Source organism: Lucilia sericata, unplaced genomic scaffold (genome assembly GCF_015586225.1).
Source record: "Lucilia sericata isolate MDLA Ls3-8-SP2 unplaced genomic scaffold, ASM1558622v1 Contig000112F_arrow, whole genome shotgun sequence".
NCBI classification, from domain to species: domain Eukaryota; kingdom Metazoa; phylum Arthropoda; class Insecta; order Diptera; family Calliphoridae; genus Lucilia; species Lucilia sericata.
The window spans coordinates 594,178-709,163 of record NW_023994144.1 but is presented as its reverse complement, the minus strand read 5'-3'; the positions used below and the strand labels follow the sequence as shown (position 1 = coordinate 709,163).

Below are 114,986 nucleotides of genomic sequence, written 5' to 3'. Positions count from 1 at the left end.
TTATTTTTTGTTGTTGATATTTACTTCATTTACATAAACCCCAGAAAAATTAGGAAAAATTGTCATTTTTTGGGGATTTGAGATAGCTAAATGAAAATTTGTTTATTTACTACAAATAAATCGCGTTGATAGAAACAAACTTTTCAATTTAAATAGTTTTTTGCTTCTCTTGCAAAATTTTAAAAATAATAGATAGGCCGTTTGCGTTTTAGGTGACGACATATTCTTAAATATGAAAATGATTTTATCATTCCTTTTTTTTATATAAATCAAATTAATAAAATATTAGGAATTATCCATTAACCCTCCAAACAAAAGCTTTTTAATTAATATTTATTTTTTGTCAAAATTTCTAATGCGGTTATAACTAAATAACTTTCACTTGTCAACTAAATTTATAAAAAAACTCTCTTAGACTTAAAACATTTTCCAACTAGTAGTTATCCAAAGATATTTGAGTAAATTAATAAGAACGTGTATCGAAGTAAATTGATTTGAAACTTAAGATGAATTAAGTACCAACAGAGATTTTTCTAAGAAACTAAGGAAGAAGTAAGAAGACGAAAGTACCTTTAGTTTTTCTTCATTATCATTAGTTATTGGTGATTAACGTGACCAGATATCCCGCCAAAAGCGGGATTATCCCGCTTTTTAAAGATTGATCCCGACTTTTTAATAAAAATTTCGCTTTTTTACATAACAGGTCAATCATCCTTATTTTATTGTAATTAATTTGGGATTTTTTAATACGTCAAAATTTTGAGATAAAGAGGTTTTAATTCAGCACGATCCTTCAGTAGTACTTGTAAAATATTTGAAAATGAGTACCGATTTTAAGATGCACCTTTTTTTATCCTAACAATGAACGCAGAAGACAAAATAATAATATAAAATTTAGGACTTGGTGAAATTTTTACCAGTTTTTTTACCAGATTTTTAGGAATGTTATACCAAGTTTTTTTATAAAATAAATAAATTTCAATATAATTATGACATTTTATTCCAGAATTACAAACTTATGGATCTGTTCTCTTTAATATTTTTCCCACATCTATTCATCAAGATTTATTAAAAGTTTTTCAACGAAATGTTCAATATTTTTGTGACATGAAAAACCATTGTTTGTGTTTGTAACACTAACAAAATATTTTATATAAAAATAACTACAACTTCAAATCTAAATTTTTTCTTCCATAAAAGATTATATTCGGAAAATCACCCAGATGTTCATATTAATATCGATATACATACATATGTATGTAAGACAAGGTTTTGATTGTCGGTATATAAGATTCGTCTTAGTCGAATATAAGACTTTTACTTGTTTTGATATTAAGTTTTACAAAATACAGATTTAATGTATGTCAATTTTCAAAATCCTGCTTTTTTAAAATATTTTCTTCCAAATCCCGCTCGGATCCCGCTTTCTTCAAAAAGCATCTGGTCACGTTAGTGATGATAGATTATATTAAGTTCACACGAGCAGTTGAATTACTTAATTCGGCCTCTGAATGACAATAGCTAATTAACCCGTTCTACGACACATTCGTAATTCGTTTTGACAGTTCATCGCATGTTGTTTTTTTCATTCTTTATTTTGTTAATTTTTTGGAATATTGTGTGTGTGTGAGTAATACACACTGTGTATGATACAAAAATACGTTTGTTACATTATTTTAACAAATTAAGTAATATATTTTCTGTCTTATTCATAAAGATTTATCAAAGGTTTGTAGAAAAATTTCGTATGAAAATTTGAATTATAAAACTTTGATAAAAGTTTATGAATAAGAACCTTTCTATTTATTTGCTTTTTTGTATGTAATTGGGCGTTGAATGTTGAATGAAAGCGTGAATGTCGAATAATTGCATCATGTGAACGGGGTATTAGACTATTAAACATCACATACCTGAGTTGGAAAGTATTAAATTGATTATCGTCATTATGTTTTATTATTTGTAAGTAATCTCAGGAAAAACTTACATTGAAAATAAATTAGTTAAAAACTAATAAAACCTCTTTCCATTACTTATTCTTTGGCATTTTAACTCATGATTATAACACAGTGATGTTATTGGATACAAGCACTTACCACACTCGCTTATAAATAGGGAGATAAAGAATTACTTTACACTATCGTTTACAAAGAAGTTATTGAGTAAGTTGTTTTGATTTTTACTAATAAAAGGTGCCAGCGGAAATACGAACCAGGGTCTTCGGTTTGTTAGCCAAATGTTCTATGTTGAGCGTCAAATAATGGTTTTTACATTCAAGGTTTTTGCTGGGATGTTCTTGCTTCTGTTCTAGTCTATCAAGTGTTTTTACAATTCAAACTTATAAAAAATGTAATGATTTATTATAAATTTGTATAATATTAATAACATCTTAAAATTAATATAATAATAACACTTTTTCCCAATTTCATATAATTACAGATAGAAGATGCTATGCTTATGTTTGATAAGCAAACAAATCGACACAGAGGTGAGTCAAGTTACTAATATTGTAAAATAAAATAGTTATACATTTGTATATTCGGCGAAACCTGAATTTTGGCATACTATTGATATATCCTCCCCATTTTAACATGAGCTTGTCTTACGAGAAAGTCAATTGGCACTCTATAGCCTAAAAAGAGACAGTCAAAAGTAGTCAAGGAATGGCATTGTCCAAATGCATTCTAAGGAGTTAGTCATATTACTAGCTACTTTACTAGTTATTGACGTGTCCTAGGAGAGAGTCAAGTGTCCACAAGTAGCTAGTCTAATGGACACTTATTGCAGTAGGGTTAAATAGCCGGTCAGTCGAAGTTTAACTCTAAAAAATTTAGAAAAGTAAGAAAAGATCTTTTAAACAAAATTACTTTTATTGCTAGTTTAAATAAATATGTTTAATATTTCTGATCATTTGTATATTCAGTAAAATCCGACTTTTGAACTTTGGAATTTATTATTACAGATATGTATGTATACGACTCTGAAAGAATAGAATTTGTTACATTAAGGAAAGATTAATTTTTAGCCGTAATCTCAGCTAAACTTTTTTGACTTAACTCATCTTTAGTAAATTCACTCTTCCGAATTGTGATATTTTATATTTCAAATTGTAAAGTGCTGAATTGTGAATGAGATAATTTTATTTAATTTTATTTTACTTAAAATTAATTTTTCGCGATAACTCTTTTGAACAATACAGTAGTTTCCGTTTAATTGTTCAGAATAAATGCAATAAACAAATCCCATATAAGATATTCAATAAAATTTTCGTTTAAATGAGTTGGTTTAATTGCGCTACCCTCTTAATTGGATTATAAATTACCCAGGAAAAACTTTACTTACCCGGTAAGCAAGTAATATTGGAACAATGTGGAAGTAGTTACTTTTGGGTGAATATCTAATTAGTTTTGTTCGAAGAGTTTCAAAAAAATAACTGGTAACAAATGTGCTTACCCGACTTTACCGGGCTTAAACCTGGCTTTACAGTTATTTTTTGTGTTTATTAGTCTTTCCGCTTACCCATTGCTCCATTTGCAAGTTATTTTATAGCACTTTTTGGAATCGTTTTTATATAAAAGTATAAATCGACGTTTTTAAAAAAATACTGATATGAACTATGATTCGAACCACAAACTTTGGATAGATGCTTAAGATAATTTGACTGATGCTCTAGATAATTGGCTACAAATCCCATTCAAAAAAATTAAACAATGTTATTGATAACGACTACTCATTACCAGGTAATGTATTAAAAAACTACATTATATAGATTACTCATTACAAATTAAGAAAACACAACGTTGCCTCTTAAATATTATACGCAAAACTAGATTTGGATGATTCAAGAGATATAAATATCATTTTCCCTGGATGTCAAAATAGGAAAAAAGGAATATTACACAGTGCAACATTCATTTTCACACATAAAAAATCTATATGTAAAAGAAACTGCGGACCATTGTATTAACTATCTGTACTAAGTTTTTCATAATTAGCTTAGAGAAAATTTGTCAAAAAAAGTAGTTAAAAATTTTTGTTTGTTTTAAGTTAAATTTCTTTTAAGATTTATAATCTAAGTAAGTTAAATAAATAATATAGATAGAATTCACAGTTTCCCACCTTTCATTTGATACCAATATTTACATCATACAATACATAAAATATTTAAAATATTCGTTTGAAATTGTAAGTCCTTTAAACTTCTCAGTCCTTTTATAGGAAATAAGAGCTGATTATAAAAAACGGATTACGCAGAATTTCTATAAATGGACGCTACAACATAAAAATAAGAGAACAATGAGAGGATCGCCAGAGAGCGAAATAAAAATAGAATAGAATCTATCTCAATCACAACACGATATTTCTAAAACCTTTATATTTAAAGAATTTAAAATTTTGCAAATAATTTCAAATTTTGCATTAATATGCAAAGTTAAAATAAAGTTTTTCATAGTAATATAAAATATCAATCAATATTATATTTTATGTAATTTAATGGAGTAAAAGAAACCAAATTGTTAAAAAGCAGCAGATTATGTTTTGGTCCAAAATCAACTTTATTTGGTTAAACATGACAGTAAAATTAAACTAATTAGTGTCATAATGAGCAATATCTCGAAAACTATTAGGGCGATTTTTAAAATTTTTACTTATTTGTGTCCAAACTAGTAAGAAAACAAATTAGTAAGAAAACTTGTTTTGCAACAGAAAATTATACAAAGGGATAGAGTTTAAAGCAAAAAAGTAAAATTAAAATAATTAGTGTCATAATGTGCAATATCTCGAAAACTATTAGGTCGATTTTTACAATTTTTACTTATTTGTGTCCAAACTAGTAAGAAAACTTGTTTTGCAACAGAAAATTATACAAAGGGCAATTTTTGGAATGGAAGTTTTGCATTCAGATTTTTTTTTCATTTTTTAAGATAGAAAAAAATTCAAAATGCTATAAAATTGCCAAAAACATTTTTGTCTTTGAAATTTATATCACTGATGCGGGATTGTTTTCTGGATATTTTGCCATCAAAATTTCGTGTTTTGTATTCGCTTCGTAAGCGATATTTACATGTTTTTCTTTTTTCAACTCGCTTGCGAGCGTGTGGAAAACGAGTTGAATTCGAAACAAAAATCAGCATTTGTGTGTTTACAAGAAAAAGGTTTTATGATGGCAATAAAAAACAATTACTACGAAATAATTTGTGTGGTTATGTGGCCGTATATTTTATGACGGTCACAAAAAACGAATTCTGGGAAAGTGTTAAAAAGGAATTTTTTACCTTTTTATGTAAATGTATTTGTTCTTTCATATGTAATACATACAGTGTCTCTCATAAGTGTTCGAATTTAATGTATTATGAAAACAGACATCATTTTATAATAGATTTTGTGGGAAAAATAAATAAATTTATTATGTTGTCCAGACAGTCCTTAAATTTTATACCACATTTTAAAAATTAAAAAAAAAATAATTTACTTAAACTAATTTAACTTTTTTTAAAAAAAGTGCAAAAAATAGCTTCACAAAAGTATTCGAATTTTTTTGTATAAATCATATTTAGATTAGCATTATGAAGTAAAAATAAATAATTAAAATGAAATTAATGTTTTGTATAGTAGCCTTTATTTTTAAAAACAACTTCCAAGAGTCGTGGGACCGTTTCTACCAATTTATGGAATAGTTCTGGCGTTATTATGTCCCATTCTTCATTAAAGCAACCGTATGGTGGTTTTAGAGGATAATGAGTGATTTAAAAATTGTTCTTGTAAATATAACTACAAATTTTCAATGGAGTTTAAGTCCAGACATTAACTCCATTGAAAATTTGATGAAAGAAGATACAACATTTTCACGTACCAGGTCGTGTATTTTGGATCGTTTTTCTGTTGAAAAATAAATTGAATGGGTTGTAGTCCCATTTTGGTGGTACTAGCATGCAAATTCTGCTCTAAAATTGACAAGTGGACCTTCTAGTCTATAATTACAATAATAAATTTTAGCAGTCCAACACCGTGGACGGACACAGAACCTCAAAATATGGCAGAGCAACTTGGGTCCTTTACAGTTCGTTTTAAGTTAGATAATTCCAAGGCATCTCCAAGCTTTCGCTATATCATTTGACGACCATCTGAGCCAAAAATATTATATTTGTTCTAATCGTCGAAGATAACCTCCTTCCAGAATCCAATATTCTTACTTATGAGTCTATTTGCGGAGTCAAGACACTTAACATCGATTAACTTCGATATGAGCGGTTTCCACCTTGGTACTTGACCATGCAAATTATTGTTCCCTAGTACTTTGCGCACAATTTCGACACTAATTTTTATTCACAGGACTGTCCTGAGTTCGTTGTTAATTTTTGGAGCTAATAATGAAGGTTCCTTCGGTATTTCCTCAGTATTTCTCTGTCGCCCTGTATTGACAGCAGTTTTGGACGACTTGATAATGGTAAATACTCGATGGAATTCTTTGTTCCATGCGTCTAATGACAAAATATATTTTCGATGGGAATCTATCAAACATTCCCTATATGTAATATTGATCGGCCTTGATTATACAGATATAAATTAATTTTTTAATTTGAATTGATCAACTCTTTTTCTTTGAACATTTTAAGCGCTTACACAGGAAGGATTTACAACATAATTATGCAAATTTCCAAAAAATATAATGTTAAATATTCCATATAACCACTACCTGCATAATGGGTTAATTAATGGGCAATAAAACACGTGTTCAAGGATTCTAAAAAAGTTCTTAGAAAAAATTCGAATATTTTTGCGTAGTACCTGAAATGACTCTTTTTGGGTTTTTCCCATTTTCTTGGAAACCATTAATGAGTTTTTATTACTTTTTTCTTGTATTTCGTAAAAATATTATAAATTAATAAAAGTTCATTAAAAATTTTTAAATACCATTATTATTTTTAAAGTAGCATCATAAAATAACACAGTAATTCATAAAAAATTCGAATATTTATGTGAGACACTGTATGTACATACATGTATGTACATTGATGGGCATGCAAGTGATCTTTAAAAATGTAGCACTTTCATTCAATTGTTTATTTATTATATTATTGACTAGCTATACCCAGTGTGCTTTGCTACACTAAAAGCAAAAAAACCCACTTACGCATGGGAGATGCCACTCATATTATTGAAAGTTCGCCAATTATTTACTAGCTATACCCAGTGTGCTTTGCTACACTAAAAGCAAAAAAACCCACTTACGCATGGGAGATGCCACTGAAATTATTGAAAGTTCGCCAATTTTTCCGAATTTAATTCATATGGGAGAGGCCAATCCCCCCATTGAAAGTCCGCCAATTTTTCTCTAAATGTTCACATGAATGTCAAAGTTCTTCATGTAAAATTTGAAGATTCTAGCTTCTACAGTATCTCAGATATACAAATTTGTCTATATAATTCATATGGGTGTTCCAAGCCACCCCCTGATGAAAGTCCGCTTTTTTCCCCCAAAATGTCCAGATGAATATGAAAGTCCTTTTTGCAAAATTTTAGGAATCTTAGATAAAATATTTTGTTGTATTTAATTCATATGGGAGGTGCCGCTCCCCCCATTGGTAGTCCGCTAATTTATCACCCGAAATATTTACATAGATGCTAAAGTTCTTCTTGCATAATTGGAAGCTTTTAACTCTAATAGTTTTAAAGATAAATGAATTTGTGTATTTAATTAAGGAAGTGCCACGCCCCTGCTGCTAGTGCGCCCACTTTTTATTCTAACTAATCACATTGAGACTTATGTGGCTCCGACCAAATTTGAGGGCTCTAACTGTTACATTTTCCGAGATATACTGATTTAATATTTTCTTAATATGGAAGGTGCCACGCCCACTATAGTCATTCCGCCCATTTTGTCAAAAAAATATTCTTATGGATGTCAAAGTTGTCCGTGCAAAATTTGTGAACTCTAATTGTACCAGTTTCCAAGATATATGACTTTTAATAGCTATTAAATAAGTAGGCGTGGCAACTCGCCTACTTGAAATTTTAAAATAAAAAGTAGCATATAGTTCTTTCTAGATATGCAGGAAGGTACTGTTAAAATTTCAAGAAAATCGGTCCATGCGTTTAGCCGTCTATAGACTTCAAACAAACCCACAAACAAATAAACACACATTCATTTTTATATATATAGATTGTAAGTCAAATGGTTTGGAAAAAAATTTTATTATAAATATAACAAAACACGTGCTTTCTCAAATTATTAGAAACTATACATGGTTTTTAAAATCTCTTTCATAGAATTGTAATGTATCGTCACCTGAAATGCAAAAAGGGCTAACAACACTTCAAAATTTTATAGGAGAGACAAAAAACTAAATAAAATGAATGCTATTTTTGTTATTAAAACGACATTTTCTTACAAGTATTGTATCCCGACATCGATAAATACTTTTGAATATAACTGTACCGCCAGACATTATCTATTATGTCGCTTTTTAGGACTTTCTTATTCGTGTAACTGACTAATTTGTTGTTACGCCCTTTTGAATTTCATTCCAATAAAGTCGGTATTTTTGACAATAGGGTTCTAAAAATTTGCAATAACATGTATTTTGATGCAGTAAACCATTTTCAATCAAAAAGTCAAATTTAAATTTTTTGGTTATTACGCCTTTTTGCATTTCAGGTGACGGTATGTAGTATGTATGTTTGTGAAAGCTTTCAGAAAATCGATTTGCCGCGGAAATTTTTGCACCAAAATTACCTAAAAAAATGTTTTCGTTGCTAGATCAGTACTGGCTACCACATAGTGATAGGGCCTTATTTTGGTTATAACCCTAATGTACATATGTACATACATAAACATATAGGAAGGATATAGGCGAAACTGAAGGGGTTGTCAAACAAAACTTGTTATTCTCTTCACACAGACGAGTTCTGAGAGAATAAAACACATTTGAGAGAATTAAACGCACTCACAAAACTTCAAATTTTCTTCGCAAAATTGGTAGGGTATTAGCACTTAATAGTTTTTCTTATCACTTAAACTTAATATTTATTATTTTTTGCCACACTTTTAATATATTTAAAACCCCGAAAATAATTTATATTTTACAAACGAAAAAAAATATGTTTTATTTTTTAACATTTCATTTTAATGAAAACTGAAAACGAAAATTTACAACTTTTTCGTATTAGTGCAGACAAAAATAACAAAAAGACGTGTTTATAATATGTTTTAAGATGAAATATATTCTGAAAAAAATTAACTAATATTTTCATTCACTAATATATCGTCACCTAAAACGCAAACGGCCCTATCTAACATTTTTAAAATTTTGCAGGAGAAGCAAAAAACTATTTAAATTGAAAAGTTTGTTTCTATCAGCGCGATTTATTTTTATAAAATAAACAAATTGTTTAATAGTGAACCCTATTATTTGTTATGATAGTTGACAATGGTGTACTTAAAAATGGATAAATTGGACTTTTCACCTTTAATATTTAAATGTTTTTGTAGATAGGGCCTTTTGTTTTTTGTCAATAAAATCGCTAATTTTGGTCGGAGGAGTCTAATTTCTTTTGTGGACATTTGTTTTAATGAAATACGTTAGAATCAGCAATAAAATCGATTTTGAATAACGTATCAAAAATACATTTATTATTTAGTACCTTTTGAACAACTGTGTTTATTTTGTGCTTCTACTAATACATTCTCACCAGTTAGGTTTTTGACAGGGGATTTAGGTCTTTGACTATCTCTTTTTCCCAGGTAGAATCAGTAGGGAGAGTTATCAATTTTCTGCCTTGTTATGTCAAATATAGAAGAACTAAAAAGAGAAAAACTTCAAAATATTCAAATGAAAAATCTCGAAAAATACCATGAAATGTTTCTTGAACGGCACACGCAAGCAGTATTCCACACTTTTATGTCCGTATTTTGATTTCCAATGGTTTTGCGTTCTTTTTTATTCAAATTATTAAATTTTATTATTTTTTTTCACAAAAATTTTCAAATAATTTTCATTTAATTTTTTGTTTTATATTTTTTAATTTTCTCTTTTGTGACAATTCAAGGCAAAGTATAACAAGTAGTCCGACTCTTTGACAGCAGTACCTAACTCTAAGCATGTGTTAGTGAAAAAGTACCTAACTCCCCTTCAAACATTTAAAAGAGAAAACTATTGCGCATCACCCCAGACGCCACGTCAGAAACACTTCTGGACGATTGTCAAACGAGAACGCACATTTTACAAAAACAAAATACATTGATTTCGAATTTTCGTCTTCTAGAAATATACTTTTAAGTTACTTCCGGATGATAGTTAGAAGAGTGCATCCATTTTGCTTAAACAAAAAACCATGCCTGTTGAATTTTTTTCATCTGGAAGTATACGTTTTAGTGACTTCTGTATGAGAGTTGGGTGAGAACACACATTTTACAATAACAAAATACATTGTTTCCTAATTTGATTTGTATGTTTATGTCACTTCTGGAAGACAGTTTGAAGAGTGTTCACATTAATGTTGTATTTTATTCATCTGGAAGTGTGGATTGTAGTCACTTCTGTACAATTGTCAGACGAGAGCACACATTTTACAAAAACAAAATACATTGATTTCTAGTTTTCGCCGTTTGGAAGTATACTTTTAGGTTACTTCCTGATGATAGTAAGAAGAGTACAAAAACAAAAAAATATAAATACTCCATTTTTTAGCGTGAAAAAAAAAATAAAAATAAATAATGCAGAAATTTTGCTAAGTTCAGTGATGTTTTGTGTTTTGTTCAGTCATGTTCAGTTTTAATTATTCATCGTAAAACTTAAATGAGTTATTGAATTTAATGTTCATAGAAAAATAGTGTAATTAAAATATTGTGAATCTTAAGTAATAAAAAACAATATGACAGTGTTGTGTTAAAAATCAACTGTTAATAAACATTTAAGAAGGTTTTCTTAATTGGCGAAGTGTATTAAATATATACCAAAAAGTATAAGGAAGGATTATATAAATAAAATTAAAAAGTAAGTTGTCATTTTAAAATACCATTTTAGGAATATGTTAACAACTCTAAACGGCTTCCATTTCCATTATTTTTAAAAAAGTCTAATATGTTTAATTAAAAATGTTTAGGAGGTATAAGCATTTAAAGACTTTTTCAAGTTGCACATTTCGGCTTTCATTTGATGAACATTGCATTTTTAACATATTTAGATTTATTTGAGTTAAATCTTAACTTTCAATATTTTTAAAACTATTTGCGCGTTTAGGCCTGGAATCATTATATTGAAATTAATACTACTGTTTTATACATAAATTATTTTTTGACTTGGGTCACTCGACACGAAATTGCCCATATAAGATATTTAATATTGAAATCAGATAGTTTTAAACCCACCTTTTTTAAATAAATACAATTTTATTAATTTTCATATAGCTTTGGATTTAAAATAGTATTGCAATATTAGTGTCAAAAGCAATATCCCGTTTAGGGTCGTTAAGGTGTTTCTATCGTTGGTGACTGTAAATAATTTAAAAAATAATCCATGACTTAGTAATTTCAGATCTTTATAGACGGTTTAATTCCAAGTTATTGAAAAAATGTTCATGAAAGGTAATGTTTTTATTGATTCAAAACAATAAATAAATAAATTAATTAATTTTTAATTATTTTATTTTTTAGAAAGCAGTAGCTAATATTGTACCCCCTATTAAAATACTTCTAACCGAATTAAAATATAAAAAAGGGATCTGGTTAGTTATATATGTCTTATTTCATCACGTGGTTCCATTAAAAATGTCGATTATTTGCAGAAAATGTAAAAAATGGATCTGACCGTTTAAACTTTGGTGGTAAATATATTGGATATGAGAGAATCCTATTTTTATTGCTTCCTAAAGTATAACTGGTAATTTCAATAAATACAAAAGTATGTATATTCAATATTAATTATAAGATTATTTTGGTTTATTTCGTTGAAGGATTAATGCGTTTCATAATATAACTCTTACAATTTGATGGATTAATCATAAAATTGATGAAGAACTACAAAAATATTTAAGAGTCCAACGTTTTACAATTTTTGGAAGTATACCAGTCAGCAGTTGGAATATTAATACAGATTCCCTGAAAATTATCTTATTATAAGGTAATAATTCTAAATTTTTGATACATATGTACATTAGACCGACTCACTCTGTATGGAAAGCAAAAACGTGTTTTTGTTACCCCTCCCAAAATTTACCTTGCTATGTTTTATGATGATTCCCAAAATATTTTAAGTGACCGCTGGACCAAATTAAAAAAAGGTATTTTGGAATTATTTTTTTAAAATTTTTGTTTGTTTTGAAACAAAATATCCAATACGGGGTATCGTTTTAAAGGTATTTTAAAGTCGCGTCCAACGATGTATTAATCATAAATAACCGTTTGCTTATAATTGTCATATTCCAAAATATTTAAAATTGTTAAGTTTTTACTAAGAAAAATTAAATATATACACAATTTTGCAAATTTTGCGCACCACTAGATGTGGCTTCAAAAAACCTTTCAAATGATACCACATACTGTATATATTGTTTAAGAAATGCTGTATAATTTAAAACAAAATAACTAAAAAGGGACTTTTTTGTAACCGGTTCAGCTCACGAACGGCCATCGATAGACTAGAAATATTTTGGGAACCATTATAAAACATAACAAAGATTTTTTGAAGCTGGATAAAATATTGAATTTAACATGAAGAATCGTGTTCCCATACGATATTTTCTTTAAAACTGTCCAGCTCACGAATGGACAACACTTAACCGAAAATATTTTGGGTAACATCATATACAGCGAATATTATGAGGGGGTAACTCAAGCACCATTTTTTGTGAGTCGGTCTAATGTACATATATTACTTTTTTTAGATTAGTTGTTAAATCAATTATATTTTCTACTATTTTAATTTCAATTAATTCAATAAAAACTATAAAATTTCATTTTATTTAGATTTATTTTTATAGATTTTATTTTGGTGAGTATACAAATAGAAGAAGAGAAAACTCATCTTCTAGAAGACGAGAATACTCATCTTCTAGAAGAAGAGAATACTCATCTTCAAGAAGAAGAGAATACTCTTCTTCTAGAAGAAGAGAAAACTCATCTTCTAGAAGAAGAGAAAACTCATCTTCTAGAAGATAAGATAGGAACACTTCTAGAGGATACTAGGTAGTCACTTCAAGAAGTGACTTCCTAGTCACATCTAGAAGAGTCTTTGGCAATACCTTACTTCCAAGAGTCATCTAGAAGTTTCTTCTGCGGGTCTTCCAGAAGTATTTTCCAAGTTACTATTAGACGTTCCCCAGCTCGGCATCAGTTCTTCCCGACTGGTGACAAGAATTCTTATACTTCCGCAACATCGCTGGCGAGCTTTTAGCACGTTTGGAAGTTTCACACGGGTAACTTCCGCAATAGAAAATGTTTGTAGGGTAAATATGTGTTGGTAACAAAAATGTATATGTGTTGGTGCGTTCTGAACACACAGAGTTTTATAAAAAATTACAATTTTAAATTTGTTTGAATTTTCAATACCAAAAATTGAAACTCTGTTTGTAAATTAAAATTCAACAACAACAAAAATGAAATGTCAATAAATAGAAAAAAATTTTTTTCCAGTTTAAGAAAATTAAACAATATTTTATGTGAAAAGTGCAATGAATCTATTGTAAAAAATTACAGATTTTTTGTGGATAACTGAAGTTTCGCGTACGATCCTTAAAAGTGGTCAAAAAAGAAAGGTAAACTTTTGAGGGTTTTGACAAGTTTAAACTTCTCACAAGAGAGTTGAATTCACACGGAACTCGTATATGTGAGAGAGTAATTTCCTATATGTGAGAGTCGGACTACTTGTTATACTTTGATTCAAGGCATGTAAAATTGAGAACGTACTCTTCTACTGATTCTACCTTTTAATTGTTATATTATGCCTTTCGCCTATATGCGACTATATGTACATAAATTTAATAGAAAATTTATTTGGTTATGTCATATGTACATTAGGAATATAACTATTGACATATTTTGCAAATATGCAAGTTGACATAGCTAAGTCGAATAGAGTAGTGCTGTTCAAGTATTGAGTAGTGGGTATCGAGTATTTGCCCTATTTTTTGGGTACTCAATACTAAAAAGTAGTTACTCAATACTTTCAGACTTGTATTATGGATTTAACTTATTTAAATTTAACGGCTATGATGTTAAAAAATACAGCTCTACAACTAATACAGATCATATCATTATTAGAAATGCAACTCTTAAATTATTTTCACGTGGTGGTATGCCAAAAATTTCGCCAAATTAGTTATATCCCTAATGAACATACATACAATATAATTTGATTATGTCTTATAAATTTTAATTTATTTAATTTTTAAGTTTAATTTTTAAACTCGCGATTTATTCGTGGGAAAATGAAATATTTAAATCGCTCGAATTAAATTAGCTCGCGATCGAATTGAATTCGATCGCTATCCGTACCCTGATTGCGACTATTGAATATAGTCCCTCGATATATTAAAAAAATATTAAAAATATCTCCAAATTTTTCATAAATACTAAAATAAACAATTTTTGTTCAATAATCCCAGATTTGTTGGTGACTTTTTGAATTTAATTTTTTCCGTTTACATACATACATATATATATATATATATATATATATTGTTGTCCTCAACGGAGTTCAACAATTATTTTCATTATTGTATATTGTATCAAATTTACTTATTATCCTTAAATGGATAGATTGTAAATAAAGAATTACTTAAAAAAAAAAAAAAATTTTCCGCTGTTTATCGGGACGAAACTAGGCCCCACAAATTTATTGTATCTCTTTTATAAAGTAAAGTATTACGTGATTTACAATATTTATTTCCTGGAATACATATTTAATTTCATTTCAACGTGATACACAGATTTTAACTTGATTGTAAATAGTTAAAACCACGCAGTAACACAATTCGTAGGTATTTTAAAATTAATTTCAAAATTCATAGTACTTTCGCAAAGAGTTCTAGTCACATGTATATTATGCGGATTACGCATTCCGCAACAACATCAAAAAAAGTACAACTTTCTTATATTATTTTCCCGAAAACTTAGCTTAAATACTCAGCTCACCCTTTTGCAATCGCATCAAATTTTAAAAACGTGACTCTATATGCACATGTCGACAATTCTTGATAAAAAAACCTTTTCGCTACCTTGACGAGAAATGAACGTGAAAGTTCACGCGATCATAAAATTAAACATCATATTAACATTTCAACAAAGTTATTCTATCTTCAAAAACATGCAATTTAAAACCTTACTTATAGATACTAGTATAACGATGAAATTGGGCACAAATCAATCTTGCATTTAATTTTTGACTTGAATGCCCACAATTCACTTACAAACACTAGTATCACGATCAAATTTGCACAAATAAGTTTTATATAAACATAATTCTCGACAATAAATTTTATAAGGATCAGCTCAATTTCTGCCCCCATACAACCCGGCCTTCCAAATTGGGCCTTTGATTTTTTAACTATGTACGTCTAATATATTACTATCTATCCAAAAATAAGCATATTTAAGTTTTATATAAAAATAACACTATCGATTTTCGTAATTATTGGGCCTCATTTAACCCTAGCCCCTATACAAAGTCCCCTTTAGAAAATGACTTGACTTTGGCACAAATAAGTTTTATATAAACATAATTCCCAACAATAAATTTTATAAGGATCGGCTTAATTTCTGCCCTGTCCTCCACACAACCAGACCTTCCGATTTGAGCCTTTTATCTCTTAAAATAAATATAAATTAATGAGAAAACATATTAGATCTGTTCCCGTATTTTATTCTGAATAATTTTAATCATTCCTATTTATTTCTTAAAAAATAATTATAATTTTAAACAAAACATCATTTTGCATTGATTTTTTTGTGGTCTGTCGACAGTCGCTTAATTTTAATTCGTCGCTCGCTCTTTTTGTGTGGTTTGCCGACAGCGGTTCCAATTGTAATCAAGCTGAAAGTCTGACATCAGTGCGTACGAGTCATGTGAAGAACAAAATAATCATCTGATTGAATAACACCTCCTTATGTGAATTCACCTTGCCAATAAATATTTATGTATTTGCATTATGTGTATGAACATCATATCAATGTCATAGACAGTGGCTTCACCCTACAAACATTTTCTATTGCGGAAGTTACCCGTATGAAACTTCCAAACGTGTTAAAAGCTCGCCAGCGATGTTGCGGAAGTATAAGAATTCTTGTCACCAGTCGGGAAGAACTGATGCCGAGCTGGGGAACGTCTAAGAGTAACGTGGAAGATACTTCTGGAAGACCCGCAGAAGAAACTTCTAGATGACTCTTGGAAGTAAGGTATTGCCAAAGACTCTTCTAGATGTGACTAGGAAGTCACTTCTTGAAGTGACTACCTAGTATCCTCTAGAAGTGTTCCTATCTTATCTTCCAGAAGTTGAGTTTTCTCTTCTTCTAGAAGATGAGTTTTCTCTTCTTCCAGAAGAAGAGTATTCTCTTCTTCTTGAAGATGAATATTCTCTTCTTCTAGAAGATGAGTATTCTCGTCTTCTAGAAGATGAGTTTTCTCTTTTTCTATTTGTATACTCACCAAAATAAAATCTATAAAAATAAATCTAAATAAAATGAAATTTTATAGTTTTTATTGAATTAATTGAAATTAAAATAGTAGAAAATATAATTGATTTAACAACTAATCTAAAAAAAGTAATATATGTACATTAGACCGAAAATATTTTCGCTTAAGTGTTGTCCATTCGTGAGCTGGACAGTTTTAAAGAAAATATCGTATGGGAACACGATTCTTCATGTTAAATTCAATATTTTATCCAGCTTCAAAAAATTTTGTTATGTTTTATAATGATTCCCAAAATATTTCTAGTCTGTCGATGGCCGTTCGTGAGCTGAACCGGTTACAAAAAAGTCCCTTTTTAGTTATTTTGTTTTAAATTATACAGCATTTCTTAAACAATATACAGTATGTGGTATCATTTGAAAGGTTTTTTGAAGCCAAGTCTAGTGGTGCGCAAAATTTGCAAAATTGTGCATATATTTCATTTTTCTTAGTAAAAACCTAACAATTTTAAATATTTTGGAATATGACAATTATAAGCAAACGGTTATTTATGATTAATACATCATTGGACGCGATTTTAAAATACCTTTTAAACGATACCCGTATTGGATATTTTGTTTCAAAACAAACAAAAATTTTAAAAAAATAATTCCAAAATAACTTTTTTAAATTTGGTCCAGCGGTCACTTAAAATATTTTGGGAATCATCATAAAACAAAGCAAGGTAAATTTTGGGAGGGGTAACAAAAACACGTTTTTGCTTTCCATACAGAGTGAGTCGGTCTAATGTACATATGTATCAAAAATTTAGAATTATTACCTTATAATAAGATAATTTTCAGGGAATCTGTATTAATATTCCAACTGCTGACTGGTATACTTCCAAAAATTGTAAAACGTTGGACTCTAAAATATTTTTGTAGTTCTTCATCAATTTTATGATTAATCCATCAAATTGTAAGAGTTATATTATGGAACGCATTAATCCTTCAACGAAATAAACCAAAATAATCTTATAATTAATATTGAATATTTATTGAAATTACCAGTTATACTTTAGGAAGCAATAAAAATAGGATTCTCTCATGTCCAATACATTTACCACCAAAGTTTAAACGGTCAGATCCATTTTTTACATTTTCTGCAAATAATCGACATTTTTAATGGAACCACGTGATGAAATAAGACATATATAACTTACCAGATCCCTTTTTTATACCCACCATCAAAAAAGATGGGGGGTATATTGATTTTGTCATTCCGTTTGTAACACATCGAAATATTGATCATAGACCCACAAAAGTATATATATTCTGGGTCCTCATTAAATTCTAAGACGATCTAGCCATGTCTGTCCGTCTGTCCGTCCGTCCGTCTGTCTGTCTGTCTGTCTGTCTGTCTGTTGAAAGCACGATAGAGTCCGAATGGAAAGAGCTAGAGGGTTGAAATTTCACATAAATATTTCTTATAGGTAAGGTTTGTTTGGTATTGAAAATGGGCAATATCGGTCCACGTTTTCGGATAGCCCCCATACAAGTGGCCCCTCGAAAAGCAGCTTTAACAGCCATAACTTGTTTAAAAATACGAATATAGGGATGAAATTCGACATAAGTAAGTTTCTTATGATCCAAAATCACTGTGCAAAATTTTATGAGGATCGGTCCATAATTGACCCTACCCCCCATATAAGGTCCCCTTCAGAAAATGACTTTAACGCTAATTACTGGCTTAAAAATACTAGTATATAGATGAAATTTGACATAAGTAAGTTTCATACGAGTCAAAATCTATCTAAAAAATGTTACGAGGATCGGTCCATGATTGACCCTACCCCCCCCTATATAAGGTCTCCTTCAGAAAATGACTGCAACGCTCATTAATGGTTTAAAAATACGAGTGTAGCGATGAAATTCGACACAAGTAAATTTAATACGAACCAAATTCTGTCTACCAAATTTTATGAGGATCGACCCATAATTGACCCTACCCCCTATATAAGATCCCCTTCAGAAAATTACTTTAACGCTTATAATTGGCCTAAATATACGAGTATATAGATGAAATTTGACAAAAGTAAGTTTCGTTTGAGTCAAACGAGGTTTGATGGTGGGTATATAAGATTCGGCATAGCCGAATATAACACTCTTACTTGTTATATTTTAATTCGGTTAGAAGTATTTTAATAGGGGGTACAATATTAGCTACTGCTTTCTAAAAAATAAAATAATTAAAAATTAATTAATTTATTTATTTATTGTTTTGAATCAATAAAAACATTACCTTTCATGAACATTTTTTCAATAACTTGGAATTAAACCGTCTATAAAGATCTGAAATTACTAAGTCATGGATTATTTTTATACCCACCATCAAAAAAGATGGGGGGTATATTGATTTTGTCATTCCGTTTGTAACACATCGAAATATTGGTCATAGACCCACAAAAGTATATATATTCTGGGTCCTCATTAAATTCTAAGACGATCTAGCCATGTCTGTCCGTCCGTCCGTCTGTCTGTCTGTTGAAAGCAAGATAGAGTCCGAATGGAAAGAGCTAGAGGGTTGAAATTTCACATAAATATTTCTTATAGGTAAGGTTTGTTTGGTATTGAAAATGGGCAATATCGGTCCACGTTTTCGGATAGCCCCCATACAAGTGGCCCTCGAAAAGCAGCTTTAACAGCCATAACTTGTTTAAAAATACGAATATAGCGATGAAATTCGACATAAGTAAGTTTCTTGTGATCCAAAAATTTTATGAGGATCGGTCCATAATTGACCCTACCCCCCATATAAGGTCCCCTTCAGAAAATGACTTTAACGCTCATTACTGGCTTAAAAATTCTAGTATATAGATGAAATTCGTCATAAGTAAGTTTCATACGAGTCAAAATCTATCTAAAAAATGTTATGTTGATCGGTCCATGATTGACCCTACCCCCCATATAAGGTCCCCTTCAGAAAATTCCTTTAACGCTTATAACTGGCCTAATAATACGAATATATAGATGAAATTCGACATAAGTAAGTTTCATTCGAGTCAAACGAGGTTTGATGGTGGGTATATAAGATTCGGCATAGCCGAATATAACACTCTTACTTGTTTAAATTATTTACAGTCACTAACGATAGAAACACCTTAACGACCCTAAACGGGATATTGCTTTTGACACTAATATTGCAATACTATTTTTTGTTTGCTCTCTTCTAATACTTAGGTTCAATATCTTGGGAACGGCATGCTAAATATTAAGAATATTAGTATCATATGATAGGTCATAGAAAGACCTGGTGTTAATAACTAAAAAGTACCTATAATTAGAATAATTAAATCCAAAGCTATATGAAAATTAATAAAATTGTATTTATTTAAGAAAGGTGGGTTTAAAACTATCTGGTTTCAATATTAAATATCTTATATGGGCAATTTCGTGTCGAGTGACCCAAGTCAAAAAATAATTTATGTATAAAACAGTAGTATTAATTTCAATATAATGATTCCAGACCTAAATGCGCAAATAGTTTTAAAAATATTGAAAGTTAAGATTTAACTCAAATAAATCTAAATATGTTAAAAATGCAATGTTCATCAAATGAAAGCCGAAATGTACAACTTGAAAAAGTCTTTAAATGCTTATACCTCCTAAACGAATTAAGAGAGAGTCGAAATTTAATATAAAAAAATTTTTAATTAAACATATTAGACTTTTTTAAACATAATGGAAATGGAAGCCGTTTAGAGTTGTTAACATATTCCTAAAATAGTATTTTAATATGACAACTTACTTTTTAATTTTATTTATATAATCCTTCCTTATACTTTTTGGTATATATTTAATACACTTCGCCAATTGAGAAAACCTTCTTAAATGTTTATTAACAGTTGATTTTTAACACAACACTGTCATATTGTTTTTTATTACTTAAGATTCACAATATTTTAATTACACTATTTTTCTATGAACATTAAATTCAATAACTCATTTAAGTTTTACGATGAATAATTAAAACTGAACATGACTGAACAAAACACAAAACATCACTGAACTTAGCAAAATTTCTGCATTATTTATTTTTATTTTTTTTTTTCACGCTAAAAAATGGAGTATTTATATTTTTTTGTTTTTGTACTCTTCTTACTATCATCCGGAAGTAACCTAAAAGTATACTTCCAGACGGCGAAAACTAGAAATCAATGTATTTTGTTTTTGTAAAATGTGTGCTCTCGTCTGACAATTGTACAGAAGTGACTACAATCCACACTTCCAGATGAATAAAATACAACATTAATGTGAACACTCTTCAAACTGTCTTCCAGAAGTGACATAAACGTACAAATCAAGAAGATACAAATTAGGAAACAATGTATTTTGTTATTGTAAAATGTGTGTTCTCACCCAACTCTCTTACAGAAGTCACTAAAACGTATACTTCCAGATGAAAAAAATTCAACAGACATGGTTTTTTGTTTAAGCAAAATGGATGCACTCTTCTAACTATCATCCGGAAGTAACTTAAAAGTATATTTCTAGAAGACGAAAATTCGAAATCAATGTATTTTGTTTTTGTAAAATGTGCGTTCTCGTCTGACAATCGTCCAGAAGTGTTTCTGACGTGGCGTCAGGGGTGATGCGCAATCGTTTTGTCTTCTAAATGTTTGAAGGGCAATGTTCATTAGACTGAAATACATTCTATACATATTTCTTTCCTTTTTTTCTTCGGTATAAATGTGTTAAAATGTTAATGGAGAATCGTATAGGGTAAGAGTTCTGAAACACTGCATAAATATGCGACTGCGATATGCCTTAAAAAACATCATTGTTCATTACCGCAAGCAACTATAAAATATTGTAGATAGCTAACAATAATTGTTGTTGCTGCTGCTGCTACTCATGCTGTTGTTGTAACATCGTCAGTTGGTATCCTTTATTGTATGTGTATACAGACTGTTACTTAAAAACATACATACTTGCTTGATCTAATAATGATGTGTTTTGCCTAATAACTTGTGACACATTTTCATCATCATTATCCTCACCATCATGGAACATTAGTTTAAACAGTTTAACACCTCTTTCTGTAACATTATAATGTCAAGGAATATAAAAGTTAGAAAAATGCACGTGCAACATATACAGATGTGAAAAAATAAAATATTATTAAATTTTGTACTAAAATAAATTGATTGATGTATAAATTAATGATAACTAGTAAGAGTTCTATATTCAGCTGTGCCGAATCTTATATAACCTTCAACATGATGTGCATGTGTGCATAAAAACCAAAAAGGAATAGTCATATTTCGAAAAAGTACCAAAAATCATTCACACAGAAAACAGATCGATTGTAAATTAAAATTATATCGTTGTTATTGAAAAACTGTATAATTAACTGATTTTCTATATTCAGTATTAAAAAACTATAATAATATTCGAATTGTGGTTTTAACAATTTCCAAATCAAAAAATTCATTTGTGAATTCAGTAAATGCAACCGACTTTTATTTAAGATTAAAACGTAATCTCAAATATTGGTCGCTGTAACCAAATAACAATAGAAAGTAATAAATATTGAGCACTGCAACCAATTTGCAATTGAAAAAATTATTTAAAATTTGATTACGATTAAAGGAACCAAATTCGATTTTCACAACCGATTAATTGTAGTTGACGTATACAAAAATAAATAAAACAAGTTAGAGTGCTATATTCGGCTCTGCCGAATCTTAAATACTCTCCACCTTAAACTGGTTTCATAAATTATCAAATTTTATGGATTGATTCAAATTTACCCTAATATTTTAGACTTACTTTCATTACGCCTTACAATATACAATTAAAAACAAAACTACCACTTAACAGACTGTTACAGAGCGTACTAAATTTAACCTATGTTCTGTATTTAAAATAATTTCTATGTGTGAGAGAAATGTATGGTAATAGTTATAGTTATAAAACTTATATAATTTTGTACGGGAGGTACAATAGATTTTCAACGTTGTTGATCCTATGAAAAAAAATAAAAAAAATTGCTTTTAAATTTTTATTGTTGAACCGAATTTCGACACTTAGTTTGATTTAAAAAAAAATTAATTATTTATGACAAAAAAAGATAAATCGATTTTAATTTAATTTTTTGCGAAAAATAATCAATTTTTTAATCCCTATGGGTGGTACAAGAAATTGTGGACTAATTTCGATTTTCAACTCAGTGGATTCCCAAACTATACATATGTATGATAAGATGCAAAAATAAATATTTGTGCCAAATTTTTTATGGAAATCATTATTTGGTAATTAGTAATATGCGTTTAAGTTATTCTCGAAAGGGGACCTTAAATGGGAGCTATGACCAATTATGGATCGACCGTAAAAAAAAATTATAATAAGTTTTCTGTAGATAAAAGCAATATTTGTGCCAAATTTTGTATGGATATCTTTATTTCGTAAAGAGTTTTATGCGTTTAAGTGATTCGAAAGGAGACCTTGTATGGGACCTACGACCAATTACAGACCGATCGTAAACAAATTTTACAGTATCATTTCTGTATATAAAAGCAATGTTTGTGCTAAATTTTGTATGGATACCTTTATTTGGTAATGAGAAATATGCGTTTAAGTGATTTTGAGAAGGAGACCTTGTATGGGAGCTATGACCAATTGTGGACCGATCGTGAAAAAAATGTACAGTAAGATTTCTGTAGATAAAAGCAATATTTGTTTGTATGAATATCGTTATTTGGTAATGAGTTATGTGCGTTTAAAAGTTTTTCGGAAGGTAACCTTATATGGGAGCTATGACCAATTATGGACCGATTCAGAAAATTGTTTCTTTATATGAATTCTATTGGCAAAGAATTTAAATTTGTAAAATTTCGTAAAGATATCGGCATTATTTCGGAAGTTAACAATGTTGATCCTGGCACCAAGAGTTATATCTCTGACAAAATTCATCAATTTCTCTGCAGTAGTTTTTGTAAAAAATACAAATAAATATGTGAAAAAGCACAATTTTTTTGAGGTTGTCTCAAATTTTTACTCATAACTCTATTTCACCGATCTTGCTGATTTTCAATACATACTGCTTAGGATATCAATGAATATTTTGGGTGAATTTCATAAAGTTCCGTTGCATCATTTTATACCCTCTATCACCACTGATGGTGGTGGAGGGTATAAATAAAACAAATTTACAATTAAAAACAAGTAAGAACTATAGTCGGGTGTGGCCGACCATATGATATTTACACCAATTGTGAATATTAAATGCGATAATAAAGCATTTGTGTTGAATCTTACAAAGGTTCCAAATAATATTTGTTCATGTACGGTTGTATGCTGACTAGGAGAAATAAAAGACCGATTTCAATCATTTTCAACAGCTTCGTCATTGGATCAAGAGAATGGTATGTGACACATTTTAACAAATTATATTGAAAATTGCGAGCTGTAGCGTGCATACAAGGATTAGACGGACATAACTTAATCGAATCAGAAAGTGATTCTGAACCGACTGGTATACTTAAGGGCAAATATTTTTGAGTGTTACAAACATCAGCATATTGGGCCGATTTTGGATAGATAGACGTAGTTAAGATATTAAAGACCCAAATCGGAAGGTCCGTTTGTATTGTGGCTAGGGCAGAAGTTAAGCCGATCCTTACAAAATTTATTGTTGGGAATTATGTTTATATAAAACTTATTAGTGCCAAATTTAATCGTGATACTAGTTTTCATAGTGAGTTGTTTACATTCAAGTCATTTTCTGAAGGAGACTTTGTATAGGGGCTAGGGATAAATGAAGCCTGATCATTACGGAAATCGACAGGGTTATTTATAATTATCTCAAACTTAATTATACTGATTTTTGGAAAGGTAGTGGTACATACATATGTATTTTAAATCAAATCTAGTCTATTAAGTAGATTTAGATCTATCAACAACGTATGGGTCTACTACACTATTTCAACTACTTTTGCTCACGAGTAAGTATAGACCTCAGGATATTCAGGAGAATGTTTTACCATTGATCTAACAATTTTTATTTATTAATTGCTTAGCATCGGAATAATGTTGTCCTGCAAAGAGATCAATTTGACATTTGGATGCAGTTTTCCGATGATTTCAACTGTATTGTTTTTCCAATAATAATATTAATTTTTTTAATAAAATTTTCCATGTGTATTGGAGGACCAAATCTTAATTTTCCAACATTACCGCAGGATTTGGAATTTCACTACATCATGGCTTATTTGGCATTAAACAATTTAGTATTCCCCTTTTATATTTAAGACAATGCGTTTTCAGTTTTACCATACCAATATTATTTATATTTCGTGTTTTGAATTTAGTTTAGTAAAACTTTAGTCAGTTTAGTTTTTATTTTCGTGGGTCCTCTACCAAGTACACAGGTGAGTAGGAGTAAAGTGAAGGGGTTTTCCTCATCAAATGATGTTCAAAAGTTAAAGGTTATTAGATTTATAAAAAATCAGCATATAAATACTTATATTTAGAGAACACTGTAATTGAGATCATCGAAAAACTTTACGCCAAATTTGCATCTACAGCGGACATACACATACATGTAACCTAATCATATAAATTCCTGTGCAATTTCTTCCACTAACCAGCTGTAAAATCATAACGATTTGATAAAAGTCTACTTAAATTAAATTAGCTATTAAAATAAAAACCATTAAAACAATTTTACTAAAGGTGAAAAATATGGCTGAAATATTATATTCCAACGTTTGATTCTGATTTGTCATTGTCACTTTGGGGTCTTTAATTTAATAAAATTTGAACTTTTCGGTGGAAATGCCCATATACTAGTTCTGTTCTCATACTCAATTCAACTGAAAACTATTGACCAGATTTTCTGAATAAGAAAAAAATATATAAAAAGAACTACATTATACCGAATGCTTACTTATATTAAATTTATTATGTAAACATTATAATTCTTATTTGCTATTACCTTGCAACCAGCCCTTAACAAAAAAAAAAAAAAAAAAAAACATTTCACCAGTAAAATTTACAAAGCCACTTTTTATTTATGTATGAGAATTTATTTTGTATTTTATTTTCGGTCAAAACAACAACGAAATTCACATTGTGGTCTGTCTAAAAGTTCGCAGTCAAAAACTTCCAAAAATCCATCCATAACTTCATCAACTTTATAATAAATAGAAAAAACTAAAACATTGGTACAGCAAACTAAGTTAGCAACAATCTACAGTTCCAACGCTACAATATGGAATACGCCCTCCCGGGACCGCCTGTAATAGTATCAGTTATTTTTAAAATAATACAACAACAATAAGAACATATACAATTACATACTTGCAATAAGAAGTACTACTAGTCATATTCTTAACAAGTAAGAAATTATAGTCGGACGAGGCCAACCATATAATACCCTACACCAGTTATATTAATCAAATGTGATGTAGTTTTCATAATAAAGCATTTAAGTTGAATTGTACCTTGCCTAAGATATACTTTATCTATTTATTGTTGAATAAAATTGTGTACATTTAAGTCAAATTTTGAAGGGGGCTTTGTATAGGCCCTATCATTATAAAATTCATCAGGTTCATCAAGGCTACAATAGAACTTATTTCTTCAGCTTTTTGTCGAGATACGAGTATATTAAATATAATTATGAACTTAAAGGTCCTATTCGGGGGGTTCAGTTGTTTGGGGGCAGGTGAAATAATGGACCGATGTTAACCATTTTCAATAGACTTCGTCTATGGTACAATAGAAGATCATATACCAAATTTCAAATTATATTCAAAATTCCGACCTGTAGTTTGATTACAAGGTTTATATGGACGGACAGACATACATACGCTAATCGATTCTGAAAATGTTTCTACTTTAAAATGGGTATAGGAACAATATTATTGTACGTTACAAACATCAGCACAAACCCAATATACCCTCCCCACTAAAGTGGTGTAGGGTATAAAAATTTCAGTCAGTTAAATATTCATAAAACTTTCTAAAATAAAAAAAAAGTATGAAGAAACAGACTATCAACCAACTGAGTTTTAGCTTATTTCCTATTTGTGTCCAAACAAAAAGACCCGAAACTCCCAATGGTAGTTGTATAATATGGAAGCAAAATTCTTTTAAACAAAACTAAAATACTTTTTAAAAAACTTAATGCAAAATATATATGTACATCCACACTGTACAAGTTACACATAACAGCCAGCAAAAACGAAATCTGTGAATAAAACGAAGTATGTACTTCCAAAAGAATAACATTCACCACCAAAAGTAGCACTAAGTGAGTTTTTTACCTTTTTGGGAGTGATGTTAAATGACTTCCAAAGAAGCGCAAATTATTCCACTTTTTCAATGCTGACGATATATTTGTTTATACCCCACACATCGATATATTGGTTAGACCCATATATCTTCTGGGTCCTTATTAAATTCTAAGACGATCTAGCCATGTCCGTCCGTCTGTCTATTGAAATCACGATAGGGCCCACACGAGATGAGCTATACAGTTGAAATTTTGCACAAATATTCTCTATTGCTAAGGTTTGTTTGGTGTTGAAAATGAACAATATCGGTCCACGTTTTAGGATAGCCCCCATACATGTGGACCTCCAAAAAACAGGTTTAACGGGCATAACTGTTTTAGAACATTCGAGTATAGCGATGAAATTCGACATAAATAAGTTTCATATGAGCCAAATTTTTCTACCAAATTTTTTGAGGATCGGTGCATAATTGACCCTACCCCCATATAAGGTCCCCTTCAGAAAATTACTTTAACACTCATTACTGGCCAAAACATTCGAGTATAGCGATAAAATTGGTATAAGTAAGTTTTTTACGGACCAAAACCTCTCAACTTACTTTTTTTAGGATCGGCACATAAATGACCCTACCCCCCATATAAGGCCCCCTCTGAAAATTACTATATCGCTCATTACTACCAAATTTAGTAAGAATCCGTCCATAACTTACCATACAAGGTCCCCTTCAGAAAATGACTTTAACACTCATTACTGGTTAAAAAATACGAGTATAGCGATAAAATTTGACACAAGTAAGTTCCACGCGAGCCAAAATCTCTCTAACAAATTGTATGTGGATCGGTCCATAATTGACGCTACCCCGCATATGAGCCCCTCTAGAAAAATACATTAACACTAATTACTGGCATAAAAATGCGAGTACATCTATGATATTCAATGTAAACAAGTTTTATATGAACCAAAATAGGTCTACAAAACGTTATGAGGATAGATCAATAATTGACCATACCCCTCATATAAGGTCCTCTTTAGAAAATTTGATGGGGAGGATTCAGAAAATTACAGGGATGAAAATCGACATAAAAAAGTATATACTTAGGAACATAATTCTTCATTCCGAATTTAATGAGGACTGATCTATAACTGACCCTAGCCCCTATAAAAGGTTCCCTTCAGGAAAGAGTATTGGTTATTAAAATATGAGTTTTCCTTATTTAAAATACGAGTATTGTGAAAATCTATGTACAAAATTTTATTAGTATCGGTTCATAATTGACGCAGGTCCTCTTCAGAAAATTACTCATACGCTCACGGTTTAAAAATTGAACAAAAATATATTGTTTTTAAAAATTAATATTTTGTTAGTTCAAAAGAGCTCGGTCCATAATTGACTTAAGCCATATTCCAAATATCACCCTGATGTTTATAGGGGAGCATTACTTTTACGGCATACGGTTTGATGGCGGGTATATGAGTTTCGGCACAGCCGAACATAACGCTCTCACTGGTTTGTTCTTACATTTTTTGTATTATATGTGTCTATTATTAATGTTAATATTATTTATGTAAGTCAAATTAGTTGTATCCTATACTACAATTTCACTTGCAAATTATTTCCAAAAAATAACATTAAAATTACTTCTTGAGTATGACTTCAGAAGTAGCGTATTTGAAATCAAATAACTCCCAAATTGGGGATTTCAAGATTTATTTAGGGACAGATTCCGTTGGGGAGGGATTTTCATAAAATTTGGGGATTTTTTTTTATAAATGTTGCGCTATTTTTGGGGATTTATATATATATTTCTTTAAATATTAACAATTATTTTCATTCTAGTTTAGTTTTTTATATAAGGGCCGTTTAAAAATATTTCAAACAGGGTTCGCAAATTACCCTCTTTAATTTGGAGAAATTTGGTACAAATACTCTTTGAATAAATACAAAATTCAAAGTTTTAAAGAATTTTTAAAATCGTTAATTTTTAGATTATAACGAAATTTTTTCTCAAATGCAGAAAAACTTTTTCTCAAAGGCATGAAGTTAAATATTTTAAATTTATAAATAAATTGTTCGATTTTATTAATCTTGGTCTCAATTTAATGTTTACGTGATCTAGCTTGACAACTTTTGTTTTTAAATAAGGATAATAAATTCAAAAACATATTTGAGTCAAGTATGTATGTATATCTTCTTTTGAAAATTTCATCCCTTTTATCCTTGAAAATTTTCAATATATTTTTCTCCAAAAAATTATTTGAAAAATATATACTAAGGGCCAAAATCTTTAGGTGAAAGATTAGCGATTAAATTAAAATTAATCCTCGAAAGATGTTTTTGAGTAATCAATTAGTTAATTTTGTTTGCAAGTTTAAGCGCCCAATGGAGGTGGTTTAATCTTAAGCACGAAATGCAAAAGTGTAAACAGCTGATGCAAAAAATATAATAAAATTTTTATAAATATAAACATTAAAATGTTCTATTTATTGATTAGTATAAATTATGGACCCTTCAAAATACATTTTTTTGTTTTTAATTTAAGTTTTCATTAATTTTCATATTAAATTTACAATTGTCTTCTTCTTTTTTATAAAATATGCATTGTTTTGATAACAAACAGTAAAGTTTTCTGTTGTTTTGTATGGCAACACTGCGAAGTTTAATCTTGTACTCAAAAACATAAAAGGGGATTAACATAAGATTAAATTTATTTTTAGATTAACTAATCTGATTATTAATTGGCATTTGATTACCATCTCAAAAACCCGCTCTAAGGGTTTTCGTTTAAACGTTCAAAACCCTCGTAAACTGTGCAACCTGTGCATGTTTCCATTTTCGCAATTGAATTGTATGGAAATTGATTTGCACAACCCTTATAAGTTTGAGCGACAAACTTGAGCAAACTCATTGTGCATTTAATAAATCCGTTCACTATTGTTCACTTTTGAATTTATGGACTTGAATATTCACATTTTAAACATATTTTGTACAATTTTTTGTTAAAATAATTTGTTTTTTATTTTTTGATTTCGTTTGAAATTTTTTTTTCAAATGTTTATAAATATTGTTATTGAACAGAATTTGAACAGGGGTTTCATGAAACAAGTTGAATAAACTTGCCCACTTGCACAAATGGTAAACTTAAGCGTTTAAATGAAAACTCTTACTAAAACCTCTTTTGAAAATTTTGAATATATTTTTCTTCATAAAATATATATTAAAACCACATACTTAAATACGGTTCCTATAGCATTATTAGTTAAGTCGCTAAAAAACGTATTATTACTCTACTATTAAAAAAATAATTTCTTGATAAACAAAGAAATCCGTGTTACTTTTTGGACTTGAACAAAACCAAATACTCGTAAAAGCAGAGATTGCATACAGAAGAACTGGGTACTCAGTTTTTCACTGTCTAATCTTTTTTTTCTAAATTAAGTTTTTAATATAAAAACATAATTTGTTTTTTATGGTTCTGGAAGCTATTAACTATCTGTTGATTTTATTAAATAAAATTAACAGATAGTGAAAGAAATTACTTTACATTGTTAAATTTTATATAAAATTTGTTTTTTAGAAGATTTCGAAACTAACAAGTTCTAGATCCAACTATAGATAATGACAATCCACAGATTTTTGGGCCAAGTTTCGAGCAATATTTTTTGCGATTCAATCCGGTTTAGGAGGACTTAAATATCAAAGTATTTCGACAAACTGGTGAAATAATATTAAATTAATTTAAATTTCACACAAACAGTTCAAAAAATTAAAAAACAAAATTAAATTCATCTTGATTTTTAGGTAGGTTATTGTTTGGGAATTAAAAATAAGTTTAGTTAAAATGTGCCCTATAATTTTTTTAAAACATCAAAACGTAACAAAATAAACGTATTACACTTTAGAAAAGTAAAAAAATATAAAAAGCATATTTTGTTTTTCACATTTTAAAAATTTCTGTTTTATTTTTTTGATTAGATCGTATTGTATCTATACTAGTATTAATTCCTTTACTAAGGACGAATTTAAAAAAATATTTTTAACTTTTTGTGTTAAATTTAACTTAACTTTAAATTATTTTTCATGGTTGTCTTTGATATTAAAGTCTCTTTTAAACCTCTTGAAGTGGGCAAAATTACACAAAATTGAAATATTATCTCTATAAGTGGATCTAAAACTTTTTTGGCAAGAAAACTTCTCAAAAACTAATTGTATATAAAATTCAACAATGTAAAGTAATTTCTTTAATTAGCTGTTTATTTTATTTAAGAAATTTTGAGTGTGCAACCCCTGAATCAGCTGTCAGGAACCATACAGCAAATTAAGCGGTAAAAAACAAACTTTATCATAAAAAAAACAAAGGAAAAAGTATATTTTTATATTACGAACTTCATTTATAATTAAAATGTTCAAAATTATATATGGAATACTATGAATCGTTTCTATTATTTTCTCCAATTCCAATTTTTTTGAATACCAATAAAATACGTTAGAGCAAGAAAATATATATATATCATATGAAGGCAGAGTTAAATACCTTTTATTTGAGATACTAATCATCAAATTCTAGCGGGTAAAAGTAAGGTTTTACCACAAATTAAGTTCGCTTCTATTATTTTTTTATTATTATATTATTATTTTTTCCATATCATATATATGTATATTAGAGTGATCCAAGCTTGTATGAAGGAAAAAAATTTTATGCGACAGGCCGTCCCCCCTCTGGAATTGTTCTATGGCTTGTAAAACTATGTCATGCAAAAAAATAGGCTGATTGAATAACGTTAACAGGTGCCGCAACGGCTCTGCATTTACAAGGGGAAAATTTTAATTTTTTTCAGTGACAAGGCGAACTTGTTGTCAGCTGTGGTCAAAAAAGTTTGATTTTTCAACGGCCGTTTCAAATCTCCAATTTCAGTTATTTTGAAACTTTGTTAAACTAGTTTAAAATTTTTTAGAATGTCTCATGGGGATTTATGGACAACAGATAAGTGAATAATACGGTGAAAAAATTAGATCAATAATTCTTACAGTTTAGCTGTACCTGCGATTTGAACTCTGCGGATTTCGGGAAAATCGCATTATTTTTGTAAAATTTTAGAGAATACGTTTTAGTTCTTTACTGTTGCACGTTTTAAACAAAGTATTTTAAGAGTATTTAAGACCAGATAATATAAAATATATATTCCAAATTTTATTCAAATCGGGCAAAGGTCAAATTTTGCAAAATTTGTGAATTCTCAGTATACCATGCCGAAATATTATTTATTTCTTGGCCATATTTAATAAATATGACTGGAATTTTTAGTGTAAAGTCTTATGTTTAAAATAACAGCTGTAAAAGTAAAGTTAACCCTTTAAATTACATGGGACAAATTTAACCCCGAAGTTAAAAAAAAAATCGTAAAAACATTATCCATTTGAATAATGCTCTATATAATTAGACGAATAACAGAAATAATACAAAAAATGATATATTAGGTGTAAAAGCTTATGAATTAACCCTTTTTGACCACATAAAGTTTGTATTTTTAAACATATTGGATTGAAAATCCAAACAAGCTTGGAGTGATCCAAGCTTGTATGAAGGAAAAAAATTTTATGCGACAGGCCGTCCCCCCTCTGGAATTGTTCTATGGCTTGTAAAACTATGTCATGCAAAAAAATAGGCTGATTGAATAACGTTAACAGGTGCCGCAACGGCTCTGCATTTACAAGGGGAAAATTTTAATTTTTTTTCAGTGACAAGGCGAACTTGTTGTCAGCTATGGTCAAAAAAGTTTGATTTTTCAACGGCCGTTTCAAATCTCCAATTTCAGTTATTTTGAAACTTTGTTAAACTAGTTTAAAATTTTTTAGAATGTCTCATGGGGATTTATGGACAACAGATAAGTGAATAATACGGTGAAAAAATTAGATCAATAATTCTTACAGTTTAGCTGTACCTGCGATTTGAACTCTGCGGATTTCGGGAAAATCGCATTATTTTTGTAAAATTTTAGAGAATACGTTTTAGTTCTTTACTGTTGCACGTTTTAAACAAAGTATTTTAAGAGTATTTAAGACCAGATAATATAAAATATATATTCCAAATTTTATTCAAATCGGGCAAAGGTCAAATTTTGCAAAATTTGTGAATTCTCAGTATACCATGCCGAAATATTATTTATTTCTTGGCCATATTTAATAAATATGACTGGAATTTTTAGTGTAAAGTCTTATGTTTAAAATAACAGCTGTAAAAGTAAAGTTAACCCTTTAAATTACATGGGACAAATTTAACCCCGAAGTTAAAAAAAAAATCGTAAAAACATTATCCATTTGAATAATGCTCTATATAATTAGACGAATAACAGAAATAATACAAAAAATGATATATTAGGTGTAAAAGCTTATGAATTAACCCTTTTTGACCACATAAAGTTTGTATTTTTAAACATATTGGATTGAAAATCGACCGTAGAAAAGGATTACATAAAGGTTTTCTTTTAAAAATGTTCACCTCAAGTTAACTGCACAGTCAAAATGGGTTTTTGTTATATTTCTGTTATTCCTCTAATTATAATTTTTGAGCTTTGGTGTTAAATTGTTCCCAAGTGTCTTAAAGATTTCATCTACCATTTTTTACACTATTTTAAATATCGGAGTATATACAATAAATTCCAGCCATTTTTGGTAAATATTACCGTCAAATAAATATTATTTTTTTATTGGTACACTAAGAATTCCCAAATATTGCAGAATATGACCTTTGAACTCCACAGTTTATGGGTTAAAAATGTCCGATTTTAATTAAACTTCGGATATATATTTAATATTATTATATATATTTTAAGTAACAAAATGTTTTGTTTAGAATATATCCCAAAAAAAGTAATATTTTTTGTCACATTTCGAATTCATGTGCTGTGAGACACGTTAATGGCCTGGGGAATTTGCAATAACTTTTAAAGTTTTCAAGCCATTTTCAAAATTTATTACTAAATGGCCAACTTTGAGCAAAAACTGAAAAATTCGGTATTTTCCCCTTGTAAATGCACTTGTAAACTTCAGAGCCGTTGCGGCACCTGTTAAAGTTATCCTTTCAGCCTATATTTTTGTATGAGATAGTTTTACAAACCAGAGAACAATTCTAGAAGGGGAGACGGCAAAATTCGCAACTTCGTTTTTTTGGAGCACTCTAATGTATATGTATACATTCATCCTGTATATGTACAAGTGATACCGTTAAATTTTCCTTCCATGTCCAGGTATGTTCAGAGTAAACTCTGTTCATACTTATTATTTGATGGATTCGCACTTCGGTCTACCGGTAACGTCTCTAGGTGCTATTGCCGACTCAACAGAGGCCATACCATCTGCGTGGTTGTAAACGGAAGTGATGTTTTTGCATTTCGGAAGTTAAGCAACGGGGCAGCAATGGTCATAGATTAGATAGCTCAATTACTTGAGCAAAGTGCACGTATACTGGACCGAAAATTTCATATACGTAAATTGCCACCCGCGTGTAAGAAGCCCAATGGGGCGGTGGTGAGTCATCACAAAAGCTTACCCCGTGGTTGGAAAATACCACCGTGAAATAGGCCAACACGGCAGGTTTTCACGGAAAACACTTCGACATTAATACCCTTCTCACGATGGTGAAGGGTATACAAATAACACAGTTTGCCCAACCCTTACCCTTGGTATGGAAAACATTTGCTTTCAGATTATTTTCAGTGTTGGTAAACATTTTTTTTCAATAAAAATATGTACGCAAAAAACTAATTTTTAAGCGAATGATGTCTCAAATATCAGAATGCGACAAAAATAAATACCTGGGAAATGATACTATTTTTCTGAAAGGTGGATCCCAGTAGAACAACAATATGTGTCTGAAATTTTTTAGTTTGCACCGTTGTCCAAGTTTGGAGATGTGTTTTGAAAGTAACCGTACTTTTTTTAATTGATTAGAAACACATGTCTATTCATGAGAAAAACGCAACTTTGTTTTTAAAAATCCCTTAGCATTATTTTTCTTAATACAAAATTGTTCAAAAACTGATTTCTGAAGGATGCTTTATATTGGGGATAGGGTTAAATATGAGCCGATCCTCGAAAAATTTGATGGATAAAAGTTATTTATGCTGAATTCATCGTGATATTAATATTAAGAGGAGAATTATAGAATCCAATTCATTTTTTGAAGGATGGTTTGTATGGGAACTAGGTTCAAATACGACCGTATTGTCTAAAGAATCAGCAGTATCACTAAAGATTTATTTGACCCTAGTCCTCATGCTAATCCTCCTTAAGCAAGCGACTTTAATTCAATAATTCTCTTAATTGCATCAATATCACGATGAAATTCAGCATAAATAACTTTATATAAACTTTATATTTAATCCGTTTTGGAAACATTTTGTATTAAGAAAAAGATCAATAAAGTTGTCGTTTTTAATTTAATAAACTGATACTTCCACCGTGAAACCCCTATTAACGAACAACAAATAAGGCATTTTCTTTTCACAAATATGTAGCAAAAAGGAATAATTAATTCATATTTTACTCGTTTTTTTTTTTTTTTTGTGTAGATATTTTTGTTTACACCACATCTGCATGCAAGACAAAGACCAAACAATGCAAAAAATGCACGATTTTTAATATTTGGCTTGGGAAATTGTCAATAACTTTGTTGTTAAGAAAAGATAATTTAAATAGCTCAATTTTTGAAGAAATTAAAAAAAGTCCTATTTTACACTTTTCAAACAATTTCCGCACGGGTTATCGTTATCCGATTTGACTAAAAGTAAGTAAGTTTTAGACACTAATAAACAATATAAGATCCATCTGTGCAAAATCGATATATTTTGGACACCTCCACTGTCTATATAATATAACAGATTAATTTAATTATTTTGCAGTGAGACACTGTATGTATAGTAGATAATGGAATTTATTTTATTCTAACTAACATTTCTTCTTAAATCTCTATGTACCCTTTTTTAATCCATTTTTGGGAATAGACTTGAAGTGAAAAGAAAGTTTCGAATGATTGACATAGCAAGGCTATATTTTAGTTTGTATTTATAGCTCTTGATAGATACCTTTAGTATGTAAGAAAAGTGGAAAATGAATTGTATTAGCTTTAAGAAAACTTATTGTACTGAATAGAATTTTGAATTGAAACTTGAAAAACTTGAAACTTCTTAAATCTCTAACCGAAATATTATCCTATAAATAAAACTCGTCTATGGAATTGGTATTTAAAATAATTAGTTTCTGCGTGAACTGACACACTGTCGGTTTTTTTTTTTTTAATTATTTTCGTTTTTTTTTTTTTTAAATATATTGGTTTATTTATGTGTCCATTGTTGTATAGGAGAACTTTAATAATGTTGTGTCTTTTTGTTCTCGTTGCAGGTTTTGGCTTCGTTACATTTCAAAGTGAAGACGTTGTAGATAAAGTTTGTGAAATTCATTTCCATGAGATAAATAATAAAATGGTAAGTTAAAATATGTATTCTAATTTTCTTTAATTAGCAGTCCGTCGTCCACTTTATACGTATTTAAATGGCATGCTGTAAAACAATTTCCTTCTCATTTTTGGGGTTATTTCAATAATAATTAATGAATTATTTGTTTGTCTACAGGTCGAGTGCAAGAAGGCCCAACCGAAAGAAGTAATGTTACCAGCAAATTTGGCTAAAACTCGTGCTGCTGGCCGTTCTGCTTACGGTGAGTTGGTAGTTTGGAGCAGTAATGCTAACACTAGTTCAGCTGCCGCTGCTGCAAGTGCCGCTGGTGGTGGTGGTAGTGCTACAGCTGCTGGTATACTTGGTAGTAATTTTGCCATGGCAGCAGCAGCTACTGCTCTTCCCGGCGTACATCATCATCACGCTCATGCTCATACACATGCAACCCTGTTTGGTGGTGTTGGTTCGGGTGGTGGTGGTAGCGGTACTAGTGTGCACTCTAACACTTCTTTGCGTTATACGCCATATCCGTTGCCAACACATTTCGCTGCGGCTGCAGCTGCAGCTGCCGCTAATCAGCAACAACAATTACATCAACACCAACAGCAACAACAACAGCAGAATTTGGCAAACGCTGTAGTTGCCGCCGCAGCCGGTGCTCAACCCTCCCATACTTTCATACCACTTTCAACAACAACACCCAATCCCTCGGCCGTAACTGGTCACTCACTTTTGCAATATGCTGCGGCTGCAGCCGCTTCCAATCCACATCAGGCCTCGGCTTTATACGATGCCGCTGCTATGGTTGGCTATAAGCGTTTGTTAGCAGCAGCAGCTGCTACACAACTTAGACCTGCCAATACAAATAATTCTTTAGCAGCGGCCGCAGCTGCTGCTGCCGCTTCTGCACCATCGGCTCAAGCCCAATTAAGACCAGCTTCGGCCACCCTAACTTATCCCTTCACCGATTTACTATCGGTACCGGGTCTAGATATGCCCACCGCAACTCTCTATCAATTACAGGGCACGAACACCCTTGGAATCTGACCACCTTCAGCGGTACTAACACAACTAACACGTCCATAATTGATTTTACCGATTTTTAAATTACAAAAATTTTCATTTATTCATTTCTCATTTAAATATTATTTATAGTTGTATTCATATAATACTTACTTAACAAAATAAACATTCAAATTTGGACATTAATTTGAATGTTTATTTCAATTCAAAAAAATTAATTAATCTATTGTATGTATGTTTAACTTAATATGTACTACTACTGCTACTATTATTGCTAAAACTTAACATTATTTAAACAAAAATATACAAGTATTTGTAAATTAATGCTCAAAGTCAAACAAACAAGAAAAAAAAAACATAAACCACTAGGTTTAGTTTAAAATTATTAATGAATATTTAACCTCTTAAATCAAAAGAAAAATTTACCATAAAACTATAATACCAAAAATTAATCTAAAAAAAAGAAAGAAAAGAAACATTGTGTTTTGTCTAACCATTTGCATTTAGTGTTTTAGTTTAACATTTAATATCTAAATCAAACAAACAAACGAAAGGTCCTTTAATCTTTATTATATGATCTTTAGAGTTATGTTAAAACCATTTCATTCATAGGTATTTAAAGGACTTTTAAATGTTTCAATTACACATTTGTATTTTTCCTCTTAACATTAACTTAAATGTAATTAGTCTATTGAAAACTTTAAAAGCATATAATGTTTTTAGCAATCGGTTGAACTGATTTGCAGAACATGAAAAAAAAAAACAAAAAACTACTTTCAGAAAGGAAATTGATTTTAATGTAAAGGGTTTTTGATTTTCGTTTATTGATCAAGACTTATCTTGAATATTTTAACATTCTTGTAAGATTTTTTCGGAATTAAATAAAAGAATATTTGATGAATTAATACAGATATCCCATATTACATCAGTTTTCTTCTGAAAAATATGTTATTTCTTTCTTTTTCCTTAAAACATATTAGATAATTTTACTTAGTTATAAGATTAATTACTCTAAATATTTACGATATATAAAAAATACATTTTGTAAAAACCGTAATGTAATCTTCCAAATCAGAAAAAACCCTAGGGGCTTAGAGGCCAAATTTTCCGATTCGATTGAAATATGATTTAAAAAATTAGGTGTCATGAAAAAGTAGATGTTTTTCTTAGGCCAAAGTGTGTATATGAAATATTTTTAGAAAACGATAATTTATATGTAAGTAGACGATATGAAATTACTAATTTGACACACAAATCGAATTATTAAATACAAGCATACAAATTTGTAGAATATAAGTAGTGGATAAAATTAATAAAAAAATAACAACAGAATTTGTAAAAACCGTAAAGTGAAAGTGAACAGAACCAGGATTCGAAGGTAGAAATTTTTGTGTAACAATACTTAGAACATTCTTAATTTTATTTTTATCTCGCTAATTTTATTTTTCATTAGAAAAGATTATCAATGTTGGAAGATCATAAAAAATTGATGGCTTAGGTATAAAAAAAAAAAAAAAACAAATAATTGAAAAGTTTGCTCTCATTTCTAGAAAAATTACATCGTACAACAAATTGAGAAAAATTGTTGCACACATGAGCAAGACCAAATACGTTTAAAACTACATACTTGATATAGTTGTATTACATTTTAGGTTTTTTATTTTCTGATCGTTTATTTTTTTAAAGGACTTTAAAGTTTGAAAGGAAGAGTAAGTATAATTATATTTAGCTAAAATTTGGTTGGGTCTAATAGGTCAATATGGGTATCGACTGAAAGAGGAGATATGAATAAAATACGAATAAAATTATTTTAAAATGTTAAAATAAAAACACAAAAAAAAAATTCCTTTAAAACTGTAATCCAGTAATATCCTTATTTTCTATAGTTAGTTTTTTTATAAAAAATATATGTCAAATTTACTAATATGGAGTTCCAGATTCCAAAATTTCATCTTCTTATCTTTATTAGTTTTTTGTAAAAATAATTTAAAAGTTAAGTTATATTCAAATTGAAAAATATGTTTGTTGAAACGATTTTGTAAATTTATTATTTATAAAACTTAACTATCCCCATTATCTCAATGTCTGTTAATTTTTTTATCCCAACGTTAAATTGACAGTTTTCAGGCAGAATATCTACCAATTAAACGATAACCGGAGGTTGAGATAACAGGCCTTAAAATGTATAAAATTTTATTTCGTATAATTAAGACGATTTAGTGATTTAGGTGTTGATATTAGAACATGCTTGTTCTGAACTCTAAAATCCTCTTCAGGATAATATGATAAGCGCGATATTATTATAAATATAAATTATAATACTAAAATATGGCTTGAACTTCCATAATTGACTTATAAGCATTAATATAACGATGAAAAGCTACATAAATATTTGTATTTGACCGTAGCTCACATATGAAGCCACTTTCAGAAAATTAGTTTTTCTTCAATATGTCGCAATTGAAATAAAATCAAATCATATTTTACTAAAATAAACTGGTGTAGGGTGTCATATGTTCAGCCAGCCCGGCTATACTTTCCTACTTGTTTAAATATGTATTTATGTATATCGTGGTTTACTAATTGCGCTTGATATACGTTTGCGCTTTTAACAAAAAATATATAATAAACTACTTTGATAACATTATTGGGAGGTCAAAGGTATTTTTAAAAGATATATAGAATTTACAACAACTATAATAGGTATTTTAACATGACAAGATAAAAAAAATATATCCTTAATCGATTTTTATCCTTTCATATTTTTCAAAGTTTCCACTTTATTTTTTAACTTTTTATCATGGAAATAATGAAAATCGGTTCTAAAATATCATTTTCTCCATATTATTTTAACAAAAAAAAATTTTAAATTTTTTGAGTGGAAAATTTTATTAATTTTTTTTTGAGATATTCAAACAAAAATATATAAAAATGAAACAAATGGAGCTATGAAGACCAAATTTGAGACTATTGTACTCCATTCTAATGTCTTTATTATGAATATTTTTTTTTACAATTTTGTATAAAATTTCGAGGATAATAAAGGATTAACTTTTATAAGGATATTCTTTATATCTTTTTATGATTAGAAAATAAAATGAAATGCTACATATAATTACTGGAATTGTCTTCTTTCATTTGATACCCATATTGTAATAATAGGATGACTACAAATATTTAATAGAGAATTTTGAAATGTGTATGTACTTCAAATTTTTAAGTCATTTAAAAAGGACTAACGATCAGAAAATTAAAAACTGAGTACGGAGTTTTAGCACATAAATTATCATATGTATATGGTTTGGTTCGTGTGTGAAAAATGCTGTTGCACGGTGTTATCATTTTATTACTGGTTTCTTATATAAAAAGTTAAATCTTCTTTTTATCTTGATAAAAAAAAACAATTTAAATTAGAAAAAGTTTAATATTTCAAAAAAAAGGACACTTTAATTTTTAATAAACAACTAGATACAAATAACAATTGTTGAAAAACCTGTAAAAGTGCAATACTTTATGAATATATGTTTGTATAAAGCGCGAGAGGGCAAGGTGAACTAATTAAAAACAGCAACAACAGTGAAATACTATTTAACAATAGAGAGAGAGAACAACAATTACCTCAAAAACTATTGCAAGGATGCTCTAAGAGGATAATTAAATATACATACATATAAAAAAGAAAAAAAATAGTGCAAAAACGTCAGAAAGTCAATGGAATTGTAATATACCAATCAACAGCACCAGAACAATTCAACAGCAGCAACAAAAATGGATTAAACATTTTTTATTATTTTTAAAATAGATGTTTTATTTTTTATTTTAAATTTTTCAGAATTTGTATTTTTGTATTTTTTAGTTGTAGTTTATCAATAGTCATTTTTTTTTTTAATTTTTATTTTAACTAATTTATTTAAACGTCTTTCCTTTTTAAGTTTTTTAATATGAATTCATTCTATTAAAAAAATATTTAATCTAAATACATAAAAGTACTAAATTATCATAATAGTTTTAGTGCAAAAAAAAAATAATAAGATCAATGACTTTTATTAGAAAAGTTTTAGATTAACAACAAGTAGGAAAGTATAGTCGGGCATGACCGACCATATGGTACCCTACACCATTAGTATATTTTAAAAATTATGTATTTTTCATAGAGAAACTTTTATGGTTAATTTTACCTAAATTCCGGTGTATTTAAATAATTTATTGATTAAAAATAAATTTTCTAAAATAGGCTTTGTATGGGAGTTAGGGTCGAATATGAGCTGATCCTCATAAAATTTGAAGGAGGGATATATGTATTTTTATATAATGCTGAATTTCATTGTGATACCAATTGTGATATAATGGACCGATTTCCTCTGCCGAAAAACACATTTGGTCCAAATTTTATCAAAATATCTTGAAAATTGCGGCCTGTACCTTGCGCACAAGGTTTACATGGACAGCCAGCCAGACTCAGAGCCGTGATTCGATCGGTAATCTTTAAGGTAGGCGTAGGACCAATATATTTGTACGTTACAAACATCAGCAAAACCCACTATAGTGGTGTAGGGTATAAATATGTATGTTGCACAAAATCGTCGGTTGAATGTGGAAATTATAGTTACATCTATATTTTTTATATCATAAACTTTTACTTATTTAAATCGGTATATTCATTAAAATCATATTTAATGCATTTGGAAGTAAAATATTAATAATAATATTAAATAATAATAATATTAAATAATAATAATAATATTAAATAATAATAATATTAAATAATAATTACTTATCAATTCGCCTCTTTCAACTGACCGTTTTGTGAACAAATATTTTTTTTTAGTTTAACAAGGTCACCACTTTTTAACTTATTTTAGTTTTAAGTATATTTTAGTTTTTAGTTTAAACGAACATTTATACTAATATTTTTTAAATTAACAGCAATTATAAAATAGGTTACAAATTAGAAACTTTTATTATTACAACGAACAAAAATCTTTTAGCCAATCTTAGTATATACTTTTAACAAATACTTTTTCTAAAATAACGACAACAACAAAAACAAATAAATCAATGAAATGATTTGTTTGGAAATATTTTTAATATTAAAAAACTTAGTAAATTAGTTTAAAATTTAACTTTTTAAAATTATAATTACACTTTAGAAATTAATACAAATAAATTTGAAATATTTTCAGACAGCAATAATGGCTATTCGCATATGTCAAAACATTTTTTATATGTACATTAGGGTGTCCCGTGGACCACTTTTTTGTATGAATACCTCTCAAACGATGCGTTTTAATGTACTACACACGAGAAAAATAAAAAACAATTTTTTTGAAAAGTTCAGTTCCCCACCTGCGATTGAAAATCTTGATCTCAGTACAATATGTTCAAAAATAATTTAATGCAATCTTTTCGAAAAATTCCGTAATTTTGAGCTTATCGCCGGAAAAATAATTTTAATGTATTACAAGGGGCATATTATTAAAAAAAAAAACTAAAAAATTCTGAAATGAACTGTTCCAAATGCCAATCTGTTTTTTAAACATTTTTCTGTATAAGCTAAAAATTAGGACAATTTTGACACCTATTACGAAAATAATACGCCTCTCCAACCCACTAAAAATCATTCTGTGGACCAAAAATACTCCACAAAGATCAGCAGAAAAATACGGAATTTTTGAGACCCATTTTGAAAAAATCGAAGACATTTTATTTTTCACAAATAACACTGAGATCAGGATTTTCAATCGCTGGTAGTGAACTGAGAACCGTTCGAAAAAAAATATTTTTTATTTTTTTCGTGTTCAGTACATTAATGCGCATCGATTGATAGGTATTCCTACATTAAATTCTTTAAAAATGCTGTTCCTCGGGACACTCTAATGTACACACTCATTTTTGTCGTCTGAAAATATCTTTATAAATAAGATTAATACTAAACTCAGAAATTATCTTTATATATCTGTGTATTTGTCTAATATATGTATATGTGTGATAGTATGTGTTTATGTCTTAGTGTAGGATACAGAGAGATACTTAAAGAATTCTTAAAATCAATAATTTTTGAAAAAAAAAAAAAACATTAGTCAAATCTTCTATAGTGAAACATAACGAAATAATAAATAACTATAGTAAACACTAGTTAACATACATATTTACACATCTATAATTACATATTTTTTATTTAAATCAATTGATACATTTTTAGTTTCTAAATGTTTTAGATTGTACTCGTACAAGCAAAATTTTAGCGAATTACTTTCTATTTAACAGAGAACAAAAATATATATCTAAACATACAACTTTTTTGAATTTACAACTTTTTTATATTTTTTATTTTTTAGAATTTGTTTATCAACAGAAGTGAAAATTTTTACGAAGTTTTGTAATATTTATATTTGCTTTTATTTTTCTCTTTCATTATTTATCGACAATACAGACAACATCATGTGGGGACTAGGGACATTACCGGAAGGTGAGTATTAACATGTTTCTTAATTATATATACCAAGTTTTAAATTTAAAACAAATTAGTTTAAATATTTAACCTAAATTTGAATCAATCCTTAAAATTGAATAACTTATGTATACCTTTTTAAGGTGGATAGTGTTTATAAAAAACCGACTTTTAGAAAACCCGGTTTTTTGGTTAACCCAAAATTGACCATTTCTAGAAAACCGGTTTGTCGGTTAACCGAGTATAAAAAAACCGGTTAACCGAAATGTTTGGAAATCTTTAAAATATTATAATATTTAGTTGAAAAATGTCATTTTGAGAAATATTATGAATTACTTAATAAGATATTTGCACTTTTTAGTATAGATATGTACATTAATATATCTTAAGAAAACAAACTTATACAGATCTATAGGAGGGATAAATTGACCTTTGAATATATAATGCATCTATATCAATAACAAAATGTATGTCCAGGACTATCAAGTATAAATAGTGTTAAGGCTAAAGACGATTCATCAGGCACGGAAGTAGACGACGACTGTCTCGGCATAGACATTGAGCCCCTGCTTTAATTGTGACCTTCCTCCGCTCGCTACGCCTGTGGTTGTTCAAATTACTGCGAAATATTGACAGGTGTCATTCTGACTTCCTGTCAATCAACCTAAGCGCCATTACAGTTTGTGAAAACCCTAAAAACTCATATCTAGGCATTATTGGATTAATGGTAGAATATTTGACAATAATCTAATTGGCCAGCACTATTTTTAGGCAATTTGGAAATGCCCGTCTGTCAACCTAATGATGGACAAAATAATTTGTCTTCATACCCTAATCAAAATTAAATACATTAAATATTAAATAAATTTTTTAATGTTTAAGTTTTTTACGTTGAATACACAGAAAAAAACTGAAAAACGTTTTCAATTACCAAAACCTCGTTTTCAATTATTTTATTTTTTGAAGTTCAACCTATAACAAAAATTGTATATTCAATTACTACTTATAATTGATTTCGTACACAAAATTTTTATTTTTTTCTATTTTTGTTGTTGTTGTTGTCATTACCAAATTATGATATAAGTATTGCCCATATGCATACAAATATTACTGTGAAATTTTTTTTGATCGGTCCATAATTGGTCATAGCTCCCATACAAGGTCCCCTCCCGAAAATCACTTAAACGCGCATAACTCATTACTTAATTAAGATATCCATATAAAATTTGGTACAAGTATTGCCCATATGCATAGAAATATTACTGTGAAATTTTTTTCCGATCGGTCCATAATTGGTCATAGCTCCCATACAAGGTCCCCTCCCGAAAATCACTTAAACGCGCATAACTCATTACTAAATTAAGATATCAATATAAAATTTGGCACAAGTATTACTCATATGCACAGAAATATTACTGTGAACATTTTTTTCGATCGCACAGTGGTATAGGAAAAAAAAAGAGGGAAATAATTCGGTAACTTCTAAACGGTTAATCCGATTTTAATGAAATTTGGTATGCACAAAGAGGAGGTGTTGTCGAGTTTAGGTTTTGAATTTGGACCTTATAGGCCAACCAGGGGCCCGGCGGGGGGTCCTCAAATTAGGACACCTCGGCTATGTTAAATTTTTAAAACGATCCTATTTCTTCATTTAAGTTCCGATTTAAAAAAAATTTCGTATATAGAATCCTCATCGAGCACTATAAAAAATGTCGTCATAGCAGTAAATTATCTCTTATAGTTTAGGAGATATTCGCATTTGAAAATTAAAATTTTAAAATTTTTACCGTTCTTACTTTAGTTTTTTGATAATAGCGGGTCCAAATATTCCCGATTTTCGCCATTTCTTTTTTTATTCGCTTAACAACAAGTTTATATATCAAGCAGTGAAAGAATTATGTAAAAATCATGACTGAGTCCAAAGTTATAGGCATTTTAATTTAAAAAATTAAAAAAAGGCGATTTTTTGCCATTTTTTTGGGAAAAAAGTATCTTTTTCTTTTTAAGTTATCTAAAAAGTTTCTAAGAAGATGTATATAGAATTTATACTTTTTGAAAAGCTGACTTTACATAAAATACGATAAATGAAACAAAACCTAAAAATTTTTGATACCGAGGGGACCAGGTCCATCCAAAAAACCCTATTTTTTATAGAAAATTCAATTTTGAGCATAAATTCTCAAATCGCATAGTCGATATCAAATTATAGTGACCTGTTTTATATGACCCAATATGTTCTTAATCATTTTGTAACGGGTTTCGATAACCCCGCCCCTGGTATGGATATAATAGGCAAAAAACCAAAAAATCCCATTTTTGGGATTTTTTAAAACTTTTTTGGGAATTCCGGGATTTCTAATAAGAAAATTCGAACTTTTTATTTAATTTTAGATTTTGAGTAAAAAAATCTACCTAACTGTAAAATTTCATCAAAAAATATTCATAAATAAAATTTTTATTGCAATTTGAAAAATTTGTATCTTCGCAAAAACTGAATAAAAAACATTTTTTAATTTTTTTAAAAAAAGTATTCCGCGAATTTTTTAATTTTCAAAAATTATATACAGTTTTGAAAAATAGACAAAATTACCTTTCCATTGATATATAACATGCCTACCTAATTTAAGTGACAAATTAATTAGGGAAAACTCAACATCTTTTAGAAAATTTACCTAGCACTATTATTTTCATCCATAACGTTAACTCTTAAATTTGTTACATATATTAAAAAATTTTCAGGTATTATTTTTTAAACTGTAATGATTTTTACCCCTATAGGTCACTTTAATAGGTAGCTTATTAAAGTGACCTATTGAGGAAAAATTAATTACATAAGGATACGTTAGACATATTAGGTAGAATATCATAACCCTTTAAAAAATAATTTAATTTAAGTACCTGTAATTAATATATAAGACAGGTTTATATCTGTTTGTAATTATTTGTAATTTTCTAACCATGGCGATCGTACTAAAAAAAATTGATTTGTGCTCCATTTTATTTGAACACTCTTCAGCTCCTTTTCAAGATAAAGTGAACTTCTTATTGAAATATATTGAAACTGCACATAAAAATAAAGTGGATAAAACTGATATATGTAAAATTGAAAATTTTATAAAATCAGTTGATATAAAACTGAAGAGTGTTCGGTATTCCATTGCTAAATTTCGATCGAAATTTTCTGATTGGCTGGATGAATGTGTAGAAGTTGCTATTTGCGTATCAACTGTTGGTGCTCCCTGTAAGCAGTATGAGGATTTGAGCTCAAAATCTAAGAGGAAAAGGTTATCAACTTCACTAGAAACCTTATCTAACGAAGAAGTTTCGGACACTTTTAAAGCAATGTTAAGAAAAGAAAAACAGCCTTTGGATGCCATAAAAATTGCAAATATTCTTCCAACCGCATCACCAAGACGACTGAAAAGAATTGTAAAGAGTATACCCACACCATCATCTGATACAACGTTCACTGAGGAAGAAGCTATTGCGCTTATGTTGCAGCTGGGATTAAGTCGTGATAACTACATAACGTTAAGAAAGGCGCTATCTGAAAAAAGGATGGTTTAACATCATATGACAAAATAAATGAAAAGAAGAAAAGCATTATACCACCTCCTATTGAAATAACTGATCGGAAGGCTGTTATTGGACTCGGCGCTCTACTCGAAAATACTGCTTTAAGGATTGCTTCTGACTTTTCTTCAGACCAACTAAAAAAAATAAATTCTTGTGATCTTCAACTCATTTGTAAGTGGGGATGTGATGGATTATCAGCACTCTCGGAATATAAACAAATCAACACAAGTGAATCATCTTCCGAGTATAAAAGTGTATTTATGGCATCGCTAGTTCCATTAAGAATTCGAAAGTATGCTGACAGCGATTCTCCATCAACCAGTTTCGATGATATTTGGAAGAATTCGACTCCAGGATCCAAAGCTTTTTGTAGGCCAATAAGCTTTGAGTATATAAAGGAATCCAAAACAACAACGCAAGATTTGATAAATCGTATTGAAGCAGAAATTAAAAACTTGGAACCTATAACAATCGAAATAGAAAATTATTCGTTTAACATGTCCTATGATTTAAAACTTACAATGATTGATGGGAAAGTTGGAAATGCCATTACAGGAACATCATCTACTTGGTACTGCTACATATGTGGTGATAAAAAATCAGAATTTTCGAATATTTCCAAGCAAAGATCAATAAATGAGGAAACATTACAATTTGGAATATCCCCCCTACATGCTCGCATACGATTTCTGGAACATTTTCTACATTTAGCATATGATTTAAAGTACAGAAGCATACCGGAAAATGCAAACAAAAGTGCAAATAACAATAAGGAGTTAATGGAAATGAGAGCCAGTGAGAAACGAAGAATTCAAGAGGAATTTAAAAAGCGGATGGGATTAAATATTGATAAACCACTCACAGGATATGGAAGCACAAACGATGGTAATACCGCTAGACGTTTTTTTAAACATTTTGAAACTACTTCCGAAATAACCGGAATTAGTATGGATTTACTGCAAAAGGTCAATATTATTCTAATGGCGATAAATAGCAAGCATAAAGTGAACGCAACAAAATTTGGAGAGTATTCTACAAAAGTTTCTAAATTACTTTTGGAATTATATCCCTGGAAAGAAATGACACCAACAGTTCACAAGATATTATGTCATGGAAAGGTCATCATAGAACATAATATTCTGCCTTTAGGAGAGCTTACAGAAGAACCCCAAGAATCGAGGAATAGAGACTTTAAGCATATTCATCAGTTTAGCTCAAGGAAGTGTTCTAGGCAGTCTCAAAATGAAGATATTTTTAATAATCTGATTCTATCTTCTGATCCTGTTTTATCTACTATAAGGAAACGTTGGATTTGCTACAAAACGTTAGCATTTGAAAATATTCATGAATTTAAAGATTTACTTTATCTTTTAGATATGGACTACTGTGATACCGATTATTTTACAAAATTATATTAATTTATAAAAAAAAAATAAATAAAGACTATTTTTATATAAAATAAATACTTGTTAATTTTTTTTAGGGATAAAGAATAAAAGATTAATCGTAAAAAGTGGCTGTAAAAATTCATAAAAATTTAGGTAGTAAAACATGCCTAACAAATGTATGGATGAAAATAATAGTACTAGGTAAATTCTCTAAAAGATGTTGAGTTTTCCCTAATTAATTTGTCACTTAAAAAACATTAGGTAGGCATGTTATATATCAATGGAAAGGTAATTTTGTCTATTTTTCAAAACTGTATATAATTTTTGAAAATTAAAAAATTCGCGGAATACTTTTTTAAAAAAAATTAAAAAATGTTTTTTATTCAGTTTTTGCCAAGATACAAATTTTTCAAATTGCAATAAAAATTTTATTTATGAATATTTTTTGATGAAATTTTACAGTTAGGTAGATTTTTTTACTCAAAATCCAAAATTAAATAAAAATTTCGAATTTTCTTATTAGAAATCCCGGAATTCCCAAAAAAGTTTTAAAAAATCCCAAAAATGGGATTTTTTGGTTTTTTGCCTATTATATCCATACCAGGGGCGGGGTTATCGAAACCCGTTACAAAATGATTAAGAACATATTGGGTCATATAAAACAGGTCACTATAATTTGATATCGACTATGCGATTTGAGAATTTTTGCTCAAAATTGAATTTTATATAAAAAATAGGGTTTTTTTGGATGGATCTGGTCCCCTCGGTATCAAAAATTTTTAGGTTTTGTTTCATTTATCGTATTTTATGTAAAGTCAGCTTTTCAAAAAGTATAAATTCTATATACATCTTCTTAGAAACTTTTTAGATAACTTAAAAAGAAAAAGATACTTTTTTCCCCAAAAAATGGCAAAAAATCGCCTTTTTTTAATTTTTTAAATTAAAATGCCTATAACTTTGGACTCAGTCATGATTTTTACATAATTCTTTCACTGCTTGATATATAGACTTGTTGTTAAGCGAATAAAAAAAAATGGCGAAAATCGGGAATATTTGGACCCGCTATTATCAAAAAACTAAAGTAAGGACGGTAAAAATTTTAAAATTTTAATTTTCAAATGCGAATATCTCCTAAACTATAAGAGATAATTTACTGCTACGACGACATTTTTTATAGTGCTCGATGGGAAGATTCTATATACGAAATTTTTTTTAAATCGGAACTCAAATGAAGAAATAAGATCGTTTTAAAAATTTAACATAGCCGAGGTGTCCTAATTTGAGGACCCCCCGCCGGGCCCCTGGTTGGCCTATAAGGTCCAAATTCAAAACCTAAACTCGACAACACCTCCTTTTTGTGCATACCAAATTTCATTAAAATCGGATTAACCGTTTAGAAGTTACCGAATTATTTCCCTCTTTTTTTTTTCCTATACCACTGTGGATCGGTCCATAATTGGTCATAGCTCCCATACAAGGTCCCCTCCCGAAAATCACTTAAACGCGCATAACTCATTACTAAATTAAGATATCCATATAAAATTTGGTATAATTATTGCCCATGTGCATAGAAATATTACTGTGAAATTTTTTTCCGATCGGTCCATAATTGGTCATAGCTCCCATACAAGGTCCCCTCCCGAAAATCACTTAAACGCGCATAACTCATTACTAAATTAAGATATCCATATAAAATTTGGTATAAGTATTGTCCATGTGCATAGAAATATTACTGTGAAATTTTTTTCCGATCGGTCCATAATTGGTCATAGCACCCATACAAGGTCCCCTCCCGAAAATCACTTAAACGCGCATAACTCATTACTAAATTAAGATATCCATATAACATTTGGCATAAAAATTGCCCATATGCATAGAAATATTACTGTGAAATTTTTTTCCGATCGGTACATAACTGGTCATAGCTCCCATACAAGGTCCCCTCCCGAAAATCACTTAAACGCGCATAACTCATTACTAAATTAAGATATCAATATAAAATTTGGCACAAGTATTACTCATATGCACAGAAATATTACTAAATTAAGATATCCATATAACATTTGGCATAAAAATTGCCCATATGCATAGAAATATTACTGTGAAATTTTTTTCCGATCGGTACATAACTGGTCATAGCTCCCATACAAGGTCCCCTCCCGAAAATCACTTAAACGCGCATAACTCATTACTAAATTAAGATATCAATATAAAATTTGGCACAAGTATTACTCATATGCACAGAAATATTACTGTGAAATTTTTTTTCGATCGGTCCATAATTGGTCATAGCTCCCATACAAGGTCCCCTCCCGAAAATCACTTAAACACGCATAACTCATTACTTAATTAAGATACCCATATGGTACAAATATTACTCATATGCACAGTGATATTACGGTCCATAACTGTATGTATTTTGAAAATCCTTAAATCTTTCACACACATGCATACATGCAAATACTAAATATCGCTAAAGCATATCTTAGGGCGCTATTAAAAATTTTTAAAGAAAGTGGCGTTTCTAATGTTCAATAAATCTTGGAATTGTAGTAGATTTAAGCTGTTTAAATCTTGGGATTTTTCTATTTAAGACATGAGAAAAAGTATTCCTACAAATATTTTATTAATTAGAAATGTATTAATACAAAAGTTGCTGGTGGAGGGTATTTAAGATTCGGCTCAGCCGAATATAGCACTCTAACTTGTTAAAATTAATTTTTTCTGTGTATCATGTGAATAAATTCGCATTCAGTAAGAAGCTTGTATTTTTAGTTTCATTCGTTTAACTTCCACATTATAGAAAATTTCGAAAATACTATTAGAAAAAAAGAACTATAAAATTCCTCTTATAGATTCTCATTGAATCAAAATTTATGTTTCTTGTCAAAATATTACAATTCAAAAATATAATTTGGTGAATACAAAAGTACCAAAATCCCTTTCAGTGGGAGTCTAAGATTCTAGGTCCCTTTCATTTTTAACTTTTATATTTTCTAATTTCAATATCGTAAAAATATCAAAAAGTAGCATCGGAAAAAGCATCTCGCCTGGATTATGGGGACATGAGATCCCTATGAATATATATATATTATATATATATAGATATAATCTATATATCTCATATATCTATATATATCTATATATGAAGATTATATATATATCTTTATATATATATACTATCTATCTATATATATATATATCATAGCTATATCTCTCTCTATCTATTCTATATCTCTCTAGATCTCATTCTATATCTATCTCTCTATCTTACTCTATCATATATCTTCTATCTAAGATAGATATAATCTCTGTTTAAAGAGCGTATACAAGATAATTTATCTCCTCCTCGCGTATTATGGGGACATGAGATCCCTATGAACATATATATATAAATATATATTTAAAAGAGTAGCGTTACGGACTGAACCAAAGGAGGAAAACCGGGAAATTTCATTTTATACAAACTCATATACATGTATGTATATAGATTATTCAAATAGATAGTGATTTTTCGAATTTTTGAACATTGGTGTTAAATTGCTCCCAAGTGCCTTAAAGGGTTAATCTACACTTTGTTCTCTCTATTTTAAATATCAAAATATATTCAATAAATGCCGACAAATAAATATTATTTCGATATGGTACACTAAGAATTCCCAATTGCAAAATTTGACCTTTGAACTCCACACTTTAAGAATGTCCGATTTTAATAAAACTTCGGATATATATTTTATATTATCTGGATTATAATACTCTGAAAATATTTCATTTGAAATGTACATATGAAATAATTAATACGTATTCTCTAAAATATTACAAAAAAATGCGATTTTCCCGAAATCCACCGAGTTCACATCGCAGGTACAGCTAAACTGTAAGAAATATTGATAAAATTTTCTTACCGTTTAATATCCTTATCTATTGTCCATAAATCCCCATGAGACCTCCTAAAAATTTTGAAATTTGTTTAACAAAGTTTCAAAAAAAACTGAAATTGGAGATTTGAAACGGCCGTTGAAAAAAATAAACTTTTTTGACCATAGTTGAGAACAAGTTTGCGTTATCTTAGAAGGGCAAAAACTAATATTCGAGTAATTATAGATACATTTTAAATAACAAAAGGTTTTTTTAGAATATATCCCAAAAAAAGTAAATTTTTTTGTCACATTTCGAATTCATGTGCTGTGAGACACGTTAATGGCCTGGGGAATTTGCAATAACTTTTAAAGTTTTCAAGCAATTTTTGTGTTTTATATCTTTCCGAAATGCTTACTCTGTGCACATTACAATTCCTGTACAATAAAGTTCAAAATATATTACTAAATGGCGATGAAAAAACTTTTTAAATAATTTTCACTAATCCCATCCCATTATGGGGCTATAAAGCCCTTAAAGAAAATTGTATAAGCTTTCTTTTAAGCAAAAAAGGGCTAATTATTGCTAGGACCAATAGGTGAAAAGTTACACTTATTTGAATAAAATCCTGTATGACCAAAATTTCCTCTAAGTCCGGCAGTTCTTGACCGATAGAGCTGAAAATATGTTTATGGCCTTATCCAATAGTACTAATCTTGGTGCAAATTTCATCAAAATCAATTTTTTGAGTTGGGTCACTTTACAATAAATTGCCGATTAGTAAAATCAATACATATCTTTTTCTTGGCAATACTATATAGTATGTATACCCGAAGAAAAATATTTGTACTTTATGTATTTTTTAATTTCAAATAAACATTTTTCACACTCTTGTATTATATTAATATTATGTACTCTTGCGTTTCAGGCTTTCCAGCGGCTGCTTACGCTGCCTACGCAGCTGGACGTGGCTACTCGGGTTATCCTAGTTTTGGTTTACCGTATCCTACTGGTGAGTTTCAATAGTATTTTTAAATAATAAATATACATAATAATAGTTTAAGATTACACGAAATTCCATTTGAAATAAAATCCCCACTTTTTAACCCATTATAAATAATAATAAAAAATTAAAAATTAATAAATAATCGGACTATTGCAATTTCCATCTTTAACTCAATTAATATGTATAACAATGCTTGATGCACCCTTAAGTATAACCAATTCAAAATGAAAACAAACTAACATAATGTTTCCTATCAAATCACCACAAACTAAATTTTACTAAAAAAATTATAAATATGTAAAACGAATTTCAATTGGAAAATTTTTTGTGATTAATTTTTATAAATAAAAAAAGTTTTTGCTGGAATCGTTTCGAAGTCAAACAAATGTATGCGTGTTACTTTTTGCACGGGACTACACTAAATCCATTTTAAAAAATCAATTTCATTAATAAAAATTTAATTACATGAAGTTGCATCTTTGTGTGTGTGTGTGTTTTTTTTTTTTGTTTGCAGAAAACTAACAGAACTTTTGTACATAAATCTAAATCATCCGCAATAAAACTTTCAAAATTATTTTTATTACTTTTGCTTTTCGATTTTTTCTATATTTTCATTTGCATCTACGACAGCTGGTGTAATGAGTGTAGTCCCGGAAAATCGTATTTTGATTGGTGATTATATGGTGGCTCCTCCCACAACTACTGCTTAAATCTTTCCAGTTTAAAATATTATTTTATATTCTCTTTGTTTATTATTTACATAAATAAGTTTTTTTTATTAAAAGATTTTTTCAGATTTTTAATTTTAAACATTTTATTATCACCAAAGACGTTGACCAAAAAAGGCAATAATTACACATTATAAACGAACAAAATGTATACGCACTAGAACTGTTGTACAATAATTTTAAATTTATTTATTAGTTCACTAATAAATTTACTATGTTTAAGTGATCTTTCTTAATAATAGAATAAAATTATATTATTTCAAAAAGAAGGAAGCATTTTGTAATATTTTTATTTTTATATCTTTATGTTAAAAATTATTTGAACAATTATTTTTATTTTTCTTTTAAGAGGTTGTTGCCGAATTTATTTTTAATATTTTCAAAGTGCAATGAGGCTTCAATTTATGTTCGTTCTTACACCGATATTAAAATCAAACTCAACAGTTAATATTTTATTTCAAGTGAGGGACAAGACCTTAAGGACCATTATTACATTCAAAACCTTTTATTTTTTATAGGTTTAAATCGAGCCTAGTATTTTGCATTTGAGGTATTATTAAATTTCCTATTTTTGTGAAATTATAAAATAGCTTAAAAATTAATACATTTTTATTTCATTTTATCTAAACCGTTAGATTTTTACATCTTTCCCATAATAACCATTCCTGTAAAACAAAAACAATAGCAAAAAAGAAAAATGTTTTTTTTTTGTTTCTCTTAATTTTTTACAACAACACAAATGTAAATGTACTATAATTTTGTAGGCTTGACTATATGTGGAATCGGTAGAAGCACGTTTGGTACATGTAGTACGAATGCAGGAAGGCGGCCTGGTGCTGGCAGCGGTGCCGGTACCCAGCCTTCACCAGCAGGATTTCCTCACCAGGCGTTAACGCTGCCCTTAGCCACAGCTCTAACACGCACAGCTGCTATTAAATCACAATTCCTGGGCATCAACAACTTTTAATAACAATAATTTTTTTGGTGAGGCATTTTAAAACGGCTTTCATTTATTAACTTGAGCTTCCATGAATCACACACAGAGTCCAAAAGGAATTCTAAAAGAGAAAAACAACAATAGCCCTTTGTGCTCAAGTTAAAACAATGTGTCTTTCTTTAACCCTCTAAGTAGCCCCTATAAAAGGGCATCAAGTGTTTTTGCTTTTGAAATTATTGCAAATTCGAAATATGTACTTCGAAATAATCGAACACTTGCAATGATGATAAATAAAACACAAGCTAGTTTAGTTAATAAAAATGTAGCAAAACGTTCGTTCGTTAATTCGTTTTTTATTATATAAATAATAATAATAATAAAGACAAGTAGTTTGTTTGTTAGTACTCGTAATATCTCTCTTATATATAAACATATAATCTGCTATAACAATTACTATTAACCAATTACATTATCTAAATCAAAAAAAAAAAAAATATTTAAACTCAACTCCAGTAGTTATCGAAGGAATGCTAGTTTTTCATAATTAAAAAGTTTAAAGATTCGTAGTAACTTTGCGTGCTTACGTACATACGTAAGTAACTTAAACGTCAGTCACATCAATTCTTTAGATACTCAAAGAGAAAATAATCAATCAATTAACATTTTTCAAAATAAGAATAAAAATTATGTTAACTGACGTTTATTGTTTTTAATGTTCTAGTTATTTAGCGAAACAACTTTAAGCAAACAATTAATCATTAATAAATATTTATGCAATATTAATAAATCTCGTAGAAGTAGATGTCTTAGATCTGTTAAACACGTTATCTCTTTTTAGCCAAAGACGTGTCAGAGTGTTTCATTACTTTTGTAACATTAATATGTATGTTTTTTATTGTCTCCTTTGAAAAATAAATTAATTTTCCAAAGAAGCGTATTTAATATGAAATATTGGTAGCATTCGTACTAAACGTTCGTTAATTTGAAATATTTTTTATTCTCATAATTATTTTTGTTTTGTACATTAAACAGAATAACAATTAGTATACATATTTTCATTCGCTCATTTTTTATTCCTCTATTACCGAAATATGCCCTTAGGGATATTCAGAAAAACATATCATATATTCACTCAATGATCCATATACTACATACCATGTATTATTTGTTTCTTATTTACCAAGTAGTACTTAGTAATACATATCGTTCATCTACTATAAGACAGGCATACATTTTTTTGAAGAATAAAACTTGATATACATATGGGGAATTTCATGTCACGTGACCCAACTAAAAAAATCGATTTTGAAGAAATTTGCACAAACGTTAGTACTATTGGATAGTAGGTCAGACAAGCTCTATCGGTCAAAAACTGCCGGACTTAGAGGGGCTCAAAGTTGGACATTTTGGTCATACATGGTTTTATTCAAATGAGTGCAACTTTTCACCTATCATAGCAAAAATTTGCCGAAGTAATTCAGATAGCTATTTCATTATTCTTCCCAAAATTTTTTTTAATTTAAAAAAAAAATTGTTTATATTTTTTTCCAAATGGGCCTTATTTTTTTTCAAGGGCTTTATAGTCCCATAATGTTTTATTCAAATGAGTGTAACTTTTCACCTATTAATCCCAGCAAAAATTGGCCGAAGGAGTTCAGATAGCTATTTCTTTATTCTTCCCAAAAACAACAAAAAATCCATTTTGAAAAAATAGGGGAAAATTAAGTGCCAATTATAAAAAAATTTAATTCTTGAGTTAAAAAATATTTTTTTTATGGATATCCCACTCGCATCCCATTATGAGACTATAAAGGCCTTCAAGGAAACTGTATAAGCCTTCTTTTAAGCAAAAAAGGTCCCATTTAAAAAATTTCATTTTTAAAAAATTAAAATTTTTTTTGAAAAGAATGAAGAAATAGCTATCTGTACCGCAATTCAGTAACTTCTTAACGACAAAATTTTGTCGTTAAATAATCAAAATTCGTTAGTTTACTGTAATTCTCGTTAAAACCTATTCTAAATTAAATTTTTAAGATTTGTTTCGTTAAAAAGTATCGACAATTAACGATATGTCTCGGTAAGATAACGACATTGTATTGTATTGAATTTTAACAAAAGCATTAAAAATTCTATGTTTTTGGACAGTAATTTACATAATTTTTAACATCAACATTAATGTTCAAAAAAGAGTTTGTATGTTTTTAGTTGCAATAACGCGAATTCTTCCTCGATATTCAGATTTAAAATTTATGTAGATTTTTACATAAATAGTACACAGATTATTCCCTTATATTTCCGAAAAAGACATTTGTAACATGCGGTCTTAGTACAATATTTTGATACTCATCATATTCGGCGTTGGTTTTTTTGCTAAATTGCGCTATTTCCCGCATAAATAAATGTATATAAATTAGATGCGGTTAATAAAGATGCTTCTTGTTTCGCTTTATTTCCAAGGACTCAAGTTTGTTTGTTAATTAATCAACATGTGGTTATACCAACACTGACAAATTTATAACCAGTTCTCCATTATGTACCATTCCTGTGTTTGAAACTCGATGAGCAGCGACTCGGGAACATATAATCATTGGTATCAATTAATGAATAAACAAATTTTAATCGTTTTATATTTATTTAACACAAAATTTATCAGATAATTAAATATTTTTATTGAAATATTTATAAATTTAAAGTTTTGACATTTTATTTATACCCATATTTGTCGTTAACATTTATATATTTACAATAGATGTCTTTAACGTTAAAATAGAGAATAGATAAATCGCTAAGTCAACCGATATCTATCGTTACTTAACGATATCGGTAAAAAATATAAGTTAGAGAATTGCGGTACTGAACATTTGGACAATTTTTGCTAGGACCAATAGGTGAAAAATTACACTCATTTGAATAAAACCCTGTATGACCAAAATTTCCAAAATTGACCCCCTTTAAATCCGGCAGTTCTTGATTGATAGAGCTGAAAATTTGTGCCTGACCTACTACAATAGTACTAACGTTTGTGCAAATTTCCTCCAAATCGGAGACATCGATTTTTAAAGTTGGGTCACTTGACACGAAATGTACATATGTATAAAGTGTAAAATGAGACTCATCTGAACTTAAATTAAATTTTTACATATTAAATATATCAGAAATTAAAACCAAAAATTTTGACGTTTGACGAAAATAATAGACAATTTCGAAAATAGACAAAGCTTTATGAAAGACTCTAATAAGACACATACATATCGTCACCTAAAACGCAAACGGCCCTATCTAACATTTTAAAAATTTTACAGGAGAAGCAAAAAACTATTTAAATTAAAAAGTTTTTTTCTATCAACGCGATTTATTAGTAGTAAATAAACAAATTGCTTAATAGTGGAACCTATCACTTCTTATGATAGTTTACAATGGCTTATAAAAAAATGGATAAATTGGACTTTTTACCTTTAACATTAAATGTTTTTGTAGATAGGGCCTTTTGTTTTTTGTCAATAAAATCGATAATTATGGTCGGAGGAGTCCAATTTTTGGTGTGGACATTTGTCTTGTAGGAAATGAAAGATATACATATATGTACACTAGAGGTGCCCAAAAAGTGTTGATTTTGTTCAGATGGTCTTATTTTGTTTATTAGTGTCTAATACTTACTGGTGTTAAATTTTAGTCAAATCGTTGAATAGATAATTTTCCCTAGATGATAAGAAAAGTTAATTTTAATGGCACCATTTTTGAAGAAACCAAAAAAAGTCCTATTATTTACCCAATTTTACACTCTTCAATCGATTTCCGGCACAGATTCCCGTTATCCGATTTGGCTAAAATTTTACACCAGTTAGTTTTAGACACTAATGAACAAACTAAAACCCATCTGAGCAAAATCGATATTTTTTGGACACATCAAATGTACACCCTGCTAAGCCGAGATTTCTCGAAGATACAACAAAGTTATTGCGGTTTTGGAAATTTTTAGCAGAAGGTCTACATCACGCTTTTCACACATTCATTTCATTCTAGGCGGCCAGTTACACAGAACGATTTAGACATGTAGAAATTAGACCTACATACTTTAAGCACTCTATGACAAACTTTTTTAAACACGTAAAGGAAGTATCACAATAATGAGAAATAGCTTTTTGGGGGCTATATTGTGACACATCGAAATATTGGTCTAAGACCCGTAAAAGTACGATCAGCCGTGTCCGTCAGTCTGTTTGTTGAAAACAGTAGAGTCCAAACGGGACGAGGTAAAGAGCTGAAGTTTTGGGTCAATAATTGGCCCTACCCCCCATATAAGGCACCCTTCAGAAACGACTATAACGCTCATAACTTGCTTCAAAATGCAACGAAATTATACATAAACAAGTATGGGAAATAAAATCTCCCCGTTTAATTTTATCAGGATCAGAGAATAATTGACCTTACCCCCAATAAATGACTACATCCCTTCACAAAATTTCTACAATGCTTCAAAATGCCAGTATATAAATGAAATTTAACACAAACATGTTTTATCGGAATTAAAAATCTCTCTGTTAAATTTCATAAGGATGACGCCTCCCTCCCTCTTCTACTTGAAGAAGTTTTATAGGTAATAACATCTCTTTGTCCCCCTCAAGAAATTACTTTAACACAGGTATTTGGCTTTTTTCTTTGTTTAATTTTAAATTTTGTGTTTTTTTAATATTAAAAAAATTACTAAAATATTATTTTTTTTAAACGATTGAAATACTTGGTTTGCAGAATTTTAAACTAAAAACTCAAAAAGGTATTTTTTAAGTTGTGTCCAAGTTGCCCATATACAACTTCTTTGAGTCTACTTTTTGACAAATGCGTAGAATGTCCAAAAAGCGTACAACGCGTGACGTGGACCTCCAGCTTAATACTTAATGTTTATTATAAAATTAGTAAGAATTCCTTTTGTACGAAAATGGACCAAAAAATTTTATGAAATGAATTTTGGTTATCTATAAATAAAACATATTGGTTACTATATATCAGTTTTTCATAACCAAACAAATATTTTTCATATTTACATGTTTCTTATTTTCGGCTACCAACACCATATATATCTTATAATAATGGTTATAAAAACTACCTAAATCAGACCCTTTCCCTTCGACCGAAAAAAATAATAATTAATGTCAGTCACTGAGTGAAATATTTATTATTTATTAATTTCTTTAAATATTCATTTTTTAAGCTCTAGAGCAGTAACATATTAAAAACAAATAAAGTAGTTGTAGTAACTCTGAAATCGATTTCATTATATGTTTGAGTAAGATTTTTCCATTATTTTTTTAATTAAAGGTTTCTTCACTGCAAACTTTGCCAAATTACATATCGCTCAATTACTACAAGAACGACATAACTCAAAAAAGCGGGTTTTCTCAAAATGTTCTACATTTTACTATTTCTTTAAATAACTTTTTAACAAATCATGCGATTTTAAATAAATATTTTAACTAATAACCATATGTAAAAACACGGGTTTTAGTTTTGACGTTTAGGACATGAAAAAACTCTCACATAATTGACATTTTTGAAAATTGATAAACCCATATGAAAGACTTTAGAACATCGCATATTTAGTAGTACATACATAGTTTAAAAAATGCGAATTTCGAGTTATGCCAGTCTTGTAGTAAATGAGCGATATTTAAATTCATAAGTAGTATACGTAGTTGTTTACACATAAACTGTTAAAAAGACCTAATAATAAATTAATCTAATTTTAATCTATTTTTAATTATAACATTTAATTTTTTTATTATTTTTTTAATTTTCTAAATAAATTGTTAATAATGCAGCCATGTTGGTAACCATTTTATTTTTTATAAATATTTTTATAAAACCAAAAACAAAAAAATTAAACATATAAAATGATTTTTTTACCGAAAAATAAAATGCTTTTTATATAATTTTATTTATATACATATTTTCATGTATAATGTAGCATTATTATTATTATTTTTTTTTTTCATTTTAATGCAACATAGAGGGATAATAAAAATATAATATTTTTTAGCCACGGAATGAGTGAATTTTAAACGTTTAAATTTTCTTAAATGAAATGAAGTATGAATACATATGTATAATTTTAAAATCATATAAGCATTTTAATGTTGTTTTATTAAAATAATCTCACAGAAATTTAAAGAACTGTAAATGTGGCATTTAATTTAATTTTTAAAATATCCTTCTAATTGTTAAGGCTAAAGGTAAATTAATAAATATTAATAATTATGAGGTTTAGTGTTTTTGATATATACATTTTTGTTAATAACACTTTTAATATAATTTTTTTTATGAAAGCGTATAATTTTCTAATAAAAATGTACTAATCAAAAATTAAATGACAATTAAAAAATACACAGTGTAAAATTGAAAAAGCTTTTATTAAAAATTTTACATTAAACAAAACTTTTTTAATTATCAAACAAAAATGTGTTTTTGAATCAATTATCCATCCATTTATTCTGCAAAAACAACAACAAATATATAATGTTTTGCAAAAAATATATATTTATAAAAAAATTGCATAACGCTTGTCCTTGCTTTTTTTACGCATATTTACTAATAAATTAAATATTTAATATTTATATTAATGAAAACAACAACAAATAGCACAACCAACCAAATAAAAAATCAATATAAATTTATTGCTAAATAATAAAAATGCAAATGAAAGATATTTAACAAATTTAATAAAAAAATACTTATACTTTTTAAGCTAAATTAAAAAAGAAACAAAACATGAAATTAAGCTAATTATAAAAACAAAAAACTTATTTACATATTCATACATTTAAACATACAAGCAAATTATTATATACTTAATATTATCATACATACCATTAAAAAATATAAATTATAAAATTTATAAAAAAATCGATAAACTAAATATGATTGAAAAATTCACGATGACAGCAACAGCTAAGCTAGCACACAAAAAATGTCTAAAATAATAAATTAGTTATAAAAAAAATTGAAATACAAAAACAAATAATTATTTAATAAACAATACAATTATTAAGAATAAAATCAATGAATAGCTGTAATCTTTTTTTACCACAATTGTTATCGTATGAGCTTAAGCACAGTCTCAACACGAACGTCAAAAATACAAATATTTTATTTAGTTGCTGTATTTCAGTACCTCGTTTCTGTATTTTTCTCGAAACGAGAAAAAAACTATAATATAATAGTCTTCCAGTTTTTAACAGGTCGACTTTGATTATTTTTAAACTGTATTCATTAAAATTTAATAAGAAATATTTTAAATCCTTGTATTCACCCTTTTTTACACAAGATGATCATGAATTTTTCGACAGATTTTCTCGATGCGAGAACAAAAACGGGGTACAGAGGGTTTTTTTTTGGTCTTAGAGCACAAAAATAATTTTTTTGCTAAAAGTTGGTAATTTCATAAATACATTTATATTGAGACAATTTTAAACAATCCACAACGGAAGTAGAAAGGGCATTTATGTTAATATGATGAATCTTTGTCCGTCCCTCAATATTAACCTTTTATATATAATTTGATGCAATTTGATACAGAATTTCTTTCCCAGGAAATACATACATATGTTAAATTTAAAGCAGTCATTATACAGTTTGTTATATTTTAATAAATCCGGTCTTAATAAAAATCAGGCTACATTTGGCCCTATACAAGGGCGAATTTAGAAATTAAACCTAATGCTAATAATTGATCTACAAGTATTAGTATCGATTGTTTATTGTTAATAAATCGCTGTGTTATTAAATTAAAATCCGACGTAGGTGTTCATTTGATAAAAAATCAATTGTCATATCAAATTCTACACATTGCGCTCCATGACAGACCTTACATAGGATATTTACTCGTACATCCGATATTTGTTACCAAAACATTGTTTTATATTAGATAGAAATTGAATCCTTCGAGTTTCTATCATTTGAAAATCATTTGTTTTAAAATCAAATATTTTTTCAAAATTGAAATTTCTGATAATTTTCTCATAAAATATTAACAATGGAATTTTAATTATATTCATATTCATATAATGTCAATCAAGATAAAAATAAGTACAACTTCCGATCCATTTCGCTGCATTGGTAATTTGCAAAATATACTTCTAAAAAAGTAGTTTTTAAAAGTAGATCTTTAGTTCTGGTAATATTGAAGAGAATTCCATTACTCTACAATTTTATTAGCCATTTTTTCTACAACTTGTAGTTGATGCATTTTTGAGAATTATATTTACATATGTACATAAATACATACATACATATGTATGTATGTATGTATAAAGTAGGTTGATGTCGCTTTGAACACGATTTAAAAAAAACAAGAGTACAACTTCAAAAACAAGAGCATCATTTACAAAAACGACGTACACCCTTAATAATTTTCTAAAATGCATAACAATGAAAGTAAATAAGATTATTCTTATTTAATACTTTTTTTGTACATTTTAATTTGAAATGTTGTTTATATGTAAAGAAATTATCATTCTTATGTTATGTTCTTATGTTCTTATATTTTGTTTATAAATATTCCCATTTTATAGTAATGCAAATTAATATTTATAATTATAAAAAGCCAAATATTACTTTCAGTGCAATTTCATTGAAAAAATACTAATAGTGTGTGTAGTGGTAATTTTTTCATCTGCCTCTCTATCTGCCGTTATAAGAAAATGACTTGTTAAGAATACCACAATTTTGTTAAAGGCTAGAATGTACTTTACCTATTGTGTTCTTTAAATCAAAAAAAGTTTTATTTTATGAATACTACCGTTAGTGTTCAGAGAACCACTATGCGTATGAGAAATATTTGGATCAAACATACGTCACGGATGTGAAACATTAATAAGACAGCAGTGAAATTAACTGTCGGGAATATTTCATTGAATTGAAAACATTATTTTATATTTCATTATTATATTTTCATATTCACCCCTATTCTGCATTTCGATTACGTTTCCGCATTCAGTTACGCTACGATTCGAATTTAATTGAAATGCAGAATATTTAAAAATTCTTAGTTTTGGCTTACATATCATCATCGTTAAAAAATAGTAACATATGTAACAAAATTTAAAGCGGTTTTTGTCGTTCAATCTGGAGAAAATTTTGCAGCCATAAGCGTCTTTATTTTCATAAAGATTTTCGAAAATTGAAATTTTTCTTTGAAAAAGATCTAGCTTTTTTAAAATATTTAAGCTCCAACTCACTAGGATTCGTTAAAAGAGCAATTTTATTTTATTTGATACCAACATACGACATCGAAATTGTAACGAATTTAAAAATTCAAAATAATGCATCATAATCGATCAAAAAGTCTATTTTGATCTTTTTCTAACTTAGGGCTTTTTGGATTTCATATGACGATATATATTTTAGAATACTCGAAGTTTAGTTAATATGTATGGTTAAAACTTTTCCATAAGCATTTTTATGGATTTAGGCTGTCCTGTTTAAATGTACATACATTGTACACATGTTTATAATATACAACAGAGATATGCATATAGGAAAGGAGAGCAGGAGCCAGAAAACAGAAGAAAACTTTATGCAAGCGTCAGCAACAAAAGTCAAAGTAACGATTAAAGGACCCTTAAAAATAAACAAAACCAAAGAAAGAAATCGCAACAAGGTCAGATTCAATTTTTCAGTAGCAAAGTTTAAGAAAATAAATATAAATGTAGTATGTATATTAGTTATTAAACAAAAATATATGTATACATGTTTTTTCTATTAAACAATTACTGAAAATCTTTATAAAATATATACAATATTCTTTGCACAAATGTTTTTGTATATTTAAAAATATTTATTAACATATGTATGTATGTAGTATTAATTGTAACTAGTTTATGTTGGAATTCATAAAAGTATTTGAGATATTTTAATTTTGTTTTGTAATTAATTTTAAATTAGTAGTATATGTATGTATATCAAGGAAATCTATTTGTGAATTATTTTTTAATTAAATGCAATAGATGAAATTATACAAATATACACATTAAAAACAGTTTATCTACACATATGTATTTAACTCAATATTAAATTTATGTTAAATTTTAAGCTCTTTTTATTTGTACTTACGTCAAACACATTTAGTTCTTAATTTATTATCTTAGTTTTGGTCATAAATTAATTACATTCATTAAATAAGTAGTTTGGAGTTATAATTATAATAATAAATTTGTTTTAAAGAATCAATTGTGGGATGCATATGACAATAGCTATTAGTAAAAAGTCCTATTATAAACATTTACATCTGTACTTATCATGATAACAATAACTTTTCATCGAACAGCAATACAGTGCTGTAAATCATGGTGTAACGTGGACAACTATTTTGAAGGACTACCTATCTAACGATGCGTATTGCGGGTAATAAACTAACAAATTGAAAAGAGTCCTAAGTTCCCTATCAATGGTTGAAAATCCTTTTTTGACACCTATTTCGATAAAAAGCGAAAATAATATGCCTCTCCAACCCACTAAAAATCATTTTGTGGGCCAAACATACTCTACAAAAATTTTAATATAATTTTTCCGTAATCAGCTTAAAATTACGGAATTTTTGAAATTCTCTTTTTAATTTAGATTTTGAGGTTCAAAAACATTATGAAATTTTTTAATAGCACATCAACGATATTTTGTGTGGACATTGTCTAACATCTTAGAAGTACATTTAAAAAAATTCCCAAAATTACGTTTTTACCTGAAACTCAAAAATATAAGCGTGGATATAACCCACAACGAAGGACCCAAAAATAGATGAAAAATTATGAAGTTTTAATTTATTTATGCATATATGCGAATGCATTTTTTTAATTGCAATAAATCCAATATGTATTGTATTTTTTTCGAACGGCTTATAGATTTTGCTATAGACCTCATTAATAGCAACCTAAAAAAAATATAACTTTATTAATTTTAATTAGCGGGAACGGTGTGATTAATTAGTTTTTCTTGAAATAAAAACACTGCGTTTTATGCAAACGAGAAACTTTGATGCAAATATTTTTGTGGTTAGACAATAACTGCTTGTTTATAATTAACTTCTGCTTCCATTTCTGAATTTAAATGAGTAAATAATATAAAAACCGTTAAAATGAAAGTCTATATAAAGTGTGGAAGTCAATTTCATACACATGACCGAACTTTTTTCAATGCATTTAAGGCAAAATCGTACTTTTTTTCTAATGGTTTATCGATTTTTGTATAAGCTTCTTTGTCACCTACCGACTAATGTTTAGTGTTAACAACATTAATAAGCGGTTTAGGTGTGCTTCTTCCATTTATCTTGCAACACACGAAACACCGCGTTTTCGGCAAAAGAGAAGTTTTAATGAAATTTCTTTTGTAGTTAACATATCCCTTCTTATCTACAATTAGCTGCTTTTTTATTTCTAAATTTAAATGAATTATTAATCCAAAAAACCGTTAAAATGAAATCCAGTTCGGTAATTTAAATTTTTTCATTTTTCATTTTTTTTTTTTTTTTCAAAGAAATTGTATATTTACATGAATGAATTTTTTTATACTTTTTTAATGCAAAAACGTACTTTTTTCGAACGGCTTATCGATTTTCGTATGAGCATCATTGTCAGCTACCAGTTGATATATAATGTCCCCACTTTAAATTAGCGGCTTAGGTGTGTGTTGTAATTCATTTTTATAATCAAGTTACCTGTTTTTATATTTCCAAATTCGTTAATAATTTTTTCATATTTTAATTCATTCTTTGTCAAATTGTTGAAATAAATAGTTACATGTTTTTTTATAAAAATTCGTATTTAATCTTATTTGAAAATCAATGAAATAATCATTTCATTTGGCGACGAGTATTGTAAAGAAACCACGTACAATGGATGCTCAAGCAATATCACAATTACTTCAACATCTTCAACATACAAATCAACAATTTTTGAATCAACTGATGGACGAAAATCAGCACAGAATATCAAGACTGCTTGTAGCAGAAAAATCTCAATCGTCTGTGCCAATTTTTCGTAATTTTTCAAAAGCCACGGATAACTGGTCCACATATGTTCTTCATTTTGTGGCAAATGGTGTTCAAAATGAGGAAATAAAACGTGCATGTGTTCTCAGTTGGGTGGGTAGCGAATCGCTCGAGCTGCTACAGAAATTATTTGACGGGAAAGTACAAGAGCAATGCTATAAGGATATAATTTCAAAGTTAAATGAATATTTTATCAAAAAACAGCACGTTCAATTTTATAAAACAACCATGAAACCAAATCAAACGTATGCAGATTGGATTGCAGATCTTAGAGGTGCGTCAAAAGAATGTCAATTTTACTGCGAAAAAGAAGGCTGTTCTCACTCGTATGTGGATAATGAAATTCGCGACATGTTAGTCATACATACTCCACACGATAAAGTTCGTTCTGCAGTACTTCAAAAAACAAATCTTTGGAAGAAGTTAGTCAAATAGCCAACATATATGAATCAACCATCAACACATGTTTGGAAATCAAAGGGGAGGAAAAATCCGAGGTCTATGCCGTCCAACATTTAAAAAAAAGGTACCTTTCAAAACACTTAATGATAATAGTTTCAAATCGTGTCCAGCCTGTGGCACTTCCCATCAAAGAAAAGACTGTTTTCATTACAAAAACAAAACAGTTGGTAACATTTGTTCAAAACAAGGTCACATCTCTAGTGTTTGTCAAACTAAGTCAAATTCCACTGGTCCACTCAACTAAAACAGGCCGTAATAAGCGCAACGATCAGGTAAATTCGGTGTCTTTTGGTGATGATTCTTTCGAATCCATTGATTTTACTGAAATTTTTGAGCCATCGCAACTAGAAATTTATAATAGCAATTTGTCAAAAGAAGATAAAATATTTGTGGTTATTAGCGTCAACAAATCAAATTGTTCTTTCCAAGTTGACACAGGTGCTACTTGTTCATTAATTGGTTTGACAACTTACGACAACTTAGGTCAACCAAAGTACATACCAACAAACAAAATGTTAAGAACTTATGGTGGTAGTTTCCTTCCTTTGAAAGGGTATATAACGGTCAATGTTGTTTGGAATAATTGTTCTCAAGATTTACCTCTTTATGTAGTTAACAATGACAAAGCCACTAATATTCTTGGATTAGATTGGTTTCGTAAGTTAAACTTTGAAATTAAAATGTCTGCTGGTAACGATATAAATTTATGTAATATCGCTACTCCAAAGTGCTCTCAAAAACATTTGTCAGAGGCCATAAATCATATAACTGGTATCCATAGTACTCTTTTCTCACCATCTCTTGGCCAATGTAAATTTCCGAATGTAAAAAGCCGAAATAAAATTGAAATCAGATGCTAAGCCAAAATTTTGCAAGCCTTATAACATTCCCTTTGGCCAACATGAAGCTGTTAAAGCTGAATTGGATCGCTTAGTATCCTTAAATGTTATAAAACCTATCGAATCTAGTAAATGGGCTTCACCAATAGTCGTAATAAAGAAACCTGATTGTCGACTTAGAATTTGCGCAGATTTTAAGGTAACATTAAATTCACAAATTGAGGTAGATAGGTATCCAATTCCTAGAATCGAATAATTGTTCCATAAACTACAAGGTGGTAAATTGTTTAGTAAAGTTGACTTAAGTGATGCCTATCTTCAAATTGTTTTGTCTGATTCATCGAAAATAATTATGGTTATAAATACGCCATTTGGTTTATTCCAATACCAAAGAATGCGATTTGGAATTTCAAGCGCTCCAGGAATTTTCCAAAGATTTATGGAAGAAGTTGTTTCCGGAATACCTGGCTGTGCAGTGTATCTTGACGATATTATCGTTACGGGTCGTAATAATGAAGAACACATTCAAAACTTAAAAGCCTTCCCAATAAACATCGATTCAAACCTGTGAATATTTTTGAAAATTTTCTTAACTAAATAATGTATTTTCCAAATTGTTTTCAAATTTTAAAGTTTAGCCTTTGAAATAAACATGATAATTTCAAAAAACATTTTAAAAAATATAATGTGTGATATTTATAAAATTTTCAAAGTTTTGTTTTAATTGAACTTAGAAAAGTTTCTTTCAAAAAATAAATTATTTTAGAAAAATAAAAACAGAACATTTTTTCTACAGCAAGGGAGCGAAAAAACGTTAAATATAGGAGAAATAATCGGAGATATAAAAGAAAAATATGCTAAAATAAATGTATGAATGTTTTATTTTCAGGTGATGTAAAAAAATATATGAATTTTGCAATAGTTAGCATTATAATTAGGGTTTGAAATATGTATGAAAATAATAATAAAGAATACTTGAAATACGTTTGAAATTTTTTTTAGTTTCAAGCTTACCTCTAGCCCTTTTTTTAAATTTGAAATACATTTGAAAAATACGTTTGATTTCTAACTGCCTTTTTATTTGAGAAGGCCATAATTTTCCATTTGAAAACAAAAATTTTCAAATTTGTTCTCAAAGGCTATGTATGAAATTTGAATAGGTTTTCAAATGCATATTTACATCATTTCAAAGGTTTTTGCTTATTGGGTTATTTCAAAGGTTAGAGTACCATGGTCTTATATGTAAACAAGAAAAATGTACTTTTGCTCAGTCAAAAATTGAATATGTCGGACATGTTATAGATTCAAATGGTTTCATGCCATCGGAAAAAACATTGGATGCAATTCGTCTCATGCCTCAACCAAAGAACCTGAAAGAAGTAGAAGCTTTTATTGGTAAGTTGAACTACTATAATAAGTTTATAGAAAATTTTTCTACGAAAACCGCACCTTTAAATGAGCTACGAAAAAGTAATGTTAAGTTTGTATGGGGCCCAAAACAGGAAGAAGCTTTTCAGACGATGAAAAATGATATAATTCAAGTAGCAAACTTAGTTCATTATGATGAAAACTTACCAATAATTTTAGCCACAGATGCATCCAAAAATGGAATAGGAGCTGTTTTATCGCATCGATATCCAGATGGTACAGAAAAACCAATCTCATTTGCGTCAAAAACTCTAAATAGCAATAGCAGGAAGCTTTGGCAATTGTTTTTGGAGTAACTCGTTTTCATCAATATATTTATGGGAGACATTTTGAGTTAACTGCAGATCATCAAGCACTTACAACAATATTTCATCCTCATAAAAAATTACCGATTATGACATTGCATCGTCTTCAAAGGTGGGCGGTTATTTTACAATCTTACGAATATAATATTCGATATAAAAATACAAAAAATCATGCGAATGCAGATGCATTATCAAGGTTACCCATGGGTGAAGACATCGAGTTTGATAATTATGAAAAAAGTATGCTTGAATCAACTATAGCAGATTTTCCTATCGATGCTCATATTATTGCAGAACATACAAAAAATGATAATATTCTCAAAAGAGTATCAAAGTATATTACAGAGGGTTGGCCTGAAAATATCCAAAAATCACAAAGTGAGTTGCTACCCTATTATTTAAGTAAATGGAGTTATCCTTATTCAAACTGATCATATAAGAGTAGTTATTCCGACATCTTTACATAAACAAATTTTAGATGTGATCCATGAAGGTCATTGGGGAAAAAGTCGAATGAAGCAAATTGCACGACGATATGTCTGGTTTCCTAAAATTGATGAAGCTATTGAAAATATTTCAAAATGTTGTTCTACCTGTCAAGAATCTGGTAGTAAACCAAATAGAGAATTTTCATCTTGGCCAGAAGGAACTAAACCTTGGGAGAGAATTCATGTCGATTTTGCTGGTCCATTCTTTTCTCAGATGTGGTTAATAGTGGTAGACGCATATTCTCGTTTTCCATATGTAATTGAAATGTCAACCGCTACATCGTCTACAACTATTCATGCTCATCAAGATATATTTTCGGTCGAAGGTCTACCTAATACCATCGTAAGTGACAATGGAAGTCAATTTACTTCTAAAGATTTTGAAGAATTTTGTCGAAGAAATGCTATAGAACATATCACAAGTCCACCATTCCATCCCTCATCAAATGGTTTAGTTGAGCGAACCGTACGAACGTTTAAAGAATCTTTTAAGAAAAATATGTGTGATAAGCAAGCTGTGTTTAAATTTTTGTCTACATATAGATCTACCCCAAGCACTGTAACTGGTAAGTCACCAGCAGAACTCCTCCATGGACGCCAACCTCGTACTATTTTATCAGCCCTGTTTCCTTCAAAACATTCAAAAGTGGAAAATCAAACGAAATTTAAAGTCAACGATTTAGTGTACGCTAGAAATATTGCTGGGAGGAAAAAATGGATAGAAGGCACTATTACAAATGTTGAAGGAAAAATGATGTATGCTATTAAATGTAAGTGGGGTAATATAAGAAGACATCAAAATCAGATAAAAAGCCGAATATCGCAAAACATACCCAAAATACAAACTGATAAACATACTGATATTATTGAATTTCCAATTAATACATCCAGCAATTTAGAACAGCATTCCAGCTCCGGAACAAGTGAGCCAATACAAGATAGAAACCCAAGTTCACCACCATCTATATTACCCGAGAACGTTGAACTGTTGTCTAATGAACAAAATGAAAATCCACAAACAATAATTTGCGTCGTTCTCAGCGGATTAGAAAGAAACCAGCAAGGTTTGGACCATATTAAGTCTGGGGGAATGTTGTAATTCATTTTTATAATCAAGTTACCTGTTTTTATAGTTCCAAATTCGTTAATAATTTTTTCATATTTTAATTCATTGTTTGTCAAATTGTTGAAATAAATAGTTACATGTTTTTTTATAAAAATTCGTATTTAATCTTATTGGAAAATCAAGGAAATAATCATTTCAGTGTGCTTCATCGATTTTTGTTGTGAAAGAAACCCCGCAAGTCCACGAAAGGCCTTGATTAATTTTTTTGATGCAAACCAATTCTTTCTATATAAAGATTGATTACTGATAAAATTCAGAATTTAAAATTTGTTTATAATGCGAAAATTCGCTAAAGTAAAAAATTCGCAATTTTTTCGTATTCGCTCTAACATATTTGCATGCTAATATTTTATCGCGGCTTCTATCCAAAAAACTGCAAATTTTGTAAAATTTTATAAATTTGGTTTCAAAACTTTGCGTCCACGTAATTCTTTACTTATTATTGGCACAACAATTAAATATTTAATTATTTATTTCTACAACATGGAACTACTCTTAACCACAAAACTTTATGGACTTATTCTTTCAAGTCTTGTGAATAAAAATTCGTCACCAGTTAATTTTCAAGATATTAAACGAAAGAAATATTTAAAACATTAAGTTGATTTCTTAAAATCTAAAACAAAAAAAAAAAGAATTTTCCATATTCGTGTATCATTTTCTTCACAAATTAACAAATACTATAAATATTAGAAGTGAAATACGTAAAATCAAGTTGAACATAAATCCCCAGCAGGTATTTTGCATTAAAACTTCAAATGTGTCAAAAACATGTTAATGTCAAATTTAAAAAATCGAAAAATATGCAAATAAATTGGATGTAAACACATATCGCTCATTTACTACAAGACTGGCATAATCCAAAATTCGCGCTTTTTGAACTGGGCGCGACAAAATATGCCTCATCCAAAAGTCTTGCATATAGTTTTATCAAATTTTAAATACGTCTATTATATTCGGTGCAAGATCGATTTTCTTGTTGTAAACATAAAAACTGATAATTCGTTCATATTTGTCTTAAATATTCATAGTGGCAACGAAAAAATTTTAGGACTCTAACTGTTCTATTTTTTCAGATATGGTAATTTAATATTTTCCACGCCCATTATTTCCAGTATACCAATTTTTGTCCAAGATATTTATATTTACTAAAGTTAGTCGTATAAAATTTGAGCACTCTAATATACAGTTAATCTCAAAAATAAGTATACAGAAATACTGACAATTGGTTTTATTTAAAAAAGGATATTATTTTTTCAAAAATCAAAAAAGTAACACATTTATTTATTAAAAACAATTATGATAATTATTATTCACTACTTTTTTCCGGGTTATTTTGGTTACTTGATTTCTCATTTAAGGTGTAGTTAAATAGGTGCAAAATTTACGTCACAAAAGTAAGTATACAGATAATTTCAATATGTATTTGGCTTAATGATATTAACAAAATTCATGAAAATTTTACCTGTTTGAATGTAATTATTTTATAATAAAATATTCTGTACACTATAACATGGAAAAAATTCAGTTTTTGTTCCGAAAAATTGAAGTTTTTGGTAATTGATCTGAATATTATTTATAGGAGCATTTTCTCCTATTTAAGAACATCTGACTATTTAAACCCCCGGAGTTTTGGATCGGGTATTCAATAACATCCCTCGTTTGTTCATTATGATACATTAGAAGACGATATTTTAACTTTTAAATTAATTGTTTCTTTACAATAATTGCAATCCATTGCGGAACATTGCCGTTTTTAACATAGTATAGCGTTCATATTCGATATTTAATGGCGATTTCCTAAAATATATATCTTAAAATGCGATATTAATAATATTTGTACTAGTATCCATTAATTAAAACAAGTTTTTTGGTTCCAATCATCCATTACACACTCCTAAATACTACCAATAATCGTCAAATGGTGACCATGTCAATAACTTACACTACATATCGGTTCTGAAATTGATTATTGTCCAAAATAGTAAGATTTTTACATTAAATCAGGCTCAATTGGTGGTATGAATACGAATTGAAGAATTTTGAACACGGATACATCTTAATTTGTTGCTAGAACAAATAAAATGTCCGATCCATAAAACATGGTTATTGTATCGACTATATCAAGATATGATTGGTAGCATTATTGTATGCTTTGGAAATCGGAGTATTTCGAAAACCTGTTTAAATTAAAGGAAATATATAGAATTATCCAAATTTTAAAGTTTATGTTATAAGTCTTAAGAAATCGGAGTTAAGTTTCGGTTTTTTAAGAACGTACTGTGTTCAAAATAGCCAAATCCATGCACATAACATTAATTTCGAAATAACAACTCTTTTCAAAAGTTAAAAATTCTATTTCCAATGCATCATTTGGAAGGTTCAATGACCACCAGATCCAAAATCCGGTGTCTAAAGTGTAAAAAAATCGTAGAAATGAGAAAAAACTGTTCTACTAATTAATTCCGGAGCCAATCGGCCCAAATTTCAAGATTTCGGAACTAAAAGTAGATGTTTTCCAAGTTATTGTGTAAAAAAATATTTTATTAAAAAGTAATTATATTAATACAAGTAAAATTTTCATAAATTTTGTTAATATCATTAAACCAAATATATACTGAAATGATCTGTATACTTACTTTTGTGACGTAAATTTTGCACCTTTTTAACTTCAGCTTAAATGAGAACTCAAAGAACCAAAATATGAATAAAAAAAGTAGTAAATAATAATTATCATAATTGTTTTTAATAAATAAATGTGTCACTTTTTTGTTTTTTGAAAAAATAATATCTTTTTTTTAATAAAACCAATCGTCAATATTTCTGTATACTTATTTTTGTGATTAACTGTAGTTCTCTAGATATAAGAAATTTGGTATTAGCTTTATATGTGAGATGTCATGCCCACCTATCCGCATATTTTTGCATAAAATTTTCATATTGACACTAAAGTTTATCATATAAAATTTGGGAACTGCAGCTGTTTCTAAATTTACGTAATTTGGTCGTGGCTAGCAACATAAGGTGTGGGATGTGCCACACCCTCTATTACTAGTTCGCCCATTTTTTCCCGAAATGTTCATGTGTCAAAGTTGTCCGTGCAAAATTTGATTACTCTAGTTGTACCAGTTTTAAAGATATACGACTTTTAATTTATTTAGTAATTGGCACTTATGGTTAAATCTGATTTAAGATAGATTTTTTTTCCTTACTTAAAGTGAGCATAGAGTGAGCTTTGGGCTTAGGTGGTATAAAATCTATAACAATATTGTTCAAATTAAAAAAATCATACATCTCATAGCCTTTTAATAAAGAAGTGTAGTAAATATATTAATTTATTTACATATTTTCATAATACATACTAGTAAAAATGAAAATATTTATACGAAAAACTAATTGTTGTAGTATAAAAGCTATGTAATTTAATTTTATATTATTTTATAAATTCTTAATTAAAACTGTTTATTTTATGGTTAAATCCAGAAAATTTTTGATAGCACATTAATCCTTTTATAACCCGTTCACACGAAGCAATTATTCGACATTCACGCTCTTATTCGCCATTCAACCCCCCATTACGAACTGAATTACATGATTCGCCATACAAAATTTCACCTACGAATTACACATTTGTTGGAAAGAAATAAAAAATAAAATTACAAATAAATAGAAAAAATATTACTTAATTTTTTAAAGTAGTTACGTATTTTTGTATCTTACACATATGTATTCTTAAAAAATAATGAATGAAAAAAAAACATGGCGATGAACTGTCAAAATGAATTACGAATGAGTCGTGAAAACGGGTTTACTGTTCGTGTGAACATGGTATTATACACGTTTTAGTGTTCTTTAATATTTTTGATAAAATTTTCAAATGTGAATTTAGTGTTCATCATATGTAAAAAATGATTAATAATACAAGGGAACATCGAATTCCCGATAAAAATTTAAAATAAATCACTCAGATCTAAAGAAATTTTAGAAGAAACTATTAAAATGTCACTTTTTCAAAATTATACAAATTATCTTATTTAATTCCACAAAAAATTAAATAATTGTGAATATATAAATCTCATTGAGTTAATCGTTGTTCTCGATTTAACCTTATTTTCATTTTTTAGAATTACTCCAACAGATTTTTAAAGTGTAAAAATAGTTCCTAGTTTATTTTAGTTCTTAATATAAAACCTCAATCAAATATTTTGAGAATTATTAAAATTTACAAAATATAATTGTAATATATTCACTTACAAACAAACATATGTGTACATATGTATGTATGTACATTAGGGTCATAACCAAAATTAGGCCCTATCAGTAGAGGTAGCTAAAAGTGTTATAATAATAAAAACAATTTACTCGAATAATTTGGTGTAAAAACTTTCCGTGGCTTGATCGACTTGATTTTCTAAAACCATTTAAAAACAAATTTACATGAAATTTTAATAGTATTATTATTAATATTAATAATTCTACATATTTGGACCGCAGCTTTCTTCCGTGCAAATGTCATGGGCCAATGACACTTGTTTATATCAACAATATTCATTCAATAATTATATCTTAATAAATTAAAAAAGATTTTTAGACTAAATACGATTTGAATTTTCAAAAATTTTATAAAAGTTATAAACCTAATGAACATACTTACATATACAATATATATTATACATACATACAAATTTATTGGATGGTTGGTATTTCCCTAAACAAATAAGAAAAAATTTTCAATGTTTCATATTTGTAATTTATAAATGGTTACAAACAATCTTCACTTTTTTATTTAATGTCTTCATGAATGTAATGTAGTTTATTATTATTATTTTTTGACACATTTTTTATTTATTTTATTTTTACCCAAAGAACTTACCAAAAGAACTTACTCTTTAAAAAATATATGAAAACTGCAAAATATTTTTTTTTTTTGTGTTTCAATAAAAATGTAAAACTTTTTCGCACTAACAGTGATTTTAATGACTGCCAATGACATTTCCTTTCCATTGACAATTAACAAAACAAAGATATATATTTAAGTATTTGCTAATATATTCGCTTATTGCTTAAAAACAAGTTTTGCAAAATTTAACATTTAAGTAAAACATATTACTAAATGCAAACAAACAAAATTTCATCATACGAATAATTTTGAAAGTTTAGTATAATAAAAACAAGAAAACATTTCAGTAAATTCAAATATGTTTTTAACTTATTATTCTTAAAAAAAATATAATTGCATAGTTAAGTTGAAACAACAAAGGAGAAGAAAAGTTTTAAATGGAAGCAAGAGAATTGAACCTGTCATTTCGAAAAGGGCATGAGTCCGTTAACAGTGGAAAGATATAATGTCGTAAAAAAGAAAAATGTGTTTATTTTTATTAAAAAATAAATACAAAGATATTGTGCAATTATTTTGAGATAAAGTTTTTGGACTAATGCCCTATTCAAACAAAATTTAGAATAACTTTAGAAATTTTCAACCGATTATTGTGTATTAAATATTGTTTGAACGATAATTGCATATGTGTTAAGTTTGTTCACCATAACAATTAAAAAATATTAATTTAGTGGTAAAATAGTTGCAAAAACATAGTTTTCGTTTTAAATAATTCAGAGGCACATCACAACCAAATAAAATAGTCCGATTGCCTTACATTTCCCGGAAATATATATGTATATTTTTATAACCCAAAGTACAACATAAGATAAGGGTCGGTCATTATTTGCAACTTTTGCAAAAATACAGAATTGAATATTGGAAAGCAAGTATATTTTTCCATACAAACCGAAATGTTCAATGGATATAAAAATTGAAAAATATAAAAATAAAATCCTGCAATAAATAAAATAACAAAAAAAAAAATAATTCAAAAAAATGTGACTCGTGCCCTTTTCGAAATGACTGTGTCAATTAGCTTACAGAGCAACCATTAAATAATAATCATACACAAAGTATGTACTTTAGCGGGTCAACAGTTACTCCATTCAATTGATGATTCAATTAATCTAAAATCTTCTACGTTTTAACATACGTTTTGTTTAAAAAGAGAAGATAGAAATGTGCTTTATTCCATTGAATCAGAAATCAGAAATAAAGTAAAAAAACATAATTTCATTAATAAATTGTTTTTATTAAACAAAAATATTTTAAGAACTACAGTTTAAAAACAGTTAAATACAATTAAAATTCTAAAAGATTTATACAAATTCTTATTTCTTATTTTATCTTCTGTTGGCATTTGGTATTTAATCAATTGAAGAACATACACATGCAGGTTTGACTTGAATAATGACTGTAAAAAGTGTAATCGTATTCTTTAAAATATTCCTGAGGCACTTCATCAAGAATTAATAAATTGAAAAATATTTTTCCATTGTTGTGTTTGTAAACATCAAGTAAATGTATTGACACACCTTAATTACGAAGATTCTTATTGTCTTTAAAGGAAATTACTCAAGGATTTTTTCTGTTTTCTTTTCCTAAACTCTATCAATTGTTACTGACATTTATTCATTTGTTTTCCAGTTTTAGATTTATTCACTTCTACAGAAAACAGAAAAGTTTTAATTTTGTTTCTATTTATACCCTACACCACTATAGTGGTCCTACACCAATCAGAATCACTTTCATAGACAATTTAGCTATGTCCGTCCATCTGTGTGTCTATGTAAACATTGTGCATAGGCTACAAGACAATTTACAAGATAATTTGATGAAATTTGGCATATACCTTTCGTTTGATCCATGGAGGAAGTCTATTAAAAATGGTTAAAATCGGTCCATTATTTCGACTAGCTGTCATATAACCGTACCCCCCGAATAGGGCTTTTGAACTCACAATTATGTTAAATGTTGTTTTATCTCTTAAAAAAAAACGGCAAAACTTAGTTTTATATAAGTCTAAATGATTCTGCTAAATGATCGGGCCTCATTTGACCCTATCCCCTATACAGAAAATTCCTCTGTATGGGGGATAGGGTCCCCCTCTTCAGAAAATTACTTGAAGGTCAAAATTCACTTATAAACACTAATATCACCATGATATTCTATTTCAAAAATTTTTAAGCCAATAAACAACTTGAATGGTTTATTATTTAAAATAATTAACATTATATACATACATACTACTCACTGGTGTAGTCGGCCATGCCCGACTATATGTTTTTACTTGTTTTATGTTATTTTTTCTTTTTTTCTCGTTTTCTATAATCAATCACTTGTTGAATTTCAACTTTATTATTAACTATGTGTAGGAACTATTTACTATTATAACTACTACTATTAATTTAGAGATAAAAAATATGTCAAGAGATTTTACTTTCTTTTTGTGTAACTGGAACTAAATTTAAGCACAACATATTAACCATTTTTACCCTCATAGTATCCATTTAACAATTAATTACAATTGTCCAAGTATAAATGCAACTCTACATGTTTTATGCTGCTAAGACCTGGTTAACACTGCCAAACTTTTTTTGGGAAACTTTTGATTTTTGTGTGGGAGAGAAAGAGAAAGAAATATCAACCAGCACCTTCTCTCACACACAAAATCAAAAGTTTCTCAACAAAAGTTTCCCAGTGTGAACCAGGTCTTACAAACATTATTTTTCATTTTTCTTCACAAGGATAATTAAAATCCTCTCTCAGAAATACATATGTACATTCATATGTATGTAGATGTTCATGATTGTATTTTGTATGTGTGAAAAAGAAAAATACAAAATGTATGTATGTCATTCAGATGGTAGTATTCAGTTAATTTGTTCCCCATATTCTATATTCAATTAGTTTATTATTGGTTAATACATAGTATTAGTGTCTAGATACATACTTGTATGTGCAATTTCACACATTTAATTAATTTATAATATATATGTATAAATTGTAATGTTTGTTTTTGGTTTTTCTTTTTTTCTCTCTCTCACTTCTTTCTTCTACCCTTTTTCCCACCATCATTCATGATTCCTGTTTATATTCTGCTTGTTGTTTGCTGCAACCATAAACAAATTTAGTGGATTTGACTAATGGTCAGTTAACACCGAACAATAACACACCATTGTTAACTCAGGCATTATCGGGTAAGTATTTAAAAATTAATATGTATATTTGTCCATTTCATAATCGATGTCGTATCATGCATGTCAAATATATTTTACAGATATAATAAAAACAATAAAAAATGACACCGATACTGAATTAGACCGTATTATTTTTGTATGTAAACTTTTCTCTTAATTTCACCCGAATCCATCCGTAGAAAATATTTTTATTGTTCATTTATTAACATATTCCATCAACATACGGCTGTATTTATAAAAACTTATTTTAGGTTTACTAACAATTTTAGGCAAAATTCAGGATAATCGTATTCATAAACGTCAAATAGCTTAAAAGAATAATAAGTTGATTTTAAAAAAATGTTTTCTCAGATATAGCTTTTTCGGTAATTTTAGGTTGATAGCGAAAACTAATTATGGTTTCTTTTAAAATAAAATCTAAAAATTCTAAAAATTCATATCTAGGCATTATTGGATTAATGGTAGAAAATTTGACAATATTCCAATTGGCCAGCACTATTTTTAGGCAATTTGGAAATGCCCGTCTGTCAACCTAATGATGGACAAAATAATTTGATTTGTCTTTTTAAAGTTTGTTGGTTAAATATAATGCCATAAAGTAATTAATCATGTAAATTATATACATATACTAATGCAAAATATATTTGCCGGCGTTAAAATTAGTCAAATATCAAAGAAATTTATCAATATTTGCAAAAATTTATCAAAAATTACAAGGAAAATAAGTAAAAATAAGAAAATGTGCAATATTTTGTAGCAAAATATGCGTTATTCGTATACTTTTAATAATAATTAGAAATTATACGTTATACTAGCATACCCTGGGGGCTTCTCTATCCTAATCAAAATTAAATACATACACAATTTTGTTTTTTTTAATGTTTAAGTTTTTTACGTTCAATATCATGTGAATAAATTCGCATTCAGTAAGAAGCTTAGTTTCATTCGTTTAACTTCCACATTATAGAAAATTTCTAAACTACTATTTGAAAAAAAGTACCATAAAATTTCACTTATAGATTCTCATTTAATCAAAAATTTTATGTTTCTGTGTTCAATATTATTACAATTCAAAAAATATAATTTGGTGAATGAAAAAGTTTCAAAAGTCCCTTTCAGTAGATTCTAAGATTCTAAAGTCCTTACATTTTAAATTTTATATTTCTATGTTCAATATCGTAAAAATATCAAAAAGTAGCATCGGAAAAACGAAAAAGTACAAAAATCTCTATCAATAAATTCTCATTTAATAAGGACCGTGTGTCATGTGTTCCGGTTAACCATTATAGAGAATCCAAAAGGAACTATTTGAAGAATAGAAGTTCCCACTTACAGAATATTACTCAATCAAGACCATATATGTTAAAATTTATGTTCCTAGGTTGAATATTGAAGAAAATTCAAAAAGTACTATTTATGAGATAAAAAGTACTAAAAAGTTCTCTCTTAAAGAATCTTATTCAATGAGGACCGTATATGTTTAATAATCATGTCGTTCCAGTTTTTAATTTTAGTACTAAGTGGATTTACTGGTTCTACTTAAGTATACAAAGGCATTTATCGATATCTTAATTGACTTAGGATTTAGCAAAAGCACCTATGTGATTTCCATAAATTAAATGCTTCAACAAAAAATCCTATGTGTTTCAAATTATATTGATTTAAATCATAAATCCGCCAAAATAATATTTTATTTAAACTAGTTAATATAATACCGTAAATAATGAGTCATCATCACCTGTCTTTTGGTGCACTCATCAATTTAAAATCAATATTTTTATGAAACTTTTTATTTAAAGTACTTGCGGTATTCCACCAAATAAAATTTCAAATTGAAAGTTTAATTGCAACTTCTAAACATATTTGAAATTTTGATTGGACAGATTAATTTTCGATTATTTTTCAAAATAAATATTAATGACATTAGTTAACAAATCCGAAAAGATACATATTTTTCTAAAGCAACGCGATGTAGCAAAAATACAGTTAAATAAACCTGTTTTTTGCTTTTATGAAAACTTTGTTAAAACCCACATAATACTAATATTCAAAACAGGGACGATGTGTTTTGAATTCATATTATAGAACATACAAAGAGTATCATTTGAAGAAAAAAAAATGTGATGAACTAAATATCAAATGGCGAAAACTTAAATGGTTAATTGGTAGAGAAAGCGTTCTATCAATAGAAAACAAATTGCTAATATGTAACCAATCAATGAAACCATCTGCGTATATGGTATACAACTCTGGGGTTGCGCTAACAAGAAATATATCGACCAAATCCAAAGATTTCAAAACAAGGTGTTAAGGAGCGTTGTTAAAGCTCCATGGTATATTCGGAACTCAGACCTTCATCGCGATCTAGGTATGAGAGCTGTTAAAGAATAGATACATACTGTGGCTGCAAAACATGATTCCAGACTAAGAATACATGTAAATGTAGAGGCTTCCCAACTTAATATTACAATTGGACTAAGACGAAGATTAAAGCGAATTAAACCGAGTGACCTACTGGAAACTTAGTCATTATATTTACATTCTCGAGCATCTCTGTGTAGAAAGCATATAATCTGAAGAAAATTGCTTGTTAGTTTGTAATAAAATTAAACTAGTTGCAGTAAATAAAGAAAATAATGAAAAAAATATTGAAGAAAGAAAAAGTAGCAAAAGCGGAATAAATTTTACCTTTGTGGAAAGTACTAATAAAAAGAGTACAATTTTTACCCTTTTCGTTTAGAAACATACTTAGAATTAAGTTTACAAAATGTCCGTAAATCCTTTTAGTAAATCCTTTTAGTCTAGGAATAGACTATTTCGAGAATTATGTTTACAAAATATTTCGTATTTAAATCTATATATCACAGATAAAACTCAAACGATTCAAAAAATTGTGCTTTCAAAAAGGTATCAAACAATTTACTCGAATTTGGTCCTATATAGGCCTTAGTACTCGAATTCCAAAATAATATATCAATAGCTTATTTTGTGTGAGTAAATAAACTACCTTTTCAAATTTTATAAAAATTGGCTCAATGAGTTTGAATGAAATTAAATTTCCCGTTTTTGCCTTTTTTGGTACTTTTTCCCCAGTAAATTAGCAAAAATTTTGTATCAAAAAATATAACAGAGTTAGTCCGTAATTTAATATGAATACTTCAATAAATCGAAAACGTTTCCCCAGTGCGCTAAAAAAAAGTATCAAAAATACAGTTTTCTCCCTTTTACACCCAAAAAGGACCGAATTTACCAAAAAAAGGTAAAATCACCTTTGTTACACATTTTCACCCTTTAAGTGTACTAATTTCAAAAAAGTAACAGACACCCACCTGCATTTAAAATTTTTCTTGTATCACTAATAATTGGTAAGATAATTAAGAAAACCTGTTTTACCCTTTTTTCCCTTTTTTTTACCCCTAAATGTACCAATTTCCAAAAATCCCTCCTTAGTGTGAGTGAGTTTTTTCACTAACACAATCAAAAACTTACCGTTTGAGTCAACAAATTTGATGTGTGGCCATGTCGCTTAAGGTATTTCCAGACTACAATACTGAGTATTAACACACTTCAAATTAAAAATATTATGAAAATAATTCGCATTTTCAAAAAATCAATCCGAAAAATACATTTTATGTTTACACTATAATATTTGTAATATTTTTTATTCAATTTTCAATTATTTATGCACTTTTCGTTCTTATATGAATACCGACCGTATGCCAAAAAAATCAGTAATATTTTTGAAAATCAAATTACAAATTATATTTAGACTAGTAAATTGTATTATGATACAAACATTTTTGACAAGTATTAATACTCAGTATTGTAGTCTAAAAATACCTTTAACTGGTGAGAATGTATTGGTAGAAGCACAAAAATAAACACAGCTGTTCAAAAGGTACTAAATAATAAATGTATTTTTGATAGGTTTTTTTTTTTGTGTGTAATTACTGGGATTTCATATACTAGTGAATGAAAATATTAGTTAATTAATTTTTTCAAAAGATATTTCATCTTTAAACATATTATAAACACGTCTTATCGTTATTTTTTTCTGCACTAATGGAAAAAGAAAATAATATGTGAAATACTTTTTTAATTTTCAATACGAAAATTTACAACTTTTCTTTTTTCAGTTTTAATTAAAATGAAATGTCAAAGAATGAAAAATATTTTAAATCTCTCAGAACTCGTCTGTGTGAAGAGAATAACAAATTTTGTTTGACAACCCCAAGGGGAATAGACTATAAGGCAAGGCGAATAGACTATAAGGTGAAGTCATTTCATTTTGCGGAGAATTCATGAAATTTTTTATACATATATGTAGTTTGACAGCGTCGGGTTTGAGATAGAATTTTTTTTATATGGAGTTTGACAGCTTCGGGCTATGTTTCCATGGACAAAAAAATTTTTATTTTAATATTTTTTTCTTGGTTTACCCATTCTACATAATCTCTATTTTCAATTGGAAAACATAAATTTACTTTTTACCTGTTTTTTTGAATTTTATTTATGAACAAAAAACAAAATTCTCTTAAAAAAAGGTAGGCAAAAAACTTAGTTGATTCACTGTATATGTAGTTTGACAGCGTCGGGTTTGAGAGAGATTTTTTTTATATGGAGTTTGACAGCTTCGGGCTATGTTTCCATGGACAAAAAAAAACAATCAGCTGTTGAAATGAAATCACCTTATTAGTTGCATCATGGACAACCCCTTCAGTTTACAGCATAATTACAATTGGAACCACAACCGCTGTCGACAATGAGTTTTCTTACTCATTCAGGGTGCACTCATAAGGTGAAGTCAATTCAACAGCTGATCACTCTTTTTTTTATTTGAGGTAGATACAACTGTCAAAGTACACCATTTAGAGTTGCCACAATCCGAAAAAATATGTACATCTATCTAGGGATTCATTATATTTTTAAGACAAAAAATTAATAAATACATTTTATATTCATTTTAATCCGCAGTAAATTTATGCGAAATACTCAAAAATTTTTAACAACTTTCCATGGTAGTGGTTTGGTCACATTTCTATAAAGATCATTATATATTTCTTATACGACAATAGTAGAGACCTACACGGTATTATAAGTTCCCAATATTGACTGATAAAAAATAATATGTATATAATTTGTATTTTTGCTACTACATACTTACAATTTTGTAATCTAATATACTTTTTTGTTATTTTAATTGATAATTTATTTACTTTTTTAATAAGTAAATAATAAATAATATTCTAACCCCCTTATTCACAAACAATATTTTTATTTTATTAAAGGTTTATAAAACAAAATTTCCATACAAAATACCGTTTATAAAATAAAAATTTTGTTTGTGAATAAGGGGGCTTACCCTTATTTTTCAATTCATGTATAATTTTTAATAAATTTTATCTTATAATACATATTTACTTTAAGTGAAGAGATTTTTGGGCATGTGGGATTGTCTTTTTGTAAGGTAAATTAAAAAAAAAAAAACACGGTGGCAACATGTAAATTTTTTGACAGAAGTATCTACTTTTGTTGTGTTTGTAGAATTGACTTCACCTTATAAGTGCACCCTGATTCTATTCTACTTTTATTGTGCTTTCTAGCGATCCTCTCAGGGTGCACTTATAAGGTGAAGTCAATTCTACAAAAACAACAAAAGTAGATACTTCTGTCAAAAAAATTACATGTTGCCACCGTGTTTTTTATTTTAATTTACCTTACAAAAAGACAATCCCACATGGCCAAAAATCTCTTCACGTAAAGTAAATATGTATTATAAGATAAAATTTATTAAAAATTATACATGAATTGAAAAATTATTCACAAACAAAATTTTTATTTTATAAACGGTATTTTGTATGGAAATTTTGTTTTATAAATCTTTTATAAAATAAAAATGTTGTTTGTGAATAAGGGGGTAGAATATTATTTATTATTTACTTATTAAAAAAGTAAATAAATTATCAATTAAAATAAAAAATTAGTATTAGATTACAAAATTGTAAGTAGTAGCAAAAATACAAATTAATATGTATAATATTATTTTTTATCAGTCAATATTGGGAACTTATAATACCGTGTAGGTCTCTACTATTGTCGTATAAGAAATATATAATGATGATCTTTATAGAAATGTGACCAAACCACTACCATGGAAAGTTGTTAAAAATTAAGATATCTATGATAAAATCGAGTTTTAATAATTTTATTTACAATTGTGGGATGTTTGTACTCTCAATTGATTAGTAAAAAGTTCCCTATAATTGATAAAATAGATGCATATTTAGGACAAATAGTTTGTGCAATTTTTGAGTTTTTCGCATAAATTTACTACGGATTAAAATGAATATAAAATTTATTTATTAATTTTTTGTCCTAAAAATATAATGAATCCCTAGATAGATGTACATATTTTTTCGGATTGTGGCAACTCTAAATGGTGTACTTTGACAGTTGTATCTACCTCAAATAAAAAAAATGAATGATCAGCTGTTGAATTGACTTCACCTTATAAGTGCACCCTGGATCCTCTCATTGTTCTCTTATTTTTATGTTGTAGCGTTGCCATATGTTCATAATATTTTGCTAAAAATCATGCAAAATTGTAAAAACAGGGTTATAATGCGCATTTTTCGCCATTTTTTATTATAAATGGAAGATATTAAATGAAATAAATATAAATTAAAATGAGAAAACATATTATATCCCGTTCCCGTATTTTATTCTGAATAATTTTTTAATCATTCTTATTTATTTTTAAAAAATAATTATAATTTTGCATTTATTTTTTGTGATCTGTCGACAGCGGTTCCAATTGTAATTAAGCTGTAAAATTGAATATGTCGAGTTTTAGTTATTTTTTATACAAAACATTTTTTTAATTTCTTACAACACTATGTATAACAATGATTTTTATGTCACAAAAATATTCAAAATTTCGTTGAAACAATCTTAAATCTTGTGAGTAGATGTCAGGGTTATTACCCGTGAAATATGTCTTGATTTCACCAGTAAACATATTATTATTCTAGTTTTGCACCGTTTTCCAAGTTTGGATCTTTTTTCAAAGTATTTTATTAGAAAACTTGGTCACCCAAGAGACTCAATTATTTTCATAATAAATACGCATTTTCAGTTTTGTCTGTGTATTTGAAATAAATTGTAATAAGACTACTTTTTTATCATTTTAGTGATGAATAATTATCAAGCCGCTGCTGCAGCTGCTCATACTTTTGCAGCTCCATCAGCATCACCTCATACCACTACTACACGGCAAGGGTTTCCATCTACTAATTCCCCCGGGCCCACCATTGATATGTACAGTTCAACGGCCGCCGATAATGTGGGCTATGTACAAGCCACCAGTCCTCAACCCTCAGGGTTTCCGATTGCCGTGAGTCGAGCTCCACTCAACTATAGTCCGGTGAGCAAAAAAAATAATTTTTTTACTTACAACAATCTACACACGTCATTTCATTAACTACGTATGTATGTATGTATGTATGTATGTATGTATGTATGTATGTATGTATGTATGTATGTATGTATGTATGTATGTATGTATGTATGTATGTATGTATGTATGTATGTATGTATGTATGTATGTATGTATGTATGTATGTATGTATGTATGTATGTATGTATGTATGTTATGTATGCATGTATGTATATATTTATGTAGTATGTACATATGTATAAGGTGCAATTATTTTATTTTTATAATTTTTTAATATTTTCTTCGATATCTACTTATATTCATTATTAAAAGGCAGCTTGTTACTATTTTCTCCATACATATGTATGTACATATGTTTTTGTTTGTATTTTTAATTGTTACAAAGTAAACTCATTCTATTGTATCTTATTATTAGTCATCTCTACTAAGTTTTGAATAATTAAAATGTTACTAATGCAAATAAATAGTTTAACGGTTACCGGTATAAATCAATTACATTTGCATCAATATCCGTTTAAATTCGTTTTTTCTTTTTAATTTTTGCACCATTTTCTTAAGCGTTTTTTTCTTATTATTAACGTTATTCCTATGTTTTCTTCGAATTGTTTTTTATACATTTTATATTGTCCCTATCTATGTATCTTCTACCTAAAAGTTAATATGAGTGTGTTTGATTTAAATGTTTTTTCTCTCGTCTCGTTTCCGTTTAGATCTATTCATTGAACTTTGCGATGGCTAATATATAAGACTGAAATCCTAAAGCAGTTGCACAAGGTAGGATTTTTTTATTTTATTGACTTTTATACATATTTTTTATTTATCTTCATTGTGTAATTCAATGTTTTAAATTTTATTATTTTTCCGCTTTATCATTATTTCTACATACATATAAGGATTTTGTTGTGGCCACATTTTATAGGAATAAGTAGAGATTTGAATGTATAATAACTTCAAATACACCGTTATTTAAAAGTTAAGTGCTAAGCTAAAAATATAAAAAATGCGAAGAAAAAGTGCTAAGTCCTTACTATTTTTATACCCTCCACCACCATCAGTGGTGGAGGGTAGGGTCGTTCCGTGTGTAACACCAAGAAATATTCATCTAAGACCCAACAAAGTATATATGTATGTATATTCTGGGTCCTTAAAAAATTCTGAGTCGTTTTAGCTATGTCCGTCTGTCTGTCTGTGTAAAACAAGCTCACGTTAAAATTTTCCTAATTCTTTAAAAGTTTTCTCAGAAACTCCCAATGATATTTCGATGAATTTTGTCACACATTATTTTTTCAGGGCAGTGATTATGTTTAAAATCTTCACAATCGATCCAATATTTCCCATAGCCCCCATACAAATGTATATATTCCGGGAAATTAGGTTATCATTAATAACTCTCTCAAATATATCGGTATCAACACAAAATTTTGTACATGCAAATATAATATGTTCATTATCAAATAAAGCTATCTTGATAAAATTCGACACAAACATGTTTTGTCTAAATTTGAATCACTCTACGAAATTTTTCCCGAATACACCCATAATTGGTCATAGCTCCCATATAAGGTCCACTTCCGAAAATCACTTAAACGCATATGTCATTGAATTCTAAAGCTTTCGGGATAAAATTCGACTTTTATATGTTTTGTGTACATATAAATCATTCTACTACTTTTTTCCCGGATCGGTCCATTATTGATCATAGCTCCCATATAAGGTCCACTTCTGAAAATCACTTAAACACATATATTTCTTTGTCAAATAAAGTTATCTTGAGAAAATTCGAAAGAAATATGTTTTGTCTTTATATGAATCACTCTACGAAATTTTTTTCCGGATAGGCTTCCATATAAGGTGCGCTTACGAAAATCACTTAAATCTTCTTTGAATAATAAAGCTATCGAGATAAAGTACGACTTGAATATGTTTTGTGAGCATATAATTCTACCAAATTTTTTCTGGATCGGTCCATATTTGGTAATAGCTCCTATATAAGGTTCACTTCAAAAAAATTCCTTAAACGCACATATTTCATTATCAAATGAAGATAAAATATGTTTTGTGTACAAATGAATCACTCTACGAAATTTTTCCGGATAGGCCCTTAATTGCTCATAGCTCCTATATAAAGTCCACTTCCAAAAATCACCAAATGCACATATTTCATTAATTAATAAAGCTATTGGTGTAAAGTTAGACTTGATCTTTTTTTGCATATAAACCATTACACGAAATTGCTTTCTGATCGGTCCATAATTGGTCACAACTCCCATATAAGGACCATTTCCAAAAATTACTTAAAAGCACATTGACAATCAAAGTTATAGGTATAAAATTTGACATAAATGTGTATTTTGTATATAAATCGTTATACGGATTTTTTTCTGGACCGGTCCATAAGTTGTCTTAGCTCCCATATAAGGTTAACTTCTGAAAATCAATTAATACCACTTAATTTGTTATTAAATGATTATATCTGTGTATAGGTAAATCATTCTATTAAAACGAACTGGCCTATTAATATAAATTTTTCTGGACCTAATCAAAATTAGTTCGACAAAAATTTTGGCAAGATATCTAAAATTAGATAGTTAAATGGGTTTTAATAAAAAGTAGCTTGCTGGTGGAGATTATTTAAGATTCGGCATAGCCGAATATAGCACTCTTACTTGTTTATAATCTTATTAATTAGACATATACAAATAAAAATAAGTATTAAACAAGAGTGTAGTTCTGAAATGTAAAACCTTCAATGAGTAAAAAGTAAGTATTGTCAATAAACCGATTTTTATTGAGAGGTGACTCTTCTCTCCGTAGAGTCAATTATGGACCGAATCTCATAGAATTTGGTAGAGAAATTTTGGTTCCTATAAAACTGGTTTATGTATGTCGAATTTTATCGCTATAATAGTACTTTTAAGCTACCGGTAATAATTCGAAATAATTCGAAAAAATTTTCAAAAAATTGGGTTCGAATACGTTTTTAACTATAAAATCCGGTTAACCGGTTTTTTTATTTATGGTCATCTTGTCTGCAAATCTCTTATGAAAAGTTTTTAAATGTTATCTAAGTGCCGGTTTACACAGGGAAACTTTAGATTTCCAAAAAAAGTTTCCCTGTGTAAACCGGCACTAACAAGCGGTATATTAATATTAATTTCTTATAAAGAGATTTATTGCACCTTAAAAAATGCTTTGAAACTACCAGAGTTTTTTCATTAATTTCAGAATTGTACTCTCATTTGATAACTTACAGGTTTATCCTTTATAAACAAGAGTCACAAGACTGGGCATTTAAAAATCCTTATAATTATTTCATTAATCCTTTTTGGTGCAAATATATACGGTTGTAAACAAATGTAAATAAAATTTTATGTTTGTTTATGTGTGCGCATAATCAATTAAATTTAAGCAACGGTATTTAATAGGTGTAGCACTTTTACGCAATTGAAGATATATCTTGTTGATGACAGAGATCTAAGGACAGAGCAGGATCTTTACAAACTTGCCAAGAATAGGCGTAAATTTTTTAAAAATGTGACATTTTTGAATATGACCTCCGAGTCAAATACGCATTAAAAAATTTGTAAATTCGAACTTTGTATGATAATTATAAAATTTTTGCAAAATTCAAATTTCTTTGTATTTTTTACTAAAGACGCGATGCAAAAATTTTGTAATCATATCGCAAATAAACGAAAATGCTGTAAATTTAATTCTCTACAAATTTTGTTATGACTCCTAAATACGTAGGATGCACTAGAGGGCAGATATATCTTTGATCTCCAATATTTCATGCAATTAAGATAAGATTTTGGACAGACCATCAAGTTGATGGTCTGTGGTAATTTTTACTTTATTCGGCAATAAAACCTGGATCATTTTTCATTCTCCAACTGGTACTTTTTGAGTTTTCTATATTATTGAAATCGAAACATGAAACTAATAATAAAGGGACTTTTCGGTACTTTTTCGTTCTACTCAGGAACTTTTTTGAGTTTTCTTTACAATGAAACCTAGAAACATGAAATTAACCATGTAGAGCCCGTAGTAAATGAGAATCTATAAAAGGGGATATTTTGGTACTTTTTCGTCCTTCGACTGGTACTTTTTTAATTTTCTATAAAATTTAACCTAGAAACATGAAATTAAGCACGTAGAGCCCGGAGTAAATGAGAATCTATAAAAGGGGACTTTTTGGTACTTTTTCGTTCTTCAAAAGTAACTTTTTGAATTCCAGAAACATGAAATTATGCACGTAGAGACCGGAGTAAATGAGAATCTATTCTAATCTTTTTGGTACTTTTTCGTTCTTTGACTTTTGAGTTTTCTACAAAATTTGGACCTAGAAACACGAAATTAAGCACTTAGAGCCTAGAGTAAATGAGGATCTATAAAAAGGGACTTTTTGGAACTTTATTATACTTCGACTGGTACTTTTTGAGTTTTCTATAAAATTAAACCTAGAAACATAAAAATAAACATGTAGATCCGGGACTTTTTAGTACTTTTTCGTTCTTCGACTGATACTTTTTGAATTTTCTATAATCATGAAGCTAGAAACCGAAAATTAAGCATGTAGGGCCCTGAGTAAGTGATAAAATATAAAAGGAGGATTTTTGGTACTTTTCGTTCTTCAAAAGGTACTTTTTGAATTTTCTATAATATTGAATTAAGCAACTTTTCGTTCTTCAACTGGTACTATTTGCATTTTTTATTATAATGAAGCTAAAAACATAAAACAAAGCAATCAGGGACTTGAGTGAATCAAAATTTGAACTGCAGTATTTTCTGGTACTTTTTCGTTCTTTAACTGGCACTTTTTGAATTTTCTATAATATTGATCTTAGGAACATGAAATTAAATAAAAGAGGTTTTTCGACACTTTTTCGTACTTCATCTGGTACTTTTTGAGTTTTCTAAAATATTAAATATATAAACATAAAATTAAACACGCAGTATCCTGATTGAACGAAAATTTAAAAAAGATTACTTTCTGGTACTTTTTTGTTATTTTACTAATACTTTTCGAATTGTCTATAATAATGAACCTAAAAACATAAAATTATACACGCAGGAATTTTTGGTTGAAAATCAAACATGCATCATCCTGATTTAATTTAAATCTATAAAAAGGCACTGTCTGGTACTTTTTCGTTCTTCAACTGTTTTTTTTTTAATTGTCTGTAATATTGAGACTAGAATCATAAAATCAAACTTATATAAAAGAGGACTTTTTGATATTGCAGATATGTATGTACAGTGTCTCTCATAAGTATTCGAATTTAGGTAAACTATGAAAAGAAACCAAATTTAATAATATATTTTGTGTGCAATAAAATAAATTAATTTGTTATATTGTCTAGACAGTCCTTAGGTTTGATATCACGCTTTTTAAAACTTGAAAAATTTACATTTACTTAAATTAAATTAGCTTTTTTTAAAAAAGTCCATAAAATTGTCTCACAAAAGTATACGAATTTTTCCTGTATTTCATATTTGAGCATATTATACGAAACACAAATTTTAGAATCGAATGGTTTTTATGCTTTAAATTGTTTTAAGGGGTTACTATCAACCGAAATGATATATTTTTGGCCCATTTGGTCCACAATTTTTGGGGATTTGTACCCTCTTTTTATGTAATATCATTAAAATGGCGATTTTTGGCAATATTTGTAGTATTTTCTCTTTTTTTCCAGAGATAAAACCAAAATTTGATATTGGAATTTAATAGACCCCTTGGAGTATCTAAAAATAGTATTTTTTGTTACAAGAATCTGTATTTAAACGATCCAAGATATATTATTGATATCATTATTCTGTCGCTAATTCAATATATTGGAACTTAAGTCCATTTTCATAATACTAGGGTCAAAAATTTTCGGGGAAGTTTTCTTGTATATATTCTTTTAGATATCAGCTTTTATATATTTTAAGTTTTCAATGTATTGTGGAAGTGTACAACTCCAAAACATGCCTCGAAGAAACACCATTCAATATGGTAGTATCATTATTTTTATATACCAATGACCTCCAGGCTGCATGCCACTATATCAGTATGGTCTAACTCAAAAATATCAATATCTCTTTAAATATTGATTTCTATGATCAAAATAAACCCAAAATTTTGGACTTACAGTGTTATTGTAATGGGCAACATAAGGTGAAAGTTACGAATTGTAAAAACTGAAATCTACTGTATAGGATGACGTTTTGTAAAGACATTTTTTGGAATTGTATGCCGATATAATGTATTGAAAATTTAAAATATATTAGTGCTAATATGTACATGAATGTATACTAGCCAACTTTGTCGGAAAATATCGACCCTAGTGGTACAAAAAGGGACTTAAGATCCATACAATTCAATTAGAAACAGAAGAACGATACTAAAAATACATCTTGGAACATTTAAGTACAGATCCATATAACAAAAATTATTATTTTTAGATGCCTCAAGGGGTCTATTAAATCCCAATATTAAAGTTTGGGTTTATTTCTGGAAAAAAGGAAAAAAATTGCAAATATGGTCAAAAATCGCCATTTTAATGATATTACATGAAAAGATGGTACAAATGCTCCAAAATTGTGGAACAAATGGGCCAAAAATATATAATTTCCGTCGATAGTAACCCCTTAACACAATTTTATGCAAAACAACACTCGATTATAATTTTTTTGTTTCGTATAATATGATCATATATGAAATACAGGAAAAATTCGAATACTTTTTTGAGGCAATTTTATGGACTTTTTTTAAAAAAAGCAAATCAATTGAGGTAAATGTAATTTTTCCAAATTTTAAAGAGTGTGATATTATACCATAGGACTCTCTAGACAATATAACAAATTTAATTATTCATTTCACACACAAAAAATATTATTAAATTATGTTTCTTTTCAAAGTACAACCAAATTCGAATACTTATGTGAGACACTGTATATGTATATACATTTACGATTCCATTACGATGAGGGTAGCGAAGCACACTGGTAGTATTATAATAAAACCATGCCATTACATTAAATACATATGTATGTATGTATGTATATTCGTATTAACGAATCACATAAACACTCTCATTACTTACTGAGTATTGTCTAACACTCTCTATTTTCAAATATACTATTCATTTCACAGTATTTGAATAAATTCAAATGTTTTAATTTATTATTTAAGTCACTCATGCAGGCCTCTAATATTCAGTGGCGAGCAAATCTGGGTACATGTTTAGCAAATAAAACTTAAAAATGCAATAAAACTCATTAAATAAAAGAAAAACAGATTAATTAAATTTAAACGTGCAAAAATTGATACATTGGCTTTTTTAATAAAATTGGCTAAAACATGAGATAAAGTTTCAATATTCGCGAATTTTAATTAAATATAATTAATTAAATTTAAACGTGCAAAAATTGATACATTGGCCTTTTAATAAAATTGGCTAAAACATGAGATAAAGTTTCAATATTCGCGAATTTTCTATTGTTTTCTTTTCTTATTCTTCTGTTGCTTATTTTAAATCAAATATCTAATTTTTTTTTAATATTTTCTGGATTTTATTAGGTTTTTATAATATAACTTGATTGATATGTATCCAGATATGCTCCCCACTGTATATCCCTTATAACATCCAGTATAGAAAACTTAATTTTTATAACCTTCACCTTCATGAGAGTTTGTAATTTCTATAATATGGGCAAAAATCCAAGACAACCTCTGAAAATTTCATCAAAAATTTATATTTTTATTCATGCTCACACAGAAACTCTAAACCAACAACAACAAAACACATACATAATCACGATACGGGGACTTTTTGGTACTTTTTCGTTCTACAAAAGATACTTTTTGAATTTTCTATAATATTGAACCTAGGGACATTAAATTAATTATGTAGAGCCCGGATTAGCTGAGAACCTATAAATTGGACTTTTTTGTTCCCCAAAAGGTACTTTTTAAATTTTCTATAATATTAAACATAGAAACATAAAATTAAGTATTTATAGTGACAACATGTAAAAAGGTACTTCTTGGTACTTTTTCGTTCCCCAAAAGGTACTTTTTGAATTTTATATAATATTAAACCTAGAAACATGAAATTAAGTATTTATAATTTGTTCTATGAATGGTACACTCTTTGGTTTTTGGCGATCGTATGTTTTCAAGAGATGAAAAATTAGGATAATTTATACATCGAGCCCTTTTTGCAAAATGGACGTAAGCGACATGATTTTCGATTTTCGTTTCTTTATAGAAATCGATAATTTAGGACCATTAGCATCATCTCTGAAAATTTCGTTGCCAATCGTTTCAACTTTACAAGAAAAAGAAAAAAGTCGTAAGTACACATATTTTCTGTTTATGAATTTTGTAACAGCAAGGTGTCGGTTACGTCTAAATTTTCTTTTAAAATATATTAAATTTATAGAGAAATTTTCAACAAATTAAAGTATTAAAATTGTTTGTGAATGAAATGCTACATATCTGTGTATAATTGTTATAAATTCTTGTAATTATCACTATGCCATTGCAACTTATGTGCAGAAATTTATAATTTTCTATAACTTTTTATGAATTTAGTTCATTTTAATTACTAATTACATTGCATTTATATTATTATCATTTAACCATTTATTATATTTGCTTGTAAATTTGTGGATTTCGGATGGCAGACCTGTAAATGGACTCTTAATGAATCGATACTACCAGATTTTACTTATTTATTCGATATATGGCGAATTGTACCATGTATGGATATTATATGGATATCTGGGTGATTTTCAGAATACGGCCTTTAACGAGAGATTTGGTCAATTGTGGACTAAGGTCTTAAGAATTTAAACGCGTGATTAGTTTTGAAAACAAATAATTTTTGTAGAATTTTATCATACTTTCTTAATTTCTGAATGATTTATTAACTGTAAACTTATTTTCTGCATGAGAGGCATATGAACCCATCTTAAAACATCATCATACATCGTTGCTATACTGATATTTTAAGTCAGCTATGGTCATTAAGTCATTTTCTTAAAGGATCCATATATGGAGGCAAGGGTCAAATATTGCCTGACATCTGTCATACTTCCCAACATAATTTAAAGGTATATAAAACTGACTTCTGCAAAATTTTATAGCGATGCTACATAAACAACATATTTTATAATGTTTTAACTATATACCGGGGAGCACTTGTATGGGGGCTAAGTGAAATCATGAACAAATATTGCCCATTTTTAACACCAAAGAATATTTGTCATCAATGAGCATTTTTGGAAAATTTCATCACTCTAGCTCCTAACGTTCGGAACCTATCCGGTTTTCAACAAACAGACTGATATACGGACATCGCTAGATGATCCTCAAATCTTATAAAAAAAATTTTATTACACTCATAAATTTCAGATATATACAAATTATATAAAGATATACACAAAAAAATTATTTTTTAGACAGAGAATTTAGACGTAACCGCCTTAACATTGTTTGTATTATAAAAATTTGTCTCGGATATAGCGTAAATATAAAATCGAAACAAACTGCATCCTATATTTTAGATGTAATAATATTTATTAACGGAGTTTTGGAGAAATGATTGCCCCTATTATGGTTTACAACTCAACTCTTCTTTAGTTGAAATTTTGCTCTTTGGTATTATCGATAACAACTTAAAATTTAAAGTTGAAATTTATTACAACTTTTTTGAAAAAAATTACAACTTATCAAAAGCAGTTGTAACAAATTACAACTCAATTGTTTAGAATAAATTTTTAAAATAAAACAAAGTAAAGTTTTTTTTTAAACATTTTTTTTAAATTTCATTAATCACTGATTTCAAGCGAATTTACAATAAAAAGATGTTCAATACATTTGTCATTTACGAAAAACAGAAATTCATAAACTTTTCACTTAATTTTATGACAAAAAAGCACTTTTTAGGTTGGCAACATCAACACAATTACAACTGAAATTGGTTGTAATTCATAATACCAAATATAAGTTGAGTTGTTCTAAAGTTGAGTTGTTTCAATTTCAACTCAACTGAGTTGAGTTGTAAACCATAATAGGGGCAGATATGTCCTACTTCGAAAATAATTAAAAAAATGCTTTCCTGTAAAATTTAGTTTTTGTCGGTTACGTCTTCTGTGCGAAAAGGGCTCGATATGTATACATATATGTTTTACAAAATTTCGTGTACTTATATATGTATAGGGCTTCAATAGCTCTATAATAGGTAGAAAGAAGAAATTGAAAGAACTTAATGCCCCTATGATTAAAGTAGTTAAAATGCGTGAAGTGATGTGACAGAAATAGAAGTGGCTTTTTTCTTTTTTGAAAAAAAAAGAAAAAAAAAATGGAAAAATCTGCGAGTTTCACATGTTGACAAAATGTAGCTACAGGGGGTGTGGCACCTCCGATATAAACAAATCTTAAATTAGTATATCTGAAAAAGTATAACAGATAGAGTCCTCAAATGAATATTTAGGACAAAAATTGGAGGACTAGCATGGGGCATGGCACCTACCATAGGAATTATAAACTAAAACTCGTTTATCTTTGAAACTATTGGAGTTAAAATCTTTAAATTTTGAACGAAAATCTTTAACATCCTTGTATATTGATTTTTGGGTAGCAAAGCACACAGGGTATAGCTAGCTACTAAATAATTTCTGATAAAAAACTAAATTTTGTTAATTCAATCTGTAGTCTGGAAACAGTTTTGATAATCACTCTAGCATATTATTAAAAATAGGTTCACACACATATATTTTTATGTTTATATTACGTCTTAATTTAGTATGTTATTTTCTTCATAATATGCGTTTTCCAGTTCTTTTTATTTCTGTATAATTTATTTTTAAGTTATAAACATTTTCTGTTTTTCCAGGGACCACTAATTCCTGCGGCATTTACAAATGGTTACCATTAAGTGGAGGCACCGACCGCAACAAATAAAACCAGTTAAGCAGCGGCAACAACCAACACAAAAAATATGTTAAAAAAATATATAAAAAACAACAACATCAGTTTTAAAAATATAAATATAAATATAAATGTTGCAATATGAAGAATAACAAAAAACCAAACCAATTACACCAAATACATATTTACATCAACTCTACTATATATATATATAAAATTAAAAAAAACAAAAAATATATACATAATTATATATATACAAAACTATATACTAAACATTTGCATATATACAAGCAAAAATTTAAAATATAAAAAATCCAAAAAAAAAAAAGTTTTTTAAACAAAAAAATTTTTAAACCATCATTAAAAAAACTACATCAACATTTTATAGAATTATGGAGGATAAAAAAAAAAATATTTAAACTCAGAGATGGATAAATCAACAAAGGAAGCCATCGCTACAACAAATAGACGAACAAAACTACAACTACACGTATACAATTTGAAAAAAAAATATAATTTAACAAATCATTTAATATTGTATGATTATTACAATTACGATTATTTTATTATTATTGCATTATTATTAAATGAATGCTATAATTTTTAATTTTTTGTAATAAATAATGTGAGCCAAAATAAATGTAAAAACAACAACACTGATGATGGTGAATGAGATAATTGTAATTGTAAATGATACAGAAATCAACAACAGCCACAAAAATTAAAACAAATAAATCCCCTTAATAAAAATTAGTAATTTAAGCTCGACAAAAATTATATAATATAGCAAATTATATTATTAAATAATGAACAACAAAAAGCCCCTACCCTATTTTTATCCCCCCTCCTAATCTTCCCTCAACATTTTAGTAAAAAAAAATATTAAAAACTATATAAAATATATACATAATATGTATTTTTTTAAATATACATCCTCCTAAAAAATTAATAAATAAATTATAAAAAAAGTAAACAAATTAAAACAAAGTTGATACGTTTTAATACCGCAGGATATAAAAACAAACACATTGTACTTGTTAACTGAACACTTTTGAAATGTGAGCAATGAAATCTTTTTTAAAACAATATAAAATTTTACACAGATACAAATATACACACACACCCACATACATACTCATGTTAAAAATTTGTATCTATAACATACATATTTCTAAAAAAAATAATTAACACCTAAAAGAAACTACATATTATGACAACAACAAAAATTCCATTAAAAGCTCTTTATATATGTATGTACCTGTGGTAAATAAATGAAACAATACAAGAACAACTTAAATTTCAAAAATATATATGATTCACGAAAGGCATGGAAAATCGAAATTCTAAAATAGTACTGAACCCCAACATAAAAGTATTTTTTAAACACTTTCCCAAAAACATTTTTATTAAAAAATAAACAAATTGGCTTTGGTGACTTTTGACAATACGTCACGAAAGTGAAGTGACTACTAATCCTAATGATTTTTCCTATATTTACTCTTAATTGACATCCGTTAAATGTCAAAATTTTGCTGGCCGTATTTTGGAATGTTACCGTAAAGATTTTATATTTCCATGATAAGGGCTAAACTAAATGATAGAGCATCAGACTAAATTCCCTAGTATACATCACGAGATACAATCTTATCATCGTAATGATAATACACTAAAATTGTCCCCATTTTATGCATTGATGATCCCCAGTTAACAATTTGCAAACCAAATGTATACGCATATATGTACATATGTACGTTGGGGTGGCCTCGTTTGTATATGGTGTCAATGTTCCCAACTAAAATTAAAGTTTAATTGATTCTAAGATACCGTCAATATTTGTTGAGCTGGATCAAAGGATAAGAAGGTCCTTTGAGGTTTATTTTTTATTTTTTTTTACATTACATCCAAAGCAAAGATCGCAAGATACAATATTGGTACCATAAAAAAGGTCCTTGAGAGACGCTTCCAAAATTTTTGTGTATCAACAAAAGTAATCGAAATTTTATAATTATTCGGAAAATTTTCACATTTTTTACATTTTAACACAGATGAATTTAATAAATTTCGTTGAAATTAATACATACATAATAATCCTCAATAAAATTTGCCGAAACGATTTCTCCATTTTTAAAAATTCAATCTAGATCGAATTTTATTTGAATTTATCAAAACCTATGTACGCTACCAAAACATTGCTAATAATGTAAACAACAATATACAAACCGTTATTAACAAAGCAAGCATAACAGCTCCCCAAAAATTGACGTCAGGACAAATATTTTGAGAAATGCATAGATTTCATCGGTTTTAACAAATGTATAAACAGTTCAATGGATCTGGATCTGTCAGTGATAATAATACTCATCTAAAAATAAACGACTTACACACTTTTCCGTGAACTAAAAACAAATCAGCTGTTTGATCACGAAAAGTAGAAACTAACTGAGCCTTTAGTGACCCTATTACTGGCTACAACTCAGTTAATTGAATTAAAATATTTATTTTGTATTAACTAATTCCAGTTGAAATTTATGTTGCCGGAAGTACAACTTGCTCCCTTATTTGAATAAGTTGAGCTATACATACTTTTCCTCCAGTGAATTTTAATACATATTTTCGTTGCTCCGTTTGTTGGTAAGTGTTTTCTTCAAATTTAATTCAAGACAATTTAAAAATGCTTTCCTTGCCGACTTCCCATTTTTTTTTTTCTAATAATTTATTTCAAATAAATGAGTTATAATTTTGTTGACAAACAAATTTTAAAAAATTAACTGTTTATTCTCTTAATTGTTAAATTCGTATTTCATGTCCTTATTTGTAATTTAACTAGCAATTACGAACATAGCAAAGTTGAAAGTTGTCGATAATTCCAAATACTTACACACATAAGGGGGATTTCATGAAACCGATGTCTTCCGATCGATATGAGATTTGCACAAACGTTAGTCCTATTGCATAGTAGAACTCTCTTAGTTACAGTGGGTAAAAGTTTGACATTTTTGCCGAACATGTGATCCTCTCATCTATGTAGCTTATTATCTGTTGTTCTTAGCAAAATTTATTCCAAGTAGTTTAGATAGCTATTAAGTTTTTTAATTCATTTTATTTTTGAAATTTGTGTCTAAACTACTGTACAATAGAACTACCAGTGATACAATTTCATACCGATCGGAAGACATCAATTTCAAAAGTTGGGTCACTCGGCATGTAATCTCTCATATGTAAAAATTTCAACTAGAGTAGTTGCTGAAATTGTACTTTGTTCATTTGCAACATTTTTGTTCACGAGCAATATAATGTAGAAGCTTCAAAAAATAAAAAATATAATTATACCTTTACATCAATATTAGGTAAGCTGGATCAAAGGAAAAAAAATATCCATTTTGGATGTTTTTGCGAATTTTTCCATATTTCTTGCAAAGACAATATACGAAATTTTGGTATTTATATGAAAGGTTTTAAAAGGCGATTTCAATGTCTTATAAGACATTAATGTGCGATTACAAAAGTATTAAACATTTTTGGATTTTTCGGAAAAATTTATAGATTTTCAAATTTTTACATAGAATTTTTTAATGTAGATAATTGAAATTATTAGATATTAAATATCATACAATTTCTCCGAAATGATTTTTTTAGTTTTTCAAAATTCCATCTACATAGTTAATATTTTATTTTAATTTTTCAAAACTGATTTTTTACATTATAGAACCATAATTTGTAATGAACGTTGCTTTAAAAAAACTCAAATAGAGTGTGATGTAGATTGAATTTCGGAAAGCGCCTCTCAAAGACCTTTCATTTGATATCAATATTCCATATCATTCCTTTACGTGAAACATAAAGAATTAGAAAAACCGCAAAAAAGAACCTTTTTATCCTTTGATCCAGCTCACCAAATATTGACCCCAGTACAAATATTTTGAGAAATGGTATCTTAGATTGAACGAAGCTTTAATTTTCGGTGAGAACATCAGTACCTTATTTTTTTCTCCATAGAAACGGGCCCACCCTAATATATATGAAAGGAGAAATTGGTTTCGAAAAATTTACAGAAGAAACTGTTTCGGTGAAATTATATGAGAAATTATATATGGGGCATTTCAACAATTTTCGAATAGGTTTTGTAACTTACCCTTTCCGATTTTAATGAAGTTTGGTACACACATTCTTTGTATAAATACGAAGTTTAAAGTTCTCCAAAATTTGCTAAATTCATTACAGGTTAGATTTTATCAAGGTTCAATTTCATATTTTTTAAGATTTTTTACCAAGCATTAAATTTGACATCGTATATTTTCTAAACTATTGATCTGATTTTAATCATTTTAGCCCCTTGCATGTAGTTTGACAATATTTTATTTAAAATATTATAGTTTTAACATAAGAATAATGATATCAAAAAACGTCTTTAGTCAAGGAAATAAATCATAAATAAATTTATGTATAATTAAAAAAAAAAAAAAATAGCAGACAAATTATAAATTATGTACTTTTATAATCGCACATTAATTTTTGATATGACATTGAAAGTGTCTTGTAAATACCATTCATATTTAAACAAATTTGTGTATATTTTCTTTGCATAAAATATGGAAAAAGGTATAAAAACTCCAAAAAGGATCCAGCGCAACAAATATTGACGGCAGAACAAAAATTTTTAGAAATGGTATCTTAGAATAAACTAAATTTTTATTTTCGGTGGGAATATCAGAATATCAATTTTTATGGAAACTTATAATTAAAAATTTAAATGTTTCCAGTTTTTTAGAAGGTTTTTGCACCAGTAATGCTGCTATATTTATCTCAAATTCATATTCCTTAATCAGAACTTCCTTGGCTGAATAATTTGAGTTTTGAGTTAAACAGCATTAAATGTTTTATGAATTTTTAATATTGTTTAAATAACTTTCAAATAGGTCGTTGTATTTGAAAAATAAAACCTAACATATAAAGTAGTCTTAAATATGTTTCATATCTGATCTTAAACTATACAATATTAAACTTGAACCTGAACCTTCATTTATGTAAAGAATGTGTGCACCAAACATTTACAAAACGACCCAGACCAAATAATTACGTCACTAGATTTTGTTTATGCTTAATCGTATTAGAATGTCTCCATTTTATTGCTACAAAAATACTATATAAAGAGTGTTCATCGGTTATGATTATTATTTTTTATATATTTTCAATTCTTACACGAAATACACACTCACTGTGTGAATACACATTATATGAAGAAATAAAAATTGTTATTCTTAAATTAACTAAATTTTTAGAAAAGAATTTCGATTCTTTAAGGATTCACAAAAGAAATCAAGATTTGTTTTTAAAAGTTATGTTTCATTTAGCAAATAGTTAGGGAAATATGTTACTATTTATAAATACTTAAATTTTAAATGAAATAAAAAGCATATTGATAATATTCGTAAATATAAGGAAATACAAACCAACAAAAACAACCATAGTACATTGTACTGCTAAATAATTAATTACGTATGTATATTGTACTAATACATACATACATATAAACATTTATAATGACAGGAATACTTATACTTACATAAATATTTATATAATTAAGAAAAAAAATACATAGTAAAATGACGATGATAACAAAAATGAACAATTTAATCAAAATCTTTAAGTAATCAGTTTAAAAGCAAAACAAAAGAAAATTTAAATATTTTACATTTGGTTTTGTTATTTATGTAATAATTATCATGATTTGTATTACAATATGATTAAATTATCATTCTCTTTTAAAGAAACTAAAAGAAAAATGAAATTATCAAATTAAGTGAATTTATTAAAAAAAAAACACGAAAAAAGGCCAATTAATGTGCAATTTTTAGTTAAAAAATCAAGAAATAAAATAACTAAAGTCTTAAAATAAATCTTTAAACAAACATAAACTTTTTAAAATTTTGTCCCACTTGTTTAGTTTTAAACTAATTCATTTCAAACTTTTTGATTGAGAACTCCATAAACGATTTAACAACTCAAATTGCGTTTCACTTTTTCTTAAAAATATTTCTGTACAATTTGCAAATATCGGTAAAACCTGAGGCTTTTAAAGTTAAACTCTTCTTAAATTTATTTGAATTCCTACAACTTTTTAAAATGTTTAATTATCTTAAAGACAGTAGACGTCACACTAAGCCAAAGCTAAAGAATTGTTTTACAACATTAGACATCTACTTAATAAGTATCAGTGAGCAATATTTAGTACTAATTTTTTAAAGATTTTTGTACATATTAACCCTTAAATGCCTGAGGCTAATTTTATTTTTAGAATTTTTTTATTAAATACGAAGTTAAAAATTCGCCAAAATTTTAAAATTCATTACGGTTTAGATTTTATTGAGGTTCAAAGTTCACTTTTTTAAGATTTTTTTTTTTTCAAATAGCATTAAATTTAACATCGTATATTTTCTATACAATTTTAATCGTTTTGACACTAATGAAAGCCTTTTAGTTTGACCATGTTTTATTTAAAATATTATATTTTAACATAAGGATAATGAAAAAACCTGCTTTAGTCAAGGATATCTCAAAAAAGGTTATTTCCATTTTCTTTATTCCTTCGCCAAAAAAAACTTATAGTGTTCTCAGCAAAATATAAAAATTTCAGAATGGGGCAATGAGGGAATTTCAAGTAAATCAACTTTTAGTAAATAATCCACATCAGTTCTATATAAATTTGAAAATTTATAATTTTATTTCTTGATGAACTCAATAAAAGTCTAAAAAATTCGAAACAAAAAATAAATTGTTTATTAACAAAAACTTATAAATTTTGAAATTTGTATAGAAATGATGTGAGTCATTTTAATAAAAGCTGATTTTCTCGAGATCCCCACTCTGAATTTTTTATAGTTTGCTCATGACACTATAAGCTATATTTGGTGAAGGAATACTGAAAGTGGAAGATACTTTTTTGAAATATCCTTGACTTAAGGAACCTTTTTGATATAATTATCCTTATGTTAAAGCTATAATATTTTAAAACTAGTATGTTAAACTGCAAGACATAATCTTCAATCGGATAAATAGTTTAGAAAATATACCTTGTCCAATTTTATGCTTTTTGAAAAAAATCATAAAAAAATTTGAATTTTGAACCTCGATAAAATCAAAACTGTAACGAATTTGGAAATTTTAGAGAACTTTAAATTTCGTATGCATGTGAATAATGTATGTACCAAATTTCGTCGAAATCGGAGAAAGTCATGTTGAAAATCCCATTTTTTTTTCGAAATTTTATAAAATTACCCTGATGTAAATATAAAATTTTTCATTAGAAAGTATTTTTGAAGACCTTCTATAAAATGTCGATTTTATGTGTTAAAGAGTTAAATGCATATGCAGGCATGTACATAACATATACCCTCCCAGCATTTCGGCGGGACAGTCCCGAACTAACCACTTGACATACCACTTATGGTGGCTTATGTGTTAAAGGGTTAAATACATGTTAAATGCATATGCAGGTATGTACATAGCATATACCTTCCCAGCAGGACAGTCCCGAACTAACCACCCAGCTCTTTTACTATTTATTTTACTAGCTATTGGCGTGTCCTAGGGGAAAGTCAAGTATCCCCAAGTAGCTTGCCCAATGGACAGGTATTGAAGATGGGTTAAATAAAACTCTAAAAACTTATGAAAAATAAAAAACACTTTAAAAAATACTTTTATTTCTAGATTAAATAGATATTGAAATAAATATTTTTAATATTGCTGCTCATTTGTATCTTCAGTAAAATCGAACTTTTAAACTTTGGAATTCATTAATACACATAAATGACTCTGAAAGAATAGAATTTGTTATATTAAGGAAAGATTATTTTTTTCCGTAATCTGTGCTAAAGTTTTTTGTTTTAACTCGTCTTAAATAAATTCACTCTTCCAAATTGTAAATATTTCTTATTTAAATTTGACTTTTTTTAATTAAATTAAAAAACATTTTCTTATTTTAAAATTCACACAACAAATTTTTTCGCGAGAACTGTCTTAAACAACTTATTAAGTTGACTTTAATCAAATAACTTAAAAAGTGATGAAATAGTATAACTGTTAATTGTCTTTGCACTCAGACAAAACTGATCATGTTTTTTTCTTTTTCCCTTCACCTTCGATTCTTAAGTTTATTCAAGTACCCCCTCTCTCGTTTACTCGGGGACAGTTAAGTGACGACTGCCACTCTCTTGCTTACTTGGTGTACAGTAAAGTGGCGACTGTCTTCACTCTCGATTACGAAAAGTACATTCGTGAAGAATGACCAAAAAAATTCAAATAGGGTACAACCAGCTGGTTAGACTTTAGTGGAAAATAAGAATTGTGTTTCCAATAGATGTGTAAAATATCTACATTCTGAAGTACAATGGAAAAAAACAATGTTTTTTTGTCCCCTTACTCGTTTTGCTAGGGTACAATAAAGTGACGACTGTCTTCACTCTCGTTTACGAAAAGTACGTTGGTGACGAATAACCCAATATATAGAAAATAGGGTCAACCATATGGTTACACATTAGTGTAAATGACTGTCTGTTACGTATGCAATGACTCTTTGTCGAACTGCTGGGTTTATACGTATGTATGTAGTACTCGACTCGAGAAATACATAAATGAGGTACAGCACAGTTTTGTTAATAAAATGTAATAAAATGCAAAAAAATCGAAAAGAACATATCAAAAATTGCATTTTATCTATATTTTACGTAATTAGTTGAAATAATGTTAACGTTTTAGTAAATATTTTGTATATGAGAGAGTTCCCAAAACATTAAAAAAATAAAAAAAATTTATAAATAAACCTGTAAGAGTAGATAACATTTATTTCATCAAAATTTCAATAAAAAATTAAAAATACATATGTATTTATGCTATTTTTAAAGTCGCCCTTACTACGTAAATATGTATATACAGTGGTGAAAAAAGTAATAGAAATAAACTTATTTTGTGGTGAAAACTAAATTTTGTCAAAATGTACTCGTGAAACTGGTTTTATTAATTATTTTACCATTATTTTAATTGTCCATCAGGATACTTTAATATTTAAGCCCACTCTTAAGCAATTTAATTTTTTACTATTATATTTTTATATTAAGGCCCGTATTCAGAAAGAAGAATGTAAAACAATATTTAAAATTTTATATGAAAAACGGTAACAAAAACTGAGTAGTTTTCATACAAAATTTTAAAAAATACAAAAATACCGTTTAAGAAATCTTATGAAGCGTTGCTATTATTGTTCCAATGTCAATTTTCTTAAATACCAATAAAATACGATGGAGCAAAAAACCTATAAAACTCAAATAATATAAATCATAATGTAGAGTTAAATACGTTTTATTTCAGATATAAATCATTAAATTCTAACGGGGTAAAATTTATTTTTTATCACAAAATAAGGTGTATCTACTAAAGGCCTGCACAAGACAACAATTTGTTAAAAAAATGTCTTATACCTAAATTTGATGCTATGTTATGATGACGCGCATGACACTTTATTTAGTTAGCCCTTTAGTTTCTATAATTTTTGCACCACAAGGATCTTTACTATATCCTTTTTCTATTAAGTCCAAAAACGTAGTCAATGAATATTTTAAAATATAATTTCTCCAAGTTATATATAGTATTTGATGAGCTAGAGCAGGACATAAATATGATAAGATTTTAAAAAGTCAAATAAATATCCAAACATCTTTCATTATTTAATAATCCAACAATATTTAATGTTTATTAAAGTTATTTTGGATTTTAACAAAAGGTTTTTAATTAAACTTGTAAATAATCGTACATATTCATTGTACGTACACCCACACATCACATGTTGGCGGTCAAAGTTCACAAATTTCATAAATTTCCTATATTTTGGCTTAATGATATTTTTGCATATCACTACATTCGAGCTATAGTGCATTATTATACCCTACACTACTTAAGTGGGGATTTGTGGGATTTGTACTGATGTTTGTAACGCATAGAATTAATGGTTCTATAAATGAATACTCTTATACCCACCTTAAAGTATACCAATCGGCTCAGAATCATTCCCTGAGTCGTAAGAATAAATGATATTGACAATTTTCATATTTTGAAAAAAAAATTAGATAGGAAAATATTTCTACCAACTTTCAATGAAATCAGATTACTGCTTCAACTAGCTCTAATATAGACTACCGTGTTTAATTTGTTGACAATATTAGTGTATACTAATATGGCTAAATAATATATAAAGCTGACATCTGATTTTAAATAAAATTTTGTGAGAATATTACTCTAAGCATGTGGATTGTGGCCATCAATTTTTTTTTAAATTTAATTCAGAACAATGACCTATGATACTATTTTAAAAATATATATGGGTCCTCTAGAGATTCTCAGATTCTTACGTATAACAATGTATAAACATATATTAACAGCTTATGAATAAAGTAAAAATTGTGACAAGTTTCATATCAGTTGAATCAATATTAAGATTTGAAAATATTAGTGCAATGGAAAAATAATACACTATAGCTGGAAAACAAATAATGATATGAGAAAATATTCTTCAACCAAAATGTAGGAAATTCAATTCTCTTAATTGAAACCTTTGAACCCCAATATCTCGCTCAGCGCATATGATATGAGCCAATTTTCATTTAGCTATCTTAAATTTCCCAAATTGATCATTTTTTTTGCCTAATTTTCCTTTTTAAAAATGAAGTAAAGCTGTAAGTGTCTATTTGCAATAGCAACCGAACCTCAGTTGAGTTGTCATTTACCAATGATATTACTGATGCCAACTAGCAACCGACAGCTGCAAATTTCAGTTGCCAAATTGGCAACTATTTTGTCAAAATGACCACAAAAGACACAATATCGATAACTTTTTAGGAACTAACGAAAGTTGCCATTCATAATACCAAGTTTTATGTCAGTTACGTTGACTGCTGTAACTGCAACTGAAGTTTGGTTGCTGTCCATAATCGACCCATTAGATTGGAATATCGAATTTTTTGTTAAATAAAACAATGTGTGTTTTTTGTGAAAATTTCCATTGTATAGACTTTGAAATGAAAAAAGAATATTTAGTTATTAATATCATAACGAACAAATACTAATGTAAACCACACAAAAATCCAACTTGATTCCTGAAATTTTGCCAAATTTTTTTCTACACTGCTGATATGAAAAAATTTCTTTTAGAAAAAATAAATAAATAAAGAACCAAAAAACAAAAATACCGAACATAACCAAAATGTTAAAAGTTTGCAAAACACCAATTTTTAAAAACAAATAAACAAAAAAAAATAAACCAAATATAAACAAATATAATTAACAATTAAAACTAAATAAAATAAATAAATTAAACAGAAATCAAATATTTAAAAACAAAATATAAAATGATTAATATATTAATAAGAAACGTATATTTACGTACATATATAAATACATACATGTATTGAAAAACAAACATTAACACAATCTTGTAAAAATTAAGTACTAGTTTTAGTTAGTAAAAAGAATGGGAAAACAAACTGCAATTTAAAGAGCAGGAACTTTAAAACAAAAACAAAAATGTCGTCGAAAAAAGCTAAACGATTTCAATGGTTAGATAGAAGTTTTTCGGATTAAAAGATTCGTTTTTCTTTTTCAAACAGAATCTTTTAACAAAATTAAATTAAACATTTTATGAAAATTATAAATGAATATTAAAGAATATTAGTTAGGGATATGGTTAAAAACTAACTCAATATAAAATAAACCACAAAAAAACAACGCTGCATTAAAAACTGTTAATAACCGCAATAACGGTGTTTGTCCAACAACAAAAAAAACAAATTGTTACTTTAAAAGAAAAACTAAATTAATTTGAAAAAATATTTATACATTTTGTTTGGCTTCTTCTAAATCAGTTTAATAGGAGAAGCTTAAATTTGACGAAAATTAAAAAAGAAGAAAACAAATTATTATTATGAAAAATATATTAATAAGTTAATATTAAATAAAATATTTATATATACATATATATACATACATATAAAATAAAACAAGAGAAAACCCTATAAACTAATATTAAATTATTACAATTAACACATAATTTAAATATAATAAAATAAAAATATATATTTTTAAGACATGTTCAAAAAGCAATAATTGAAAACAACAACAAAAAATATTATAAAATAATACTTATTATTTATAATCAAAATAACAAATATTTATATGTTGATGATAAAGATACCAAAATAAACTATTATACAATTATACAAGAATTAAAAATAAAATGTAATATTTACACTTAAAAGAAAAATTCTTGACAAAACTCTAAAAGTAACGACTGTCTAACTAGATTCACAACAAAAAACGCTTTAAAATTAATTTTTACAACAAAAGAAAACTTGTTTATGGCATTTACATTTCTACAATATTCGGCAAGGCTCCTTTGGAAACAGACATATTGGTCATACAGGGTTTTATTCAAATGAGTGTAACATTTCACCTATTGGTCCTAGCAAAAATTGTCCAAAGGAGTTCAGATAACTATTTCTTATTATTTAATAATTATTGATTTTGCATTACAAGCATCAGCACAATCGCATAATATTATATATAATTGAATTCGAAAAAAATGTTTCATTTGTCAAAACGATAAACTCTCGTAGATTAAGTAAACATTTTAATAAAATAGTAATTATAACGTTGTTTTACTCTTTGAAATAAGAAATGGAGAAAAATCATTTTGACAAGCATCCATTCATTCCACTTCTTGAGTTAAATGACTGAGATGCGTAAAACCACTTATTTCTTAATTTATTTATTCAAAAAAAAAGTATTCTAATTGCAATGAAGATGAAGTAAAAGATGAAATATTTTCTACACTCGGATTCATTTAAGATAAAAGAATTTGTTTTTATCTGGCAAACCAAAGGGGAAAAATCTCAAAAATGTAAGCCTCTCTATAGACAAGTTATTTTATTTTTTTATTTATTTTTTGTTAAAAAAGATATATATTATGTATAATGTATAATAAAAAATAAATACATACGTTTTTCTTCAAATAAAACGATTCTGTATTTACGATTGTTAATTTAACACAAAAAACAACAAGAACATTTGAAAATGCGTCCTTTAAAAAAAAAAAAACACAAGATCAATTTTAGTCAATTAACATCATAAAAATATAAAGCGTTTTTAATATATAAACCAAAGTACATAAATAAGAATCTTTTTAAGAAAATTGAAAATACATTATACTAAATATAATTGAAGTAAATAATTGTATGAAAAATTTAAAAATTAAAAAAAGAAAGCTTTAACTTTTTTGTGAAAAAGAAACATTTTTGAAAATTGTCAAGCTAGATCATTTAATGAATGAATATGCAAAGAAAACCAAACTATAAACAATTTTTAGAAAATATATTAAAACAAAAGATGATAAAGGTGATATAAAAATAAAACCTTCCAAAACACATTTATACACAACATACATACACCAAATAATAAAATATATTACAATTTTTAACGAGATTTAAAAAAAAAAAATATTTATATTTTTAATAAAAGTCAATTTATTTTCTTCACTTTTATTAAACTGAATAGAAAATAAATTATTCAAAAATATCTATTATATTTATAATTTTTAATATAATTTTATAATAAATGCGTTTTAATACGATTTTTACTCTTCCTCTCCAATTTCTCTCTCTCTCTCCCTAGATAACATATCATTTCTTTAGAAAAATATTTAAATATAAATTACAAAAATATATATTACTTATACATTGTAGTAGTAAAACCGACAATTAAACAAAATTATATTTTATTAAGTAACATTTAATAATTAGTTATTTAACTTGTTTGATTAAAATTATTATTTCTAACATTTGATTTAATATTTTTCTTCAATATCCCTTCTATCACCAACTTTAACTCCTCTCTCTATATGCCCCGTGAAAGTGTTAAGAGAGAATAGTCCCTCTACCACACACATACATAAAAAGAATAAATCACTTACACAATCTCACACTTATACACAAGAAACATTAATTTTCCTATATAGAAAAAGCTTATTTAACATCTTTTAAAAGCTTTTTCTATTCTCAAAACAAAACTAAATTATAAAAATTTAAAAAGAAAAAATAATAAAAACTAAATAAGAAAAGCAAATAACACTTTCACTATATTGACAATATCTTTATATTTTACACTATACTTATAATTAAATTTATATATATATATATAATAATTACAAGAAATCTATTAATTATTAAGTGATGGTAAGTATCTAAAAACAACAACAATATATTATATTATATTATTAATTATAATGATATAAAAAATTGTATTTACACTTAATGAAAAGAACAAAAAGCAAAAAAGAAATAAATCATATTATATAAATAATTTAATCTTAAGATATTATACAAAAAAATGCTAAAAATAAAAAACAAAAAAGAAGATAAATAAATGAAAACTACTTTTTGGAGAGCAAAAGCAAATAATAAATATTAATGAATAAAAAATATATTATGTTATGATCTAAGCAACATACATATATATATATATATATATATATATATATATATATATATATATATATATATATATATATATATATATATATATATATATATATATATATATATATATATATATATATATATATATATATATATATATATATATATATATATATATATATATATATATATATATATATATATATATATATATATATATATATACATATACTTTATAGTTTTCTATAATATTGAGAAAAGTAAATAAAAAAAAAAACAACAGAGAATCATATAAACTTCGCAAATAAACACTAAATTTAATTTCATTGATATACAAATTATAAACAATTATAGAAGAAACAAGTTTAAATTTTAAGTCACGCCGAAAACTTCGTAAAATTATTTAAAACGTTCCTTTTATTGTTTACATATGGAACTTCATATCTATGAATACGAGAATTTTATTTCCGTAGTATTTATAGTTACAAATGTTACACTGAATTAAATTCCAACGGCTTATTAATGACAAAGGAGCTTGCTGATATTTCTTTGTGTAAACTTACATAAGGGACTTACAGCATCTCGTTGTCATTATAAATTTTAAAATGTGACAAAATTCTAGATCAGAGCACTTAGTGCGCGATGAGTAACATAGGAACAAGAATTGTAAGACAAATTTCCAAATAGAAACAGGACCATGTCCTGGTCAATTTCAGCGTTGGCATGAGCTGCAGAAGTACAGGTTAAAATATATAAAAAATTAGGCTAGAAGATAGTTAACATTTCATACTTCATTATTTACATTAAAACATGTGAAAAATTATATATGTATTTGACTAAGGCCCTAGGAAACCAAAATATGCAAATGCATGTCTTTTCATCTAGCTTAAAGTTAGTTACTAAAAAATTAGCTTAATGGTAACTCTTTATTAACTAACTTAAAGTTACTTGAATAAAAGTCAAGTAATAGTTTTCTTTTGTATTCCCTACTGTATTAATTAATTAAATTTTAATTAAATATATTTAAAATTTAACTACTAGTTATCTAAATTACATTTCGCTTTAATACAAGTTATGATATTAGTTCGTAAAAATTAATAGACATCAGTTTTCTGCAGGGAAACTAATAATAACACCGGTATCCATAACATTATGAATGATTTTTTCATTATTTCCATGATTCCCATTGATCCAAATCTAAAATAAATTTTAAAATGTTATGTGTAATGTTAACTGTTAATGTATTATATTTACAGTATTAATCAGCAGAATTTAGAATTTAGGGACCGAGTTTATAATTAATTTTTCCAATTTACTGACTCTAATTTCACAATGTTCACAAGAAAATGACAAAAATGTAAAACAAAATTCCAAATAATAAAGAAACATGAGAAAACATGTCGAAACAAATTGCTCTCCAGATAATTTTTGGGTACTACTGCATTATATGATAGTTAGCGTATAGCTAGTCTTTAAAAGTCGGTTGCTTTCGTTAACAAATACCAAATTTTGGAACATTTCTGCATTATATAGTAGTTCGTTTATAGTCAGTCTACTAAAGTTCACAAATAAAACTCATAATAATGGATAAACAAGAGTAAACATTTTGAAATAAAATTCTCCCCAGATAATTTTGGGGCACTTCTGCATTACATGTTATTTAGCTTGTAGGTAGTCTTTAAAAGTCGATTGTTTACGTTGCCAAATACCAAATTTCAAGACAGATCTGCATTACATTGTAATAACTTATAGTCAGTTTCTAATAGTAAATTAGAAGTGAATTTTTCTCGTAGTCGACTACAAAATTGCTGGCAGGGATAGAATACAACTAATTTGACTTAAATAATATTAACATCAATTAAGGTAATGGACACATTTAATACAAAACCCCAAATATAACATATTTTATCTCATAAAAATGTAAGAACAAATCTTCAACATAGAATTATTTTCGCTTCTTCGGAAGTCTTTAAACATCTCTTCCTCAGAAGGTAAACAAATTCAATTA

The 114,986-nt window shown here is 27.9% G+C and overlaps 1 protein-coding gene across 3 annotated transcripts; it reads left to right on the top strand.

Moving 5' to 3' along the window:
• Positions 1-2,439: 2,439 nt before the first annotated feature.
• Positions 2,440-98,776, top strand: LOC119600399 (RNA-binding protein Musashi homolog Rbp6). Of its 3 annotated transcripts, XM_037950590.1 has the most exons (9): positions 2,440-2,485; positions 36,302-36,384; positions 36,532-36,616; positions 43,811-43,846; positions 53,579-53,662; positions 80,017-80,082; positions 87,273-87,505; positions 88,249-88,312; positions 98,428-98,776. In XM_037950590.1, the coding sequence occupies exons 1-8, from the start codon at positions 2,449-2,451 to the stop codon at positions 88,282-88,284; spliced, it is 660 nt and encodes a 219-aa protein (XP_037806518.1). In that variant the 5' UTR covers positions 2,440-2,448; the 3' UTR covers positions 88,285-88,312; positions 98,428-98,776. The 3 variants fall into 3 exon arrangements, with proteins under 3 accessions (XP_037806518.1, XP_037806517.1, XP_037806519.1); XM_037950589.1 differs by lacking the exon at positions 88,249-88,312 and having other exon boundaries at positions 98,428-98,648; XM_037950591.1 differs by lacking the exons at positions 80,017-80,082; positions 88,249-88,312 and having other exon boundaries at positions 98,428-98,648.
• The last annotated feature ends 16,210 nt before the right edge of the window (positions 98,777-114,986 follow it).

Bases quoted from the DNA above. Each gene is read 5' to 3' on its own strand.
- LOC119600399 (XM_037950589.1), top strand. From the start codon at position 2,449: ATGCTTATGTTTGATAAGCAAACAAATCGACACAGAG. The intron at 2,486-36,301 runs GTGAGTCAAGTT...TTCTCGTTGCAG, and splicing joins GCAAACAAATCGACACAGAG to GTTTTGGCTTCGTTACATTT. The intron at 36,617-43,810 runs GTGAGTTGGTAG...TCGACAATACAG, and splicing joins TGCTGGCCGTTCTGCTTACG to ACAACATCATGTGGGGACTA.